The 105,151-nt window shown below is 46.7% G+C and overlaps 4 protein-coding genes, 2 long non-coding RNA genes and 1 pseudogene across 9 annotated transcripts; 4 read left to right on the forward strand and 3 right to left on the reverse strand.

Annotated features, from left to right (window-relative positions):
• The first annotated feature begins 25,161 nt into the window (after window positions 1–25,161).
• On the forward strand, window positions 25,162–41,620 carry VAMP5 (vesicle associated membrane protein 5). 2 transcript variants are annotated; one of them, XM_081868585.1, is made up of 3 exons: window positions 25,162–25,344; window positions 38,022–38,159; window positions 41,115–41,620. In XM_081868585.1, exons 1-3 carry the CDS (start codon window positions 25,342–25,344, stop codon window positions 41,301–41,303), a joined length of 330 nt encoding a protein of 109 aa, XP_081724711.1. In that variant the 5' UTR covers window positions 25,162–25,341; the 3' UTR covers window positions 41,304–41,620. The 2 variants fall into 2 exon arrangements, with proteins under 2 accessions (XP_081724711.1, XP_081724710.1); XM_081868584.1 differs by lacking the exon at window positions 25,162–25,344 and adding an exon at window positions 33,617–33,774.
• Window positions 41,621–44,985: 3,365 nt separating this feature from the next.
• Window positions 44,986–46,208, reverse strand: LOC309345516. Its single transcript, XR_014158278.1, has 2 exons — window positions 45,881–46,208; window positions 44,986–45,542 (listed from the first exon to the last, which is right to left on the reverse strand). It is a non-coding gene; the product is annotated as an uncharacterized lncRNA (long non-coding RNA).
• A 1,311-nt stretch (window positions 46,209–47,519) lies between these two features.
• RNF181 (ring finger protein 181) lies at window positions 47,520–55,453 on the forward strand. Its single transcript, XM_081868575.1, has 5 exons — window positions 47,520–47,662; window positions 53,297–53,430; window positions 54,772–54,887; window positions 54,997–55,071; window positions 55,221–55,453. The coding sequence occupies exons 1-5, from the start codon at window positions 47,571–47,573 to the stop codon at window positions 55,278–55,280; spliced, it is 477 nt and encodes a 158-aa protein (XP_081724701.1). The 5' UTR covers window positions 47,520–47,570; the 3' UTR covers window positions 55,281–55,453.
• A 2,719-nt stretch (window positions 55,454–58,172) lies between these two features.
• On the reverse strand, window positions 58,173–77,527 carry TMEM150A (transmembrane protein 150A). Of its 2 annotated transcripts, none has more exons than XM_081868541.1 (7): window positions 77,412–77,527; window positions 64,808–64,855; window positions 64,388–64,474; window positions 63,651–63,718; window positions 62,471–62,598; window positions 61,417–61,594; window positions 58,173–59,531 (listed from the first exon to the last, which is right to left on the reverse strand). In XM_081868541.1, the coding sequence occupies exons 1-7, from the start codon at window positions 77,510–77,512 to the stop codon at window positions 59,290–59,292; spliced, it is 852 nt and encodes a 283-aa protein (XP_081724667.1). In that variant the 5' UTR covers window positions 77,513–77,527; the 3' UTR covers window positions 58,173–59,289. The 2 variants fall into 2 exon arrangements, with proteins under 2 accessions (XP_081724667.1, XP_081724666.1); XM_081868540.1 differs by lacking the exon at window positions 77,412–77,527 and adding an exon at window positions 69,810–69,971.
• Window positions 77,528–82,948: 5,421 nt separating this feature from the next.
• Window positions 82,949–86,051, forward strand: LOC309345501. Its single transcript, XR_014158257.1, has 4 exons — window positions 82,949–83,911; window positions 84,139–84,278; window positions 85,384–85,520; window positions 85,915–86,051. It is a non-coding gene; the product is annotated as an uncharacterized lncRNA (long non-coding RNA).
• Window positions 85,218–88,301, reverse strand: LOC309345474 (uncharacterized protein). The gene is made up of 4 exons (XM_081868563.1): window positions 87,839–88,301; window positions 87,421–87,654; window positions 86,572–86,707; window positions 85,218–85,469 (listed from the first exon to the last, which is right to left on the reverse strand). The coding sequence occupies exons 1-4, from the start codon at window positions 87,934–87,936 to the stop codon at window positions 85,455–85,457; spliced, it is 483 nt and encodes a 160-aa protein (XP_081724689.1). The 5' UTR covers window positions 87,937–88,301; the 3' UTR covers window positions 85,218–85,454.
• Window positions 88,302–96,289: 7,988 nt separating this feature from the next.
• LOC309347140 lies at window positions 96,290–99,212 on the forward strand (annotated as a pseudogene). Its single transcript has 4 exons — window positions 96,290–96,414; window positions 96,695–96,718; window positions 97,403–97,767; window positions 98,534–99,212. The product of its transcript is annotated as an uncharacterized misc_RNA (transcript).
• Window positions 99,213–105,151: the final 5,939 nt, after the last annotated feature.

The raw sequence follows: 105,151 nt of genomic DNA on the forward strand, positions 1-105,151 counted from the left end.
TTATCCTGTATCCTGGCTGACAGGACTGAAGCAACACTCTCAAATTTCTTCTGGTCTGGGGAACACCTCTTTTTGTGATGTATGTATGATGTTTTGGGGGGTGATCTTGAGCTACAGGGTGGGCAATTTTAAAAGTCTATATAAGGGCTTGCACAGCAATGTTCTGGGTTCCTCCTTCCCTGTGGGGGGGGGGAGTGGGGGACCCTGTTGCAACAGATCAATAAAGATCAAGCTTACTAGCTGCTTTGCTTCTCAATATTCTCTGGTTGGCCTCTGCTATTTTCTCCTACAGATAGAGAACCTACATAAGGACTCTATACGGGCTCTTGGATACCCCGTAAGGGAAAGGGAGCTGTATTTTTCTTACAACACTTACATTTTCCCATCAAATTGCGATGTTGAGCATGCTAGGCATTCAGGGGCTTGTTTTTTAAATGCAGAGTTTGGAAACATCTTTTCAAATGTAATACAAAAGGATAATGGTTTGGGGAACAAATTCCTGCATTGGCTAACTTAAAAGGACAGCAGTGCCCCCTGCTGTCCAGAATGAAAACTCCAAGGAAATTGATCCAAGGAACTGATCCAAGGAAATGGTTTCTGAAAAAAACATTGTGAGGATGGTTTAAAGTACAGGTACTAAAAGAGAGTGTTTCTATGTTAGCATTCTAGGCAGGAGTGAATAATGTTTTGTGTTCGTGTCAATAGCTTTCTTAAACTGAACTGCCAATGAAAAATGTCATAATGTTGGGGGTTTTTTAAATGTGGGTGTTTTAGAAATCAAAATTTGAAATGGGTTTTTGTAGGGGGAGGCCAGTGTTTTCTTTCTGGGGGTACTCAAGGGTATGTAGTACTGGCAGTTTTTTGTGCATTGTTTTTTTCCAAATGTTAGAAGTACAGCACTTAACTGTAACAACTTCATGCTGAGCACCGACACCTTTTTTTCTGTTAAAAAGAAAACCACTTGGGAGGACCATGGTTTGAAACCATGTTATCTAAAGCAGCCTTCTGCACAGTGCTGGCTGGAACCAATGGGAGTTTTATTCCAAAACATCTGAAGAACATCACATTGCGAATGAAAGAATTAAAGGGGGGAAATTCTTGTTTTCAAAGCTGTGAACTTACACTTGCATCTTAGTCTTCTGACTGTAAAACCTTTTTTGGTAAAGTAGAACACAGACTGAGGTTTGACTTTGGTTAGGGCATTCTTTCCTTTTAAAGAAAAGTGCTAGATTTTGTTTTGCCATTTCTGGTTGCTTTGAAGATTCCCACCACCACCACTGCCTAATGAAAACTGGGTGGGTCATGTGCAGTTGAGAAATAAGCAGGGAGTGGGGTCTTGCCCAACTAGTAAACAACTTGTGTTTGCTTTGGCTTAATGATTATCTGTGGTCCAAAGCAGGCCTGCTCACTCCTGAGTCAATCTGTTTAGGACCATGCTGATTTACCTCTGACAGATTCAGCCTTTATCTCAGTTGCAGATTCTCTCTGTGTACAAAAGATTGCTGGCTTAGTCCTTGAAATTACCCAGTTAAAGAATCTGAGGTTTCAGAGTTGGGAAATGCTCTTCTCTGCCAGAGAGCTTGGAGAGGTGTGGATTGTCAGGGAAGGCTGTATTCTGCTAGAAGACAGAATTAGAGGTTAACTGGATCCACCCCCCTTCCGCAAAGTCATTGGGGAGCAGGCTGGTGTACTTCTATTGCAAGCCTTGTTGATCTCCCCAAACCTGCAAAGAAGGGGAATGTGCCTTGCAAGTATTAATGTACCTTCCATGGAAAAGGCGCACTTGGGCCTCCATGTATGTCTTTTTGTCTCGCTAACTTCCACCCCAACCAGTTTTAGGTGCATAGCCGCAACCTGCTTAACCAAGTGAGAAAATGGGTCAAGTGGGTGGATCGGAACCTGCCTGTCCTGAAAGCCACACCATGGTGCTGCTAAACTCTGGGTTTCAGTGTTTGCAATGCTAACCTTCCTTTAAAAAAACCCATCTGCAGCTCCTCCTCAAGATATTGAGAGGGAGGTTCTTTCTCCTAAAAGAAAAGCAGCTAATTGTCAGGATGTTAGGGGAGCAGTAGCACCTCTGGTGAGGGACACGTTGGCTGCTTCTGGGGTAGTTTGTCCCCACCCTGCATTCAGTTATCACCTGTGGCTCCTAGAAGCTGCCAGCATGTGACAGTGGTCACACCCCAGGAATGGCTTTGAATGGCCAGCTGAACCAGGTGAGGGCAGGTAATGGGTCTCAAAGCCTCTGTGACTAAGGAACTTCCCCTACGTACATGCAAAGAGAGGCTGTGGTGGATGGAGCAGTTTCTGTACATGCGGAGACGGGAGGGGCAGATGGGGCTCCTCAACTTGAGAAGGGAGCCCATCTAGGAGAAGGAGGAAAACACTGATCCTAAACTTCCACTGCCTGGTGAGATACTTTCAGAATAAAAGGCTACAAATCCAGAGTGGAGTCCCTAAGGCGGTTGGGTGGCATCTTGTATGCCTCCTCCTGGCAACTGCTGCAGCCAGCCTGGTGCTGAGGACGGGGTCCTGTAATCTGGGCAGCCCAGGACCTCCATACACACTGCCCAAGCTTGCACCCTGGGGAGGTCACTTTGATGTTGCTAACACAGCAGTAGTGCATTTGATTTTGGTCATTTTGTTGTTTTTTTAAATGATATTTATTAAAGTTTCAAGAAAATTACAAAAATGAAAAAGGAGGAAAAAAACAAAAAATACAAAATACAGAAAAAATTAAAAAACAATTAAAAACATTTCAATCTTTCCGTGTCTTATCTTTCATTTACTTATTTCCCTGACCTCCTCACACCTCCCTCTTTTGTATTCTAGTTCAATAGTTGTTTCAGCAAGTCCTTACCCTTTTTGCATTTATCTTGATACTTTATCGTAATATATTATAACTTTACATTTTTTACATGTTAACAATCCGTTTTTACATATCTCTTAATAACATTGTTGCTAAAACCACTTCGCTTCATTCCAACCTTCCCTCTAACATTCCTTAATTTTACAATGTTTCTGTAAATAGACTTTAAATTTCTTCCAATCTTCTTCCACCGACTCTTCTCCCTGGTCTCGGATTCTGCCAGTCATTTCCGCCAGTTCCATGTACTCCATCACCTTCATCTGCCATTCTTCCAGGGTGGGTAGATCTTGTGTCTTGATTCTGGTCCTTTTGGTCTGAATAGAGACCGTGGTTTCTTGACCCACAAGAGTTGTTAATTAAAACATAAAAAGACAGCAGCCAACCAGATGTCTCTTACGGGGAGCCAGTAAGCAGAATCTGAGCATGAGAGCAACTCTCTCCTCCTGTGCTTTCCAGCAACTGGTATTCAGAAGCATTGCTGCCTCGACAATGGAGGCAGAGCAGAGCCCTCATGGCTGGGAGCCTCTTCTGTTGTTATTGTTGTTTAGTCCTTTAGTCATGTCCGACTCTTCGTGACCCCCTGGACCAGAGCACGCCAGGCCCTCCTGTCTTCCACAGCCTCCTGCAGTTTAGTCAAACTCATGCTGGTAGCTTCGAGAACACTGTCCCACCATCTTGTCCTCTGTCGTCCCCTTCTCCTTGTGCCCTCCATCTTTCCCAACATCAGGGTCTTTTCCAGGGAGTCTTCTCTTCTCATGAGGTGGCCAAAGTATTGGAGCCTCAGCTCTTCTAAAGCTATCCAAATTGGTGGCCATCACTCCAACTTGCAACGTACTTACAATGCTAAGATGGCTTGGTAAGGCCAATTATGTGAACCAGTTACCAGGAACGATCACTGAGTATACGAAATGAACATTTAAACTAATTGAATTGTCAGCTTGTGCTTTTTGTATTTCATTGCCGTTTATCACAACCTTTTAACAGTCCACTCACTCACTCACTCACTCACATGGTAGCTAAGGATAACACTTTATATAGGGGCAGCACTAGTTTTAAATGGGATCCTCAAATGGGATGCCCTCTTCCCCTTCCCCCACCCCCTGTACCCAGTGCTTCTCTGGGGGGAAAGCAGGTGATGACAGATGCCATTGTCTGAAAGCACCTTTGACCTAGTGACCTGGGACTCCCATATAATAGCCCAGCCTTATAATAAAGGGAGTTTCTGGCTGAGGCAGGCACAGCCCTTGCTAGCATCGTGCTCAGATTCCTTATCCCTTATGGATGGAGATGAGGAAGTATGTCGGTGGGGGCAGCAGCCACCCACCTGGCCCATTGTGTTTCTTTATTCTGTTGTTGGTATCCGTCTGACTCAGGAAACAACACAGGAGTGCGCCTTTGGGAATGAAGTCAAAACTATTGGAGAGTTACAGTGCCTGCTGTGGCTGTGGAGGCCAATGCAGGAGAGACATGTTTTGTTGCAGCTGGAGCAACTGAAGGCACCTGGTTGTGCTGCTGGCATTTCTAAGGCTGGTCTATTAACATATCAAAAAGTTTTTAAATGGGAAGGAGTTCTGTGGGCACAGGCATTTGCTCCTTTGTGCCAAGCAACAATGCTGAGACTGACTCTGTGTGACTGGGCTCTTAAAGTCGTAGAATCTTCGAGTTGGAAGGCACCCATCTAGTCCAACCCCCTGCAGTGTAGGAATTTCAGGTAAAGAATCCATGATAGCCATCCAATCTCTGCTTTAAAACCTCCGGGGAAAGAGAGTCCATCACCTCTCATGGAAGTCTGTTCCACCACCGAACAGCTCTGACTGTCAGAAAGTTTTCCCAAATGTTTAGTCAGAATCTACTTTCTTGTAAGATAAGATAAATTTATTGTCATTGTCCGTATATACACAGTATACACAACAACGAAAATCAAACACCCAAGACCGGATTCACATACACATTTGCACGTATCTCCAACACTCTCATCCTATTCAGACATAATCTATTAAAACATACGTAACTTAAAGCCAGTGCCTCTAGTCCTCCCCTCAAGAACAGAAAAGAACAAGCATGCTCCCTCTTGGGCCCGGTCTTATTCAACATCTTTATCAACGACTTGGATGATGGACTCAAGGGCATCCTGATCAAATTTGCAGATGACACCAAACTGGGAGGGGTGGCTAACACCCCAGAGGACAGGATCACACTTCAAAACGACCTTGACAGATTAGAGAACTGGGCCAAAACAAACAAGATGAATTTTAACAGGGAGAAATGTAAAGTATTGCATTTGGGCAAAAAAAATGAGAGGCACAAATACAAGATGGGTGAGACCTGGCTTGAGAGCAGTACATGTGAAAAGGATCTAGGAGTCTTGGTTGACCACAAACTTGACATGAGCCAACAGTGTGACGCGGCAGCTGAAAAAGCCAATGCAATTCTGGGCTACATCAATAGGAGTATAGCATCTAGATCAAGGGAAGTAATAGTGCCACTGTATTCTGCTCTGGTCAGACCTCACCTGGAGTACTGTGTCCAGTTCTGGGCACCACAGTTCAAGGACGACACTGACAAACTGGAACGTGTCCAGAGGAGGGCAACCAAAATGGTCAAAGGCCTGGAAACGATGCCTTATGAGGAACAGCTAAGGGAGCTGGGCATGTTTAGCCTGGAGAAGCGGAGGTTAAGGGGTGATATTATAGCCATGTTCAAATATATAAAAGGATGTCACATAGAGGAGGGAGAAAGGTTGTTTTCTGCTGCTCCAGAGAAGCGGACACGGAGCAATGGTTCCAAACTACAAGAAAGAAGATTCCACCTAAACATTAGGAAGAACTTCCTGACAGTAAGAGCTGTTTGACAGTGGAATTTGCTGCCAAGGAGTGTGGTGGAGTCTCCTTCTTTGGAAGTCTTTAAGCAGAGGCTTGACAACCATATGTCAGGAGTGCTCTGATGGTGTTTCCTGCTTGGCAGGGGGTTGGACTCGATGGCCCTTGTGGTCTCTTCCAATTCTATGATTCTCTTCTCTTCTCTTCTCTTCCATGTGACACCCCTTAAGATATTTGAAGATGTCTATCGTATCTCCTCTCCTTTTTTCTAGGCTAAACATACCCAGCTCCTTCAAACATTCCTCATATGGTCTGGTTTCCAGACCCTTGATCATCTTCGTTCCCTCCTCTGCACACGTTACAGCTGGTCAACATCCTTTTTAAATTGTGGTGCCCAGAATTGAACACAGTATTCCAGATGTGGTCTGACCCAGGCAGAATACAGTAGTACTACTGCCAGGGAGACAAAGGCACCAGGCAGCCTGGACGTCGTCTCCGGACGATCACCGGTCTCCCATGGAAACAGCATCAGTCAATTAGCGACATGAGCCTCAGAGATATTCCAAGACTCGGGTACACCCTTTTCAGCAGAGTTTCCACAACGGAAGATTCAGACAGGAGAGTGTATTTACGGCTTTATTCAATGTAGGTCAGAACAAAGGAAAAACATGACTACTTGCATCTGTGTCAGGGAAAACAGACGGAACAAAAGCTATATACAAAATGGAAACTCCCAGTGAGCACAGTGCTAGGAGTAAACAGGCATGTGACACACAACAATCATGCCTGACTCTTTTAAGGAGGAATGGAACTATATCCTAACAGACACTAGACGTCTGTTGATGCAGCCTAGAATAGCATTAGCTTTTTTTGCTGCTGCATCACACTGTGGACTCGTGTTAAGCTTGTGATCCACCAAGACCCTGAGAACCTTTTCACGTGTACTGCTAGTAAGCCAGGTGTCCCCCATCCTATATTGGTGCATCTGGTTCCTGGTGCCTAAGTGAAGAAACTTACATTTGTCCCTACGGAAATTCATTTTGTTAGCTTATGTCCAGTTCTCCAATATGTTAAGGTCATTTTGAATTCTGTCTCTGTCTTCTGTGACATTAGCTACCCCTCCCAGTTTGGTGTCATCTTTGATGAGCACCCCCTCAATTCCTTCACCCAAGTCATTTATAAATACGATGAACGTCAACGGGCCCAGGACAGAACCCTGCGACACCCCACTTGTCACTTCTTTCCAGGATGACAAGAAACCATTAATGAGTACTCTTTGGGTTCAGTCAGTCAACCAGCTACAAACCCACATTTTACCAGCTTCCTTGTGAGAATATCATGGGAGACTTTGTCAAAAGCCTTACTGAAATCAAGATACACCATGTCAACAGCATTTCCCTGATCCACCAAGTTTGTAATTACATAAAAAAAAAGAAATCAGATTGGTCTGACATGACTTATTTCTGAGAAACCCATGCTGGGTCTTCGTAATCACAGCATCCTTTTCTAAATGCTTGCAGAATTATCTGTTCCAGGACCTTCCTTGGTATCAATATCAAGCTCACAGGTTGGTAGTTACCTGGGTCTCCCCCCCCCCCCTTTGAAGATGGGGACAACCTTTGCCTGCCTCCAGTCTGTAGGGACCTCACCTGTTCTCAAAGAATTCTCAAATGTCCTGAAATTACATTTGCAAGCTCCTCTAGTACCCTTGGATACAGCTCATCAGGCCCTGGAGATCTGAATTCATTTAAAGTGGCCAGGTGTTTCCTTACTACCTCTTTGCCTATCATGGGCTGCAGCTCCCTCCTTACATCATTTATTCTGTTATCACCAGTTTGGGCATCACCTTCCTTTTGGGTGAAAACAAAGGCAAAGTAGGTGTTGAGTAGTTCTGCCTTTTCTCCGTCCCCAATAGCATTTCTCTGTGTTCCCCAGCGAGAGGACCTATCACTTGCTTGTTCCTCCTCTTGCTTCGGACATAGCCAAAGAAACCTTTATTATAATTTTTAACCTCTCTTGTAAGCCCGAGCTATTGTGAACTTTAGCCAACCTTATTTCCTCTCTGCAACTGTTGGCTACTCGTGCATACTCCTCCTTTGTGATTTCCCCTTTCTTCCATTTCTTATACATGCCCTTCTTAACTGTAAGCTCCTTAGATGTCTCCCACTTTCCTTTCTTGTTGGTATTGTCTGCATTTGGGCCTTCAATATTTCCCCTTTTAGAAACTCCCATCTTTCTTGGACTTCCTTCTCTTTGAGTGTTTCCGACCATGGGATCACACCCAGTAGCTCCTTCAGCTTTTTGAAACTGGCCTTTTTAAAGTACTGAGTTTGTCTCTAACTACGCTCAGTTTCCCCTTTTTTCCTGAAACCCAGGAGAACATGATCACTTCCTCCCAAGTTTCCCAGTATTTCCACTTCATTTATCAGTTCTTCCCTACTGGTGAGGACCAGATCCAAGATAGATGAGCCCCTTGTTGGTTCTTCTACCTTCTGGGTATTGAAATTGCCAGTGAGGCACACATCCTAGAATCTTTTTGTCTTGCGGGGGAGGGGCATTCCTGCTGTTTTGGGATGGGATTCAATTACAACTAGCAAATTCAGATTCCACAATTAAGGTCAATTTGAAACAAACCCACTTACATTTAAAACCACACTTTTGCATTCAGGAAAGTGGTGGGAATGTGCACCAGAAACTATGGGACAACACTTGCTTGACACAATATTGTCTAACCACCACCACACCAGCAAATAAATGAATGGACAATAAATAGCAGACATTCTCGAACCTCCCTGCACACTTTGTACAAAGAAAGGAACCTTTCTGACCTAGGACAGAGAAAGTTTGAGGTGTTCACTCAAAAAGAACCTTACACTTATTCCATTTTCATTTTTGCACAATATTTAAAAGAAACAAGTAGAATTAAGTGAGGGTAAAAAGGTTTGTATGCTGCTGGGGATCTGACTGGGAGATATGAAGAAAGTACAACAGCTCTTCCATTGACCACTGAAGACTTTCACAGAAGAATGCTTAGAAGAACCACCTTTAGCAGAGCTGCAGCTATGGCGGGGGGGGGGGGGGCTAGCCAGGTTTGCTGCCCCAGGTGCAGCCTCTAGAGGGGTGCCATTGAGGCTCCCAGCCTGTGTGTGTGTGTTGGCAAATGCACATGAAGGTAAAGGGACCCCTGACCATTAGGTCAAGTCGTGGCTGACTCTGGGGTTGCGGCGCTCATCTCGCTTTATTGGCCGAGGGAACCGGCGTACAGCTTCCAGGTCATGTGGCCAGCATGACTAAGCCGTTTCTGGTGAACCAGAGCAGCGCACGGAAATGCCATTTACCTTCCCACCACCTATTTATCTACTTGCACTTTGACATGCTTTTGAACTGCTAGGTTGGCAGGAGCAGGGACCGAGCAACGGGAGCTCACCCTGTCACGGGGATTTAAACCACCTACCCTCTGATCAGCAAGTCCTAGGCTCTGTGGTTTAACCCACAGTGCCACCCGCATCCCTGGCAAATGCACATAAGGGGTGCCAAACTGGGTCTTTAACCTGGGTGAAATAAAGCCTAGTTTTGACCCTGCCTTTAGCACTAGAAGTCCAGGCATCCAGGATTTTATGTTAGGGAAAGCCCCTTTCTTGATTTTTCAGAAATTGTCTCGGACAGTCCCTGTCCCCCTTGATGGCCTCCCACAAGCCAGTTTCCTTGAAACAACTTTCTGCTGGGAATGCTGTTACGAAACGGTAAGGTCAAGAGGAGGAAAGAGGAGGGGTCAGCCTGCTTCTGAGCAGCTGGTCTGATCTCTGCCAAAGATGGAAATCTGTGTAGATATTATGGAGCGAGGCAACAAGAAGCAGGGTTTGAGAGGCACCAGCTCTGGAGTTCTTCTTTTCTCGTCTTTTAGACTGGGCAGAAGAGGCTGGTAAGGACATGTGCTAAAGACATTTGGAGAGAAACACAATGTACACATGTCCATGTAATAATGATGAACATGGATATGTCCACTGCCTCAGAAACCTTGTAGATCACTGGACTATGAGTATCCCTCGACATAAGGCTTCACAGAGCCTAGGACTTGCTGATCAGAAGGTCGGCTGTTCGAATCCCCACGACGGGGTGAGCTCCCGTTGCTCGGTCCCTGCTCCTGCCAACCTAGCAGTTCGAAAGCATGTCAAAGTGCAAGTAGATAAATAGGTACCGCTCCGGCAGGAAGGAAACGCCATTTCCGTGCGCTGTTATGGTTTCGCCAGAGGCGGCTTAGTCATGCTGGCCACATGACCCGGAGATGCGCGCCACAACCCCAGAGTCATCCGCGACTGGACCTAACGGTCAGGGGTCCCTTTACCTTTACCCTGACCTCTAGATGTTTAAGACTGCAACTCCTATTGGACCTACCATCATAGGGCTGAATTGCTGGGGGTGATGGAAGTTATAGTCCAAAACATCATGTTGCACGGAGCTCAGAGTTAAACACCACATTGTTGTCAGTGCGGCTTAACTTCTGGGTCACTAGGTGTTGCAACAAAAAGGGCCATAAAGTCCAATAAACTAGGGAAATTAAGAAGAATATGGGAGATGGAGCAAGCTTGTTTTCTGTAGTTCCAGGGGGGAGGGGCTGAACCAATGGATATACATTATAAGAAAGGAGATTAAGAAGTGTGCACGCACACGAAAGCTCATACCAATAACAAACTTAGTTGGTCTTTAAGGTGCTACTGGAAGGAATTTTGTTTATTTTGTTTCGACATGAGGAAGAACTGTTTGATAGTGGAGCAGACTCCCTGGGAAAGTGGTGCACTCGCCTTCATTTGATGACCATCTGTCATGGATTCTTTAGCTGTGATTCTTGCATTGTAAAGGGTTGGGTGGGCTGGATGACCCTTTGGCTCCCTCCTAGCCCTGCAATTCTATGATTCTATGGACAGCCTCCTCACAGAACTGCTGTAGATTAAAATAAGGAAGAGGATCCAAGATAGTTTTTCTTTCTCTCACATACTTCAAGGTCACTTCATGAAACTGACTTGGAGCAATGTATAACTTGCTGCTTAAATGGAATACACAGGATGAGACAGTCAAATCCGCCATGATAAAATGGGCGCAGGACTTGGGGCACAACATTATGTTTGAAGACTGGGAAAGGTTATGGAACACCGGAATGAAATTTATGGCATGTAGTGCCTTGAAGGAAAATATTATGAAAATGATATACCGGTGGTACATGACCCCAGTCAAACTTGCTAAGATATATCACCTGTCTGACAATAAATGTTGGAAATGTAAAGAGGCGGAAGGGACATTCTTTCACCTCTGGTGGACTTGCCCGAAAGTGAAGGCCTTTTGGGAGATGATTCATAATGAACTAAAAAAGATACTTCGATTTACCTTACCTAAGAAACCGGAGGCCTTTCTTCTGGGCATTGTGGACCAGAGAGTACTTAAGAAAGATAGAACTTTTTTTATGTATGCTACCACAGCAGCAAGGATCCTGATTGCTAAGCATTGGAAGACACAAGATTTACCCACGCTGGAGGAATGGCAGACGCAGTTGATGGACTATATGGAACTGGCCGAAATGACTGGCAGAATCCGAGACATGGGAGAAGAAACAATTGAGGAAGACTGGGAAAAATTTAAAGACTATTTGAAAAAACATTATAAGTTGTATGAATGTTAAAAAATGCACTTTTTAGGAAACTCTAGCTTCAGCAATTGTAAATTAATGAAATGGAAATTAAGGTACAAGAAGTCAGAGGTGGAATAATGAAATAACTTTATTATGTTTAAGCTAAAACGTATAAGATTTGGGTTACAACACTTTGGAAACTAGGTAACATGATAAAATGAAAGATACAATAAGTTTTGAAATAAGTTAACAAATTGCTGATGTTTTGTATCACAGAGAACGCAGGGTTAGGAAGATGCAGGGAAGTCCATTAGATTTGCTGAAAAAAAGATCATGGAAATTCGCAACTTCTCTATTTTATTTCTTATATCTGTCTTTTATTCTTTTTTTCTGTATCTCATAAACTCAATAAAAATATTATAAAAAAAAAAGAAACTGACTTGGAGCAGAACCAGGACAAAATGTGGTTTAGAGGTAAGGCTGGGACCTGGGAGAGCAGGGTTCAACCCTCCACTTAGTCATGAAGTTCCGTGGGTGACCTTGGACTGCTTACTCACTGGAGAATTATGTCAGTCAGCTTGATCCCCTTAGAGGAAAGGTGGGATATCAATGTCATAATAAAATGAAAATGAGGCTACATAGTGCCTTGGGCTTCTGAAGCACCTGTCTCAGTAACTGTGGATGGCACAAGGTGAAAGTGAAAGGGACACCTCCTTTGCCATGTGGTTTGATTTTATTGGCTACATCAATCAAAATGAACATGGGAGGAATGTGAGAGATCTATCTGATTTTTTTGTCCTCTTCCATCTTTTTCACTACTTTCTCACTATCCTTCTGGTGCATCTGGAAGATTCAGCAGAGATAAGCATGACAAGACCTCTTAAAGTAATTGTGCCAAACATGGCTTGCCAAATGCTATCCCTTTCTTTTTTCTTTTTAGTATTTTGAAATGTTGTTTTCTTTGTAATTGCTGTTACTATATCAAAATCTCTGATAAAATAATTGAAGCAATAAAAATGAAATTGATTGCACCTTTGGGAAATTGACTAGATTTGGGACTGACAGCACTTAATTCATTTATGGAATTTTGCTGCTGCATTATGTGGTGGTCATGGCTCACGAGTCTTTTTAAAATGCTCAGGACAGTCTGCACCAACCTGGTGCGCAAGATGTTTTGGACTATGACTGCGACTCCCATCAGCCCCAAACACCCTCCTCACAAATCATACTGCTTGAACACTGTTATTTAAAACAAAAATAGATTAAATCACACCATGGCACAGACCAGCTTTGGTGGAGGGAGACATAATGAGAGGCTCGCTCTTGCCTTCTCTTGCTGCTCCCCCCCCACCCCGCACAATGGTGCAGGACCTATTAAGCCCTGTGGGCAATAGGGATGCCATTGTTTTTTCCCTGGCAGAACTCCTGTGCCCTAATAGCCATGTGAGAAGCAGAAAGTGGTGCTTCCGAATAGGAACATGGAACAATCTTTCTGAGTGGCTGAATAATGTTTTGAACTGACTGGGGAGTGGGGGGTGGAATCCTAACAGACTGAAAATTTTAAAGGCAAAAATAAAATTAAAAGTGGGATGGAAGGTCTGGCACAGTACCAAGGTTTGGCAAAGAAAAGAGAATCGTTACATATGAAAAGGGAGCAAATGAAGATTCATTGTGTTTGGGCAGTGGGTCAGCATCAAAACCAAAGAGCATGGCTTAAAAACAATATTAATTGGCAGCAGGAAGTTTTGACTATAAAGCAAATAGTGATCTTGGGCAGTTGGAATTTCCCAACGCTCAATATGATCATGCAGTTGTCAGACATGTAAAGAGGTGCAATTAGGGAGGTGCAATTAGGTCTCAGTCTATCTTCAGGGATTTAAAAAAAATGCATTAATAAGGAACCTTGCTTTTTCTGGCCCCAGTGATAGGACAAGTATCCTGCCACATATATAACCAACTTTTCTCCTCCTACAGCTGACAAATAGTTAACCTGAACTGAATCCCGACCACAAGCTGTATGAATACAGTTCTGTGCAGTTCAAAAATGGCTTCCAATGATCTAAACTGTTACATGCCACCGTAGTCTCTGAGTGGTAATAGACTCCGGGGGCTTCCGGATGGACCATCTCTGTCTGTCTGTCTGTCTGTCTGTCTGTCTGTCTGTCTGTCTGTCTGTCTGTCTGTCTCTTGTTTGTGTCTCTCTCATACACACACACAGACAGACAGACAGACACAAGCCACAGTGTTCTGGATGAGTGGAAGAGTGATATTTGTTATGTACTGAAGTTCTCACCCTGGGCCAGCAGGGGGATACTGTAGATAGTTTTCACACAGGTCCACAGATGCAAATAAGGGATTGAAAGTGACGTTCAGTGATTGGATAATTACAGAAAGTTGTTACAGTTGTGTGGTACTGGAGCTCTATATAAGCAGGCTGGCTGAACCCTTCGGTTCAGTTCTGTTCTGGCCTGTGAATAAACAAGAGCTGATTGGAGAATCGCTGTGTCGTCTGATATGTTCACCCACAACTTAACAATATTGGTCTGAACAAGAAGTCCGAAGTTAGAAATGCACACATCTTAAAGAAGAGTGGGGATGGGGTAGACCTGTCCTTCCCTTCGAATATCAAAGCGTTATAGCTTTAACCATCTTGAATATCCTTAGAAGCTAGTTGCATTGTCCCTGTGCCAGGTTCCAAAGGACTGGCACGTAATTCAATAGTACATTGACATCTGTAAACCTCAAGGAAGTGTCCAAAACCATATTTATGCAACTGATGACCTCTGACCAAAAGACTGTGACTCTAGGACAGGGCCAGATCATGTGACAGAGCAAAGCATTTGAGATATGTTCCATCCGTGCGAGTTAATTTTTCTCCCAAAGTATGGCATGAAGCTCAATAAACTGTGAAAATATTTTTGCACTGTATCAAACACAATTAAGTATCTGTGCCTGACAGAAGTCTCTCTGCCCCCCCCCCCTGTTGAATGTGAACTGGAGACTCAAATGCACCCTTCCACCTTTCCCTAAGTCCCTCCAGGAAAGAATGCCCAATTTAAAATAAGACGTCTCCTAATTTTCATTGCTGATGTTTGCTGTTCAATGTCTATGCTTGAAGAAATGCTGTGTGCCATTTCCATTTTTTAATAACAATTTTTATTAAATATTTTCTTTGTTTACAAGAGTATGTGCATTGCTTCTTTTCTCAGGTAAAGTCTTTCCATATATCAGTTGTATACAGAATAAAGTTGGGGAAGAAGAAAAAGGGGGGAGGACGAAGTGGTAAATTTATATTTTTATACTTAGTGTGTACAGTATGTGGGTTTTTTATGTCAGCGTCATTTGGGTAGGTTGTCTTTCTGTTTGTTTTTTTATATTTCCTTGGTAGTGAGGGAGCTTGTGGGGGGGGGCAGGGCATGGTTGTGTTTAAATGGCAGAAGTGAGATTTGTTTGCGTGTGTGAGGGGCACTGTGGTCTAAACCACTGAGCCTCTTGGGCTTGCCGATCGGAAGGACGCTGGTTCGAATCCCCGCAACGGGGTGAGCTCCTGTTGCTCTGTCCCAGCTCCTGCCTACCTAGCAGTTCAAAAAAGCCAATGCAATTCTGGGCTGCATCAATAGGAGTATAGCATCTAGATCAAGGGAAGTAATAGTGCCACTGTATTCTGCTCTGGTCAGACCTCACCTGGAGTACTGTGTCCAGTTCTGGGCACCACAGTTCAAGAAGGACACTGACAAACTGGAACATGTCCAGAGGAGGGCAACCAAAATGGTCAAAGACCTAGAAATGATACCTTATGAAGAACGGCTAAGGGAGCTGGGCATGTTTAGCCTGGAGAAGAGGAGGTTAAGGGGTGATATGATAGCCATGTTCAAATATATAAAAGGATGTCACATAGAGGAGGGAGAAAGGTTGTTTTCTGCTGCTCCAGAGAAGCGGACACGGAGCAATGGCTCCAAACTACAAGAAAGAAGATTCCACCTAAACATTAGGAAGAACTTCCTGACAGTAAGAGCTGTTCGACAGTGGAATTTGGTGCCAAGGAGTGTGGTGGAGTCTCCTTCTTTGGAGGTCTTTAAGCAGAGGCTTGACAACCATATGTCAGGAGTGCTCTGATGGTGTTTCCTGCTTGGCAGCGGGTTGGACTCGATGGCCCTTGTGGTCTCTTCCAACTCTATGATTCTATGATTCTATGAAAAGCACACCAGTGCAAGTAGATAAAGAGGTACCGCTGTGGCGGGAAGATAAACGGCGTTTCCGTGCGCTCTGGCTTCCACCACGGTGTTCTATTGCGCCAGAAGCGGTTTACTCATGCTGGCCACATGACCTGGAAAGCTGTCTGTGGACCAACGCCGGCTCCCTCGGCCTGAAAGCGAGATGAGCGCCCCAACCCCATATTCGCCTTTGACTGGACTTAATGGTCCAGGGGTCCTTTACCTTTTTTGAAAAAACCTTTGTTAGGTAAAGTTAGCCAGATTGTTTTGTATGCTGTCTGTTGTGTGCCTTTTGAACACCAGCTGCTCAAGCAGAAGATCTCACCTTGCCTGATTTTACATCTGTACTCAGAAATCCCTCACAAATCCAGTGAGAGCTGCCCTACTCTGACCTTTGCATCTGTAACAAGCCTGGGCACTGGGCCCCCCCGATATGCGTGCCTGGCTTTGACTGAGTTCCCAGTGGGTTGCTGTGGGAAACTGCCTCCACGGTTTTAGGAAGAGAAGTAAATGTCTTCCTCCTTGTTCACGTTCCCTCGATGGCACTTTCCATTTCGTCTCCAGAAGTGGAAAGTTTTGCTAAAGAGGTTAATAGCATAGTAAACAACTTCTGCTGTGCAGTACCTTGGTCTCAGTGAAACTGATCCTTGGTGGTGTTTCATTCGGCGGGGGCAGGGGGGAAGGTGTGATGTATGTGTTTGAATGTGGAACCCTGGCGGACCAATCTTCTGCTTCAAGACCATAGACAAGCAGGGACAGGTGCAAGACTGGAACCGAAACTCTCAGGATCTTCTCACGCATGCAAAGTAAATGCAACAAAGTCTTGAGTCACCTTAAAGACGAACAGGTTTATCACGGCATTAACTTTCTGCACTATGCTTCATCTGATGCATGAAAGTGGATAAATCTTTTAGGGCCTGTCTCTACCTTGGCTTAATGTGGATTGTGAATCCCTTGGTGCCTCGTTTAATCCCCCCTCATCCATGCTGCGTTCTCCACCAACCACAACTCTCCCACACTTTCTCTTTTTTAAAAAAATGATATTTATTAAAGTTTCCAATTAATACAAAAAATAAACATACACAAAAAAGAAATAATAAAAACACAAAAATACAAAAGCAAAAAAGAACAGTTAAAACAAATGTAGTTTCCATTACTCATTTCCATTAACTTATTTCCCAGACCTCCTCTCACCTCCCCCTTTTGTATTCCCGTTCAAATTCTCAATTCAGCAAATCCTTATTATAACTTATTATAACTTATCATAACTTATTGCTCAACCTCTACATTACAGCTGGTAACCACTTAATTTTTATCCAACATCACACTAATGTCCATTAATTTTATAATGCCTCTGCAGATAGTCTTTGAATTTCTTCCAGTCTTCCTCCACCGTCTCTTTTCCCTGGTCTCGGAATCTGCCGGTCATTTCTGCCAGTCCCATATAGTCTATCACCTTCATCTGCCATTCTTCCAGAGTGGGTAGATCTTGCGTCTTCCAGTACTTCGCGATGAGTTTTCTTGCATCTGTTGTTGCATACATTAAAAAAGTTCTATCTTTCTTTAACACCAATTGGCCGACCATGTCCAGGAGAAAGGCCTCCCACACTTTCTCTTTCCTAAATCTGGGTATTCCCTACATCTTGAAAATCTGAATTAGAGAGATACACCAAATGCATTAGGAATCTCCAGATTTTGGGAAAAAGAAATGTGGGGTAGCAGTAGTTGGAGGTGCTGGGAAATAAATAACTGGGCAATACCAGTTAATCCTGAAGTCCCACATGTGTGGGACACTGCAAAAAGAAAGAAAGAAAGAGAGAGAGAGAGAGAGAGAGAGAGAGAGAGAGAGAGAGAGAGAAGGCGACTGGCTGAATTAAAAAATCTTGACTCACTCTCTGGTCAAAAGAACCTTCAGCAAAGTTTAAAACAGAAATAACAGAATCATAGAATTATACATTTGGAAGGGACCATAAGGGTCATCTAGTCCAAACCCCTGCAATGCAAGAATATGTGCAGCGTTTGCAAAGCACAGGAAATAGAGGTTGTTAGACTTTTAAATGTTCCATTATTAAGTGCTCACAATTGTGCTCCGCCATATCTATCTCTCTCACAGTGAATAGACTACAACCCTCAAGTAAGTTTAAATGCCTTACTTACAGTAATTAGAGGTCTCACTCATGCATCGTTCCGTGCTGCAGCAGAAACAACACAGGTAACGTATTCTTAGTTAGGTATTCTTTTTTTTTTTTTTTTTCCTTTCTCCTCCTGCGATGAGGCTACATTTTAATATTTTAATGTTTCAATATTCTAATGTTGTATTTTAATTTTGTTTTTAAGTTGTAATCATTCAACTTGTTTTTATTATTGCTTGTTAGCCGCCCTGAGCCCGACTTTGGCTGGAGAGGGCGGGGTATAAATAAAAATTATTATTATTAGTTGTAAATACAGAAGTTAGTCTCAAATACATGGTATGAGTCTCTTCTGTTATGATTCAAAGAGAAGAGAGGGAGAAAAAAGAATGGGAAACGGGCCTTACTTATTTCCTCCCTCCCTGAAGGTGAGGGTGTGTGATCGAGCCATGCTTTCTCTAGCAATTGACAGCTCTGTACTCCTTCATTTCCTAACGAGCATAGACATGCATTGTTGAGTTCGACTGCAAAATCTCTTGCAAGAGAACGCCACATGGACAAGAGGGAATTAAAGGAAGCATAGGGGTTCACAATCCATATTAAGCTAAGGTATGGACAGGCCCTTAGTCTTCAAAGTGTTGCAAAGTTCCTGGTTGTTTTTGGTGGGAAACACAAAGGCTTTTTCCACACCAGAACAAACTGTGCCTATCCCAATGTTGGCTAGGACATTTCCCACTTTTTCCAACAAGGAGAGGAGTGGGAAAGGCCATGATGTGGAGGAGAACATCATATGGACAACAGAGAATTAATGGAAACACAGGAAGCTTATTATTTACATTAAACAACAGATGAGCCCTTTAAATGCAGGGTTTTTCTGATTCGGACTTTCCAAGAATCCATGCCTCCAGAAGCCCCCTAGTTTTCCCAGGGAAAGGTCCGGAACAACACTGGGATGCACCTAGGGTGACAAAATGTACATTAAAGGGAAGACAGGCCAGGATGAATCCACATTTAGCTCCAGTGCTGGCAAGCTCTGACACAAAAGGGAAAAACAAAGGAAGCCGAATTGACCAATTGACAGTGTGTGTATGTGTGTGTGTTTGTGTAAAAATTTCCAGCTACCAAGGAAGTTGAGTGTTTCACCAAAAAGTGGAGACAGATCCTAGCAACAGCCTGATTTCGTATTTCAAAGGTCAACAATTCAGGTTTCTTAGCAGTGCCAGATGCAACCTGAAACCTGCATAGCATTTAGTAGAGCCTAAACAAAACAAGTCTGCTCCTTTCTCCTGCATTCTATCTTAAGACTGAGACTCCATCCCTGGCTTCACCATCAGTCAACTTCTGCCCTCTCTGCTTTGTTTAACATCCAGCCTGATGAAGTGTCCTAGGGAACTTGAAAGCTTGGCTTGCTACTCTGAGGCCTTTTGGCTGACCTAATGAAAGTACTGTGCCCCCAACATGCTGCGACACTATATAGCTGCCCGCACTGTGGGAGGCTCTGCATGGGGGACGTGTTGAAAGTGAGACTGGGGGTGTGATAGAAGGCTGGCAGGGGAAACAGCCTCATCCACAAGGACTGTGGCATTGATAACTCCTCCTCCTCCTTCTTCGGCGATCCCTTGTAGCTGAGTAAGATTGTCTTCCATAAACACGGTTTTAACAATGAGTCCGTAAGTGACTGTGGAGGCCAATTCTGGATTCACACGTCCTCCCCAGGGGGGGTATTGGTTTCCGGATGGGAGTTGATCATGGTGCCCTCCTCTTAGCACGTTTCTCCCTTGCATCCTGAGTTCGAGTGTCTTCAAAGCCCATGACACCTTTGGTAAAGGCTGTTCCCCAATTGGAGCGCTCAAAGGCAAGTGTTTCCCAATTGTTGGTGTTTACAGTGGTGCCCCGCAAGACGAATGCCTCGCAAGACGAAAAACTCGCTAGACGAAAGAGTTTTCCGTCTTTTGAGGTGCTTCGCAACACGAATTTCCCTATGGACGAAACGTCGGGCGAGTTCTTGCGAGTTTTTTCGCTCCCCCCCCTTTTTCTAAGCCGCTAAACTGCTAATAGCCGCTAAGCCACTAATAGCCGCTAAGCCGCTAAACCGCTAATAGCCGTGCTTCGCAAGACGAAAAAACCGCAAGACGAAGAGACTCGCGGAACGAATTAATTTCGTCTTGCGAGGCACCACTGTATTCTACTTTTTAAAAAAATATTTGCCTTGAGACAGTCTTTAAACCTCTTTTGTTGACCACCAGCATTACGCTTTCCATTTTTAAATGTCTCTTTGCTTTTCAGTCCATGACAAGGTACTGCAGTGGCTTCTATTGTTGATTTGAATCAACAATAAAATTTCATTGAAACTAGCTTATATTTAAAGCACATTCCCCACCCAAAAAAGAATCCCAGGGACTGTAGTTTGACCCTCACAGAGCTACAGGTCCCAGCATGCTTAACAAACTGGGATTCTTTTTTATGGGGGTGGAGGAAAACGTGCTTTAAATGTATGGTGTATATACAGCTCAAAGCATGTCAGGCAAGCTTCTGTTGGGAGAGGATACTCTCCCCCCCACCCCCACCCCCGAGAGAAAACTCTCTCCATAACCGTCAACCTAATTTCCACTGGCTGTGTCACTTGGGAGTACAATGTCGTAAGTCAAGATGACCTCCAAGCTTCCTCGGGAAAGGGTGTGCTTTGAGTTGCCTCGCTGGCCTCAGGCCATTTAGGGAAGTCGGGGTGGGGGGTGGGGAGATGAACGATGCTGAATACCACAACTGAAACAGACCACAGATTAGCTGGCTCCCATGCAGAATCAGTCCCTTGCAGGTGACCAGAGAAGGTCCTCTGGATGTCTGCCATCTCAGGAGACTGGGCAACTTTAAAGAGTAAACAACGGGAAAACAAAGGCAAGATAAGGCTGCATTCTATGTAAAATCAAAGAAATCCCTAAAAGCAGGATCACCTGCTTGCTGTCATATAAGCACAGGGATGGGTGGGACGCTGGAGGTCATCTACCCCAACCCCGCTCAGTACAAGATCTACAATGCAAGATACAACCACAGCATCTCTAACAGATAGCTCTCTCACCCAGGGGTTGGCAACCTAAGGCCCATGGGCCACAAGCAGCCCATGGGGGCCATTTAACTGGCCCACGAGCTGCCCCCGACCGAGCTGCCCACTTGGTGAGTCCTTGCTCACTGCGCTTAACCGGCACAGCGCGGTGTGGGGACTCACTTCCTCGGTGCTGGAAATCGCATCTGCGCATGCGCAGACGCTGAAAATCACATCTGCGCAGACGCCAGAAATTGCATCTGTGCAGATGCTGGAAATCGCAGGCATGAGTGCTCATGTGCATGCACAATCTAGCCCACAGAGGGATCTCTGCTGAACTGGCCCAGGCGAGGTAAACCTTGCCAACTCCTGTCAGATCGCCTCTGCTTGAGTATCTCTAGCAAAGGAAAGCTCGCCACCTGCCAAGGAAACCTGTCCCATCCTCCTGCTATCCAGGAGCATCTCCAAAATACCATGGCTTGGGAATAATTGCTTGTGCGAGGCGAGGCAGCATTTATTAGTGTGCGTCCATGTGCGAGTGTGTGCACAAGTATATGTCTGCAAATTTACTCCTAGTTATCAATGACAGTGGGACTCTTACCCAAAGGCCTTTTACCCAAAGGCACCCTCTAAAACAGCAACTGACTTTCTGAGTCTGGATGCCAATCTAAGTGTTTGTTGCTTCAGTATTTAAATAGAGCCACCAAGCTGCACCACTGTCCTTTTCCATGTCCCCAGGTCTTTTCTTGGTGACAGTACTCACTGGATGCCTTCATCTGCCCCAGCTGCAATAAAACATGTGTCTCCAATATTGGTCTCCACAGCCGGCGCTGCAATCCTCCAGAGTTTGACGTCACCCCCAAGGGCGCACTCAAGACAGACAGATGGATGCCAGCAACAGCAACTCATGCTGGAGCAGAGTACTAACACCTCTTTCTTTTGCTGCTCACAGCAGCCATTTTGTCCTGGCACCTTCTATGCTTGCATCAAGTAAGAGTACTGGCACTTCAATTTTTACCTTAAAAAAGTAATGTCTGTTTCACACACACACACACACACACACACACCAACTCCACCAGGCTTTCCAATCTCAATGTGTCATAAAAGAGAGGGGAGACAGAGCCCCTTTTTCAAGCCAATACAAGCTACATACATTTTGAAAAATGGGGTTCTGCAATGAGTTGTATTGGGGCTGGTGATTTTTTACTGGTTCCTAAGTGACTTGAAGGGACACGGGTGGCGCTGTGGGTTAAACCACAGAGCCTAGGGCTTGCCGATCAGAAGGTCGGTGGTTCGAATCCCCGCGACGGGGTGAGCTCCCGTTGCTCGGTCCCTGCTCCTGCCAACCTAGCAGTTTGAAAGCACGTCAAAGTGCAAGTAGATAAATAGGTACCGCTCTGGTGGGAAGGTAAACGGCGTTTCCATGCGCTGCTCTGGTTTGCCAGAAGTGGCTTAGTCATGCTGGCCACGTGACCTGGAAGCTGTATGCCGGCTCCCTCGGCCAATAAAGCGAGATGAGCACCGCAACCCCAGAGTCATCCACGACTGGACCTAACAGTCAGGGGTCCCTTTACCTTTTTAGTGACTTTGAGTTAGGAGTGATATGGGCATAGCCAGGATTTATGTTGGGGGGGGTAGGCTTTATGTTAGTGAGGGCAGAACCGAGCAATCTGCAATGTGATTGGTCAGTTATTGGTCAGCAGCTGCCCCCCCCCCGCTATGCCCACGAGGAATGAGCAGTGAAGTAGCCACGTTTGCTGTTGCTACCAAATTGTTTAGGGTGGTCAAAGCAAAACAGGTTTGCAAGTTGCTCCAAAAGGATCTCTCCAGACCAGATTATTGGATATTACCATAGCAAATGTGATTCAATGTAAGCAAGCAATAAAGTGACTCTTAACTTCCCATACACACTTGATGGGATCTGAGATGGCCAGGAAAGATATACTGGTATTGTGGTTGAAGGCTGCATTAAAATGTTGACTCAGAGTGTGACAGCTGTGAAAAGTAAACTCCGTGCTAGGGATCTTTACGATTAAAGTAACGCTGGCATGATCAGAATACTTTTATACAAATCTATGATGCAACCACACTTGGAATACTATGTCCACTTCTGGTCTTTGCAGAGCTGGAAAATGGTTCAGAAAAAGGCAACCCAAATGATCAAAGGGATGGAGCAACTCCCTCATTTGAAAGGCTTGTGGCATTTGGGGCTTCAGAGAAAAGGCAAGGGAGAGGGGACATGACAGAGGTACAGTGGTACCTCGGTTCAAGAACAGCCCTGTTTTAGAACTATTCAGTTTACGAACTCTGCAAAACTGGAAGCTGTGTCCCGGTTTGCGAACTTTACCTCGGTCTATGAACGGAATCTGAACAGTGGAAGGGCAGCGGTGGCGGGAGGCCTCATTAGGGAAAGTGCACCTTGGTTTAAGAATGGCTTTGGTTTAAGAACGGACTTCCGGAATGGATTAAGTTCGTAAACTGAGGTACCACTGTATATACAATTATGCACGGTGTACAGAAAACAGACAAATGACTTTTTCTTCCTCTCTCATAACACTGGGACCCAAAGAAGTAAGTTGAATGTTGGAAAACACAGGACGGCGAGAGGAAATCCAGGTGGCCTATCCTTAAATGATGGAGCAAGGAGCAGGTTGTAGCCATGGCCACTAGCTTTAAAAATCCATGGAGGAGGAGAAGGGCTACTAGCCAGTGGCTACTGGCCGGGTTGGTTATATTTTGCCTCCGGCATACCTGGGGAGCACATGTGTTGCTGTCGCGCTCAGGTCCAGCTTCCCCGAGGCACCTGGCTGGCCACTCTGGAGGCGTCTGGAGGGCTCCCGTCTTCTCCTTGCCCTGCGGCTTGGGCCGGGCCGGGCCACCTGGGCAGCAGTGGCGTAGCGTGGGGGGTGCAGGGGGGGCCACCACACTGGGCGCAACATCTGGGGGGGGCGCGCTTGCCGCCTCCAGAGTCACCGAAGAGCCTCGGGCGCAGGCTGTAGCAGAGCCCCATGTCTCGCGGAACCGACGAGCTGTGCGCGCGTCCGGGCTGAAGGCGTCCGGCAGGCAGCGGCTCTCAGCGCTCGCCGCGGACCCCGCGCATCAGGGCCGCGGAGGGTGCGCCAGGCAGCCCCTCCTCACATCCCCGCCGCCGCCGCTGCTGCAGCTGCTGGGCCATGTTGCATTTACCTTGCCTCTCTGCCCTCCTCCTCCGGGCAAGCAGCGTCGTTTGGGCGCCAGCGCCAGCGCAACTCGCCTCAGATCACCTGACACGGACCCGCCGCTGCCGCTGTGGCTACCTTACCGTAAATACCCCAGCCCAGGCAGCAGCAAGAAGAAGCTGGCAGCGGCGGCAGGTTAGGGGGTAGGAGCGCAAATTACTTGCCTTGCCCCGGGTTAGGGGGCGTAAATTACTTGCCTTGCCCCGGGTTAGGGGGCGTAAATTACTTGCCTTGCCCCAGGTTAGGGGGCGCAAATTACTTGCCTTGCCCCGGGTTAGGGGGCGCAAATTACTTGCCTTGTCCCGGGTTAGGGGGCGCAAATTACCTGCCTTGTCCCGGGTTAGGGGGCGCAAATTACCTGCCTTGCCCCGGGTTAGGGGGCGCAAATTACCTGCCTTGTCCCAGGTTAGGGGGCGCAAATTACCTGCCTTGCCCCAGGTTAGGGGGCGCAAATTACTTGCCTTGCCCCGGGTTAGGGGGTGCAAATTACTTGCCTTGCCCCGGGTTAGGGGGTGCAAATTACTTGCCTTGCCCCGGGTTAGGGGGCGTAAATTACTTGCCTTGCCCCGGGTTAGGGGGTGCAAATTACTTGCCTTGTCCCGGGTTAGGGGGTGCAAATTACTTGCCTTGCCCCGGGTTAGGGGGTGCAAATTACTTGCCTTGCCCCGGGTTAGGGGGTGCAAATTACTTGCCTTGCCCCGGGTTAGGGGGCGTAAATTACTTGCCTTGCCCCGGGTTAGGGGGCGCAAATTACTTGCCTTGCCCCGGGTTAGGGGGTGCAAATTACTTGCCTTGCCCCGGGCTAGGGGGTGCAAATTACTTGCCTTGCCCTGGGTTAGGGGGCGTAAATTACTTGCCTTGCCCCGGGTTAGGGGGTGCAAATTACTTGCCTTGTCCCGGGTTAGGAGGTGCAAATTACTTGCCTTGCCCCGGGTTAGGGGGTGCAAATTACTTGCCTTGCCCCGGGTTAGGGGGTGCAAATTACTTGCCTTGCCCCGGGTTAGGGGGTGCAAATTACTTGCCTTGCCCCGGGTTAGGGGGCGCAAATTTCCTGCCTTGCCCCGGGTGCTGACAACCCACGCTACGCCGCTGCTGGGCAGTGACCTTGGGCTGCTCCCTCGCCTCCCTCCAAGGACTCCGGCGCCTCTTTGGGCGAGGGGACGCCCACCAAGGGGCCGGCCGGCGCGGAACTGGCGCCCCTCGGGGGTCCTTTTCCCAGCGCCCCTGCGCCGCTCCCCGGGGCCGCCAAGGAAAGCGAAAGCGGCGCGCGGAGTAAGCGAGCCCTTTCCACGTGCCGCGACCCGAAGCGCCGCCCCGTCGCCGGCCGAGGGGGCAGGAAGGCGGCGCGGCCGGCCGCCAGTCCGACGAGAAGCGGGCGCCCGTCCTGCCGCCGCAGCTGAGCCGCGTTCTCCGGCGCGCAGGGCCAGCCATGGTAGGAAGCGAGGGGGCGGGCGGCGCAGCCGTCGGGTCCGTCTCGGCGGCGGCTCCGAGGGCGAAATGCGACGGAGGGCAGCGCGGCGAGCCCTCCCTGCCTCCCTCCCGGCTTCTGGGCAGCCCAGGCGGGGGGCAGCGGGGTCCGCGCTGCCGTGGGGCACTTCGGAGCGGAGGCTCCAATCCCGCGCCCGCTGCTTACCTCGGAAGAGACCCCGGGAAGGGGCCGGGCAGCGTCTCTTTCGCGAGCTGCTTTCGTAATCTGGGCGCAGCCGGGAGTTTGCGGGGCAATTCCGCCTCGCCGGACCCAAGACTGCCTGTTGCTGCCCGGAGAAGAATCTGCTTGCCCCTTCGAGACAGAGGTACAGTGGTACCTCGGGTTACAGACGCTTCAGGTTACAGACTCCGCTAAGCCAGAAATAGTGCTTCAGGTTAAGAATGATTAAAGTAACAGTTACAGATAGGTAGCCGTGTTGGTCTGCCATAGTCAAAACAAAATAAAAAAATTCCTTCCAGTAGCACCTTAAAGACCAACTAAGTTAGTTCTAGGTATGAGCTTTCATGTGCATGCACACTTCTTCAGAAGAAGAAGTGTGCATGAAGTTCAGAAGAAGAAGTGTACATGCACACGAAAGCTCATACCAAGAACTGACTTAGTTGGTCTTTAAGGTGCTACTGGAAGGAATTTGTTTTGTTTTGAGTTGTTCTAGGTATGAGCTTTCGTGTGCATGCACACTTCTTCAGAAGAAGAAGAATATACCTAGAACAACTTAGTTGGTCTTTAAGGTGCTACTGGAAGGAATTTTTTTATTTTGTTCAGGTTAAGAACTTTGCTTCAGGATGAGAACAGAAATCGTGCTCTGGCGGCAGCAGGAGGCCCCATTAGCCAAAGTGGTGCTTCAGGTTAAGAACAGTTTCAGGTTAAGAACGGACCTCCTCCGGAACGAATTGAAGTTCTTAACCCGAGGTACCACTGTAGTTGCGCCCTGGCGCTAGTAGGGGGCGGAGGCGGCGGGTTGGGCGTCTGCCTTACAGCGCAGTTCTAACCATCTCTACTCAGAAGGAAGCCCTGTTGAATTCAGTGGGGCTTACTCCGAAGTAAGGGCGGTGGTTAAGATTGCAGCTCGGTTCCCTCACCTCAGAAAGGATATTTCAAGGTTGGAAAAGGCTCAGAGAAGGACAGCCGAAATTATGGGGTGGGGGGGGGTGTCAAGCGACACCCCTGTGAGAAAAGGTTGAAGCCTTTGAGGCTTTTTAGTTTGGAGGGGAGGCGAGTAAGAGGCGACATGATAGAAGTTTGTAAAATTATGCAGGACGTGGAGAAAGTGGAAAAAGAAAAGTTTTTCTCTTCCGAAGAACACCAGAACTCGTAAACATCCAAGGAAGCTAAATGTTGGAAGATTCAGGACAGATCAAAGGAGGCAGTGAGGGCCACCAGACTAGATGGAACGGCTAAGGGAGCTGGGCATGTTTAGCCTGGAGTAAGGGGTGATATGATAGCCATGTTCAAATATATAAAAGGATGTCACATAGAGGAGGGAGAAAGGTTGTTTTCTGCTGCTCCAGAGAAGCGGACACGGAGCAATGGTTCCAAACTACAAGAAAAAAGATTCCACCTAAACATTAGGAAGAACTTCCTGACAGTAAGAGCTGTTTGACAGTGGAATTTGCTGCCAAGGAGTGTGGTGGAGTCTCCTTCTTTGGAGGTCTTTAAGCAGAGGCTTGACAACCATATGTCAGGAGTGCTCTGATGGTGTTTCCTGCTTGGCAGGGGGTTGGACTCGATGGCCCTTGTGGTCTCTTCCAACTCTATCATTCTATGATTCTATGAAAATTAGACAAATTCCTGGAGAAGAAGGTGATGGCCGCTGGCCAGAGTTGGAGGGGTGATGCTTCTGAATCCCAGTTGCTGGAAACCACATGAGGGAAGAGCATTCTTGGGCTCAAAATCCTCTTGTGGGTTTCCCATGATGGGGGTCATTCCATATCAAGTGATCCAACTTTTTTACCTCATGTCATCCAATTTTCTTAATATTCTGTACACTTGTTGAATGATCAAAATTAAGTTTAAATATATGTGTTTTTTTTATCTCATCCCATTTTGGAGTTATGAGGGTTTGAGATTTCAAAAAAAAGAAGAAGAAGGCAATTTTAGTCTTGCCAAAACCTTAAAAGCTCAGCCCAGAATTGAGATACGTCAAAACTAAAAACACCAATCTATTCAAAACTTCATGGGCTTTAATATGATATGTCACACGATGACCTTACTTTAAATTTTAAATTTCAGTTAGAAGATTTAAAATTTAAAAAATTAATATGATTTAAAATTTTTTAAAAATTTGATTATTTAATATTTCTAACAGCTACCTGCAGAATTTCATCATGGGATCATATAAAAAAAATATTTTGTACATGTCTGCCTTATTGGGTTCTATTTAGGATTAATTGGTCTTCCTGGAGTAAAATATAACATAATAAACAGGACTTCAAACTATAATATCAGTTATTCCAGGCATTCCTTTAGAAAGTTATTCAGTTAAAAGGTATCTGAACAGCCAGGATTTTCTTTTTAAAATGTGTTCGAAATCTGAATGATAGCTTGCTATTGCATGATAGAATTAACACTTTGACAGAATTCTTAGTACCGTAATTCATTTCATGAACATTACAACAAAATGCATATCAAACAAAATTATGGGGGGGAAACCTTACACATGAGAAATGTGTCTGAAAATGTGTCTGAAAACATTGATCCTTCCATTATTTATACTTTACACCAAACATTTTTCCAAGAGCATTTGTTGCACATGACATTTCATTTTTTTTGCAAAGTGTGCTCATTAAGTACTACCTTAAGTACAACCCGACTAGATGGGAAAACAAATGATGATACTGGGCCTGGCAGGTGTAAGAATGTCCCCTCCAAACTAAAAAGCCTCAAACGCTTCAACCCTTTCTCACAGGGGTGTCGCTTCACACACCCCACACCCCATAATTTCGGCTGTCCTTCTCTGAGCCTTTTCCAACCTTGAAATATCCTTTCTGAGGTGAGGCAACCGAGCTGCACTTTCATAGTCTACCAACAGCGCATAGGTCAACCGCAATGCTTTAATATACAGTGGTACCTCGGGTTACATACGCTTCAGGTTACATATGCTTCAGGTTACACACTCTGCTAACCCAGAAATAGTGCTTCAGGTTAAGAACTTTGCTTCAGGATGAGAACAGAAATTGGGCTCCAGCGGCACGGCAGCAGCAGGTGGCCCCATTAGCTAAAGTGGTGCTTCAGGTTAAGAACAGTTTCAGGTTAAGAATGGACTTCCAGAATGACTTAAGTACTTAACCCGAGGTACAACTGTATTCACAGGTCACATATCCAGTTATCTCAGCCATATTCAGAGATTTTGTACCTCCGGTGTCAAACGTCTTACTCATTGCTAAAACAGTACACCTTGGTCACAATTTCTGTTGGACTGGGTGTAGATGGAACAAAGCAATGAAATCCTTCTGTTCCCTTCAGCACTTTCACTCTTTCAAAGTGTTGTTTTAGGAATATTGTTCTTTTTTGTACTCATTTGTTAGCCATACGCCCAGAATTTCCCAGGCATACCCATAATACTGCAGTTGGAAGCAGTGTAGTAAAAAATGTCCAGACATATGGCAATCCATGTCAGCGGTGTCGTTTTCCTTAAGAATAGTTTCAAAATGTGGGGTGGGGCCTTTTTTGCTGTGGCTTCAGCAGCTTTCTGAGCTGGATTTTTACTTCTTGAGATAGGGCAGCCCTTCGTTTGTTGAAAGTAAGAACTGGATAGAACACTGGTGGAGGAAGGGGGGGGGGCGGGAGGAGCAGCCCACCTTGGGTGCCATGGGGCTGCACAGTGAGATGGGCGCACTGCTCTTTCTTTCCCCCCTCCCTCGCCATGCCACTCTCTCGTGCCTGTGCCTGCCCCCGAACCCACTCAGGCTCAGGCCCTTACAGCCACGCTAGGAGGCCAAGGCATCCTCTGCCACACTGGAGGCAGCAGGCCAAATTAAGACTTCAGGACAGACAGAGGGATGTATATAGCTGTGCCTGCCCCCAGGCACCTGCCACCTGGCAGTTGTCTCCCTCTGCCTCTCCCTCTGCGTCAGGAGGGCCTGCTGCACAACAGACTGCATACTTCAGAGGACAGGCAGCTGATGTTATTTTCCCAGGGTGGCCAGTGAGCTGCATCATTATCTTCTCTACCCCTCACAGGCCAGATTTGAAAGGTGAGTGAAGCTGCCCACCCGCCAGTCTCCTGGCATCAGAGTGATATCAGCTGATGGAGCACTTTGAAGTCCTGCTGATTATTGGGACTTTACAGCAACAAGCCAGGGTTGCAGAGAGCCCTGCCCTTTGAAGCACCACCAATCAGCTGAGCCGGGCTTTTTGCAAAGGGCTCTTTGCCAGTCTCTTCAAGGACTGCCTGGTTTGAAGTGAGTGCCTGTCGGCTGGTGGGCACTGACTTTGCCTGCTTCAGGTGGCCTTACTGGGCAGGAAACATTAAATCACTTTGAGAGCCTCACTGGGTGGATATTGAAAACATGCTGCAGATATTTGCCTTCCTCTAATGCTTCATGAAGGTTTTCAGTTTTCACATACAAGATTTACCCACTTGACAGGAAGGATGTGGGTTTTAGTTCCCTCTTCTACCGAGAGGTGCAAACGTAGTATTTTTCTGTCTAAAGTTAACTCCACCTGTCTAAAGTTGGGGAGGGTTAGACTTCCCCCAGCTAAGTGCCATCCAGTTGTTTTGGACCACAGATCTGATCAGTCTCAGCTGATGAGAGCATGGCCTAGCCCTAGCCTTGAGTTGTTGCTATTGCAGGGAGCTGAGAGAGGGGGGCTTCTCCAAAGCTGCCAGGGCTGTGGGCTCACATGACTGCGTTGGCCTGCTTTTCCTCTGTTGACTTCAAGAGATCAGAACTTTTTTCAGCTGCCTTCCTCCCCAGGAAAGACAACAGGCTGCTTGAGTATTCTCAGTCTTGGTCCGCTGTGAGTCTGCTGTTAGAGATGAGATATGTGCTCTGTCAGCTGGTCATTCCTTCACAGAGTTCTGACACTGTGGCCTTCCTCAATCAATTAGTCTCACAGTAAACAATAGGAGCTTGGCAGGAGGGAATAAACATCCACGGCTGCAGAGCACAGGAAGCCCAACACTTGGAAGGAGGAGCTACCTTCCTTTCCCAGCATGTTGAGTGGCTCTTCTTGATGGCTTTCCTCTCCTGCTAGCAAAGTGCCTGGTTTGTTGCATCACAATGGGAGAGCCACCTTCAGAACAAGGGCCCTGGTGCCTTTTTTGCCGCCAACAGAAAGAAAGATTCCTGCAGCAATTATTGCACATATTTTAATGTGTGTGCTTATTTCTAAGCATGAGATGCACGCCTAAGAATCTGTAGCATTAAAAAAATAAAAACCAGATGAGGCCTAAAACCACTGGGTTAACATGCAGCACTGATAAGGCCACCTCTAGACATGATGAGCAGAAGAGCTGCTGCAAGTCAGTGTTGGTATAATGCAGTTGGTAGAATGTTGGTAGAATGCAGCGCCATGTGTTCCCCAACCTTGTGCCCTCCAGATGTTTTGGACTACAACTCTCATCGGGCCCAACGCGTGGCTGGAGGGCACTAGGCCTGGAGGACGTTGCTGCTAGATTTCTCTCCTCATTAGGTCTGGGCTTAGAAGTGACAGGTGTGAGAGGAGAGGCAACAGTGAGGAAGGGGAGCAGCTGGCAGCCAGTCTGAAAGAATAATGCACAGATGCTCAGATGGAGGAGTGTGTGTGTGTGTGTGTGCGCGCGCGCATGCCGGTGCATCGGTGTATTTCCACACAGCCTCAACCTTCTGTGATGAAGGCAGAGGAGACACTTGTTAGTGTACCAAGCCTCTGAGAAAGCATGTGGAGTGCTGTGTGAGGTCCCAACAAGGGTTTTTGTGTTTGCTTTCGCTTTCATCTTCTGAAATGTCTGTGGGGTGAAGAACACCACAGGAGCTCCTGCAGATGGATCAGGCCAAAGACCAACATGTCCAGCATCTTGTGACCTACAGAGGCCAACTACGTGACACTGGGAAGGTTAATTTAATGGACACTATGAAGGTGTTACTAGGGACACGGGTGGCACTGTGGGTTAAAGCACAGAGCCTAGGACTTGCTGATCAGAAGGTCGGCAGTTCGAATCCCCGCAACGGGGTGAGCTCCCGTTGTTCAGTCCCAGCTTCTGCCAACCTAGCGGTTCGAAAGCGCGTCAAAGTGCAAGTAGATAAATAGGTACCGCTCCAGCGGGAAGGTAAACGCTGTTTCCGTGCACTGCTCTGGTTCGCCAGAAGCGGCTTAGTCATGCTGGCCACATGACCCGGAAGCTGTCTGCAGACAAACGCCGGCTCCCTCGGCCATTAAAGCGAGATGAGCGCCGCAACCCCAGAGTCGGTCACGACTGGACCTAATGGTCAGGGGTCCCTTTACCTTTACCTTATGAAGGTGTTGGCAAGTCAGTACACCCTCAGGTTTACCACACATAGTGCCTTATATTTTTGTATAAGACGGCTTTCCTTGAAGTATGACTGGGTCAAGGTGTGGAACATGTGTTTTACAATTGTACAAATAGTTTTACAGTGGTATCTCGGGTTAAGTACTTAATTCATTCCGGAGGTCCGTTCTTAACCTGAAACTGTTCTTAACCTGAAGCACCACTTTAGCTAATGGGGCCTCCTGCTGCTGCTGCTGCGCTGCTGGAGCACGATTTCTGTTCTCATCCTGAAGCAAAGTTCTTAACCCGAGGTACTATTTCTGGGTTAGTGGAGTCTGTAACCTGAAGCATATGTAACCTGAGGTACCACTGTATTCCTCTTAGTTTACTGAGTCTATAGTGTTTGGTATTTTATCTTATTTTTGTCTTATTGTACACCACTTTGGTATGGTATGCAAAAATATGCACAGAGAGAATCAAATAGAGACTGCAGTATGGAACTCTCTAAGCATTTTGAAAATGTCCTTGAAGAGATTATCTTGATCAGGTATCCTCAACCTCTTCAGACTCAAGACACACTTTTAACCCAAAAATGCATTTGGGGGACCCATTTCTTAATCTTTTAACATATATTTAGTAGTGCCGTTACAACCCACCACAGATCAGGCCCACCAGTTGAAGACCAGTGATTCTAGATCTTGGGGGATCAGCGTGAGTCACCCTTTCAAATGCAGTACAATCACATTTTACATGGGAGTTTGGTTCCAAGGGTTCCATGTATATGCAAAAATGCACATACTCTTTGTACCAGCTCTGGAGGCCCCAGGATGCTCTCTCAAGATCTGGTGGGGCCATCATTATCTCAGGGGAGCATTCCAGACTCAGCACACAGAGAGTGCCTTGGATCCCAAGCAAGGCATAGAGCTTTTAAGCTCTTTTTCCGCTGGGAAGACCCAGCACAAAAGAGCTTTTGAGCTCTGGCTCGCATATAACTTGTGGGATTTCAACCAGCGGCCTTCAGCTGCTTATGGTTGAATTAGATGAGTATAAGATACGATTTTATTGTACGTGTCATGGTGTACTTCAAAGCCATGAGACCAGGTGAGTCTTCCTTAGCCACTATCCTTGCACTTTTCTCTTCCTCCTCTCCTCAAATGCAAAGGCTCTTGAGGAAAAGGCTCTCTTTCCTGAGCTCTCCTCCCAGTGACCTTCACCTTCCTTGGGAGTTCTTCCCAGCGTGACACAAGTCTGGTGTAGCAGAGGCTGGTTTGGGCCAGGATCATTGCCTCAGGCTCCTTGTCTGCCAGCTCCGGCTTTCCAAAGGAAACAGCATTTGAAAAAGACCTTTATGTTTCCTGTGGCTTTTGGCTTGGTTCCCTGAGTGGGTTCAGCCTTCCTCCACCCATTGCAGCAGCAGGAAACTAGCTATTTCAGGCAATGGGTTGGTGTCTGCTTCTCATTTCCTGTGGGGAATTCTAATTCCAACAGGAGATGGGGGGGGACACACTCCAGGAATGACCAAGGCCAGGTCAACTGCCACTTCTTCTGAACCTTTATACTTTCGTATTGCTGTCTTCAGCTTCCAGCCGTAGTTTGTGGGCCCAAGAGACGTCAGAATGTATTGCCTTCAGGGTGAACTCAGTTGCCAGGGAGCTCCAGTGCTGCGGCCATTTTTAGGGCACGCCACTTGGTTTATATGGAGCCCTTGTGAGCCTGAGAATCTTGTTGGTGCAGATCTCACGCAAACCCTTATCTGACCTATTTCAGCTGCACACGCATTTCAACTGGTATCTGTGAATACAAGATTGGCTGTATTAACCAAAAGTGAAGGGCAGATCTGAGTGCAAAGACACCACAGAGGTTTATTCCCAGTCTGCCTTTTTCTGCCTGAACATAGAACTCAACACCTGAGGCCATTTTCTGAGACCCAGATGGCTACTCAGGTGAGTTGGGCGGTGAGGACCAGAGTGGGGAGCAGGCAGAGAGGCCCCTCGCTGTTGTGGTCCCTGCAGGCAGACTGGTTTTTCCAAAGAGGCTCATCTGGTACTAAATCTGATGGCCTTATGCCGCCAGGCAGAGCAGTCTTTCCGGCTCATCAACCAGCTGGTTTTAAAATGCTGTTTTCATTTTATGATTTTTTAAATATTTGCTTTTCATGTACAGCTCTGCTGCAATTATTTATTTAATACCATAATTGTATTTTTTTATGCTTACTGTATTTTTCGTCCCATAGGACGCTCCGTCCCATAGGACGCACCTAGTTTTTTTGGGGGGAAATAAAGGGAAATTTATTCCCAAAACCAGGTCGGGGAAACCGAACCAGGTCGAGGAACAGCAGGAAGGCGGCGCTGCGCCTCCCTGCTGTCCCGCGAGCTTGTGGGGCTGGCCGATGTCTGCATGGCGCACGGGGTGCTCTGCTTCAGCGCGCCCTGCCCACCGGGCGGCAGGCTGCTATCTGTAGCGAGGGGAGCCCTGCAGGAGTTCCCCGCAGGGCTCCCCACGCTGCGGATGTCTGCCCGGCGCGAGGGGCGCTCTGCTTCAGCGCGCCCTGCCCACCGGGCGGCAGGCTGCTATCCGCAGCGAGGGGAGCCCTGCAGGAGTTCCCCGCAGGGCTCCCCAAGCTGCGGATGTCTGCCCGGCGCGAGGGGCGCTCTGCTTCAGGGCGCCGTTCGCGCCGGGCGGCAGGCTGCTATCCGCAGTGTGGGGAGCCCTGCGGGGAACTCCTGCAGGGCTCCCCACCCTGCGGATGTCTGCCCGGCGCGAGTGGCGCTCTGCTTCAGGGCGCCATTCGCGCCGGGCGGCAGGCTACTATTCGCAGCCTAGACAGCCCTGCGGGAACTCCCGCAGGGCTGCCTAGGCTGCGGATATGTTCCCGAAGCGCCGGGCGCTCTGCTTTCAGCGCGCCTGGCGCTCCGGGAAGCAGACTGCTGTGCGCAGCCTAGACAGCCCTGTGGGACCTCCCGCAGGGCTGCCTAGGCTGCGGATGTCTTCCTGAAGCCTGGAGAGCGAGAGGGGTCGGTGTGCACGGACCCTTTTCGCTCTCCAAGCTTCAGCGAAAGCCTGCATTCGCCCCATAGGACGCACACACATTTCCCCTTCATTTTTGGAGGGGGAAAAGTGCGTCCTATAGGGCGAAAAATACGGTATTTTTTATGCTTATGTTGAAGAACACATACATTTCAAAATAAACAAAGCAAAAATATGCACTAATGGGTTTATTTCACTGGGTTTTGACCTCACAGGGGAGACAAGTCAGGGATGCTATTTATTAGCACATTTGTTTGTTCTGGCTTTAAAGTCCTTTGTAAAGGGAGGGGGCCCAAAAAGGTAAAAGAGGTGAAACTGAAGAAAAGGGAGGGAAAATAAAATAATGTGTGGGTGGTGTAGCTCTTTTGCTAACAAAATCCAGTGGAATCTGTAGCTGAAGTAGAATTGTTAATAAAGAAATGGGGCTTACTCACTGGTTAGAAAGTTAATGGGTCATAACCAGAGTTAGTCATACTCAGAACACCCTGAAATTAATGGGCTTAAATTGACTCATTAATTTATATGGGTTTACTGCGAGTAAGACTTTGTAGGATATGACCCAATAATATCAGACTAGATGATCCATTGGGTCCCAGCACCACATTTCTATGATTCTTAGGGGAAGTCAGATATTTTAGGAATTAATAGGACAACAACAACAATTTTTTATTTATGCCCCAGCCATTCTGGGTGGCTTCCAACACATATAAAAACAGAATAAAACATCAAACATTAATAGTAACAATCTGATCCAATATAAAAAGTCACAATAACTTTAAAATAAACAACTTATATCAAATAAAACAATATTCAATAATCCAATAGTAAACAGTAAAAGTAAAGGTAAAGGTAAAGGTACCCCTGCCCGTACGGGCCAGTCGTGTCCGACTCTAGGGTTGTAAGAGGCCGAGGGCCAGCGCTGTCCGGCGACACTTCCGGGTCACGTGGCCAGCGTGACGAAGCTGCTCTTGCGAGCCAGCACCAGCGCCGCACACGGAAACGCCGTTTACCTTCCCGCTATAAAGCGGTCCCTATTTATCTACTTGCACTTAGAGGTGCTTTCGAACTGCTAGGTGGGCAGGAGCTGGGACCGAAAGACAGGAGCTCACCCCGCCACGGGGATTCGAACCGTCAACCATACGATCGGCAAGTCCTAGGCGCTGAGGTTTTACCCACAGTGCCACCCGCGTCCCCTGAGTAAAAGTAAACATCAGCAAATAATAATTAAACAGTTTGCACTTATCAGTTACAATAAAGCATTACTAATCTATAAGCACTAAAAATAAGTGCAAATCGCAGTGCATAAAATACCACAAAACCCACAAAACCATATAAAAGGGTTAAATTGAGAGACAAGGACACACAACTTATAAAATTATTTCTAGGAAATGCTCCCAGGGCTGGAGGGTGAGGCAAGGGAGGTGGAAGAGCCATTGCCTGATGACCAGCAGAAAGTTTCTCTCCCCTCACAGTTCTGGGCTGGTTGGCAGCATTTGCATTTGCATTGCCAATCATTCTTAATGGCCCAGTACTCTCTCTCTTTCTTCCTTGCTAATAATGACCCATCTTCTCCTGAGCATGGGAAACTGGGCAGCCGGCCTGCTGCTGCTGCTGCTGCTGGATTCAGCGTCTGGTAGCTTCCATTAATACGCCAAGCATTCATTTATTCCTAACATTTACTAAATCTAAGAATTTAAGGGGATCTGGCCCCCCACAAACTCATAACACATTTATGGGGGATCTAGCTGCCCCCACTCCGCAAACTCATAACATCATATAACAAAGAGAGCACAGAAATTTCCAGCTCGTGGCAGACAGTCTCACACACCTGAGCTGGGCTGTTTAAATAGGGTCGCCATATTTTAAGAGGAAGAATCCAGACACAAAAAGTTGTTGAGGTTTTTTAGGGCCCAAGCAGCCCATGCCAGAGGACAGCAGAACCTTTACCAAATATAATAATAAAATAATAATAATAATTGAAGTAGAATTGTCCATTTCATCATAAATGCAAACATAAATGCAAACAAAAACAACCATCACATTGCCTCCTCTCACTCCAAGAGGAGCCCATCTTCCTCCTGGCTTTGAAATGCAATTAATCTGCCAGCATTTAGGAGTCTGAATCCATTGTTCATCTTACCATCCCTTTATGTTGATGAAAGCAAGTCTTTTGAAAAAGTGGGAAAACAGGTTTGGGGATGGCTCTGGCTGTAGGCATACAGGTTTACAAATATGTCGAATTTATTATTATTATTATTATTATTATTATTATTATTATTAGAGTTCGATCTTGGACAGAAGATGGTATTGTATCCCAGAACAACCCCCTCCCAGCCATCTCCATGACTTAAAACAGCCTCTGCCAACCTGGTGCCCTCCAGATGCTGTTGGACTATGTCTCTCATCCATCCCAGCCAGCATGTTGTTGGTGTTTAGTCGTTTAGTTGTTTAGTCGTGTCCGACTCTTCCTGACCCCCTGGACCAGAGCACGCCAGGCACTCCTGTCTTCCACTGCCTCCCGCAGTTTGGTCAAACTCATGCTGGTAGCTTCGAGAACAATGTCCAACCATCCCGTCCTCTGTCGTCCCCTTCTCCTTGTGCCCTCCATCTTTCCTAACATCAGGGTCTTTTCCAGGGAGTCTTCTCTTCTCCTGAGGTGGCCAAAGTATTGGAGCCTCAGCTTCAGGATCTGTCCTTCCAGAGAGCACTCAGGGCTGATTTCCTTCAGAATGGATAGGTTTGATCTTCTTGCAGTCCATGGGACTCTCAAGAGTCTCTCCTCCAGCACCAGAATTCAAAAGCATCAATTCTTCGGTGATCAGCCTTCTTTATGGTCCAGCTCTCACTTCCATACATCACTACTGGGAAAACCATAGCTTCAACTATACGGACCTTTGTTGGCAAGGTGACACCTCCAGAGGCTCTTCTCTGCACCTGGAGCCTCCCTGGCAAGTTCCTAGTTTCATGGGAGCAAAAGGTCCCCGACTTCCCTGTGACCTGAAAGGGCAACCAAGTGTTCTGACCCAGTCCTCTCCTCCTGCCCTGGTTTCTCCAATACCTTGTTAGCACGTACACTCCTCTCACTCAGCTGCTGTGTTTCAGCCTCAAGCAGCGTGAGGGACCAGAGTTCTTTCTCCTATGATCCTCCTTTCTCTTTCTGCAGGGGGAAAACAATTTGAAGCGGTGTCAGGGGGAGGCTGAGCAGGTGACAGAGATCATGCTGGAAAACTACAACAAAGTGCTGGACCGTGAGGGCAAGCTCAGCGAGCTGGATGTAAGGGCAGATGAACTTCGCAACCAGGTACAGCAAGGGGGAGGGCGGGAGGGAGCAGCCGCGTTGCAAAAGACACTTCTGGGGGTGCACACCCCACAAGTGATGGGTGGACCCTTGTTTGCTGTAGATTGTTGTCAGCATTTCATCCAGAGTCCTTGAGACAGCAGGAGAAAAAATGTGGTCTTCCCCTCCAAAATGGTTCCCTTCTTCCAGTTTTCTTTTTTATTAAATACCCCAGCCTAACCCAGAAGCTGGTGTTGAGGTAATACATGCAAAATGTCAGCCAAATAAGCTAATGAGTTCTAATCCCAGACTACTACTTGTAAAGAAGGTGATAAACAAGTCATGTTAACAAAAGGGTTTTACAATGTGAGGGGAGTCCTCTGTTTTTGTTTTTAGCCGTGTACGTAATAAAAATGTGTCTTTCAATTACAAAGGAGTCTTTGTGCATCAGGCTTTGTGCCAATTTTATTTTATTATTTACTTATTCTGCAAGAGCTATTTGCCATACTTTGTTGTACCAACTTGTCAGAGACTCGTCCTCAAAATCCTTCCAGGATCTTGTTATTATGAGCTTTGCTGCTAGTAGAAGAGCACCTATTGAACTAAAGTTCAAGCTATAAGTTAATATTATCTGCCATGAAAAGAAGGAGGAGACCAGCTCCAGCAATTTACAGACATTTTGTCTAGTAATTGCTGTTATTAGGACAAAATAGTTCATTTCTGCTCCCCCCCCCCCCCGGAGTCACACTCCAAGAGGCCCAGGTTGATTTGGGCTCCCCCCTCCCTGGCAGAGCTTAAAGCAGGGGTCAGCAAACTTTTTCAGCAGGGGGCCGGTCCACTGTCCCTCAGACCTTGTGGGGGGCCAGACTATATATTTTTTTTGGGGGGGGAATGAATGAATTCCTATGCCCCACAAATAACCCAGAGATGCATTTTAAATAAAAGGGCACATTCTACTCATGTAAAAACACACTGATTCCCGGACCGTCCGCGGGCCGGATTGAGAAGGCGATTGGGCCGAACCCGGCCCCCAGGCTTTAGGTTGCCTACCCATGGCTTAAAGTAAGATGCGGGGAGCTAGCAGGATCCTGTGGACTGCTGTGATGGCCGGGGCTGTTTTCTTAAAGTAAAGAATGGGAAAGGAATGATGGGACAGCAGTCCTGGCCAGGGTTGGTAGGAGTTGTAATCCAAAACACTGTCGGGTACCTGGTTCGCGAAGGCTAAGAACATAAGAAGAACAGGCTGGATTGGTCCAGATGCCTATCCAGTCTAGCATCCTGTTATCATAGTGGCCAAGCAGACCCCTCTTCTGGGAAACAAGAAAACTGTTTCCAGCAGTTGGGATTCAGAAGCATCTCGGCCAGGTATTAGCCTTCTCCTCCAAGAATTGGTTTAATCCTCTTTTAAAGTCAGTCAAGTTGGTGACCATCAGTTCAGTAGTTTACCTGCGCACTGCAGGAAGAAGTGCTTTATTTTATCTGTCCTGAATCTCCCAACCTTCGGCTTCATTGGATGTCTGTGAGTTCTAGCATTATGAAAGAGGAAGCAAAACTCCAGGCCGTGCATAATTTTATAGCTTCTATCATGTCACCTCTTACGCACCTTTTCTCTAAACCAGGGGTTGTCAACCTGGTCCCTACCGCCCCCTGGTGGGCGTTTTAGGATTCTAGGTGGGCAGTAGGGGGTTCTATTGCTCCTTCCATCGGGCACTGGTGGGCGGTAAGGAAATTTTACTGTCAAGAAAGATGCATTAGTGGGCGGCAGGTATAAAAAGGTTGACCACTCCTGCTCTAAACTATAAAGTCCCAAATGTTGCAACCTTTCCTCAGGATCGTAGAAAACATGGAAATTCTGCCCACTGAGCTGCCGATAAATCCAGATCAATCTTTTCTTCTGGTTTATGACATTTCAACAGAAACAGCAGGCAGGGAGCATGTGGATTCCATGCTTTAAAAAAATAAAATATTGTACCAGGCAATCTAAACTCTGCCTAGTAATTGAACATTGTGTAAATTTAGTCCCTTTCCATCTTATTGCCTGCCTTCCTTCCTACCTGCCTGCCTACCTAGCTACCTAGCTACTTAACACTTGCATCCTGCTTCTCCAAATCTCGGCAGCTTCCCCCAAAATTACTTATAAAATACAATTTAATAAGACAGTGTCAATAAGGCAGTATAATCAGAGCACTGGGCTTTTGTACGATGAAGGTTTTGCATCCTTTCGAAAAAGCTGTTCCAAGAGATGTGCTCTGAAATTAAATAGTTTCCCCTCCCCATCTTATTCCGCACGCACACCCCATATTCACACATAATACTAAAGGTGGGCTTGTGGGACATTGGTGGAGACTTTAATTCTTCCTTGTGGCAAATGTCTCTTGTCTCTTACAAATGCCTCATTTTATATTTTCCCAGCCAGGATTTGCAAATGAAAGTGATTGCGGGAGGAGTTGGGTGGTGGGGTGGGGAGCCAGTGGGAGAAAGCATTTACAGGGGAAAGGGGGGGTGCTTCTCCCAAAACTGCCTCCTGCCCTTCCTGTGACCTCAGCAAGTGTGAAGGCAGGGCCATTTGTTTGCTGAGATGACATCTTCTTACGCCCTCTAGAAGCTAAACTCTATGCCCTATCCCTCTCTGTCCTGCACCTTTACTGTCTTCAGTTCCTTTAGTTCCTTTCAACCAAAGCTGAAATGCTCCAAGCCCTGCACCCCTCGCCCAGTGCCAGATCCAAATCCCGTGTCTGCAGCAGTTTCAGAACTACATAACCTTTCCTTGGCCTCAGCTTTCCCTGGACAGTGCCACTCCCTACAGTGGGAAACATCTGTGAGACCAGATACTGCAGCATGGCTAAGCCTAAACTGATTGTGGGGTGTGTGGCTCTAATTTATAGTTTGGGTTGGAGAGCCTCCCAAAAGGGTGGGATATTAACAGTCCTGTATGCCTATGAATAAGAGAGACTGCATCCCTTCTCTGTTTCCTCCTAGAGTGTTGCCTTCTCCAAGACAACAGGCACAGTGGCTTGGCAGATGCGCTGGAAGAACATGAAATGGAAGGTCATCCTTGTGGGCGTGGTCGCGGGAGTCCTCATCCTCATCCTGGCTATAGTTCTTTACTTCACCCTTCCCAGTTCTGCAAACATGGACACCCCAGCAAAGGCTGATGGTGGACCCTGAGTGGCTTAGTGGGACAACTCCCAGATCATCTGCAGCAGGCCAGGTTGTCTCTTCCTGCCCCTTGCATTGGTGTGTTCTGGATGGACTTGAGCAGGACTTGGTCACAGATTTGTTGCAGCAGAAACAGTGTGCAAGAGAAAAATCTGCTGCCACCATTCTCTAGCGCCCAGCAACAGTGCTCAGATAATATTTGTGCTCGTTCCTAAATGGCAAAGCATTGTATGTTTGCAACCCCATTCAACTGTGAGCTGTGCCACATGCTATTCAGAGCTGCTTTGCACATTGCAGATCTAGAAGAGAATCTATGAGAAGTTAAATGATGTGGTCCTACGCTGCTACTGTGCCTATACCCAGGCAAATCTGGAGGTGTGTCTCTGTGTTGGCAGAGCAGGTCCTATCATTTTCTGCATCCTGCAAATTCCACTCCTGAAATTAGCCATAGTATACAGAATCTAGGTTTTGTGTTTTGATCATGGTGCAAACAAAGGCAGTTGCCCCAGGCAGCTAAGTTTGGATGCCCTGAGACCTGGGGCACAGCAGTGTTTGGGTGATGGTCCTGTTTGTTTAAGAGCATAAGACGAGCCTGCTGGATCAGGCCAATGGCCACCTGGTCCAGCATCCTGATCTTGCAGTGGCCAACCAGATACCTGTGGGAAATCCACAAGCAGCACCTGAGCACAACAGCCCACCCCCTATCCTGTTTTTGGAGGCCTGGGGATATTTTAAATGTGGGTGTGGCAAGACGCTGGAAGGTTCGCAACAAGAGCGAGGTCTGCAAGGGCCAAATTCATGCAGGTTCTCTTCTCCCAGGTGCCACAAGCCTTTGCATGCTTGAATACGTGCTCTGTTGCAATTTGTGCCTTACTTCAGGATCTTTTTACTGTGAAATCTGGTACAGAGGTACCAGCTTTACTGCTATGCCCATTAAGCGCTAGCAGAACGCTAGCTCTTCTTTGCTAGCTGATTCCCTCTCTGAAATGAGCATGGCCTGATGTTTGTCTGTTTTCATTAATACATTATTGCTTTTCATTATTTTATTTTATTTTTGCACATGGCTACTTATTTAGTGATTTAGTTAGACCCACCTTTCCTCCTCGTTTTGATCTTCTGTTTAGCAGCATATGAAGGGGGGTCTGTATATATGCCTATGTACAAACCAATTCAAGAACTGCCCCATATTATGAGATGCCCCAAAGTGAAGAGGGGCAGCCTGGATAACATGTGCAGCACAGGATAATAAGGAAGATAATTTTAAGGATTACTGGCATGGATGAAGCCAAAACCCCTCCTAGCCTCCACCTAGCACTGTGCTCCTCCAATTTCAGCTTAGCAACTGACTAGAATGTAGATTGATTTCTTTAATGCTAATTTGTAAAAACATGTCTCTTATTTTAAACAGGGATGTGGGGGGGGGGGAGACTCTTGTTTCTGCTGTGTTCTGTGGCAAGAACAGTAAAAGGTGGATTGTTTTATAATAATGAGTTGCTGTGCATAAATTGCTACATCTGCTGACAAAGCAATAGAGGAAAGGCAAAGAAAATAAGAAGGAAGGGTTGTGATGATGACCTAGAGATGGTTCTCAGGTCCCAAGGCTGAAGACGAGAGGAGCCAGAAGCCTGACTCTGAATTCAGGATTGTGATTTCCCAAAGGGTGGGGGGGCAACGTCTGCCAGTAGGCCATAGATGCCATGCAGGTGGCTCTTCACACTGCCAGCTGGCTGGCTAACTTGGCTCGTTTAGATATTAATAGGCTGCAATTCACGGATTAATGGGCATGCCAGCTTGTAGGCTTTGCAACCATTGGGTTTCCCATTTGTTGTGATGGAAATGCCACTCTCACAAAACTAAAGCACTGGCAAATCTTCAAAACTGGGATCCAGGACAAAAGCAAAGCAATAATGGAGCGATTGTCTTCCCCCTCACTTCATGTGGAGGACAGTGTCCTGGGACAGACTTCACCAGCCAGCTGCCTCCCAGAGGTTTTGGGCTACAGCCTGAAGATGATGGGAGTTGTTGTCCAAAACCCCCTGGAAGACAGCTGGCTGGTGTAGGCTCTCCTAGAAAGTGGTGGCAGGCATCCTAGGACAGTTTCTGAGGTAAACCAAAAGACTTATTATGAGTTTTCTTTTTTCTTTTAAAAAATGTGTCCCTAATTTTGGAACAGCCTGGGGTAAATGTTAGGGGAACAGGATTCAGAGTCAGCAGGTACCTGGGTGGTGCATGCCTGACAAAACAAACACCTGTGACTTCCCACCTGAAATACACCTGCAGTGTTTCAGGTGCGGATGGAATTGGGGATCAAGAGTTTCTGGGAGTTTAGCAAAGTGGTTTCTGGTCATGTCCTGCAGGGCAGTGCCTCTCAGGCTATCTGATGTAGTGGACCAGCATTCTGTTTTCCTCGGTGTGCCAGGAACCAGAGCCATATTTGGTTTCTGAAGCATTCACTTTCAATAGCACTGCTATGGGAACAGTGTTCTCATTTTGGAGCCTCTGGGCCAGAGAATTGCAGAGTTGGGAGAATTGCAGAGAAGACCCAAGGGCCATCCAGCCCAACAACCCCTTGCAATGCAGGAACCACAGTTCGAGAATCCCTGACACATGGCCATCCACCGTGTTTAAAAATCTCCAGTGAAGGAGAGTCCACCATCTGCCGAGGGAGTCCATTCCACTGTCAAAGAGCTCTTACCATCAGAAAGTTCTTCCTCATGTTTGACTGGAACCTCCTTTCTTGAGATCTGAATCCACTGGTTCTGGCCTCACCCTCTCAAGCAGCAGGAAACAACCTTGCTTGTTCCATGAGGATGGAAGCTCTTCAGATATTTCAAGGTGGCTTTCATGTTTCCTCTCAAGTCTTCTCTTCCCCAGGTTAAACATACCCAGTTCCTTCAACCTTTCATCCAGATGATTCAGCAGTTGATCAGATCAGATCAGAGCCAGACCAGCCGCCAGGCCCAGGGAAGTAGCCAAGTGACAACGCTTTGAGAAGCACCCTGATTCTCACTGAGTTTGGTGAGAGCTGGGGTGCAATGGTAGTGGAAGTGGTGATGGAACACGGCAGGGGGTGGGGGTGGGGAGGCGGCAATTCCTATTTTGCCTCAGGTGGTGAAACAGGATGGGTCACCCCTGGATCAGATGCAGCTTCTGCTGATGTGTCAGAGCATTTCCCCCTCTTTGTCAGCTCTCCAGGGACCTCCTGCCCAGAGCTCAGGAGCATTCAGGTATCAGTTGTGCAACTTAACGTTTCTGGAGTCATAGAAGGCTTCACAGACAAGATAGCAGCTCTGGTGGGGTGGAGACACCTGGAATGGACAGCCTTTAGCGGCTTTAGAGATGGGTTAACCATCCTGCTGATAGTGGTGCAGCAAGGATGGCACCTCAGACCTGAATATCAAGTCCCTGCCACCTGGCGAACCATCCAGAGAAGAGCAGATGATGGCAAACAGGTCTGACATCCGTACCTGAACCCACCAGGGCTTTGTATTTATTTCTTTTTTTAAAAGCTTTTTATAGATGGGAGGCGGGTGATCTGTACACGTTTACAGATGTTCATTTTCAGCTTCTTACTTCAAAGGTGTGTTACCCTGCAAAGTGGTGCTTGTTATTCCCCAGTAAACGTATTTAGTATCAGACTACCCATTTTATTCCTGTAGTCGTAATGGTGCTGTGGTTTTTTTATTAAAAAAATGTATCATATTGGTTTTTATAATATTATAAACACAAATGAGAAAGCAAAACTTGGAATACTATACAGATTATTGGATTGTCAAGTACATAGGGTGAAATTAAGATACACATATATTATAAATTCACTAAGTAAAGGTAAAGGGACCCCTGACCATTAGGTCCAGTCGTGGATGACTCTGGGGTTGTGGCGCTCATCTCACTCTATAGGCCGAGGGAGCCGGCATTTGTCTGCAGACAGCTTCTGGGTCATGTGGCCAGCATGACTAAGCCGCTTCTGGTGAACCAGAGCAGCACACAGAAATGCTGTTTAGCTTCCCGCCAGAGTGGTACCTATTTATCTACTTGCACAAAAAATTCACTGAGTAGACCCTTGTATAAAGATACATGTGACACAATAAATGAAGACCATACACCGAGAAGTTTATTCCTCTTGGACTGTCTGTCAATCACTCAGCTGTGCTGGGTCACACATTCAGAAAGTGCTATTTCCCACATATGAGCATATGTGAGTCCTTTTTGTTTCCCACCTCACAGCTATCTCCATCCTGGTAGCTGCTAGCAGAGAGAAGACCAGAGTTTGATGAGGAATCTCAGGGAGGAATCTCTAGAAGCACCAGCAATGGGTATGACACCAAATCATGAGTAATTATTACAGAGATTTCCAACAAAACATTTTGCAAGAATAAGTCCTACCACATGCTGCCAACCTGTCAGTGGCCATGGCTGCTATAATTTTTTCAACATATGCATCAGTCTATTGCTTCCCCTACAAGGTTTGTGGCCTTCACTCCTTCTGCTGCCTCTCCCACACATAAAGAACTACCTCCAGATTCCTCATCAGCACAAAGCCTAGGAACTTTACCACAGCTCCAGAAGTGTGCCTGCTGCATTACCTTAGCAATTGCTGAGGTGGAAGAGGATTTTGTGATTCACTCAGTTAATCCTCCTATGGGTGGCAGAGCTTCAGCCCTAGGACACCATTATGCTATCAGACAAGCCACAGTGTCCCTGGTGGTGCTGTGGTTTAAGAAAATATGAAGAGCCCGGCTGGGCCAGCGTCCCGTTCTCAAAGTGGCCAGCCAGATCCTTCTCTGGATGGCACTGAGTTTTATTATTATTTTAGTGACATTAACATGCACATGTTCAGTGTTTGTGTGCGTATTCCTCCTTCCAAAGTAGGGTTGGCAAACTATACTTTTGCTCTAAGATGTCAGGAATGCAGAAGCACAGAATGGTGTGTTGGGTTGGAATAAACGACAGACGAGTAGCAGGTGTCATCTGGGAGGCATCCTCTCGAGCATGTCTCGGGGGGAGTCCCTTTTATTGAACAATACAGCATTGCCACCTATGTGCTTGCTGCTGATTGGTTAACACAAATACAAGGCAAAGGATACATGCCACATATGTGCTTGATGCTGATTGGTTAAAGCAAAGGATACATGTCATATATGTGCTTGGTGCTGATTGGTTAATACAGATACAAAGCAAAGGATACATATAGGTATTAATCACTAATAGATTGAAGGCTGAGAAAGGGAGCACAGAACTAGACAAGCATGAAAACCTCCTAATTAAATTATAACTGGTGATTAATAGAACAAGACCTAAAACAATTACTTAATGATTGATGATGTAAGACTTAAAAGGACATATCAATCATGTTCCATAGATGTGATCAACTATGCATTAAGAACAGGTCAGAATGCCGTGTTTGTTTGAACTAAGTGTGAACCTGAACCTAGAACGGTTTGTTGAGAAGAAAATGTCTGAACCTAGAACGGTTTGTACAGAAGCAGAAGCATTCCTACAGAAGCCAAACTTTCCTACATCGGTGGACAGAGAAACGTTAATTGTCTGCCTCACAACTGGCTAATGCCTCCCACTTCCCCAAGCCAATGACGTCCATCAAGTAAATCAATGAAAATACTTAACTAACTGAGGTTCTGCCCCCCCCGCCCCCCATCATAAATCCTGTCCGCGCCCATGTTACCAGGTGCTTTCCATACGTTTTGGCCTTTCCTAGGCCCCAGCTTGCACAGCTGTATGGGAGTTGCAGTCCAAATCGTCTGGAGGCGGCAGGCGCTTGGGGAAGGCTGACCGCGCATCTTTCAGCTGCCCGGAGCTTCGGAGGGGATCCACCTTTGAAAAAGCAGCCTGTCCCTCCCCGGAGCAAAAAAAGCTTCAGCTTTGCTTGAGAGAAAGGAATGCAAGAACTCAGAGCCGCGGCTCCGCCCGTGCTCGGCCCGCAAGAGCAAAGCAAAGCTGGGAAATGCCCCAGGAATGGAGAGCCTGCCCGCCCGTGCTCGACCCGCAAGAGCAAAGCAAAGCTGGGAAATGCCCCAGGAATGGAGAGCCTGCCCGGCCGCTTCCTTCTTCCTCCACTTCCCTCCAGCATCCCCCCCGCGCCGCCCGCTGCCAAGTCCCGTCGGGCGCCTTCCCACGACCCGAATCCCCGCATCTCGCCGCCCGCCCTGATTGGCCGCTGCCCGCGGGCTGGGGCCAATGAGCGCGCGCGGCGTCCCGGCTGAGGTGGGCTTGGCCAGGAGCCGAGTCCCGGGCGGAGGCGGAGCGGGAGGCGCCGCCATGGCTTCCTACTTCGAGGAGCACGACTGCGAGCCGGGCGCCGGGCCCCGCCAGGAGGAGCCGCATCGCCAGGCGCTGCTGGAGCTGGCCAGGTGGGCGTCCCGGGGGGCGGGCGGGCGGGCGGGCTGTGGGGGGCTCCCTCCCGGGGCAGAGCCGAAAGGCAGCCTCGGGACACACAGCTGACAAAATGAAGGGATCAGCAGCCTCCCCTGGCCCGGGAAAGCCCACGGGATAGCTAACAATCCGGGAGAGCAGCGGGGAACGGCGCTGGAAGAAGGGGAAAAGGGAAAGGGACCCCTGACCATTAGGTCCAGTCGTGGCCAACTCTGGGGTTGCGGCGCTCATCTCGCTTTCTTGGCCGAGGGAGCTGGTGTACAGCTTCCAGGTCATGTGAACATGACTAAGCCGCTTCTGGCAAACCAGAGCAGCGCACGGAAACCCGCCGGAGTGGTACCTATTTATCTACTTGCACATGATGGGCTTTCGAACTGCTAGGTTGGCAGGAGCAGGGACCGAACTACAGGAGCTCACCCCATTGCGGGGATTCGAACCGCTGACCTTCTTCTGATCAGCAAGTCCTAGGCTCTGTGGTTTAACCCACAGCGCCACCCGCGTCCCACATGAATAAGGGGATTTCCTGCAAAAAATGGAAGGTTGACAGCTATGTCTGGACATGCCTAGGCAGGTCTCCCCCCCACTTGCAGGTAGACTGCCCCTGGACTTGAGGCTCCCTCTCGCCATCACAGCTAGTAGACCCACTCTCCTATCTTCCCTGCAGTTCTGCTTCTGGGCCGTGGCAAGGTTTTCAGAATCTGTTGTGTTGTTGTTTCTATATTACAGTACAGTGGTACCTCGGGTTACAGACACTTCAGGTTACAGACTCCGGTAACCCAGAAATATTACCTCGGGTTAAGAACTTTGCTTCAGGATGAGAACAGAAATCGTGTGGCGGCAGCGGGAGGCCCCATTAGCTAAAGTGGTGCTTCAGGTTAAGAACAGTTTCAGGTTAAGAACGGACCTCTGGAACGAATTAAGTATATAAACAGAGGTACCGCCGTACATTGTGTGGTTAGCGTTCAGGGTCCTCGCCCCCAGTCTAAAACTCCACACAGGAGAAACGGGACGGGATGGGCCTGAGCTGGGCGGTGGAGCATCTTCTTTGCATGCTCAGGCCTCACGCTTCCTCCCCAGCATCTCAAGGTGGGCTTGGGAGGGACCACTGTCTGTAGTCTTGGGAAGCTACTGCCAGTCAGTGAAGGCAGCAATGAAATAGCTGGGCCAATGATCTGGCTTGGAATAAGGCAGCTTCCTGTGTCAAAAACGTGTTAAACATGGAAACAAGAAGGTCTTGTTTCAGTTTCATGCGCTTAGGCTTAGTTCACAGGGCAACTAAGGAGCCACAGCAAAGGCATCTTACAAAAAGGGAGATTGGATGGAGGAAGGAGCAGGATAAAAATCAATCTTACCTCCCAGGATCTTTTTGGACCACCATGGCCAATGCAACACCAATTAAAAAGGGATCCCAGGGAGGATGCTGGAAAATATGGGCTGGTTAGCTTAATGCAGTGGTTCTCAAAGGGTGTGGGAGGAGAGGATGGCAAGCATGTCGGGAAGTGTGTCTAGGGCAATCAAAGAAACATTTAAACATTTTGGTATAGTACAGTATTATATGGTATAGCATATATAATTTTTTTTAGCAGAATATTGATAGATATGTTTTCAAACTGAGAGCAAGTGCTTCAAGTGATTCTGTGGACAATCCTAGTTGTGGTTTCCAATGTATTTTATCAATTTTTAAAAATGGTGTCGTGCAAGCACATTTTTATTCTTAAAGTGTGGCCCCCAGAAAAAAGTTTTGAGAACCACTGGCTTACTGTCTCTTCTAGGAAAACCGGTGGGGCGCATTGCTAAAGCGAGTTCACAGGCATGTAGAAGTACCAGTTTTGCTGAAGTAGAACTAGGATGACTTGTGCAAGGGTAAATCCTGCCTCACTATTTGGCGGTGTACGCACACCTATTTACTCTGCATCCATTATGCACCCACTGCTGGTTTGGGAAGCAAAGTACAATGTGTGCTTAGATTTCTAAATGCTGTTGACAACCCTTGAGTAAGCTTAACGGCCATTGAACAAGGGGGGAATTGTGAAGAGTTCTAAAAGGATTTCTCCAAACTGAATGAATGGGCAGCAAAATGGCAAATGCAATTTAGTGTAAGCAAGTGTAAAGGGATGCACACACAAAAATCTTAAAATGTCACATATTTCCTCATGGGCTGTGAACTTTTGTAAAAAAATGTTTTATTTAGAATTTTCAAGCAGACATTACATTTTTAATTTCCACTCTTTTTTCTAATAAATGTGAATTTCCCCTCCATAGTTTCCTTATTTCCCCTTAGTTTGCTGCATATTGTAACTAGCCTCCTTCCTCATTATCTAAACTACTTTTCACGGCTGTTTACAATTCATATCCTACTTGCATATTAATATGGTTATTATAGTTCTTCAGATATTCTATGAAAGGCTTCCATTCTTCCCTAAACACTGACTCCTCCTGGTCTTTGATTTTCATTGTTAAACTTTTTAACTCTGCATACTTGTGAATTTATTCTACCAGTCTACTTCGGTTGGTATCTCATCATCCTTCAACTTTTGCACATATATTGTTCTTGCTGCCATTGTTGGGTATAAAAATAAGCTGACCAACTTTTTCGGGACGTCTAATTCCCTTATTCCAAGGGTTTTTTTGTGGGTTTTTTAAACGTCAACTTAAATATCTTATTCAAAATCCTTTAGCCTTTTTGCATGTTTGCCAAATGTAGAAGACTGTACCTTCCATCTCTTGGCGCTTCCAGTGTATATTAGAACCTTTTTTACACATCTTAGCAAGTTTACTTGGGATCAAGGACCATCTATAGATGATCTTTAGATAGTTCTCCCTCAGGGTGTAATAGGCTGCAAATTTCATATTAATCACCCATTGTTTTTCCCATGATGCCATCTTGATGTTGTGTCCTAGATCCCTTGCCCAGTGTATCATAGCAGCTTTGACCAGTTCATCTTTTGTTTCTTATTCCAGCAGGATTTTGTACATTTTTAAAATTAGTTTTTCATTATTCTCCATTAAACCCCTTTCAAAGTCAGAACTTTCTTCAGCAGATCCCTCCAGTTTATCTTTTTTGTACATCTCAGATTGGAACCACTCTGTTATCCATTCCTTAATGTCCTCTCTTTTTTTGAGCATTACTCCTGCTTCACCGATCTCTAATATGTCTCTGTAGGTGCCCCATTTCTTTTTCATATTCATTTTCTTCATAGAACTTGCTTCAGTGGGCTAGAGCAGGGGTCACCAACCTAAGGCCCATGGGCCAGAAGCGGCCTGCGGAGGTTGTTTGACCGGCCCATGAGCCGCCCCCGAACTGAGCTGCCCGCTCGCGTGCTGCGCTAAACCGGCGCAGCGCGGCACGGGGACTCGCTTCCGCAGCGCTGGAAATCATGTCTGCACAGACGCCGAAAATCGTAGGGGCGCACGCTCACCATAGGTATGCATGCCAACCATATTGTCTATCAAATCCTTCTAAATCCAATAATCCAACATCTTCCAGAGCTATCCATTCTGTTAACCAGCATAAACATGCTACTTCATAATACAATCCAAGATCTGGTAGTAAGAATCTGCCTCTGTCTTTTATATCTGTTAAAATTTTGTACTTAACTCTTGGCTTCTTCCCCTGCCAAATGAATCTTGATATGTCTCTCTGCCACTGTTTAAAACAACTTAAATTGCTTATTACTGGTATTGTTTTGAAAAGAAATAGCATCATAGGCAGGACTTATTGACCTTTTTTTAGGGGGAGAACCCAAGGTTGTTGAAGGGAGGGGGACTTCTCTTCTTTGCCCACTCACCTCACCGCTGGGGCCAAAAATTATAAACTGCCACCAGGGAATGGCACTGCAGAGGTGCTGAAACACACTAAAGAGGTGAGTTCCGGCTGGAAAAAAGCCCTGGTCTTAGGTAATATTTTCATCTTGATGGCTGATATTCTTCCTGATAAGGAAAGTTGCATCTTCCTCCACTTTCCCAAGTCTTTTTTTTACTTCTTTCCACACTCTCATACAATTACCCATGCAGCTCTCAACCACTTCTGGAATGGACTCCCTTTTTGTATTCCAGAAATCCAGGTCATAAACTTAGTCCAATTAAAGTCCATCCAAAACACACTGTTTATGATCCTCACTTGGTTTTTTTTACGAGGCTTCCTTCTGCGAAGAAAGCATGGCTTCCTGTGCTCGGCGTCTACCCAGGTCAACCTCAAAAAGTGCTCTCCAGCTCTGCAAAGGTTGGGGGGAGCCGTAATTCATGCTGTGGGGGCGCAAGACAATCCGGACCTTTATTAGAAGGTTTAGTGCCCACGCTTTCCTCCCTATGCTCTGCGACAGCCCAGTCTCACAACAAGCAGCCGAGGTCCTTCATGGCAACTCAGAAGTCTGAGGAAAACATGTTCCCCCTTCCAGAATAAAATAACAATCCCACCTCCTCTTTCTCTGATGCTCCCAGTGAGTGAAGCAGAGAAGATCCCCCAGGGTTCAAATGAACACCTTATTTTGGAAATTGGGTCACAATTAAAATTTGAAAAATAACCAAACAAGTATTAGAAACCACCCCAGAATTGGCCTTTCTAAACATCTTCCAAGACAATGATGCCCATTTACACCACAAAGAACTCATAACCCACCTACTTTCAGCAGCCAGAAGCATCATAGCCAGACACTGGAGAGACCTGTCAGGAGTAAGCATGGACCAATGGTACCAAATAGTATAGGAAACAGCCCTACTAGACAAATTAACCAATAAACTGAAACTGACACGGGGACAAACAAAAGAAGATGCCTTCACCCCAGTATGGCTCCCCTTTATCACATACACAGCCCAACAAGACAACGACAAAAATCAACCAATGGCATACAAATCAATAATGCTAACCTGATCCAAAACACCCACCCACCCCACTCACACATGAAAACAAAGACCACCACAGCCAACCACAAATGAACAACCACACCCATGGCCAAGCCCAACCTCTCTCACCGCCAAAGGAACACAAACGAAGAACAAAAAAACTGCACAAGCAACGCTGACACCAAACCCTACATGTAGTAAGTAAAATAGAAACACCGTCGCCCGACCCCACCCCCACCCATCTTTCCACCCCCTCCACCTCTTTCCCCCTTTTCTTCCCAATGTCTCAACAAATGAAACTGATTTGTAAAAATGTTACATGGGGAAAATAAATATATGAGAGAGAGAGAGAGAGAGATTACACACACTTTTGTAAATCAAGAAAATCTTTAATAAAAAATTGACAATAAAAATGTGAAAGAACGTATGCAAAGGTTAATATCAAATATCTTTTTATCAAAGATAAACTAATCTAAATAAAAGCACAAACCAAAAGGAAAACTTCCATTTTTTGTGTCAGCTGTATATAGAAAATTATTCAAAGCATCCATTCCAAAATAGCACCCAACAATTCTGCTTTCTATAAACAAATGTTTTCTCCAGTCCTCAAACCCAGATATTATGAGTTCATTTTCTTTTTTCACTCATAAAGTATATAAGGAGTTTCCAATTTTTAGGAATTTGGATCACGAGCTCTCTGATGGCTCAGAGCTCTCTGACGAGGAAGCCCGGTGGTAGGTGCTCACACTCTTTTTCTCCAACATATGCAGGTCCCTCTTCAATGGCCTGGAGATTGATGTGGGCTTCTTGGAGAGTGAAGACTGGGACCACCGGCTCCCCCCGCCAGCTGCCAAGCAAGCTGTAGAGAGCCTTCCTTCAGTGCCTGTTACCCCACAGCAAGCAGGTAGTAGTTTTGATTTCATTCTGGGCCTTGTATTTCTCAGCACTTCAAGAGTTGTGGTTAGAAGACAGTCTATGTCAGCTTTCTCTAGGTGTTTTGGACTACAACTCTCATCAGCCCCAGCCGGCACAGTCATTTAAGAAAGTAACAAGAATTTGAGTGTCAATGTCTCCAAGACCTCTCAGTCTTTGAAAGCGTCCAACCCAATTTCTGTGGAAGAGATGGTCCAGAGGAGTCACAAAAGCTGCCTGGGGAACTGGGGGAAAGTTGCAAGATGTAGGTTGATTTCCACCTGCAATGGCAGCAGCTGTGCCCCCATTTCCAAGCTCAGCAGCAATAAGGTGCATCTCTCTCCTTGCCTGCCTGCTGGTTTTCCTGCCTCTGCTGAGCACCAACTGCTTTTCCTTGCCTTCCTGTTTGTATACTCAAGGTTTGCTTTTTGGTCATGACAAAGTTCGAAAGGTCACCTTTAAAACGTTTTATTTATTACATCTACAGTCATACTTCGAGTTGAATGTGCTTCAGGTTGAGCGCTTTCGGGTTGCGCTCTGCGGCAACCCGGAAGTAATGGAGTGCGTCACTTCTGGGTTTCGCCGCTCGCACATGCACAGACACTCAAAATGACGTCACACGCATGCGCGGAAGCGGCAAAACGCAACCTGTGCACGCGCAGACGTGCCGTCGCATCTTACGTTCTGTTCAGGATGCGAACGGGGCTCCGGAACGGATCCCGTTCACATCCCAAGGTACCACTATATACTGTATCCCACCTTTCCTCTAAGGAGCTGAAGGTGGGGTATACAGTACTCTTCCCCTCCCATATTATCTTCACAACAACCCTGTGAGGTACATTGGGTGAGTGGCAATTTGAACCCTGGTCTCCCTGGTCCTAGTCTAGCACTCTAACTGCTACATCACAAGGGCTCTCTGCAGTGTTTTCCACCAGCTCTGGTGCAGGATTATTATTATTAGCAGGGTCTTTTCTGATTGATGATACTTCCAGGAAGAATCTGGCACAAAATGTCATGACTCCCAGGTGTGAGGACTTTTGATGTTCTGGCAGCATCTGTCAAAGGCTTTGGCATCCAGAGGGTGGAGTATTTGTGCTTGGCATACCCAGCTTTTCCATCATGTATGCTCCACCCCTTGCTCTTGTAGTAGCAATAATCCACTAGTAATCTTATAGTAGAAAAATCCAATTAGAATAAAATGCTTGTAAATATGGGATTGGCAGGATTTCTGAGCTTTGCAAAGGTGTAGCCATGCTGTGTTGCAGTAGAGTGGAGCCAACTTGATGGAACTGTTTTCTGCCTTTTCTTTTCTCCAACCACTTGTGGGGGTTAGACAAAGGGCTGAAGTGTCCAGTGTGCCTGCTGGAGTTTGAGGAGGAAGAGATGGTCAGGAAGATGCCCTGCGAGCACATCTTCCACAAAGGCTGTATTCTTCCCTGGCTTGGAAAGGTGAAGTATTGGAACAGGGACATTCCCTCTCTGGTACCTGGGATGGCTCCCTCCACCCTTTCCCTTTTCTCAAGAGGCTGCTGCTGCTAACTCTTTTCTCCTTGCCCAGACCAACTCCTGCCCTCTCTGCCGTCATGAGCTGCCCACTGACGACGAACAATATGAAGAGTACAAGAAGGACAAGGTGAGTGCTGATCCCTGTGGGCAGGTGCAGGAGTTAGATGTATGTCTTTTGGCCTGAGGTGCTGTATTATCTCGTGGAGAACCACCTGGGGGCCACATGTCAGTCGTGAATAGAGCCGGAGGCATTCATATTTACCTTTATTTTCCAAGGTGCGGCGGCAACAGCAGGCGCATCGGCTGGAGTATCTGCATGGTGCCATGTACACGTGAGGAAGGCATTCCCTCCGTCTCTCCTTCCAGCTCAAGGCTGACAACCACAATCTCTCTCACACTGCCAGGAAGCAGGGCGCCCCCAGGGCCAAGAAAGGCAGCAGCCCTCCTTCCTTCCCCACTTCCAAAAGCTTGTTGCACCTCCATAATAAATGTCGGGCTTCATTAAGTAACTTCTCTTGCTGTAGTTTCCCTCACCGCACAAGTATGTGATCATGTGGAGGGCATCACAAAGTAGGCAGAGAGTGTGTGTTCTCTCTGGCGGAAAGCATTGTGGCCCCAGAACCTGCAGCATTTGTGGAGAGGTGGCCAGAAGCTGAAGGCAGAACAGCTCAAAATGCAAGGCAGCCAATAAATCAAGAAAATTCTCCTTACCCGTTTTTGTCTCTCCCCCCCCACCCCATTTTATTTACATGCCTCTTCTCCTGATCTGGTTCTTGCCATTTCCTCTGGCAAGACTTGGGCTGACTCTTACAATACCTGGGAAGAGAAATGCCTTCACCTTATGGGCCAATTTTGGCCTGCCAGGTTGTTTTGCGGGTATTTGCAGGCAACTCAAGCTCTTTCAGAGTGTGAAGCAGTATATAGATATGTGATCTAGTTGACACTGTGTACTTTGATTTTCAGAAAGCTTTCAACAAGGTACCTCATCAAAGATGTCCGTGTTAAGCTTTGCAATAATGGAATAAGAGGTTCTCTTGTACATCAGGATTTGGTTAAGTAGCGGGAAATAGAGAGTAGGAATAAATGGGCAGTTCTTTGAATGGAAGGATGTAGAAAGTAGAGTGCCTCCCCCAACAATGATTGGTATTTGACCTTGCACTTTTTAACTTGTTCATGAAAGATGTAGAGTTAGGGGTGAGCAGTTGAGCAGTGAGGTGGCCAAGTTTGCTAGCAATACAAAATTGTTCAGTGTGGTGTTTGTATTTAAGTGAAAAACTCCAAAAGGACCTCTCCTCATTGAGCAAATGGCCCCCCAAAATGGCAAACGCAGTTCAATCCAAACAAGTGCAGAAGCGATGCATGTCAAGAAGAAAAATCTTAATTTCATATATATACACTCATGGGGTCTGAACTTGCGGTGACTGGCCATGAATGAGACCTTGGCATAGTGAAGATTGTGACCCAGTGTGCGGGAGCCATGAAAAATTCAAATCCCATGCTGGGTTTCATTAGGAAAGGAGTTGAAAATAAAACTGCTGGGATCATAATGCTGTTATACAAATCTCTTCTGCGGCATTTGGAATACTTTATACAGTTAGTCACCTCACCTAGGATATTGCAGAGCTGGAAATATCAGAAAAGGGTAACCCAAATGATCAAGGGGATGGAGCAAATCCCCTGTGAGGAAAGGTTGCGGCATTAGGGACCCTTTAGTTTATAGAGAAAAGATGAGCAAGAGGTGACATGAAAGTAGTTTATAAAATTATGCATGGCAGGGAGAAAGTGGATAAAGGTTTTCTTCCTCATAACGTGATTTGTGCGCAGTCAGTAAAGCTGAACCTTGGAAGATTCAGGACTTCACACAGAACATAAACTACCAACTAGGATGGCTTAACAAGGGTATTCGACAAATTCATGGAAGCTACTAGCTACGATGGCTATACTTTGCCTCCATAGTTGGGAGGCAGTAGCAGTTCCAAATACCAGTTGCTGGAATCCTCAAGAGGGGAGAGTGATCTTGCGCCCGGGTCCTTGGGGGTTTCCTATAGGCATCAGGGTGCCCACTGTGAGAACAGAATGCTGGACTAGATTATTCCTGACCCAGCAAGCTCCTCTTAAGCACGTGACAGGCACTTCATTGCTGGTTGTTTGGCAAGCACTGTCTTGACAAGTGTCAGTCTGATCCCATTAATACAGATGACTGACAAGTGAGTAGTGTCAAAGTGAGAGGGAGGGGGTTGAGATGGAGATCTGGTCTGCCAGAGCAAAAAAGTTACCCAACCCTTCATTATATCATGCAAAATCCCCACACTTGCATGAGTCCTCTGCATAGCTTGCTAGATGAAAGGATAGCATCTTCAGCCATGGCCATGTTGGAGAACCACTAGGAACTACACACAAGTGGTGGCTCTGCTTCAGAACATCCTTAGCCAATGGTAAAGGATGATGGGAGTTCTAGTCCAGCAATATCTGGAGGGTCACTGGTCCTCTGCCCCTCTTCCTGCACTTTAGAGGGCTCTGTGGCTAAGAAAGGCAGGTGTGCACTCTCATCTTCTGTGAAGCAGCCCTCGGGTGCTATGTTTGTACAAATGCTGGCTGCTATTACCAAGTCTCTGTTTTTGTGTGTAGAGAGACAGCAGACTGAACCTTCACTTTGGCGAGCAAACTCTGGAAATACACACAACCAATAAACCCAGCTAAAGAAAAGGCCATTCCCTTGGCATGTGTGATTTTGGTCTCTAAGTTGGGGTGGCAAATATGCAGGAGGGGCATAAAGTATGCAGGACAGCCTTTTTTGGCCAAGGTCTGCAACGGCAAGGGGACAAATCGGGCCAACAAATAGGCGGGGTAATGGCAGCTGGTGGCTTAGAGGGTCCATGAGTAGTACTGCAGAGTGGAGACTAATCCCAGGGACAGCAGAGGGAGCAGAAAACTACTGCAACAGTAACCAAACAACACCAAACTCTGGCACTCTCCCATTCTGCCTGGAGAGAGTGATTTCAGAGCACTTAGAAGCCGCAGTCCCCTATTGTTGCCTTCCAGACAAAATTGCATTTATCAGAGTGGAGCATCCTCAGGTGTACCCCCTTCCCTTTTCTGTAGGCACTCTTCCTTTTGCAATTCCTGGATGTGCGCACAGGGTGTGGAAGGGGCACCTTGCTTGTGATGCTCTTCTGTTGCTGCTGTACACGTAGACAGACACACACCCATCAGACAAGGCAGCGCTGCTCTGATACAACTCTCTTTATACACATTTTAGATAGAGATATATAAAAAAAACTTCTAAAAAATACCAAAACAGTTTTACCCAAACATACCAGCTCAGACATGGGGGGCTGAGGAACAGAATCCTCCTCCTCCCTGTTCAGCCCAGATACTTATGGGGCAGATCGTGGAAATCTGCCTTAGGTAGTGTGCCAAGTCCTGGGGTGGGGACACTCGTCTTTTCCCTAAGACAAGAGTCTCCTTTTGTTGCTTCTCCACCCTGTTTTCCCCAGGTGCATCAATATTCTTGTTGCATCTTACAGGCCAAAGTATGGAGGTGGTGGTCACCTCCCAGAGAGTAGTGAGGGGTATCCTTCATTCACTAAACCCACCTGTCCCCTGCCTCTTTGCTCAAGCAGCTCACGTAGGTCCCTATGTCACCCCAAAAGGAAAGTAGGTGGGGAGCGGCAGTGAGATGCAGTCATATTTTCCAAGAGCAGCCATTGTCTGCAGGCACCCAAACTGTATTCCAAGCACCTTTGGGAAACGAGTCTGGCTCTGCTTGGAAATGAATCTGGAAACAGCTGTTTCCTTTGGCACCAGTTTGCAGGCCCTGGGGGGGGGGGGGCAGCAGGAGGGCCAGGCTCTGCAGCAACCTCCCCCAACCTCCCGCTGCCCTCCAGGTGCATTGGATTACAACTCCCATCAGCCTCAGCATCACCTGGCCATGCTGGTGGGAACTGTAGTCCAAACCCCCAGAGTGTGTGTGCGCAGTAGGTTGGGTGAGAAAGCTTAGCTGCCAGCAAGGACAGGTTTTCAGGAAAGGTTGTCATGATCCAAGCTATATAGGTGGGGGGCTTATTTGAGAGTTCTGCTTCCTGCCATCCAGTGCTCTTAGACAAATAGGCACTGTCTTTCCTCCCTTAAGAGTGCAGCACCGAGCAACAACAGAGGGGAATTGGAGGGGAGTGTTGGCAGCAATAATATTTTTCTTTTTTAAAAAAAAAAATCTTTTGGTACAAAATTAAAATCCCCAGGAGGGAAAAGGTGCCCCTCTTCCCCCATTGGGGGAAAAAAAAGGCAGCTCACCAAAGCTGCCGGATGTGGGATGGAAAAGCAAAGCCATCCCCACCCGTTTCCCTCAGATCATAGCGATGCTCTCAGGGTTACAGTTAAGGTGAGTTGAGGTGCTGCTGCTGCCTGGTGATTTGCACCCCCTGCTGTTCGAATGCTGCAGCGCAGCCACCATGGTGTCATTGGAGACGGCACCAAACTCGTAGGTGAAGGTGCCGTAGAAGATGAGGATGTCAATGACGAAGACCCATTCGCAGATGGCAGCCAGGTGCTGCAGGAGGAAGCTCTCATGGATGAAGAAGATTCCACCTGTGGGAGAGTCAAGGAAAAGTAGGCATGCCTGCGGAAGGTGGGTTGGCTTGGCTGGCTTTGTGATGGTGGCAGAAGATGCCCTCTTTGAGCAAGAGTGGGCAGAACTGGGACCTACTATTCATTTGTTTAAGCTATTGCATTTATACCCCACTTTTTCTCCAAGGAGCTCAAGGTGGCATACCCAGTTCTCCCCTCATTTAATCCCCACAACAATCCAGTGAAGTAGGTTAAGCGGAGAGGTAATGGGCTTGTCCCCAAGGTGAGCTTCATGGCCACGTGGAAATTGGAACCCTGGTCTCCCAGGTCTTTGCCCAACTCTCTAATCACTACACCACACTGGCTCTCTAGTACACCTCTGGATGTTTTCCAATCGATTAGAATGGCTTTCCAACTCCTATCTAGCCTCAAAGTAACGTTTGTCTCCTCAGTTATACCGCTAAAATTAAGAAAGCTACCAGCAGATTTTCTTGTGTGAGAAGGACAACTACATTAAAATTCTTAAAACAAATTCTATACACAGTCTATATACAGAAGCAACCTGTTTTTAATTTGGAGTGTGAGTCTTTCACACCTGGCTCTGGCTGGTATATCCTGGATTTATAGTTTAAAACAAAAACAAGTAGACCTGGCAAGCCTGAAGTCCGTCCACTCCTGAGACATGACAGAAAGAACTGATACAGCCACCTATTGGGCTCTGGTGGTGCTTTAGGAGTTGGCTCCATAGGCCCAGGCTGTGGACCCCACCTTCCTCAAACTACTAAACAGGATGGGTCTGGTCAGCACCTGGATGGGAGATCACTTAGGAACCACCTGGACACCTCCTAAGGTTCCATTTATAGGAAAGGATGTAAATACAGCAAACTCGCATCTGGCATGGGGTTACACTCCAGAGATGGCACAAAAACGATCTTGCCATCTGGAGCTGGTGCACCAAACAGGTATTAGACCCTAAGCAAGGTTTGCTTTACTGGGCTTTGGGAGGCTCCTGCAAGATCTTGCAGAGCCACCTAAGATCCTGCAAGATCTTGCCAGGCCCTCCCAGAGTCTGATGAGCAAAACGGAGCTTAAAAGCTCTTTCCATGACAGGAAACTCCTGTGCAAAAGGAGCTTTTAAGCTCTCTGCCTTCCAGGCATTTAATTTGTGTAATTTCAACTGGTTGGCAGTCAACTGCATAAAGTTACCTGTGTAAAAAAAAAAGTTTTGGTTTGAGAAGTCGTGACCTCCTTAAGGATCTATACGTTTGGCCAAATGTGACAGGGAACTGAGACACCTGTGGCAAATGGGATGTGTGCAGAGGATGAGGGGCTGGCTAGCTGGCTGCAACCCCTTCCCAGCGCATGAACGAACAAGATCTTGAGCCCAGTTTGAAGCAGTGGATCAGAGAACCTTCCTGAAACTACGCCCAGGCAATTAATTGTGTGTAAACTGCAAATGCCTAAAAAGTGTGGAAAACTTTGGCTCTCCAAGTGTTTGTGAACTACATCTATTGGCACCAGTGGCATGTGGAGGGCCAAAGGTTCCCCATGCCTGCCCAAAAGCTTAGATAGCAAACTTGTGGCTCTCCATGTTGCTGGATGCAGACTTCCCCCAGCCCTTGCAGCCAGCATGGTCAGGGGACAGGAGTTAGCTGGGAGGCTGCAGGTCCTCTTGTCTCTGGCCAGAAGAGAAGCACAGGGCCAGGGTTGGGAGCACAGGTATCAAGAGGGCAAGCTGAAGAACCACAGGATAATGCAGCCATGGTGAAGCCCTTCAAGTGATCACCTATCCCAGGAGAAAGGAAATCCTGTGTGAGAAAGGAGGGAATTCTCTAGAGGAATGGGTGTCCCCCTGTAGCGCACACTGCCACCAAGCGGCCCGGCCCCTGCCACCAGAAAAGGATACTCAGGACAAGGGAAATTAAGGCCACAGTGGTAAGGAAGACACGTAGATGTGCCACCCAGAAGTCCAGGACAGAGATGGCAACATGGTAGGAGAGGACACACTGAAGGCAGACAAAAAGCAGGCCTGCCGGGAAGGCCACACCGGCTCCGATGTAGTGAAGGGATTTGGCATAGTCCACCTAAAGCACAAGGAGAGCCCAAACACAGGTACTGGAGCAATCATGTTCCATTGTGGAAGCCTGACCTTTCCCATTATTATTTTTAAGAAGGCAGGTCTCCTCGTTCCATTTTTAGGCAGTTAAGAAAAGTCTTCCATCCCGCCAGAGTGTCATGGGTTCACCAAGTCAAATGGCATCTTCCCCTACACCTGCTGACAAGCAGGGACCACAGTCTACAAAGGAAATTCTCCTGCACAGCCTCACTAGAAGAAGAGAAGAAGAGTTTGGATTTGATATCCCGCCTTTCACTCCCTTTAAGGAGTCTCAGAGCGGCTAACATTCTCCTTTCCCTTCCTCCCCCACAACAAACACTCTGTGAGGTGAGTGGGGCTGAGAGACTTCACAGAAGTGTGACTGGCCCAAGGTCACCCAGCAGCTGCATGTGGAGGAGCGGAGACACGAACCCGGTTCCCCAGATTACGAGTCCACCGCTCTTAACCACTACACCACACTGGCTCCCAATGAAAATGGCTGTGCCAAGAGAATTTTGCTTTGGGGGAAGGCTCCCGCCCCAGTCGCTTCAAGCCACCCCCTCCCTCATTCCATCCCCCAGTCAGTAGCTCTCCAAAGTGCATCTCCTCCATGTGTGCATTAGGTTGTTCCAACACAGAGTACATGGGGTGGGGCTGCCTTCGCAGATGGTACATATTGCCTAGGGTGACTGGATAAATAAAATCCTCTGTCCTCTGCTTCTTGCCCTGTCCACCCCCGCTATGGGCCATAATCCAGCCTTGCCAGAGGCAAGAGGTCACTCCAGGTGAAAAGGAACTCAACTATGTCACTCCCAAATGGGAGCTGCTTTGAGACCCAGTGCTGCCTCCCCAAATTTCTGCCAACCTGGAAATTGCCGACCACAACCAGGCCAGCAGCGTTGGTACAGCCTGTGATCAGCGCAGTTGTGTTCACCCAGGAACTGTGGCTCTGTTCTATCAGCTGCCCATAGCGCAGGAAACAGATCACCAGCACTGTTGGGGGAAGCAAGAGAGATTAAGGAGAGGGCACCATGGATTCTGCTCCAAGTTGTGAGACAAACACTCATTGGACATACCATGCAGCACAGGGCACAGGGGGCCCCCTCATGCCCCCACAAATTAGCAGCAACACTCTTATGTATGCACTGCAATTCTGTGGAAGTACAGGATATGGCCCTGGGTACAGAGCCCAACTTCTTGAAAAGGTCAACCTTTTTATTTTTTATAAAACAAAGCATGCTTCTCACTCTGCCACTGCAAAGATGTGGGCAATACCTGCTGGAATCCCAGCAGCCAGGGGCAAGAGTGAACACAGGCTTCAGTGGGTGAAAGATTTGGTTCCCTTGTGTCTTCCGTGACTCAGAGTCACAATAAGTTAAATCAGGCATAGGCAAACTTGGACCTCCAGATCTTTTGGGACTACAACTCTCATCATTCCTGACCACTGGACCTGTTAGCTAGGGATGATGGGAGTTGTAGTCCCAAAATATCTGGAGGGCTGAGTTTGCCTATGCCTGAGTTAAATGGATTCTTTCCAATTACACAGGTCAAAGAATTCAGTTTTACTTGGTGTAGACCACTTTTGATTGCCTGGTCACAGAAGTTTAAAATTTCTCCATATTCCCCCACATTTCTGATAGCAGAATGCTTTGAGAAAGGAAAAGGAAAGAAAGCCCCTGGACTCAAGAGTCTATCAGTATAAAAATGTGGAGAAAGACTAAGCAGATGTGGATGTTTCCAGGAAGTTATCGGTCAACCTTCAGGATGCCCCTGGATGCAACACAGACCCTCGAGCAATGGATTGGGGTTTCCCTCAGTCCCCGGGTCTTCACAAGACAACCTTTAGCCACATTTGGCAGGCAGAAGGCGTTTCCTCTACAACCAGGCCGGCTTCCTGTATGCCCCTTGAAAGTCAGGCACTCGCTCTGGAAAAGCCTCTCTCTCAGGGGCTCGTATCCTGGGAAGATCATGCTTCAGGAGGGAATGGATGCTGTCTACTGATGCTTGCTGGCCAGATGTGAAGAAAGGGGAGAAGCAGCACTTACCCATGAAAGCTCCAACATTCCCAATAAGACTGAAGAGACAACTTTCAGGAGGATACGTGCCACATTTACTGCAGGGGGAAAAGAATCAAGAATGTTAGCATGGCTGAGAGAAACCAGCAAAGATGCCTTTGTTCTACACATTTGCCTGGATGTTGCCAAACTGATGGACTTCTGAAGTCATTGTAAGATGGCACAACTGGGAAAACAGCTATTTCTGACCAACCCAAGTACAATACGAGAAAAGGCAAGTAAGAGGTGACATGATAGAAGTTTATAAGATTATGCACGGCATAGAGAAAAGGTTTTCTCTGTCTCATAACATTCTATCTCATGGGTATCCTATGAAGCTGAATGTTGGAAGATTCAGGGCAGATAAAAAAGAGGACTTCTTCATGCAGTGCAGAGTTGAACTATGGAACTCACACCTACAAGAGGCAGTGATGGCCACCAATTTAAAAGAGAATTAGACCATTTTAAAGGATTAGACAGATTCACAGAGAGTGGTCTTGCGTTTGAATTCTGCTTGCAGGTTTCCTCCAGGCATGTGGCTGGCCACTGTGAGAACAGGATCCTGGATTAGACTTATTATTGGCTTGATGCAGCAGGTTCTTATGTTCATATAGGCAATGCCCAATTTTAACTCCAGCCAGAACTGGTTCACCCACAAGGGATGCAGGGGTAGCCTCTGTGCCCAGAACAGCTCCATTGCAACCCATTACAATTCTTTCCCCGCTCACCTGATCAAAGGGACATCCTCCAAGGTGCAGCAGCTTTTGGGGTATCCATGCTTGGCAGAATCAGCAGAGCAGGACTCATTATATGACCTGCAACAGTTTGGACAGGTTAGCTGGCAATGTAACGTGCTCCAAGAAGGGGTACAAACAAGAAACAGGGCCAGTTTTGCAGGACAATGAATGTTAAGAAGCTAACAAGACTAGGAACGTATGAAGTTGTCTTATATTGGGTCAGACCACTAGTCCACTTAGCTCAGTTCTGTCTACACTCTATCAGCAATTCTCAAGGATTTGTTTTCAACAGGGGACATTCCCAACCCTACCAGGAGATTCTATGGTGCAAATCGGGGACCTTCTGCATGCAGAGCAGCTGCTCTCCCCCTGAGCTAGGACTCTGTCCTCTTGCTTTATGGAAGGACTTACCAGTTCTCAACAGGACACACATGGTGGTTCATTACTGCCATGGCATACCTGTGAGAGGCAGAACAGAAAAATACAGTTAAGGGTGGACTGGACATGAAAGCATTCAGACCAAAATGTGTGAGCATAGCAGCCAAATGGGGCCGGATCAGCAAATAAAAATTATATTACAATTGTTCAAAGATTATATCGCCTATACCACCTGAAGCTGACTTTCCAAAAGCGAAGCACATCCAATTAGCTTTGTATAACTCAAAGCTGACAAACAAATAAACTTTAAAAGCCTACAGCGGGATGCACAAGAATGGCAACAGAGTTCTGGAAGGTGTTCAAATCATTCTTTTTATGCCAAGAACAATTCAGGTTTACAGGCAGCAAACATATTTTAAGCTGTTCTAAGTAAAAAGAAAAACCTGCTCGGGTTGCCCCTAAGAGGAACTAAGATGAAGACAAATGTCTCCCTTTCCCCTGACCTATCAGAGGACCAGTGTAGGTCTTTAAGGCAGCCAAGGAGGATTCAAAGGACTCTGCCTCTCCCTTCCCTATATGCCAGTAAAGGCTAAGGGCACTGGGAAGGGGCTGGTGTTGTTCCTTAAACTGCTTAAACCTGCTGCTCTGGAATCCCTTGTATCCCAGCCCAAGAGTGTTTGCCCAAAGCCCTGCTCACACACTCTCTGGGTGCATTTCAAGCTCCCATCTGTTCAGAGTGGACCAGAGGTGACACTGGATAGCATCAACTGCCCCAGGCAAAGAATTGCAATTCCTGCTCCACTGCTTTTCCCCAGGGTAAGCAGTAAGCAGCAGTAAAATGTGTCACCCCCAAGACTGGAAATTTCCATCACCAAGACAAAGGACTTTGGAAAATTTCCACAATCCAATGAGCTTTGGGAACTCTCAACCTGCTCTCTGCTTTTGTGTTGTTTACTCAGGAAACTGGCCTTGCTGAGAAGAGATCCAAGCTAGGAGGGCTGTTCCAAAGAAGCATCTGGGAGACAAAGATAAAAATGCAACTGTTGCTCTCCAATTCGCCTGCATGTTCAGCTTCAGCAGCCACCTCCAATTTTAGGCTGACAAATTACTACCGAGTTCCAGCCAGTTGCAGTCTGTGTCCAGCGAGGCTCTCAGCAGGAGAGGATTCCTGTGTTTGCACCTAAGTATGTCAGAGGAGGGAAGCTGCTTCCCTTGAGAGAGCTTCCTTGGGGGCACAAAGCCATTGCAACAAGGCTAACCCAGAACAGATCCGAGGGCTGATGGGTCATAATAGCAGGAGAGACTTGTAGACAGCCTTATCTTCCCTGCCACAGCTGCCTGTCCAAAATGCTACAAGAGAACCACACAAAACCAGCCTTTCACTCGCAGGCCTATAGGCTCCTGTGTAATGTTGTTCCACATCAATGCCAAAAACACCAACTTCTCAGCAAATACACAAATCACAGGTTGCAGTGGCCAGCTGATTTGCTGTGGCTTGAAACCCCCCCCCCCCCAGCAAATTCCTGCTCCCAGGTTGTTTATACAGGGCTGTAGTTGCCACAGAAGATGGTTTGTGTTTGGGTTAGGACATTTCCACCCCGTTTGTCTGCCTCTGTGCTTCTGTCATAGAAGAAGAATTGTAAAGCTGGAGGGCACCCCAGGTTCATTTGGAACAACCCCAGTGATGAAGGAATCTCATCTAAAGCATTCATGACAGACAGCCATCCAACCTCTGCTTAAAGACCTCCAATGAAGGAGCGTCCATAATCCTCCCAAGGGAGACCATTCCACTATCAAACAGCTCTTGCTTTTTTCTGCTGGACCCACATGGAACAGGTGGCTCTAGATCAGACCCTGTCTGGAGTCTTGTGTCCTGTTCTGGGCACCACAGATTAAGATGGATATTTACAAGCTAGAAGGTGTGCAGAGGAGGGCAATCACGATGATCAAGGGTCTGGAAATCAAGCCTTATGAGAAAAGAGAAGACTGACACAGTGTCTAATTTGGATCAAAGACTGGATTCTGTTAGAAAAAACAGACATACTGGATTTAGAGAGCTTTGATAACAGATATGGGTGGCATGCCTACCTTGGTTAAAGGTAAAGGTACCCCTGACCGTTAGGTCCAGTCAACTCTGGGGTTGCGGCACTCATCTTGCTCTATAGGCCGAGGGAGCTGGCGTTTGTCCACAGATAGCTTCTGGGTCATGTGGCCAGCATGAACCAGAGCAGCACATGGAAATGCCGTTTACCTTCACGCCGGAGCGGTACCTATTTATCTACTTGCACTTAATGTGCTTTTGAACTGCTAGGTGGGCAGGAGCTGGGACCAAACAATGGGAGCTCACCCCATGACGGGGATTTGAACCACCGACCTTCTGATCGGCAAGCCCTAGGCTCTGTGGTTTAGACCACAGCACCACCCGCGTCCCACCTATCTTGGTTACAATAAAGTAAAAGTCCACAAGGGTTCACCAACCATATTGTTAGAAGTGCTTTGTATAAGGTGTGGAATAGATACCAACCATTACTGGAACCATATACACCATGGTGGCTGTCCCCGCTGGAGGCGTTCATAGTCAAAAAACTAAATATGGAAAGTAACTGGGCAACTTACAGTCATTTGAGGAGATAAGGCACCATCTTACTGATTGGCTCCAATACCACCAATTAAATAATGTTTTCAATTTGGATAAAAAAATAGGCTTTGGAAAGGAAGAATCTAAATTACAAAAAGTATGATTAAAAAACAATAAGAAACTATTATCCAAAGTGTATGATCTGATACTGGAATGGGACCTAAAAGACGAAGAAATAAAGAAAGTAATGGTCGAATGAGCCCAAGACATCGGCCATGCAATTCAAATAGATCAGTGGGAAAGGCTCTTGAAGATCGATGTCAGATTTACCGCCTGCTACTCCATCAAAGAGAACTTAATGAAAATGTTCTATAGGTGGTACATGACACCTTCAAAACTCGCCAAAATAAATAAGTTAAAATCCAATCTCTGTTGGAAACGTAAGGAGGTGGAGGAGACTATGATGCATGTATGGTGGGGCTGCGAAAATGTTAATTTTGGGGATGTATCCACAAGGAGTTAAAAAAGATGTTCAAATTTTCTATAGGAAAAAAACCCAGAGGCATATCTATTGGGATATCTATTGGGAAAGGATATTCTACAAGGTAAGAAAATATTATTTTTATATGCAACAGCCGCAGCCAGGCTTTTACTTGCAAAGAATTGGAAAGGAAATATTATACCCACAACAGAAGATTGGATATGCAAACTATCTGATTTTATAGAAATGGCGAAATTAACAACAGCCATAAGATACCAGACAAATCAGAAACTAGGGTTAGAATGGCAATGTTTTGAAGATTGTATGATTAAACACTGTTCTAAGGACAACATGTCGATATGTATAGATTGCTTGTAAAGTAGAACTATAAAAAATTTCTATATTAAGAATGAGATGCATAAGATGCAATGTAAACAAGAATTTTAAGATTAAGGGATGATGAGTATTGGGGGAGGGAAGCCACATGGATGTATTTTTGTTTCCTTTTTATGGTTATTATTTTGTATTTCTGTATTTGTGAGTGATTAGTGTGTATGTTTTTGAAAAATAAAAATAAAAATAAAAGAGAGAGAGAAGAGAAGACTGAGAGGTGATATGATAGCCATTTTTGAATAGCTAAAGGGCTGCTATATGGAAGGCGACACAAGCTTGTTTTCTGCTGCTCCAGAGGGGGGACCTGAATTAATGGATTCAAGTTACAAGAAAGGAGATTCTGACTAAAAATTAGGAAGAAGTTTCTGACTTTAAGTGGTACAGACTCCCAAAGAAGGCGGACTCTCCTTTTTTGGAGGTTTTAAAACAGATGACTGGATGGCCACCTATCAGGGATTCTTTAGCTGTGATTCCTACACTGCAGGGGGTTGGACTAGAATGATCCTTTGGGTTCCTTCCAGCCCTACAATTCTATGATTCTGCAATGTTTCCTCAGCTGCATGTAGTCCTCATCACAAGCAATCATTAGTGGCAGCCGCTGTGTAACTGGGACCAAAAACAAGGGCACTTTCCCAAAGTGCTGTTAACTGAGCTGGCTATCCAGAGCCGGGGCCCAAAGACTTGGGAAACATTAAAACCCTTTCCATAAAAGCAACGTACAGCACCACCTTCCATTCTGTCCCCACTGGAATGGAGGCATGCTAAAGGTGTATTACAGGCTTCTCCAACCCAGCCACCCTCCAGGAGTTTGGGGCTGATGGGAGCTGGTGTCTAACACACCTGTGAGTCTCCACTTTGGGGGAGACTGGCCTGCCTATACAACAGCACACCACAGGGTCCCTGCCACAGTTTTCAGCAAACATTCTCTAGTAAAGTTGTGGTGCGCACACCACCTTTTATGAGGCTGGAGATAACTTCCTCTCAGTGGCTGCAGGTGGGAACTGCAGGGTAAGCCAAGGACACAGCCTATTTCTGAGTCCTTGGAGAGCTGAAGACAAGATGTTATCATGGAACTTATGCCTGTCCCTCCAGCACCAGGGCTGTTACCCCCCACAGCTGCTGACATTTCTCAAAGGGGAAGCTTTCCCCACCTTGGTGCTGTGAGGAAGAGCAGCCAAAAGCTCTTAATAATACTACAGAAGGGAAGATTGCCCTTACAGTGATCAGTGTGCCTTTTTGTCAGGCAATCAGGCCCTATACGATAAAGACAGGGTCCACCCTGGCCAGAATACCCTGATCTACTGTAAAGAATAATCAAAAGTGTCGCCCAAGTGCTGTTTAAACTGTAATGGGGCAAAACCTCGAGTCAGCAAGATCCATCACAAAAAGCTAGAACTTTTATTCAGAGCACAGCTTTGGGACAGATTTGCTGAGTTGCCTTTGGCAATCTCCTAAATAGAACAACAGTTCAGGGAGAGAAAGAACCTGCTGCTTATTTGCTGGAAGCCACAAGCCAGCCACACACACACTTTCCAGGCTAGTCATTCATGCAGAACACAGGCAGAAATCAAGACAGCTCTTACACAATCCATATTCCAGTGATCGAGAAGGCAGAGAGGCTAATGGGGAGGAGGATCCACGCTGTCATTAGTGAGTGCAAGTACACAACAACATGTGTGGTGGGGAGGGGTGGGGGAGATTCAGATGAGGGAGGGAGGGGAGGGGGGAAGGAAAAGAGGAAAAGGGAGGGGTGGGTGGGCACTCGCTACAACTGTAGGCCTCCAACTGGAACCATCAGAAGGCACCTGCTGCAATAAAAGAAAAAAAAGTGTGGGATTAATCTCAGCTGAACCAAAATTTAAAAGAAAATATAGGGTCAATCTGGCAGCATACCCAACCCACTTTCTACCCCCATCTCCAATCAGCAGCATGCATGCACAAAGGCCTTCCCAGTTTCCTCATTGATTCATCCTTGACCATAATGCCAAGGCAGAAGAAACACAGGATATTAAAATGTAAGAAAATAAGTACATCTGCATCCTTAGTGGACCCTGCCTCAATCCATGCAGTTCTGAGACTCTAGAGCAGGAGTAGGGAACCTTTGGCCTTGCAGATGTTGCTGAACCACAGTTCCCATCAGCCCCAGCAAGCATGACTGGCACACTTGGAAGGCAAAGGTTCTCCACTCTTGCTCTAGAGCAGCCTTCTCCAACTTGGTGCCTTCCAGGTGTTTGGGGCTACAACTGCCATTACCCACAGCATCATATATATGGCTGGGCTAACAGGAAGCTGCAGCATGAAACATCTGGAGGGCAGCAGCTTGGGAAGCTGGCACTGGCCAGCTGCAATTCTCAGCTAAGCATCAGTCTTCTCCTCCTCCCCCCGCTGTGCTGCATGAAGCAAGGTCTTTGCATTCAAGGGGTGATCATGAATTGGAAATGCCTCTTTCAGACGGCATGAAGTCCAGGCATGCTAAAGGTGACAGCAAGTCTGGATTATACAAACTCAGCCCACAGATGGACAAGCCCCTCTGCCGCTCCCACAAGCCTACCTTGGAAGACTGTCCTTTACTGACAACTGTTTTGTCTCTCTCAGCCATTGCAAGGTGTGTGTGTTTTTTGGGGGGGGGGTCTCTTTCCATGCATGACAAAAGATTCCAAGATTGCTATCAAGTTGATCACAACACTCCTTCCATGCACACAAAGGAAGCATTATTTAAGGCTTAATGCAACAAGTTATTGTTGTGAACTAAAAAGTGGATTAGCCATGCTCAAATACATAATATAAGCCTCCAGGCTCAATTTAGTCACACTCCATGTCCTCATTAAGACACATCTAGTGGATTAAGCCCAAGGAGACTGGCTGAAGATTTAGAGAAAAGTAAAACATGTAGATGTGCATAAGAAGTCCTCAGGAACAGAATCCCTGTAGTGCCAAGAATATCACAACGCAGCCAGCCAGTTGAAATTGCACAAATTAAATGCATGGAAGGTAAAAAATGACAAAATAACTCATCTAATTACAGAAGAATATAAAATTGTTATCACCCACCATCACTAATATGGAAAGTCTTATAAAACGTACCTGTCCCTGTTTGCATATTTCCTGTTCTTCCTGTAATTAGATAAGTTAGTTTGTCATTTTTTTCCTTCATAGATTTACCCTTGGTTCTAAGCTAATAATTGTGTATTGTCTATACAGGTAATGTTGCATATTTGCACTCTCTTCACATTTTATTGAAAGATTTGCTTCCAGCTACTTTCACGTATTTTGAACAGTAATCAACCAGAAGATTATGACACTTCCTTTAAAAATAAAAATCCAATGAATTCATTCCCAGCATCTTTTTCATGAGACACAGCAGGGATTCTTTTCGTCTTGTTTTCCATGAAATATTTCAATCTGGGATATGAGTCCACAGAGACTTCAAGGAACAGCCTTTCAAGTTTATAGCTCAGTTGTAGGTGACTGATGCAGTGCTGTGGGTTTCACAGAAATATTTCCTATGCAAGTTAGGGTAATTCGCACAGAGCCTTTTACATCAGAAAATGTTGATCCTCCTAGAGACAGAACTTAATTTTGATTTATATTACTTATATTTAGTAAACAAAGCTAAGACTTTGAAACTGACAACCTTGCCTAATATTTGCAAGTGGCATCCATTCATTATTAATTATTAATGAACATTTCTGAGGGAAAAAATCAAGCACTGGAAATTGTCCCCCCACACCCTTGCTTTAATATATGGTGTTCAGACGTCTTGTGGTACTACTATTCTAAAGTAAGCCCATCATTTGTAGTGGCTATTAGATATCCCTTTAGCTTCAGACCTGGTTCGCTTGACACCCTAAGCTTATCAAGACTATGTGAACAAGCTACAGTGGTACCTTGGGTTACATATGCTTCAGGTTACATACGCTTCAGGTTACAGACTCCGCTAACCCAGAAATAGTGCTTCAGGTTAAGAACTTTGCTTCAGGATGAGAACAGAAATCGTGCTCCGGTGGCACAGCAGCAGCAGCAGCAGGAGGCCCCATTAGCTAAAGTGGTGCTTCAGGTTAAGAACAGTTTCAGGTTAAGTACGGACCTCCAGAACGAATTAAGTACTTAACCCGAGGTACCACTGTATTTGTTCATAGACAACTTGGCTCCTTCCAAGTCCTTTTTGCTGCTGCACCAAGGTTTGCCTTACTGCAGGGGTCAGCAAACTTTTTCAGCGGGGGGCCAGTCCACTGTCCCTCAGACCTTGTGGGGGGCCGGACTATATTTTGAAAAAAATAATGAACAAATTCCCGTGGCCCACAAATAACCCAGAGGTGCATTTTAATTAAAAGGACACATTCTACTCATGTAAAAACACACTAATTCCTAGACCGTCCGTGGGCCGGATTTAGAAGGCGATTGGGCCAGAAGGCGATTGGGCAGGTTTGTTAGTGAGCAACTTTTAACTGCTTGAATACTGCTTCAAGGATTGACCTCCAGTTAAAATCCAGCACCTTGAGTCAATAATTGCTTTAAAGATGTCAACGCTGTGGAAAAGTAGATGATCTTTCGCAACAACCACTTTTAAACATTCTGGATGAAAGAAAATATGATGTGACTCTGACTGAACTCCTTCGGGGTCCCAGGATCAACAAAAAGGACTACCAATATAATTGGCGGAGAGGGACTAACAGAGAATTAAAGGCCTCGGACGTGAGGAATCCGGGCTAAGAACTATTTTTTGTTTGTTTTTTGGACATTTGTTTGGGAAGGGACAGAAACCGGGGCAGGGAGGGGAGAGAGAATAGAACTATAAAATGTTATGATTTGCTTATTTGGTTAATGTGACCTATAATCAATATAACAAAGGGAAAAATTTGTGGAAGGGAAGTTAGATCGACCTTAAAAAAAAAAGAAATTAATGATTATAAGAGAATCGGATAAGTTGAATATAGATAAACAAAAAGAATTAAATTTTAAAAGTAATATTAATATGTTTAAGAGGTTAGGTAAGAACTTGCTGAATTAATTATTGGAATTGGGATGTAAGAAGAGGGGGTGGGGGGAAGTCAATGAAAGAGGGTAAAGAAAATTAGGGCATGAAATTGTATTTGTTTGTTTTTGTCTTTGTGTGTGTGTCTGTTGTTATAAAATGTAAAAACCCAATAAAAATTATTAAAAAAAATAAAATAAAGATGTCAACGCTGTTGTCATATTTGGAATAAGCTTTTCTAAATAAGCAACCATTCCTAGACCTCTTTATCGACCAGCGTTCTTTGAACTAGGTGTTTCAGCTAAAACCTCTTGCATCAAGTTTTAACACATCTGTGGTTAAGATATGACATAGATTTTTTCCTGAAATCAAATTTGAGTCACACACTTCACCCTCCCATTATAACCATGCCTAGTCTTCCTAGAACACTGTAACATTTTCATTTCTTTTAATATTTGAAAGGCATTAATGTATTTCCAAAAGGAAGCCCAAGAAAGACAAGATATCAAAGCAAATACAGTATGAAAAATGACATTAAACCATAAAAAGTAACAACTGTTGCATAATACAGTGGTGCCCCGCAAGACGAACGCCTCGCAAGACGGAAAACCCGCTAGACAGAAGGGTTTTCCGTTTTGGAGGCGCTTCGCAAAACAAATTTCCCTATGGGCTTGCTTCGCAAGACGAAAATGTCTTGCGAGTTCCTGCGGGTTTTTTTCCCTTCCCCCCCTTTTTCTAAGCCGCTAAACCGCTTATCAGCTGATCCGCTAAGCCGCTAAGAGCGCTAATCTGCTAAGCCGTCAATGGGCTCGCTTCGCAAGACGAAAAAACCGCTAGACGAAGAGACTCGCGGAACAGATTAATTTCGTCTTGCGAGGCACCACTGTACTACGGAGAACGTACACAATCTAGAACTTGTTGTCATCTAGCTGAATTCGCCAAAACTTCTATGGTGGATAGAAGTCAGTGATTTTGAAAGTAAATAACAATTTAAACCCAAGTTCAATTACAAGTTCCTCTTTTAAAATGACATGGATTAGAATTAAATATGAACACAAAAGGTCAATTCATGACCTCTTATGAAAGATATATTTTCTTTGCAAAGAACAACCTGGGTAAAAGCAGATCCTTCTTGGTCATCAAAATAATTCCATGTCCGTATACTAGGGTACAAGGTGCAGGTATTGGAAAGCCACCACAAGTGTAATCTACTGATCCATCTGGCTAACCTTTCATTCCTATTTTATGCCTAGTAACTAAGTAATCTCTGCAACTGGCTCAAAGCACCTGTCAAACATTTACTTTAAACAGAAGAGGGAAAACTGGGCTGCCCAGTGATTACTGCCACCCCTTGTTTGCTCCTAATGGAATTCATTTTTTGTGCGATAGGAATGGTCTGGGCAGTTATATAATGAGAAGTTGCTTTTAAAAATTACAATTACTGTGCTGTATGGGTAATACAAATAAGGATTTTTTCTAAAATATTGAGAAATATCTGAGAAACATGTGGTGTTCCCTCCAAGGCTCCATGCAGTTTTAAAACAATGTGTTTAATTAAGATTTACAGCAAGCAATTGCTTTGCAGTTTTATTTCAGCAGGATGTAAAGAAATGGACAGTTCTGACTTAGAGCACTGTTTTTAAATTGATTTTTTCCCTCTGTAATTTAACTAATGATTTCCCCCCATATGATTCAATTCCATTTTATCTTTATCCTTTACAGTATAAGGCCACTGGGACCTTCCAAAGTGCATGAACTGCTGGTGGTGCTTATGTATTTTATTTTTAGTAAGCAATCTAGGCCTTTCAACATATCCTGGTAATCTGTTACTAGCATTTCATTGATCTTCTGGGACCCTTGCTATCAACGTCTTACACCAAATCTAAAGGAACTATAAATACAGTAATGTGTTCATCAAAATCTGCTACTCAGAAGTCCAGTGGCCCTGCCTTGACTATATACATACCTGCAGTTCTGATTGCATTTACCTAGAGCCTCTTTAAATTTTCCAGAAAATATGACTAATCTGGTATTGATGTGTTTCAGCTTGCAAGGCTTTGTAAGTTAAACATGTCGAAGATGCGCAAACCTTCCAAAGCAGAAGAACTCAGTGCACCCCTGAGTGGTTCTCTCATTTGTTTCTGTTGGTGTACTTCACCTTGGGAATCTATCTAGTTCAACCATGCCCAACCTGGTGCCCTCCCAATGTTTCCAGCTACAACTCCTATTAGCCCCAATCAGCACATTTAAGGAACTAAAAAGAATTTCCCTGTGAAGTAGGGGAAGAATGCACACATGTTGAAAAGTTGTTGAATAATAAGAAGTAAATAATAAACAAATACTGCTCCCAGACTTAACAACTTTGCAGCCACTTCTGCCTTAGATTTTATGCCACGCACAGTACAATACAAGGAGCTCCCCAAACACAGCTTTGTGCCAACAGCTTTCAACCACATATGAATCTATGTTGTCTCCTTCACTTGGATTTCTAGTAAAGAATGTAGCATTTATTCTGGGAGCTTAGCATGCTTCTAATGTAGCAATCAAAACTGGTTTCTTACTTTTCCATGAGAAACAACACAGATAAGGATTAAATACTTGTTACTTCTTCACCTGCTGCATCAAGAAACAGCTGCTGCCTGAAGCCTGATCTTTTTTTTATCTGCCCCATAAGAAAATTCAGTTCAACTCCCCTTTCACTCCTTCTCCAGTTCCTGACTGCGCTTTCTTCAAACATTGTAGGGTGGGGTGGGGATAGCTTTGCTTAGCTGCTTTTCTTTCAGATTATGGTCTGCTACAGTGCAGTTAAACTCAGTAGGTTGACACCAGGAGGAAACAGAGTAAAGAAACATTTACTGATGCTGTGCAACTCTTACACCAAGTGGTCTCAGTGCACTGGGTTCAAATTTCTGCTGATAAAACCCAGAAACCACCAACTCCCCGCTCCCGCTGACCTAGTCTGGTTTCTCCTATCAACAACAGGGTTAAATGCTACAGAAAAAGTTAGTGTAACCCAGGCATGTCTGAAGTCTGTTTCGGGAGCCTAATTTGGCCCCCGTGGAAGTATATGTCAACAAATTTGGGGTTAAATCCTTAAAAAAGCTCAACAATTCTTTAAAAAGCTCAACAACTTTGGTCGGCCCTCACACATGTTCACTTCATCAAATCTGGCCCTCTTTGAAAAAGGTTTGGGCACCCCTGGTGTAACCCAATCCACTCTGACCTTCCACAGTACACACCAGGCTGCTGCTTGCCATAGCTTGGGCTACCTGTAGCCACCCCAACCAGATGAAAGCCAGCCTGGACCAGATGGAGTCACAGCTTGCAAGCTGAGTGCCCGTGCCATGTTTGCAAAGGCCCAGTAGGGATACACAGCACCCTCCTCAGCCACCCACCAGCTGAGCAAAACAAAGTGGACAATAGGGTGCAGGTGAAACATGCAAATGCATTTCACAGCTGTGCTTCTTAAAGTGTATCCGATGGGATGGGCAACCAGCGATTCCACACACACACACACACACAATGTGCCAGGGACCGATACCAGACTTGGTGCCAGAAGCGTCCCACCAACCTGGTCCGCCACATCTGTGTAGCCTTGCTTATTTATGTTGCATTTCTGTCCCGCCATTTTCTCCATGGAGCTCAAGGTGGCTTACATAGGTTCTCCAGCTCCCAACAACCACCTTGCAAAGTAGGCTGAGGCTGAGAGGCAGGGGCTGGCCCAAGGTCACCAAGCAAGCTTCATGGGCGAGTGGGGAAAGGAAGCCTGGTCTCCCAGGTCCAGGTCTGTCGCTCTAACCACTGCACCACCGACTGATTCCCTAACAGCCCGGTCCGCTGGGGGGGGGGGTTGGGGGTTGGGGAAAGAGGGCTCAACCCTGGGAAGCAGTGACGGGCCCCGGGGGCCCCGAGGGAGGATTGGGACCCTGGGCCCCAATCCACTTCACGCTGGGGTGAGATAGAGGGGAAAGGCGGGGCGGACCCCGAAGCTGACTGGGCCCCGGAGCCCAGCCTTACGGCAGCAGCAGCAGCAGCCGCGGGCAGCTCAGCCAGCGCGGAGGTCTCGGCGGGACCGCCCTGAGGGCCAAGCGGCAGGCAGTCATTCAACAGGGCCAGCTCTCCTCAGCGGAGGCCCCCAGGGCGCGCGAAGGGAGGGAGAGGCGGAGGGCGGGGAAAGGCCCCTGCGGCGGCGGCCCCCCCCCCGGGTTACCTGGTCCCCGCCGCAGCCTGACGAGGAGCACCGCCGCCCTCGCCCCCTCGCAGACCTTTCAAAGGGCCAGGCCGGCCCCGCCTCGGACCCCTCCCTCGCATAGCTAGCCCTCATATAGAAGCACACCGGGCGCAAAGGGCGCTGGGAAGTGTAGTTCCCCACGCCCCCCCACCCACCCACCCCCGCCTTTTTTTAGCGGAAGTAACTTCCTCCTCCTCCTGATGTCGTCACCTTCTCCCTCAGCGGCAGAGCTACGAAGGCTAGACTGGCGCATCTTACTGCCTCGCCAGGGAATTTCCGAGTTCGCGGCGCCCCCCCCCTCCCGCTTTTCCTTTTTAACAACTCCCTCTCGGGGCGGAAGGGGCAGAGAGGAGCAGCAGCAGCAGCAGCAAGGGAGAGAGGCAGTGTGGTGTAGCGCAGTGTTTCCCAACCTTGTGCCTCCAGCTGTTTTTTTTTTGAACTACAACTCCCATCATCCCCGACTAGCAAGACCAGTGGCAAGGGATGGTGGGAAGTGTAGTCCAAAAACAGCTGGAGGCACGAAGTTGGGAAACACTGGTGTAGCAGTTCGAGGGTCGGAGCAGGAGCTGGGAGATACCGGGGTTCAAATCCCCAGTCGCTTGGTCGTGGAGCTGTCACTGAGTGGCGTTGGGCCAGTCACTCGCCCCCAGCCTAGCCTCCCTCACGGGATTGTTGGGAGGTCAAAATGCAGAGGAGGAGAACAATGTATTCCACCTTCAGCTGCCTGGAGGAAGGGCGGGATATAAATGTAAAAATAAAAATAGACCTTCTGCTCTTTCCCATTCCAGTCGTCTTTTGAGGGCTATGGGAATGGTTTTTCAAAAGTCCCTTCTAAACGTTTTAAAAACAACTTTGCGCCTTCAAATTGCAATGGGGAAGACAGCTCGTTCCTCCTCACTCTTTTAAAACTGCTAGAAGCTGGAAGACACAAGATTTACCCACCCTGGAAGAATGGCAGATGAAAGTAATGGACTATATGGAATTGGCGGAAATGACTGGCAGAATCCGAGACCAGGGAGAAGAGTTGGTGGAAGAGGACTGGAAGAAATTCAAAGATTATTTACAGAAACACTATAAAATTTTTGAATGTTAATGATGCTGGAATGAAATGAAGTGGTTTTAGCAATAAGGTAAAATAGGAGTATGTAAAATTGGATTGATATTAGACGAAAATTTGAAGTTATATTAGGTGAAGACAAAGAATTAAGAGTAAATAAAGAGTAAATAAAGAGGGTATGGATTTGCTGAAATAACTATTTAACTGGAATACAAAAAAGGGAGGCGTGAGGAAGTCATGAAAATAAGCAAATGAATGATAAGATATCAGAATGAGGGATTTTTATTTTTTCATTTTTTCTTTTTATGTTAAATTTTGGTTTTTGTATTCTTTTTGTGTTTTTTGTTTACTGTGTACTGTTTGGTAACCCTTTTTCTTTTTGTTAAAAACTTAATAAATATGATTTAAAAAAAAATAAAATAAAACTGGTAGAAGCATGTGATAACTCTCCTTTTAAGAGTTTCCTAGGTCCACCGACTCCTCACTCCATGCAGAACACTTGATAGGTTGCCGCAGACGTGGCTCACTTTAAATTGCGCTCGCCTCGAGATTCTCCCAGCCCAAATCCAGTGCTCGGTTGCGCCCGAAAGACGCATTGATTTCCACGGAGCTGCATTTTAGAAAGTTCTAGCTCGCAATTGATTTCCTCGCATGAAATGACACCTATTCGAAAGAGCACGAACTCTAGTAGTTGCCTTTTGCTTATGGCTGGGCATGCGTGGAGCCACAGCAGCGACTTTAAAACCTTGTGATTTCGCTTCTCCTACGGACAGTTCTCACTTCCAAGAAATCGGAAGCTGGACGTGCGGACGTCAGTCTATCATTAAATCAACGCGACGCATCCAGTTCCTCTGGATGGTCAGACCTCACCTGGAGTACTGTGTCCAGTTCTGGGCACCACAGTTCAAGAAGGACACTGACAAACTGGAACGTGTCCAGAGGAGGGCAACCAAAATGGTCAAAGGCCTGGAAACGATGCCTTATGAGGAACGGCTAAGGGAGCTGGGCATGTTTAGCCTGGAGAAGGAGGTTAAGGGGTGATATGATAGCCATGTTCAAATATATAAAAGGATGTCACATAGAGGAGGGAGAAAGGTTGTTTTCTGCTGCTCCAGAGAAGCGGACACGGAGCAATGGTTCCAAACTACCAGAAAGAAGATTCCACCTAAACATTAGGAAGAACTTCCTGACAGTAAGAGCTGTTTGACAGTGGAATTTGCTGCCAAGGAGTGTGGTGGAGTCTCCTTCTTTGGAGGTCTTTAAGCAGAGGCTTGACAACCATATGTCAGGAGTGCTCTGATGGTGTTTTCTGCTTGGCAGGGGGTTGGACTCGATGGCCCTTGTGGTCTCTTCCAACTCTATCATTCTATGATTCTATGATTCTATGATTCCTCTGTGCCTTTCGCGGCAGCTGCGATGGAAGCCCTAGGGAGCCAAAAATAAACAAATGCCCACCCTGTTAGCTCTGTCACCCGTGATGTGGACGTAAAAATCCTCTTCGAGTATAAGGGAGCTTACTCTCGCGTAAACAAAACAAAACAAAAATCCTTCCAGTAGCACCTTAGAGACCAACTATGTTTGTTATTGGTATGAGCTTTCGTGTGCATGCACGCTTCTTCAGATACTTCTTCGTGTACACAAGTAGATCGAAGCTGGAAGCCCCCCCCCGGGCATCCACGCGCTATACCCACCGAGCAAGTGCCCTTCAGATTTCTAACTCCTATCGGCTCCAGCCAAAATTGCCAATTATCAAAGGATGATGGGAGTTGTAGTCCAAAGAACAAAATGCTCCTGAGCAAAGCTGATTTTCCTCTCCCTCCCCTAACTGCCACCACGGGGTCATCTGAGGATCGCCTTGCCCTCTGGAGATGGAGGGAGAGCACAGAAAAGTCTGGAATGTTGCCCACCATTCAGCTCAGCCTTCTGCCCCAACCCTTCAGATGTTTTGGACTACAACTCCCATCAGACCCACCTGGCACACTGTTACCAGACTTAAGGGGTGTATCTTTAATGGCCTAACTCCCCTTTTAAGGGACTCCAAGTTCGTTATTGGTCAGAGATGAATGAGCTGAAGGCAGATCTTTATTCTGTTGCAACAAAGTCCCCCCACCTTTCTTAGGAGACAAAGAACAAAGTATGTCACATATTTTAAAGCAGGCACCCCCAAACTCTGCCTTCTAGCTGTTTTGGAACTACAACTCCCATCATCCCTGACCACTGGTCCTGTTAGCTAGGGAGCATAGGAGTTGTAGTCCCAAAACATATGGAGGGCCAGGATGCCTATGCCTGTCCTAGATCAAATAGGAAATTCTGCCTTAAAAGCCTGGATGTTAGATTAGAAATATCCCAGGGGCAAAAGAGAAGATCACATGTACACTTTGGAGAAGGCAAGCCTTTAAAAAAGAAGAAGAAAAAGGGAAAATAGCAGATATTTTTCCTCCAAACAAAGGTAATTAATTGGGGGGGGGGCAAGTGTGCCAAAGGTCAGGTCCAAAACATGGGAGGCTCCAGGCAGGATTTTCTGCCATAGCAAAGTCAAAGGTGTGGTGCAGTGGCCAGAGTGCTGGGAGACCAGGGTTCAAATCCCCCCTCGGCCATTAAGGGTGACCTCGGCTGTGTGTGTCAATCAGTGCCTGCCAGAGTAACCTACCTCGGTGTTGTTGTGGTGATTAAAGGAGGAGGGAGAGAGCCATCTGTGCCACCTTGGGCTCCTCGGAGAAAAAGGCGGGATATAAATGCAATCAAATAAGCAGCCTTGGAGCATTTTCCGCGCCTCTCCTTCTGGCTGACCTCCCAGGGCTGTTGTGCGAATGAAAAAGGAAGGGCGGGGGGGGGGGGGGCTGGCAGTCGCTGCCTCTCAGCCTGGCCTCCCTCCCGGGGCTGTTGTGAGTTGTGTTGGGAGGAAGCGCCATGGAATGAACAAGGGAGGGAAGAAAGGCTCTGGGCAGTTTCCATGCCAACCAGGGAGCTTCTCCAGGTCGGGCTTGGTGCGGCTGGAGCTGCTGAGGCTGCGCAGGGCCTTCTCCTCCCTCTTCCTCCTCCTCCCTCCCGCATCAGCCTCTGACCACCTGCCCCTGCACACCTGGGAGGGAAAACAGCACCAGGTGGGGGCCTTTTGCCTCTTCTCGCGACCCGTAGCTCAGAAGCCGCGCCGCGTTGGCTTTTGGGAAACGCAGTCCTCCCTGTCATTCATTTCCGTTCTCTGGGGGGGGAAGAATAGAGGGCAGGCACTACGACTCCCAGAAGGCAGTGGGCGAGCCGGCTCCAACCCCTCTTTCCTTTCTCCCCCCACGCGCCCGCTCCGAGGCCTCCCCATTGGCCGGCTCTTCCGACTCGGTATCTGGGCGAAGCCGGGGTCCTGTCAGCCAATGGGAGGCGAGAGTCGGGCGCGGCAGGGCGGGGGGCCGTTGGCAGTTGCCCCCGAGCCCGCGAGCCCGCGAAACAGAGCCAGAGCCTCTTCGCCGCTCCCTCCTCGCGTCCTGGGGATGAAGACAGGGCGGGGGGGGGGAGGGGGAGACGTATATTGCCTGGCCCTTGAGGGTCCTCTGGATGATATTGTGTGTCTCCATAGCCTCTCCCTTTCACCCAGGGACCCCCGAGCCCGTCACCCTGCAAAACAGACCCAGAGCCTCTTTCGGCCCCAGATATGATATATAATGAGCTGAAAAAGGTATTTAAGTATACCTTCACTAAGAAACCAGAGGCCTTCCTTCTGGGTATTGTCGGCCAGAAGGTGTTAAAGAAGGACCGAACATTCTTTATGTATGCAACAACGGCAGCAAGGATACTCATCGCAAAAAACTGGAAAACTCAAGATCTACCCACACTGGAAGAGTGGCAGATGCAACTGATGGACTATATGCAACTGGCCGAGATGACAGGCAGAATCCGTAACCTGGGAGAAGAGAAGATGGAGGAAGACTGGGAGAAATTCAAGAAGTATCTACAAAAACATTGTAATTTGGTTGAATGCTAAGAAGGATGCTAGATTATAAAAAACTGGCCACCACTAAATTAGATTTGAAATTTGATGATAAGTGAGACTAAAGAAAATACAAAATTTTTTGGAAGAAGTGCTAGATTATATTTGAATGAGTGGACATGAGATTGTAAACAAGTTGATAATTTGTTTGGAAAAAACTTTTAACGATGTAAATGGGAGCGGGAGACGTGAGGAAGTCCAAAGAAGTGATGAAATTATGTCTGTGATAGAAGTAAGACTGTTTATTATTTGTGCATTTATATTTAAAAACTTTAATAAATATTTATAAAAAAAAAAAAACAGAATGAGGCGTCCCACTCGCCACAGGAAAGACTGACGGTCCCTGCCACCAAGTGGTCATACTCCTCTATGGAGCTAGAAAGGGAGGCTCCGACCTCCAGGCTCCCAGAGGCAAAGTGAGGAGGTTCTGGGAGGCCTCGTATTGCAGTTCTACAAAAGAAGGCCACCCTGCACTAGTTAGTTAGCTCGGTTGGTTAGAGCGTGGTGCTGATAATGCCAAGGTTGCAGGTTTGATCTTGGTAATGGCCACCTGCATTTTCTTGCATTTCAGGGGGTTGGACTAGAGGACCTTTAGGATTCCATCTAATTCTGCAGGTCTGTGATTCTAACATCTCGGGGGGGGGGGGAGAGACACATCTTGCATCTCCAGCTAAAAAGAGCTAGATGAGCAGCTTACGATTAACTCCATGTGGTCATATTCTGGGTGCACGTAACTGTTGCTGCACCTCCTCCCCCCAACGGGTCTGTAGCAGTGAGTGACTACTGACCTGCATTTACTACTGACCCTGTGCCTTGGATTTCAACCTCTTTATTTGGCTAAGTACTGGTGCAGTGGTTGATCAGCTTGCAGTCTCTTTGTATTGTGCTAATTGTTGCCACCCACCCACTCCTTGGGTCCTGGCTGGGCCCTTCAAATCCAGAGAGAAGCTGGGGTTATGCCAAAGCATAAGATAGGTAGTGAATTACATATGATAGGATGTTCCAGCCCTGAATGACAGAAGTCTGGAAACTTGCTCTGATTGCCTTCTGAAGAGTTTAGGAACAAGGCAGCAAAAATTACGCTTGTCCTCCTCTCTGGTACTCTCCCTGGTCTTTGGTTCTGTGTTGTGATTGATCCTGTTGTAGCCACTGAAACATGGCTTGGAATAAGACTTGTCAACTTCATGATTGTCTAAGAAATGGTAGGGAGGAGCATAGGCTAATTGCTCATGGAATTATAAAGCTTTATCAAGTACCTCCAAAGCCATTAAAAATCTGTTTGGTATACAAATAATTGAGCTTCTTATAAAAGTGTTGAGTATAGTCAGGCAGCTGATGTGATAACGGGGGTCTATAAAAAGACTATTAATCTTTGGTCTGTGGTGTAACCCTGCAGGACTCTTCAACCAAGCGTTCGGCCCCTGTCTCCGGATGGGAAGAGTAAGTCCAAGGTGCAGGGTTCTTGGTGTTGGGCAGGGTTATCCTTGGGCCTTCTCAAGTCTGGGCTGGTTTGTTTTTCTTCATTAAGAGTTTTTTTTCTGGGCTGCTTAAGCTTTCTTTCTTTTGTGCTGCTTTCATTTCCTCTTTTTGGGGGGAAGCTTCAGTTTGGGAAGTGCTTTTTAAGAACAACTTGGATGTTTTTCTGATCTTGTCTGCTCAATCTCTAGGAATTTCCAAAGAGAGGAATTTTTGAGCAAGACACCTGCTGAAAGTTCAGAAAGGGGAAGTGAAGTCAAAGGTGCCTGCAGCTGCTGCTCCTGCCCCAATGGATGCCTGGAAAAGTACAGGACAAGTGCCTGGGCAGCAGGTCGGTACAAAGATAAGAAGAAGTTTATTAGCTTTTGAAGACTTCTTTGAAAGTTGTAGCTGAACCCAGAAGGGCATGTTTTCTTGGTAATGTCTAGCCACAACTCCCAGTCATGCTCTTCAAGAGGCATCACATAGAAGGGATACAAACCCTTTGTTCATTCTTTGTGATCTGTGCCACAGGCCTCTGTTGGCAAGAAATGGCAAGCTCTCAGAGGGGGGGAAAGTATTGTATTGTTAGCCTTCGCCAATTTAAAGTGGCACCTATGGGGATGGAGACATCCATGTGTTTGAAGACTCAAAAGGTGAAAGGGATCGGTTTTAAAATCACTGAAGACAGCCTAGTATTTGACGACTTGCCTAGCAGCCCCAGGCAACCAGGAATTTCATGGAGGTGACTGAGCAGCCAGCTCACTTGATTTCTTGGCTAGCTGTAAAGGAAGAGTAGTCTTGTCTCATCCGCAGTCATCACAGAAACACAGTGGACTATCAGAATGTCTCTCCTCCACCATCCTTCATGGAAGAAGGCACTTTTTTGCTGTGTTTCCATGCTGACTTTGGAGGAGGGGGCAAAACAAATATTGCAGGCTAGTAACTTTTTGACATTTGTAAGGCTGGCTGAAGAAGTACCTTTCTTCAAGGCCAAGTCTCCCCTTTGTGTACAAAATGGATGCAGCAGGTGGAAGGAGAACTGCTGCTGCATCCTTGTTGAGCTCCTTTTGTCCTGGCAGGAGTACAGCTATGGGGCTGGGGCCTGTGCTGTAGGATCACCCTATACGAGTTATTAGAGGGTTGAGTTGTTGTGTCACCAGAGAAATGGATGGTTGTTTTCAACCCTTGCACAAAGCAGACACAAATACCTAGACAAGGGCTGGGATCTAAGAAATACCCATGCTTAGATGTGTGTCTATAATGTGTCTGTGTTGAAAAAGGTTCTAAATTTATATAGATATATAATAATTTTATTAAATTTTCAATAACAAAAATAAAAAACAAACACAACAACAACCACAAACAATACTTGAAGCCTTTCCATCTCACTAGCTTTCTGATCTGGTTAAGCCTTGGTCCAGAAGTCAGTTTGACACCTGCTTACTCACATCTAGGTTCAATGTTGAGAGACGTACTTCAACAGGAAGCTGGTACAGCTCTTTCCTGCTCACAGGTCTTTGAGGAGTCAATCCAGCCATGGCTACGGAAGAGAAATAATCATCATCATATGGAAGAACCACCATTAATCCAGGTTTGCAAATTCATAAAGCTTGGGCTACTAGTTTGATGAATCATGCCGGGACCATAGAGGGGACAAATTGCAAAAAGGGGTTGTTTTGTAAAGGAGAAAGTTTGCTGCTATTTGTTTTACTACATCATCATCATCATTATTATTATTATTATTATTTTATTTTTCCCTGAAAGGGACTGAAGGCAGCTTATAAACAAAATAAGAAATAAAGATATAGAAAAAAGAAGCCATTATTTTTTAAAAACACACACAATAGAATTAGATATTAAATGGCTCTTGAGTTGTTTTTGTTTTATTAAGCATTTTGTGTTCTGATTTTGTATTTTTATGTTGTGATCTGTCATTTGTGTGTTTATATGATAAATGCAATAATACAACCTACACCTCACCACAGCCATAGCAATGGAATGCAGGGAGCATCCTTAGACCAAGCCCAGCCATTGATCCTCCAACCTTGGTGTCGTCTACAGATGATAATTGGCAGTTGGCCCTCTGGGGCTTCAGACAGAGAGTCTTTTCCCAGCCCCACCTGGAGATGCTGAGGATTGAACCTGGGACCTTGTGGATCCAAAACAGATGCTCTATTGTTCTACTTCTGGAGCACCTTGGGGTCCCCATGCCTGGTTATTGGACTCCAGCTACTCCTTACTGTTGGCCATGCTGACTGGGGCCAGTGGCAGCACACCTGGAGAAGGACGCATTCTTCAACTCTATTTCTCTTCAAAGAATGAAAACCTTTTTGCAGCCCGTAGCCAGAATGAAGGCAAGATATCCTTTGAAGTTGGAGAAAGAGCCACAGGGGTGGTGGTTGTGGAGAGACTTTATTTCTATACCACCTGTCCATTACCCAGGTGAGGGGACACCTTTTAAATGACACACATACCCAGGGTCTCTGGTTGTTACATCCTGGTGATGGGCCAAGTATCTCTGGCAGCATTATTCGTAGCTTACACGGCTCAGCCTCAGATTTTTTTATCTGGCCACAGTTCCAGGCTGTACCAACAAGCCATTTCCCTCCATTCAGATCCCTAGAAGCAGAAGGTCCAGTTACCTGCATCTCTGCTGGTTGCCTGGGGCTCCCATCTCTCAGCTTCGTCAGCTTCTGGGAGGGCAGAGAGAAGACCTTCATGATGCTTTTCTCCACCAGCTCCGATCTAACCTGTGCGTTCAGAGGTGGCTGCAGGGCACTGAAGAGGAATGAGAAAGAAGGGGAGGGGAAATGATCCAAAGCGCACAGAAAAAGTGCTAATTCAGCAGCTGTGGAGCATAATTATGGAACCAGGCGGTAGGAAAGCAGGGCTGAGAGTTTCACCAGAAAACAAAATGCAAAGATCAGTCACCAAAATGACCTCTACAAAGGGTCACTGACAAGGAGGCCACCCGTGTATGTGCCTTCAGACAATTTGGACAACTCTGTCAATAGGTTAAGAGGGCACTTTAATATGTCAGGAAGCTGAGACAGTGTCAGGACTGCTGTGATTTAGAGATGCCTCCTTACAGGGAGGAGTGTGGGTGGAGAATGTATTGGGCTGGTCCTGGGAGACGCCTGCAAGGAATTCAGAGGTGGTCTCAAGGCACTGAAGAGGAAAGAGTTTTGGGGAAGCACACAGCATGTCAGAGAACTGGAGACACCATCCCTGCCACCACCACACCAAACCCTGAATTGTGCTCTCTCTCCAGCCAAGCCCACTTGACACCTTCTTTGCAATTGGCAAGTGGGTCCTCCTAGGGGAGAAGAGTGGGCACTGAAAAGGAAAGAGAATGAACCATAAACCTGGTGAGGAAATGTGCACTGTGTCTGGCCAAGGGGTACAATTTCAGGGTATGGCAAGGGAGGTGCCAGGAATAGGTGGGGCAGTGACAAGCTGTAGGGAAACTAGAAGTACCTCCCCATACTTACATCAGGTGGGTGATAGTCTCCATGGCTTTTTGGAGCATGGCAACGGAGAATGAGCCCAGCGGCTCCTCTTCGATAATATCCTGTTGTGGGGAAGCACACAGCATGTCAGAACTGGAGACCCCATCCCTGCCACCACCACACCAAGCCCTGAATTGTGCTCTCTCTCCAGCCCAGCCCACTTGACACCTTCTTTGCAACGGGCACATGGGTCCTCCTAGGGGAGAAGAGTGGGCACTGAAGAGGAAAGAGAAAGAAGGGGGAGGAAATGATCAGCACCCAGCAGTCCATAAACCTGGTGAGGAAATGTGCACTGTGTCTGGCCAAGGGGTACAATTTCAGGGTATGGCAAGGGAGGTGCCATGAATAGGTGGGGCAGTGACAAGCTGTAGGGAGACTAGAAGTACCTCCCTGTACTTACGTCATGCGGATTATGGTTTCCGTCTCTTGGTGTAAGATTGAGAATGATGCCAGCGGCTCCTCTTCAATAACTTCCTGTTGTGGGGAAGCACACAGCATGTCAGAACTGGAGACCCCATCCCTGCCTCCACCACACCAAGCCCTGAACTGTGCTCTCTCTCCAGCCCAGCCCACTTGACACCTTCTTTGCAACTGGCAAGTGGGTCCTCCTAGGGGAGAAGAGTGTACTAGAAGTACCTCCCCGTACTTACGTCAGGTGGGTGACTGCGTCCATGGCTTGCCGGAGCAGAGAAACTGCGAAGCTCCCCAGGGGCTCCTCTTCGATAATTTCCTGTTGTGGGGAAGTACAGGGTACAATTTCAGGGTATGGCAAGGGAGGTGCCAGGAATACGTGGGGCAGTAACCGTACTTACGTCAGGTGGGTGATGGTCTCCATGGCTTGCTTTAGGGCGGTGACTGAGGAGCCCCAGCTGCCACCACCACACCAAGCCCTGAATTGTGCTCTCTCTCCAGCCCAGCCCACTTGACAACTATGGGAGAAGAGTGGGCCTCCTGGATCTGGGAATAAGATCCATCTTTCACCTGCACAGAGCTCTCCCTCTCCCTCTCCTCGCCTGTGGCTTCCAGCAACTGATATTCAGAAACACTGCTGCCTTCCGCTGTGGAGGTAGAACAGGGTCCTGAGGCACCCTGGACCGAAGATGCTCAGGGCTTTGTAAAAAAAACTATGAGGCAGGTACTCAGCTCCACTTTATGGGGGAAGATGACATCTTCCCCCTGAAGCGCTTTGCTTATTAGAATTGTCGCTTCCATCAGACTTTTCTTCACAGCCTCGTCCTAAAAGGAGAAGGGATTTTTAAAAATTGAGGCACCCAATTATAGAGCAGAGAGGCAGATAATTTCACTCTCATGAATAATGGATTTTCCATGATCAACATTTGTTGTTTGGAATCCATTATTATTGGAAACTGAACTTGGTTATCACTGGTTCCTCATTCATATAAAAGTGGGGGTTTTTGGGAGGGTGTTGTATGTTCACTAGGCATTTTGACACCTCTTTAGCTATTGTCAGCAATTTTTTTCATGGTGGTTTCTGAGACCAAGGAGCAGTTTTTGTCCATGCATGGATGCAATGGGATGCCATTTGGAATCAGGACTCATAAATACACTGATTTAAACCACTGATTTTTAAAAACAGCACTGTTTTTTCCAGTGTCTTAGAATTCTCAAGCGACTCTAGGTACTAGGATAGTTTAACATACAGTGGTACCTCGGTTTTTGAACAGCTTAGTTCACGAACTACTTGAAATTTGAACGCCGCAAACCCAGAAGTAGGTGTTCCGGTTTGAGAACTTTTTTCGGAATCTGAACTGTTTGTTTTGAGTGTTACACTTCCTTTTTCCATGCCACACTTCCGTTTTGAGTGCCCCCACTCCTGCTTGCACGGAGTAGGAGCTGGATGGGGCTGCTCACCTGGTGAGGTGCAGGCTCCGTCAGACTTTTCCATTGAGGGGTGCGTGGCTGCATTCACCTCAACAGAGAAGTTGAAAGGAGCATCGGTGGCCATGCGGAGACAGCCCGACAGCTGCCTCAGCAGCAGTTTAGGGGCTCTCAGATGCAGCTGCCTGGCTGCCTCCACCTTTGCCACCCCAGCAACTATTCTGCTTGGCTGCCTTCAGGTGGTGCAGAGGCTCTGATGCTGACATGGGGGCTCCTTTGAGGGGAGATGAAAGGAGCCCCCCAGCCATAAACCCCTCAATGGACAGTGTGACAGAGCCTGTACCTCCCCAGCTGAGCAGCCCCGATCCAGCTCCTACTCGCGTGCAGGAACAAGAAACAAAAGATTTTCTCCTGACCACCCAGAACATGGGAAGTCTTTTTAAATAATATAATTTGGAATGTATAATTGGTTTTATTATTTGTATTATGATGTTGCAAGATTTGATATGTTGTTAATTGGAGTGTTATTAAAAAGGAATGATGCTATATAAAATGACAAATCTGGATAACAATACATGTTATCCCCAACTGACTCCAGCTTCAAGGCCTCAGGAGAACTGGTGCATGTTGAGCTTAAACTAGGAAAAAGATGAATGGCATAACTCAAGTAGGCAGTGGGCTTGGCTGAGGAGCAGGGAAAAGCAGGTGCAAGGCTTATTAGCGCTGCTTCCGGATGCTAGACAGCCAGCATACAGCCCACTTTGTTTAATCCTTCAGTCGATTGCAGCAGCACATCTTCCAGCCTTTTACCATAGCTCAGAGGGCAGAAAGCAGAGACTATCTAGAGTGCACCTGCAAAGCCCGTACTAGGCAGCTGGATTATTAAAGGGGCAGTGCAAGTCACAGCCACACAAACAGCAGCAAGGAGGCTTCTGCTGTTGCCCCAATTTGTGTTCAGGAGTGAACCAAAGACAGGCTTGGCTGAAGTAGATGGCCATAGGAAACGACCCTCCTGCCGCCTTGTAAGATTACATTCAGCATTGTAACTGTCGTCTCTATCCCTGACCTTCTTGCCGCCAGCTAGGTCAGGAGGATACATAACAATTCACTCCTCCTCAGGAAGCTAGGTTGCAACAATGGCATTGGGATAATTAGTAAGCAAAAGGGCACCAGGAGCAGGTTTTGAAATCCTGAAACCTCTTCTTTAAGATTCTGCTGCCCGGTTCCTTCAACCAACTGGGAATCCTGTAGAACTGAAAATGCAAACTAGACAGAGCACTGGCACTTCCAGGATGAGTCAGGCAACCTCAGGTCAAATCACCTGCACACTAACAGATTCAGCAGCACTAACTTGTGACTATCTTGCTAATTAACTTCCCCCTGTTTACTTTGGGCCCTTATTGAGAATGCTTATTTTAGAAAGTTAGAATATTGCTTTTATATGTGCCTAGAATTGTGAGTGTATGCTGCTGCACTTTGTTGTTAAAACTACCTTTATAATAAATAAATTCCTTATTTTTTATATTATTTCCATGTGGACCCACCTTTGTCGTTTGGGAGGGTTCAGATAGACACATTAAGGACAGCACTCCGTGTGACTCCCACTAAAGATCCTTTGGGAGGGAGTGTGCTCTCAGGACCACATGGGTGCTGGTTTCACAGTGTCTCCAAACACACATGTCTCTCAGGCCCCATGTTAGCATGTCACAGTCCAAAGCAAGAACTTGCAGGTGCTTGGGGGGAAGCAGCAAAGTGAGATAGGGCACAATTTTCCAGGCCATCCCTGACACAAGGGGGACAAATTTTGTAGGAAACCCTTTGAAGGCCTTCCTGCAACAGAAGCAGTCTCTTGCAACAGAGAGAGGTAGACAACTGCTCCATGTCCTGAGAGCCAGTGTGGTGTAGTGGTTAAGAGCGGTAGACTCGTAATCTGGTGAACTGGGTTCGCGTTTCCTCTCCTCCCCATGCAGCTGCTGGGTGACCTTGGGCTAGTCATACTTCTCTGAAGTCTCTCAGCCCCACTCACCTCACAGAGTGTTTGTTGTGGGGGAGGAAGGGAAGGAGAATGTTAGCCGCTTTGAGAATCCTTCAGGTAGTGATAAAGCGGGATATCAAATCCAAACTCCTCTTCTTAAAAAACAAAACAAAAAAACCTGCTCCATGTCATATTTTATCATACCTGTGCCAGCAAGGAGTGGTAATACGCTTTTAATAAACATGAATGCTTCAATTTCATAACAGTAATTGGAAAGAGAGTCTCATCTAAACCCGATGCATTATCAGACAGTTTATCCTCACCTTGCAAGCTCCTTAATTAAGTTTGCTATGCGCCTCTTGTCTTCAGGACATAAATCTTTCAGAGAAGCACTCTTCATTCCTCCTTTGCCAGGGACCTGAAAATTAAAACCAGCTTTTTAAAAAGCAATCATGCCCTTCCTGATTGGCGGAGGGGGCATGAACAGGCAGCTGCGAGGGATTTGTTAAAAGGAAACATGTCTTCCTGCCATAGCTGTCAACTTTCAGATTTGAAAATAAGGGATCAGCAGCCTCTCCTGTCCCGGGAACAGTCTACGGGATATCTAACAATCCGGGATCGCAGCGGGAAGCAGCGGGAAACGGTGCTGAAATAAGGGAATTTCCCGGGGGGGGGGGGGAGGAAGGTTGACAGCTATGCTTCCTGCTCCTCCTATGTGAGGCTGAAAGGCAGCTCATCTGTCACAACACTACACACAGCTGCAAGAACAGGCAATAATGGAGGTGTATCCAGAGTTTTGACTCCCTAAAAGAAGCTTTTAATCCTTGGGCACTGTGACCGAAACTGACTGGTCTTGCTTGCTCCATTTTGGCCCCAGGCTTGCAAATAGTAATCTAGCCAGTTACAAATGCTAAAGAAGACTTTTAGACGCCTCGACAAGGAGGATTTTTCAAGGCCTACATGTACAATTACTTTATCCTTGCTGGCACAAAAATAAGAAAAAAAGGCTTCTAAGCCAGATACAAACAGCCACTTTTCAGCTGTGGGAGAATAAGAAGAGAGCAAGGGAGGCATAAAAAGTCTGCATTCAATTGGACTGCCATCGCTGCCGCCATCCTAGACCACGTTTACATTATACCTAATTTCTTTCAGTATTTTAACATTGCAAACCGCCCTGGATGCCTTGATAGCCCCAGCTTCTCTCTGGATTTGAAGGGCCCAGCCAGCACCCAAGGAGTGAGTGGGTGGCAACAATTAGCACAATACAAAGAGACTGGGCTGATCAGCCAGGGCTATTGAATCTACTGAATCATCTGCCTGAAGAAAAGAACTTCTTGTAGAAGAAACATGAAGAAAATTAGTCATGGAAAATTCCTCTACCTTTAAGAAACAAATTTCTTGACATGGCAGTAACTTCTAAGGGCCAATACAGAGAACACGTTTTCACACAAGCAGGAATCATTTCTGGATCTGACAAAAAAATATAGGTATATCACGGGAGCAGAGAGCACAAGTTGGACTCGCTGTCAGATGGGTTAAGCTGTTAAAATTATCCATGAAAATATTTCTTTCTCTTTTCAGTAACAGCCGTCAGAATATAAAAGCAAGTCAAAGCAGGCCAACAAAACTCTGTCTCACCTTCTCTGATACCTCTGAGTAAGGAAGAGCCAATTGGGAGATGGCTAGGCAGGCAAATGAAACTCAGAAGCCCGGATCTAACTTGTCAGGAAGTCAGCGCATACAATGACATTATTCACAGTTTGATCTCATATACTCCCAGGGTAGGGAGACTGCCTGAGAACCGCGTGTGCATGTACACTACCTTGGGCTCCACGATGAAGGAGAAGGCTAACTGTAAGCAAATAAACATGTAAATATGAGCAGCTAGAGATCAAATGTTCCTAAACGGCAGCTTTAAGCCATTTCTCTAGCTCTATAAGGAGTACCTAAGGCTGCCTGCCAACCTGTGAAAATGAGATGATGGTGCCTAAAAACACACCAAGATTTTTCCAGCCCTCCTAAAGGACCTGAAAAGGTTGTATCCCTAAGTTATCATTTGAGCTCTTTTACTTCTAGCCCTCTCCCCAAAGATACAAACAGACCCCCAATCTCAGTTTAACCTGTTGCTCCAAAGTCGCGGAGACAAGGGTGCATGTGCCGTATGCACAGAGTGAATCCGAATCAGGTCCTGGCCCAATTCACTACCCAACAATTCAAGCTAAATTTGGCAGCCATTCAAATATCATACCTGAGACATAGGCAGGTGGCTGCTTTTCATCAGAAACTGAATGCAATTTCATTCAAGGAAAGCAAGGGCAAAAGGTTTGTTCCATTCTACATTTTACAGTCTGGAAATATCTCCGTGATTGAGCTAGTCTGAAAATTCTTCTGCATCAAAATTGAAGTTCAGACGCAACACAACACTGAGTGGGAGACTACAGACATTTCTGTAAATCCACTTTGTTATTACTCTTAAACCGACCTGAATGAAAAGGTTGTCTTTTATTAAAGACCCTGTAACTAGCTCAATCACAGAGGTAATGAGCCACATTTATTTGTATTAGCCTTTATTATAATAGCAACTCCTGGAGGCTATACACTCAATGAATGCTCCTCAGACTCTTATTTTGGACACAGACTAAGCTTTAAAGTCACACATTTTTGAAAAAGCTATCTTGGGTTCTTACAAGCAGGTACTGGTATCTGGAGGATCAGGAGAGAAATCTGGGTAAACTGCACCCACCAAGACCATACCATGGGACCCTTCCCTGTTGGACCATCCAGACTGCCATCACACTGCATATCTTTAGCAGGCATTTATCAATTAGTAGATTCAATTAAGTTGGCCATCAGCCCATTGCCAAGTAGTGGCAGCAAGTTACATCCAAGAAGTTGTTCTCCACACATCATCTCTTCTAGATGCTAAAAGGAAGCCCGTGGGGGGGGGGGCAACCAAAGAGACTAAAATCCATATGGAAAGATTTAGTTTAAATACATCAGCTGAAGATCTATGTATGCAAATTAGTTCAAAAAGGATGTGAACATATTAATACCAAACGGATATCTTGGGAAAGAAGAAAGTGTATGTGGATAATGACAGTAAGCATCAGTAAATGCAAATAATGATTACAGTACATGGAAAACAAAATAGCACGTTTATGCAATTATTTGCATATACTGCTCCTTATACACTGTTCCCTAATCAGGTACTATTTATTTTTCCTCCTCTCTCCCCATTTCTATCTATTGCTATAAGCCTTTGTTAACATTTTATTTTTGTGCACTGCACTAGTACTTAGCCAAATAAAAAGGTTGAAATCCAAGGCACAGGGTCCAGGTCAGTAGTAAATGCAGATCAGTAGTGCAGCAACAGTAACGTGCACCCAGAATATGACCATATGGAGTTATCGTAAGCTGATCATTTAGCACTTTTAAGCGGGAGATGCAACATGTGTGCCCCCCCCCCCCGAGATGTTAGAATCACAGACCTGCAGAATTAGATGGAATCCTAAAGGTCCTCTAGTCCAACCCCCTGAAATGCAAGAAAATGCAGGTGGCCATTAGGAAGATCAAACCTGCAACCTTGGCATTATCAGACCATGCTCTAACCAACCGAGCTAACTAGTGCAGGGTGGCCGCCTTTTGTAGAACTGCAATACGAGGTCTCCCAGAACCTCCTAACTTTGCCTCTGGGAGCCTGGAGGTCTGAGCCTCCCTTTCTAGCTCCATAGAGGAGTATGACCACTTGGTGGCAGGGACCATCAGTCTTTCCTGTTGCGAGTGAGACGCCTCATTCTGGGGCCGAAAGGGCGCGAGGAGGGAGCAACGAAGAGGCTCTGGGTCTGTTTTGCAGGGTGACGGGCTCGGGGGTCCCTGGGTGAAAGGGAGAGGCTATGGAGACACACAATATCATACCAGTGTGTCATACACACAATATCAGCCAGTGTGGTGTAGTGGTTAAGAGCGGTAGTCTCGCAATCTGGGGAACTGGGTTCGCGTCTCCGCTCCTCCACATGCAGCTGCTGGGTGACCTTGGGCCAGTCACACTTCTTTGAAGTCTCTCAGCCCCGCTCACCTCGCAGAGTGTTTGTTGGGGGGGGGGAGGAAGGGAAAGGAGAATGTTAGCCGCTTTGAGACTCCTTAAAAGGGAGTGAAAGGCGGGATATCAAATCCAAACTCTTCTTCTACATAGGACACCTCAAGGGCCGTGCAATATACGTCTCCCCCCCCCCCCAGCCCTGTCTTCATCCCAAGGGCAGCCACCAAAGTTAGCAAAACTTCCACCACAGGGAACCACTGTACAAACAAAACTTGAAATCAGCTGCAGAAGCTCAGTTCTGCGCGACTATTAGGGTGGCCACGCTGTGCATAGAAGGAGCTCTGGGGGATGTAACGTATGAGCAGCACCATTTGCACTAGAATCTGAAGCAGCAATATTCCCAGCCCGCTCTTTGCCGAGGAGGGCGAGGGGCAAGAGAGAGCGGGACCAGGGTCAGCCCGCCCTGGGAGTGGGGGCTTCAGCCGTAGCCCCTGGGCCTGGCTCTGCAGCACTCGGGGACAAAGCCCACGGAGCGAGCAACCGGGGCGGCTCTCTGCACATGCTCAGGAACCACGTCAGCCTTTGCCCTCGTTTATCACCGCCCCGCCGTCCAAACAGCCCCGCCCCCACGCCTTTTCTTCTCCTCCCGCCGCCTCCCTCCTGAGGGAAGGATACAGTCCTTGCTCCAGCGAGCGGCTCCTTCCGCTCCCGCAGCCAGATCCGCCATCTTGAAACAACTGCCCCTGCCACTCCAAACATCCCCCCGCCCCCAAGCCCGACTCTCGCCTCCCATTGGCGAGAAAGGGAGGAGTGGGAGCCGGCTCTCCCATTGCCTTCTGGGACTCGTAGTGCCTGCCCTCTATTCTTCCCCCCAGAGAACGGAAATGAATGACAGGGAAGACTGCGTTTCCCAAAAGCCAACGCGGCGCGGCTTCTGAGCAGCTACGGGTCGCGAGAAGAGGCAAAAGGCCCCCACGTGGTGCTGTTTTCCCTCCCAGATGTGCAGGTGGTCAGAGGCTGATGCGGGAGGGAGGAGGAGGAAGAGGGAGGAGAAGGCCCTGCGCAGCCTCAGCAGCTCCAGCCGCACCAAGCCCGACCTGGAGAAGCTCCCCTGGCATCCCTGGTTGGCATGGAAACTGCCCAGAGCCTTTCTTCCCTCCCTTGTTCATTCCATGGCGCTTCCTCCCAACACAACTCACAACAGCCCCGGGAGGGAGGCCAGGCTGAGAGCAAGACCGCTACAAACACCTCATACAAACACCCCATAATACTCACTCTGCATATGTAATAAATCAATATTTTAGTGCAGCAGCGCCCCACTTTGGAACTCCCTGCTTATTCACAACAGGCAGGCGACTTCGCGGTGCTCTTTTGCGGTGCTTGCTAAAAACATTATTGTTCAGGCAAGCCTACCCAGATGCTAAGAAGTATGGCATGTGTTTGAATCCGGTTTTTAGCTTATCATTGGTTTTAATTAATGGAGAGGGTGTTATTGGTTTCATTTGTTTTTGTTCCTGTTTCTACTGAATATTTTGCTTTTGCCCCTTGTGTTTTGTGCTGTGAACCATCCAGGGATCTTCAGATGGGCAGTATACAAATAAATAACTTCTGAATGATTTTAAATAGCTCTTTTTAACTTTTTGTTGATCATTTTTATTGATATCCGCTCTGAGGGTTTTTCTCATTGTTGAACAATATATAAATGCTATGAAATGCACAAGAAATAAATACATTCTTATCTGATCACAATTGCATCCACACACCCATTTCCTCTGCTTAAATTGTGTTCTGTCTTTAATTTGGGAGGTGGGGCAATGAAACAGGAGCTGTTCAGCAGCAGAAAGATTCCTATTTCAGCAGCAGCACTCTGCATGCTACCAATCCCATCTTTGTGGCCATGACGGTTTAGGCGCTTGCTTTTTGCAAAAAGCATGTAAGCAAGCAAGCTGAGATTCTTCTCTGGAGGGCACCATGTTCTGTGAGCCTTCGGTGCTTCTACAGAATTGTGGCATCCATGCCAGCAACCTAGTAATGGCTGCCTTTTCCCCAGACAACCCGATGCCCCTTGGCTCCATGACCATCAACAGCATCTCCAAGCTAAACTGAGTCAGAGTGTCGCCCGTCTATGCCTTGCCCAATGCTGATTTGGAGGATACCGACAATGAAGGAGATACTGCCCCACCTCACCCCTTTGTCCATGGGAGACCTCGGTCCCCCTCTCCGCCCCCACTTGCTGCCCCACCAAAAGTTTCCGTGACCTTATACACGAGTCCCATCAACGCCCAGCTTCCCAAACTGCATGGTTTGAGTTTTCCTTGCCCTGCATCCAAAACTCAGCCTCGCCCAGCCTTTTCTTTCTCCCCAAAGATAACGGGGCAGCTGGAGAAACCTCACCTGGACTCGCGGAGCCTGGTGTTTGAGCTGGACCCGTGCGGAGGGAATGGGAAGGTCTGCCTTTACAGAAACACCAAGTCAGGTATGTTGTGTGATACCAGAAGCCCAAGAGCTGCCTGCACTAATCGACCCTGTCTGCAAACCCGTTAGCTTTTGCCTTTGTGGGAGATGTTTTGGACTACTCTTCCTAGCACCATACAGTTGTGCTGGCTGAGACTGATGGGCTTTGTAATCCAAAACATCTGGAGGGCACCAGGTTGACAAAGGCTGTTATCTATTATGGCCTTTGATGAAGTCTTCCTGAAGCAAGCTATGCCTGGCTTTCATCATTTCCCATTATTATTATTATTATTATTATTATTATTATTATTATTTGCATACCATCCTTCATCCACAAATCTCAGGGCGGTTTACCACATAAAACTGCAATATAAAAAACACAAAATGCATAATAAAAATAAGAAGAAAAACAAACATCCCCCCACCCAACACATTTAGAAAGCTGTCAGATGTCAATCAGCCAAAGGCTGAGTTGAAGAGGAACATTTTCGCCTGGCACCTACAGATAGGTAGCGAAAGTGCCAGGTGAGCCTCCCTGGAGAGAGCCTTCCACGAACAGAAAAGGCCCGTGCTCGTGTGGCCACCCTCCGGACCTTTCGTGGAGGAGGCACCCAAAGAAGGGCCTCAGAGGATTAATTTCCCTTGGAAACGCCTTTATCCTTTGTAGAAAGCACCAAGGCCCAGTTCATCATCCCTAGGCCTCAGAGTTCCTTATTAAACCCCCTTGAAAGGTTGGGTGGTCCGTTCTTCTCATCCTGCGGTCTAATAGTCTCTCTTCTCGCTTCCAGTTGTCACCCCGCATTCTGAGATCTGGTTTCTGGACTGAGCTCTCTACTGGCATTTCCTCACCAAAACCTTCACCGCTTACTGCCGGCTTCTGATCACCCACCCGGGGCTGCCACATTGGCAGGATGCCTTCACCAGCTACGGCATCAGCCCCCAGGCTAAAGTGAGAGAATGACAGACGGCCCGTCCCTTTTCCTAGGCTCTGCCACTCCTGCCCATTCTGTCTTCACAAAAGCCCTGCAAGGGAGGGTCAGGCTGAGAGTGAGTGACTGGCCCGAGGTCACCCAGTGAGCTTCATGGCCAGACAGGAATCTGAACCCCGGCCTCCCAGGCCCTAGACCGACATTCTGATCCACTGTTTCTCCCCAGCTGTTGTCTGGACCCAAGTCTGAGAAACATTGCTCTTACCACTATGCCACACCACCTCTACACTGACTGGCTGCTGCTCTCCAGGGCTTCAGGTGGCATGGTGGGGGTCTCTTCCAGCCCTCCTTGGAGATACCAGTGAGGATTCGCCTACAACTTAAATGCTCTCGCCTCTGAACTGATCCTTGTGACCCAGGGCTGAAGTTCTTCCATTCCCTTGCTCTGTTCTGCATCATTCCCACTTTCCCAGAGAGGCATTTGAACACTGACTCTCCAGGATGTGGGCAGCAGCCGATGTTCTCAGTCCCACTTGGAGACCCCAACTTAATTCTTTTTTTTATATAAGATATTTATTAAAGTTTTCAAAAATAATACATTGTGAAACAAAAAGAAAAGAAAAAACAAAAATACAAAAATGCAAAAATGCAAAAATAAAAGCAATTTAAAAACACATAGAGTTTCCATTTACTTATTTTCTTTTAACTTATTTTCCAGACCTCCTCATACCTCCCTTTCTTATATTCCAATTCAATTTGTTTGTTTAGCAAATCCTCACCACTAATTCTTTTAATTATTTCAAAACCTTATTTTCCATATCTCTTATACATTACAGCTGAAAACCACTTAATTTCTATCCAATATCATTCTAACATTCCTTAATTTTACAATATTTCTGCAAATAGTCTTTAAACTTCTTCCAATCTTCTTCCGCCGCCTCTTTTCCCTGGTCTCGGATTCTGCCGGTCATTTCTGCCAGTCCCATATAGTCGATCATCTTCATCTGCCATTCTTCCAGAGTGGGTAGATCTTGTGTCTTCCAAGAGACCCCAACTTAATTCAATGAGTTCCTGGATGCCGTCTGCCGAAATTGTCTTAACAATGGATGGTTACCATTTTATAACTTCAAGCTGAGCATTTGCAAGCTGACAGATCCCATTAAGGAATCACATTAGCTTATGATTAACCCATAAATCAGAACTGCTATCAGTTGACTCTTGGTAGATGTTACTGATAGGAAATTCCCATTAAAAGCCGGAGAGGAAAAGCTTTTAATGGGAATGAGTCTTGAGCAGATTTGGTTGTTTGTTTGTTTAATTTTATTAAAGATTTTCTTGGTTTACAAAAGTATGTGCATGGTCTCTTTTTCAGGTTGTGGAGTCCTTTTACATTTCATGTGAGACATCAGTGTTGTATACAGAATGAGGTTGGGGAAGAAGCAGCAGCAGGGAGAGAGAGGGCGTGGTAATACTTTGTGTATATGTGGGGTTTTCATGGCAGTGTCATTTGGGTAGGTTCTATTCCTTTATTACAGAGTGTGGGTTTGCCCTCCTAGGTGTGTGACATCATACTGGGTTCATAAGGAAAGGGTTAACTAATTGTAAAATGACTAACCAATGGGAACCCAAGGGGAGGAGTTAAGAGTTAGAGTTAGGGTGGGGTTGAGAAGTCAGTCTGGAGTTAGAAGAGACAGAGAGGATAAATCTGTGGGTTGGGCTAGTCTGGTGTGAGAGATGGAGAGAATTTGTTAAGAGGAGTCAGTCAAACAGTTGAGATAATCAGTCAGACGGTATTAGGAAGAACAAAATAAAAAAATTCCTTCCAGTAGCACCTTAAAGACCAACTAAGTTAGTTCTTGGTATGAGCTTTCGTGTACATGCACACTTCTTCAGATACACTGAAACAGAAGTCACCAGACCCTTCTATATAGTGAGAAGGTCAGGTGACTTCTATATAGAAGGGTCTGGTGACTTCTGTTTCAGTGTATCTGAAGAAGTGTGCATGCACACGAAAGCTCATACCTAGAACTAACTTAGTTGGTCTTTAAGGTGCTACTGGAAGGAATTTTTTTATTTTGTTTTGACTATGGCAGACCAACACGGCTACCTATCTGCAACTGGTATTAGGAAGGTAAAGGCCGGTAAAGAAACTAAAGTTAAGAAACTGACAGGAATATTATCTGAGAAACAATAAACTTGTTAATGCTTATAAAATAAACTTGTTTATTTGGTTCACTTTTAACAACAGTCTGGACTCAGTGTTTTACCCGAGAGTAATGGGTTGGTGGCAGCAGGGAAGCGAGCACAGTGGTGGCACAGGGATCAATAGACCGTTAAACTACCAGGGACCCTGTGTGATCGCCACCCAGAGGTTTTCAACCTTTTGGGGTCCATGGCTCCCTTAACCAACTGCCTTCTTTCTGCGGCACCCCTATGGGGCTCAGGAGCCCAGTTAGGTCGCCCCTTGCCTGCGGAGCTGGCAGCCCCTCACCCCTTTTTGAACACCCTCCCTTGGGGAGTGTTCCCTCAGCCTCCTCTCCCCTTTCTTTGGGAGTCCTGCTGCCACCCTTCATCTCTGAGCTGCTCTCCCTGCCCCAAAGAGAGGTGGCTCCTCACACTGCCCCACAGGGGCCTGGGAAGCAGCTCCTGGCCAGCCCCAGAGGCACCATTCACCTGCTGCCTGCCCGCTGCACCCCTGGCAATCATTCATGGCACCCCAGGTTGCCACAGCGCACTGGTTGAAAACCACTGCTTTATTATACAGTGGTACCTCGGGTTACATACGCTTCAGGTTACAGACTCCGCTAACCCAGAAATAGTCCTTCAGGTTAAGAACTTTGCTTCAGGATGAGAACAGAAATCGTGCTTTGGCAGTACAGCGGCAGCAGAAGGCCCCATTGGCTAAAGTGGTGCTTCAGGTTAAGAACTGTTTCAGGTTAAGAACGGACCTCCGGAACGAATTAAGTACTTAACCCGAGGTACCACTGTATAATATATTACCACTGTATTTCCTTGGTAGCGAGAGAGGCTGGGGGACAGGGTGTGGTTGGTTGTCTTTAGTTGGCTGCAGTGAGATTTGTTTGGGGGGGGGGTCCTGGGCAGATTTATGAAACCAGAATGATTTTATCTGCAGGCTAAGCAACAACAGGCTTATCAGCTGGCTCAAAGTGAACCATCAATTGATTCTGAACATGCAATTCATTGCAAAAAGTTGTTAGTTTTTCTCTGGTTGCAGCTATGCAAAGGAAAGCATTTGGTGCAGGTGGCTCTTAATGGGATTCTCCCAGGGATGAATTTTGCCTCCCTTATTTGATGTGGTAAGGCCTGTGGTTAACTCCTGCGATTTCCGCTTTTTAGAAATGCCTGGAGCAATTCCGTTAGCTGTTCTTATGGGAGTCTCCTCAGAGATGCTGAAACAACAAAGAGGTTTGTGGCACCAGCTTTCACCGATGGTAGTCTGAGGTATCTGATGAAGGTTTGGTGATTGTGGAGAGAGGGCAGAGTGGAAGCACAACGCAGTGGGGCTTCCAGCCCTCAGGGCGGCAGTTCAGCTTTCAGTGCTAGGAGTCAGTGTATGTGTCCCAGGGGCCAGATTCACAGCAAGGTTGAGTGGTCTGATACATAATAAAAAAATAAACACGCCCAAGAAGTGCATTGATTGTTTCGCCCTTTTCTCAACCTCCATAACAGGTTTCCTCAACCTCGGCCCTCCAGATGTTTTTGGCCTACAACTCCCATGATCCCTAGCTAGCAGGACCATGTTTCTCCCATCAATCAGGCACATACTCCTCATATCAATTACAGGTGCCTTGGTGAGTCACTGGGTCGCATTTTCAGCATCGGGATCAGAACTGGTGATGGAAAGAATCCATTTCAATCAGCTTTAAATGATTGTGGTGTCCCTGGAACTCAGTTTTCAAATTCGAAGGAACCAAACATCAAGAAAAAGTGCTTTTCATGGCAAAACTCTGCTTTACTTTGTGTTCAACAGTACTCTGTTTTAGATCAATTTTGTGAATGAAAACTATTCTTGTTTCTTTTGCTTGCAGCTTTGACTGTAGTGGACGCGAGTGGCGCTGGGGGTTAAACCACAGAGCCTAGGACTTGCCGATCAGAAGGTCGGCGGTTCGAATCCCCACGACGGGGTGAGCTCCTGTTGCTTGGTCCCTGTTCCTGCCAACTTAGCAGCTTGAAAGCACGTCAAAGTGCAGTAGATAAATAGGTACCACTCCAGTGGGAAGGTAAACGGCGTTTCTGTGCGCTGCTCTGGTTCACCAGAAGAGGCTTAGTCATGCTGGCCACATGACCCGGAAGCTGTACGCCGGCTCCCTCGGCCAGTAAAGCAAGATGAGCGCCACAACCCCACGGTCACGACTGGACCTAATGGTCAGGGGTCCCTTTACTTTTTACTTGACTGTAGCAGGCAATGTTCGCATGCTACATTAACAGGAATACACATGGCAGCCAGAAGAGGGCAGCCTAATCCCATAGTCTGCTCGGCTACAAGTTTTCTAAGATAGAGAGCGAACTTTCTATCTTTTACTGGTGAGCTACAGACAGGCATTGCTGCATGTAGGTGACTGGACACTCCAGATTTAATAGATCTGATGGGGAAGAAAGCTTATTTCAATGGTAAGGTGTCTTTATTTCAACTTGTGGCAATAAGCCAGCTCTGCTGTGTTTGGGGGCCCTTCTGTGCTTTCTGCTGAGGGGCCCCTGACGGCTGTCTTCTTTCCCCCAGGAAGCTCTCAAGTTGTGCAAAATTGTGGCATTTGAAAGCTCAACAGGCCATTTAAAATTATTTTCTTTTATTATTCGTCCTGCTGGCATTTCCTAAGCAAAGACCTGAAATGAATGTTTGCAAAGATTCAAAGATTCACCCAAGTTTCAAAGGTCACCAGCGATTCCAATTCCTCCATTCCGGTAGCAAGTGTAACATTTCCATTTAAAAGATTGAATCCACATTTTGAATGTGAATGTTTGCCTCAGAATTTCTGCACCCTCTTGGAATACTTTCAATAGAACAAAAGAAGATCCTTGCTTAATTCCAGGCCCATCCAGGAAGGATTCCATTGATACACTAGAAACATCTGAAGAGCTCGCAAGCAGGACAGGAGTGCCCCAATCCCTCTCTTGCTCCTGATCTGGCATTCAGAGGCCTCCTATCTGCAGAGCAGGTAGGAGGAGATTGGCTCTCAATCCCCACAGTGATCATATTGTTACATGCAACCTCTGTCTCCGAGCAGGGTGAGACTTCAGGGGTTCCCGCTACTTACCCAGGTTTGTGTTTCAGAAATCAGGCACAATGGAGACTGCAGTGTCTTTATGAAGTATGGTTTATTTACACATATTTACAAGCTGCGTCTAGATGGAGAGAGTTCAGAGCATTCACATCCCAAGTGGGTCTGGCTTCCCCCTTTAAGGGGGACTCCAAGGACAGCAAATAGCCATCCTCTGTCACTCTTTGTTTCCAGCCTGTCATCGGCAACTCACATGGAGTCCTGCCCCTGCTTCTCCTCCTCGCTGCTAACAGACTCCAAGCCTAAATTGAAATCCTAAACCTGCCCTTTGTCTGCTACCATTGGGCCTTTGCCTCTGCTACTCACTGGGGAGAGGGGACTCCAACCTCTCTGCCAACTGGCCGTATTTGCCTTGCCAATCATTCTTAATGGCCCAGAACTCTGGTCACTCTTTGTTGATTGCTAATGGTCTTCAAAACTGGTTTGGCCTGTCTTTTTTGACACTACTAGAATCAGCGTCTGGAAGCTTCCCTTAATACCCCAAACATTTCTGACATTTACCGAATCTAAGACTTTAGGGAGGTCTGTGCCCCTGGCATCCGACAAATTTATAACAACATTGAGCAGCCCAAAACACACACATTATTCCACAAACATCTTCGGCGCCACTAATACCACATCTACCTTCGTGGTAGTGAGTTATTGGACTACAACTCCCATCATCCCGACTAACTGCTGATCTTGGGAGCCTCTGGGGCTGCTGGGAGTTGGAGTCCAGCAACATTCGGAAGGCACCATATTGAAGAACCCCTGAGCCACATAATAGGTGTGCTCAAAGAAAAGCCTTTTTTATACACAAACATCTGTGAAACAAACTACTGGGTTGCTATATACAGAAGAAGACAAGGCATATGGGTGGGGGAATAAGGAGGTACTGTGTCTCCTCGCTTCCTTTTCTGACCAAGGGTTCAATCCTGTGGGGTGCAGTCTGCAGCCAGCACAGCATGATGGGAGTTGTTCTTCAGAGCTGGCATCTGAGGGATCTCGCCTTTGACTGAGAAGGACCCAGTGGAGCCTTGCTCCTTACTCTACCCATCCCTCTGCTAACATGCACGAGAGGCTTCTTCTCCAAGCCAAAACAAAGTGTGCAGCAAACCCTCCAGCCTGTTAGTCATCGCTTGACACTCACCCATTTGAGGTCTCCTGCTCTTTCCCCCGGGGGCCGTGACTTTGAGCA

This window comes from Podarcis erhardii, assembly GCF_964252035.2.
Source record: "Podarcis erhardii genome assembly, chromosome: 7".
In the NCBI taxonomy this organism is placed as follows: domain Eukaryota; kingdom Metazoa; phylum Chordata; class Lepidosauria; order Squamata; family Lacertidae; genus Podarcis; species Podarcis erhardii.

Excerpts from the sequence above, each read along its gene's own strand:
- VAMP5 (XM_081868584.1), top strand. Across the intron at positions 38,160-41,114 it reads CAGATGAACTTCGCAACCAG|AGTGTTGCCTTCTCCAAGAC; the intron begins GTACAGCAAGGG and ends GTTTCCTCCTAG.
- RNF181 (XM_081868575.1), top strand. The coding sequence starts at position 47,571 with ATGGCTTCCTACTTCGAGGAGCACGACTGCGAGCCGGGCGCCGGGCCC. Across the intron at positions 53,431-54,771 it reads TGTTACCCCACAGCAAGCAG|ACAAAGGGCTGAAGTGTCCA; the intron begins GTAGTAGTTTTG and ends TGTGGGGGTTAG. Across the intron at positions 55,072-55,220 it reads AAGAGTACAAGAAGGACAAG|GTGCGGCGGCAACAGCAGGC; the intron begins GTGAGTGCTGAT and ends TTATTTTCCAAG.
- TMEM150A (XM_081868541.1), bottom strand. The coding sequence starts at position 77,512 with ATGCGAGGGAGGGGTCCGAGGCGGGGCCGGCCTGGCCCTTTGAAAGGT. Across the intron at positions 63,719-64,387 it reads GAGGATGTCCCTTTGATCAG|TAAATGTGGCACGTATCCTC; the intron begins GTGAGCGGGGAA and ends TTCCCCCTGCAG. Across the intron at positions 59,532-61,416 it reads CTTAATTTCCCTTGTCCTGA|GTGGAATCTTCTTCATCCAT; the intron begins GTATCCTTTTCT and ends ACTCTCCCACAG.
- LOC309345474 (XM_081868563.1), bottom strand. The coding sequence starts at position 87,936 with ATGCTGTGTGCTTCCCCACAACAGGAAGTTATTGAAGAGGAGCCGCTG. Across the intron at positions 87,655-87,838 it reads GAAACCATAATCCGCATGAC|TGCCCACTCTTCTCCCCTAG; the intron begins GTAAGTACAGGG and ends TTTCCTCTTCAG. Across the intron at positions 86,708-87,420 it reads GAGACTATCACCCACCTGAT|TGCCCTGCAGCCACCTCTGA; the intron begins GTAAGTATGGGG and ends ATTCCTCTTCAG.